This window comes from Microtus pennsylvanicus, chromosome X (assembly GCF_037038515.1).
Source record: "Microtus pennsylvanicus isolate mMicPen1 chromosome X, mMicPen1.hap1, whole genome shotgun sequence".
Lineage (NCBI taxonomy): Eukaryota > Metazoa > Chordata > Mammalia > Rodentia > Cricetidae > Microtus > Microtus pennsylvanicus.
Genome location: NC_134601.1, coordinates 75,080,277 through 75,224,455, shown reverse-complemented (window position 1 = coordinate 75,224,455; position 144,179 = coordinate 75,080,277). Strand labels below are relative to the sequence as shown.

Genomic DNA, 144,179 nt, shown 5'->3' with positions numbered 1-144,179 from the left:
AGAATACAGACAATTCTCCCACACCATAGGAAATAGCTTATATCTAGAACAATTAGAAGAACACATGTTTCTGGACTGGGGAACAAAATCCCTAGCCCAAAAATGAGGTCACAAAAGGTTGCTATCAAATTACAGAATAAGAATTATAAGCACAGGTCATCAGCAACAGGAGACTAGATACTGGGCCAATATCCTTTGGGGAAAAAATATCCTACATGCTTAGTGTCTAGAGTTTAAAACAGAAACAGAATAGTTTCTCACCAGTTGGCAGACTTGATTCTCTAATAAAAACTGAATGACTTAAAAATATAGATTAAGTGGCTAGGCATAGTGGCACATAACTTTAATCCCAACAATTGGGAGGCAGAGGCAGGCAGATCCCTGTGAGTTAGATGCCAGTCTGGTCTACATAAGGAGTTCCAGGAAAACCAAGGCTACATAAAGAGACCCTATATAAACAAGAACAAGAACAAGAAAATGAATTAAATGTTTAAGATAGTTCTAGATAATGATCATCAGAGTAATTTTTATTTTTTTCAAGGAATGAAGATGAGTTTGGAAGAAAAAAAACCCATCACCGAAAAAATTATATTCTGGGTGATACAAATTCTGCAAAATGACCTAGTCTTACTCCAAAAGGAAAATTTTCTTTCTTTTTATTAATAAGTTTTGTTCTTTGACATTCATAAAAGTATTTAATGTTTTCTGGTTACTCACTCCCCATCTGCTCTATTTCCTTCCCCTTCACAGTAAGACTCCTGCAAGGCTTCCTTATAATCTTTTTTCCTACTGAGAGGTTTTCTTCTTTTGATGAGTGTAAGAATCCCACTCTCTTCTGACTCATTTTGTTCTGTAGTACATTTTTCAGATAGTTACACTTGCTTGTTTCTTAATTCTATCTGTATAGAATATCAATCCTCATTTTTGACCATGAGGTGCCATCTATCCTTGCTGTTGAAATGTATTTCTTGGATATAACAAAATTACGAATCCTCTTTTCTAATCCAATCTTCCAGTTTGTGTCTTTTTATAGGGATGTTGAGGATATTAATATTTAGATTTTATTTTTGAAAAATGTTGTATTAATTTATGTCATCTTGGTGATTTCCTCACACATAATTTGACTAATTTCCCCCTGTAACCTTTTGGGTGTGGTTGGCCTTCTTTTCTATCTGAAGTACCCCTTCCAGTATTCTCTGTAGTGCTGGTTTAGTTGTCATAAATTCCTTTAGGTTGTTTTTTTTTTAATCATGAAACAGTGTATAGTATTCTCAGTTACAGGTTGTAGTCTTTTCAGAACTTGGAATACATTTTTCAAGATCTTGTTGATTTAAAAGTTTCTACCAGGCTATTCATCTGGAGGATCCAAGTTCAATTCTCAGCATCTACATGGTGGCTCATAACTGTCTGTAACTCTAGTCCCAGGGTATCTAATTATCTCTTATGGCCTGGGTGAGGAAGGTGGGGTACCAGGTGTGCACCACACATGGTACAGAGAAATACATGCAAGTAAATCTCCATACTCATAAAATAAAAACTAAATAAATTTTCTAGAAAGTAAATCAGCTGTTATTTCAGTATAGTTGTGCTTATATGTGAATTGGTCCATTTCTCTTGTGGTTTTTAATATTCTTTCTTTATTCTGTGATTTTAGTGTTTTAACTGTAATGTTAAATATAATATACTTAAATATAATATGGGGAGTTTATGTTCTGGTCCTGTCCACTTATTGTTCTGTAGGTTTCTTATTCCTCTATGAACATCTCTTTCTCAAATTTTGGGAAATTTTCCTTCATATTTTTATTGAAAATATTTTCTATTTAAAAATACTTTATTAATTGTTTTAGGTTGAAATTTCTTAGACGTTTTGATCATATTCACCCCTTCCCTAACTTTTTCAAAACCCACTCCCTCTCTCCTACCTACACAACTTTGTTTCTTCTTTCTTTTAAACCTTCAAAACCGATTTGTGATGCCCAAATATTCTTTGATGTGTGTTCTTCGACTAGAGTATGGTCAGTTTTCTTGGGGCCACATTCTTAGAAAAATCTGTTTCCTTCTCTCCTAGCTGGTAACAGTTGTCAGTCCCTCTATGACATGGAGTCTATGATCTCCATGACCCCTGGTGATATTATACGTTCAACTATGCTGGCTAGTTTTATGTCAACTTGAAATAAGTTAGAATCATCAGAGAGAAGGATGCCTGAGTTGAGAATATATCTCTATAAGTTCAGGCTATAGACAAGTCTCTAGGGCATTTTCTGAATTAGTGATTATTAGGGAAGGTCCAGCCCATTGTGGGTGAGACATGCTCTGGGCTGGTGACCATGTATTCTTTAAGACAGACAGAACAAGTCACAAGAAGGAAGCTAATAAGTAGCACTCCTCCACTGCCTCTGCATCAGTTTTAACCTCTAGATCCCTGCCCATTTGAGTTTCTGTTGTGACCTCCTTTGACAATGATCTGTGATATGGAAGCGTAAGCTGAATATACCTTTTCCTCTTCAAGTTGCTTTGGTCATGGTGTTTCCTCCCTGTATTAGTTGCCTTTACTAGAACACCAGTTCTTCCTTTTGTGCTGGAATTTGGTCTGACTTGGTCTTGTGTATGCTGCCACAGCTACGGTGAGTTCATATGTGAAGTTGCCTTGCTGTATCCAAAAGATGTTTGTTTGTAGTCATTCACCACCTCTTTCTCTTTATGCTTTTGTTCCCTCCTCTGCAATTTTCCCTGAGTCTGAAGGTTGTGGTGGTGATAATATATGCTTCCTAAAGGCACGAGCATTCTTCATTCTCTAAATCTCTGCAATTTGGCCAGTAATGGATCTCCATGTAATGGATCATCTACTGTAAATAGAAGCTTTTCAGATGAGTATTGAGAGATAGATTATCTATGTCATTATGGATTGGTCTAATACTATGTTCATTTAATAGAATAATGATATTGGGTTTTCCTCTAATGACACATCTAGCAATAGGCTTGTTGCCTGATAATGGTACCAAACATTAGTTTCACTTTGTGAAGTAGGATTATATTCTATTAAAAGTGGTTGGATATTCTCATAATGTTCATACCACTATTACACCACTGGACATGTCATATCAGACCAGTTACTGCTGGAGCTTGCAGGGCTTACAGTTTAGTATAGTATTGTCTGTGCTTTTGATTTGGAATTCTTCTCATTCTGTCCTCAAAATTTATAGGTTGGATCTGTTCAAGGGGTCCCAAAGATCTTACACACTCTGCTCAAGTGATTATTTTTTTTTAGTATAACCTTTCTTTACCGAATGATACACGTGCTCTACATTGTCCTCAAGCCCTTGTGTTCTTTCTATCTTACACTTGATCAATTCTGTTAGCAAAGCTTGTCACTGATCATCTTCTTTGATTCATTTCTAGCTTCTTTGAAGTTTGGGTTTCTTTCAGTAATTCTTGTTATTGAATTCAATTTTCATATCCTAGATTATATATTTCATTCTTTGCGTTCAAGTATTTCATTCTTGAATTTTTTGTCAGCTCTTCCAAATGTTTATTAATGGCTATTGTGTGGAGTTATTCATGAAGAGATGTGAGTGTGGGGGCCAGCCATGATAAGCTAGGTCTGGGCGGGTCACCCAAAGGAAGCTCTTTATTTCCAACCATTATCACCTGGGATTCTGGCCATCAACGAATTTAAATGGAGTCTAGAGTCTCAGTAGTTTACCCTAAAGCAATACCTGGTAACAGGAAAACATCACAAAAGCTGAGATTACCTGACCCCCACCCAAGAGCAGACCATTCAAAGGAAATGCCTGACATTCCAACTGCTGTAGATAGGATCACCTGCCAGCGGACTTCACCAGGACACCCCTAGACAAATGTCAGCCTATCAGATGTCCTGAACATCAGAGTCCCCTCAACCCTACCTTTACTAATATTAAACCCAATTCTAATTGAGCTCAGGGCTCTCTAGTTATTCCAATACGGTGGACATGCGGAGAGACTGAGTTTGCAAACTTGATTAAAATAAAGGCTCTTTGCTTTTACATATGGGACTCAGTCTCTTTTGTTGGCTTTTGTGGGGACCCAAAGATTTGGGCATAACAGTGAGCAAACATCTACTCATTCCAGATAGGAAACTGATAACAGATTAGTGTATGGATACCACCAAAGCCCAACTTAATGAACCAATTAATTTTATCAGAGTTATTTATAATAATATGAGTGAATGGTCACTTACAGGAGCAGAAATTGTTTGGAATTTTCCTAACGCGAGCTCTCTGCCAATGCAAAAATCCCACTCAAGCCAAATCATAACAAGACCAATAAAAGGATATCCAGGTTTTAATGGGATTCCTGCACTCTCCGGTGGCCCAGAGGAGAACAGGCCACAAAGGAAACGTGGTGGTGGTGGGGACTTTCAGGGGAGCAGTTTAAATAGACTGGGGGAGTGGTCAAGCTACCTTGCCCCCTTCGAGGGGGCGGGGAATCAAAGTTTGGCGGGCACAGGGGCAAAGATGGAGGCCAGAGACAGGGACTTACAGAAATGAGACCAAGACCAAGAAATATCGCCAAAGGTCATCCTAGCAAGCTCATGAAAACTGGGAACCTGGAACACACTGAAATCCTGAAAGCAGCTCAACAGGTTGGAGAGTATCTTTTCTAGGAATTTCAGTTGATATGACCCTCTTCTAGGAGCTTGACCTGGTTTTGTTTTTACTAAGCGGTTCAGCCGCTCCCTGCTTCTTCCAGGCTGCACAGCCGGTCTCAACTTATTTTAGACTGTAAAACAGGTCTCTGTGTCTTCCAGATTGGCTAATCTATGAAGCTCAACTTGTCTGAGAATGACTCTCAGCCGTCTTTACTGCATATATACATATATTTTCTTGGGGTGAGGAGGGTGGTAGCTAGTGATCTGATAAGATTCAAGGATTTCCTGAAGCTCCTTTGAAACTTATTTTCTTTCTTAAAGAGCTTCCCTGCATGATATTTGTCTATTTTAGTTCTCCTTAGAACATCTGAGTATTTCACCATCTTATAAGCATCAGTATCTTAAAGAACTTGCCTCAAAGATGGAAGATTTTAACCTCAGAGGGAACTGATGCACAACAATACCTCCTTCAAATTTTTTGAAACATTTCACATGTTTATAATTATTTTGAATTCCATGACTTAAATTCACCTAAGTCATTCTCCTGGGAGATCATTGCTATGGGGTTGTTTGTTTTTGTTTTGAGACATGTTGTCTTTGTTTTTCTTCCTGTTGGTATGTTTCCAATGATACCTGGATGCCTGCTGTTGTTTTTGTTTTGTTTTTTCATTCCTTTCAGCTAGCATCTGGGGGTAAGCCACACACTAGGAAGCTTAGAAAGAGCACAGGGTGGGCCAAGGTCAAGGTACTGTTTTAAGAGTCTGCTTGTGGTCCTGAGTTAGAAAGGGGCTTCAATTTGGGGAGGAGGCTGCCTTACATTTGCATGCCAGGCCTAAGCTTAGCAGTTTGTCTGAGAAAGACCCTGGAGCAAGGGAGAGATCCCGGGAGGTCTGGAGTGTACCCTGTTTCTGAAGCAAACACTGGGCCTGGTTTCATATAAAGATGAAGCTTGGCTGTAGGAGGCCGCCAGGAGAAGGGAAAAATTACTGGAAGCTGGGTTTAGGTTTACCTTTACTAGTTCATGATGGGCTACATGGGGCAGTTTGGCTGAAGGATCTGTTAGTGAAAAGGAGGTTTGCATTGAGAAGCAGTCTGTCCTGTCTGGGTCAAGTAAGGTGGTTTGCTGGTGTCTCGGTGAGAATTCCTTCCTATTTGTGTGATAAAACACTATTACCAAAGGCAACTTGGAGAGGAAAAAGTTGATTACATGATAGGTAACAATCAACCACAGGGGGAACTCAGGATAGAAATTCAAGGAAGGCAGGAACCTGGAGGCAGGATCTGATGCAGAAGCCATGAAGGGGTGTTGCTTAGCAGCTTTTTCCTTATGGCTTTGCTCAGCTTGCTTTCTTATAGAGCCCCCAGCAGCCCACGAATGGCACCACTCACCATCACTAATTAAGAAAATGTTCTAGAGGCTTGCCTACTTCCTATCTTATAGAGATGCAACTTCTCAGTTGAGGTTCTCTCTTCTCAGTTACACTAACTTTTATTGGGCTTAAGGTCTGCTTAATGAGTTGGAACCCATATCTAAAACTATTAATCAGACCAAGATGCTAAGACTAGATAAGTCATGGGCCCTAGGGAAAAACACCTATTATTTTGTTAATTGAACATAGCAATAGAATGATTTCTATTGATATATATACCTTTAGACTAATGCATTTCCCAGTACTCTTCAGAGAAGTTTCTTTTAGCAGTAGATGGTGATTAATATAGAGACCGAGAACTTGTCAGGGTTCACAGAATAATTGGTTGGAATGTTCATTCCTAAAGGGAACATTATCTTGTACCTCTTGCATCTCAAGGCTCAAAGATCATTTCGGAACAGGGGTGGAAAGGCTATAAGAGCCAGATGATGGAAACACAACAGCAGAGCTGCATATATAAAGTGACAGTGATCATGGCAGCATTCACAAGGCCTATGAAAACTCAAGCCAGACCAAATTCCAGCAACGACAGGAAAGATGGGCAGGAAGCCCTGCCCATATCCAAGGATCTATAGGCACTTAATAACTTTCAAGAAAGGGAGGGTTAATTTTCTTTAAGACTATTGTTCCCAGTAAGCCTACCATGCTCCAGTGAAAAGTCACACAGCCAAGCATATATAGACTGCACAAATTGTACTTGGCAGGTGAAAAAAGGAAACCAAGTTAAGTGAAGGTGAAAAAAGGAAACCAAGTTAAGTGAGTAGGAAATGGGAGTGTACCTTGGAGGAATTGGGGCAAGGGTGAAATGATCAAAATGTGTTGTATGGAATTCTCAGAGAACTAGTAAAGAAAAGTAGAAGTTTTCTGTGACTTTTTCTTTTAATTTATTTTATCTCATATAATATATCCCAACCATAACATCCCCTTCCCTCAACTCCTCTAGTCCCCCCATATTGTCCCTATCCACTGCTCCTCCACATCCCCTCAGAAAAGAACAGGCCTCCAGTGATCTCAACTGAAGGTAGCATAATAAGATGCAGTAAGACTAGACACAAACAATCATATCAAGACTGGAAGAGACAACCTAGGAGGAAAAAAAAGGGTCCTAACAGGAGACAAAAAAGTCAGAGATACCCTCACTCCTACTTTAGGAGTCTCAAAACACCCTATGACCTAAACAACCACAACATGTATGCAGAGGACCTATTGCAGAGCCATGCAGTCTCTATTGTGGTTGTGAGCTCCAATGAGCCCTACTTATTTTATTCTGCAGGCCATGTTCTCTTGGTGTCCTGGAGCCTTGTGGCTCCAATCTTTCTCCCCCTCTTTTGAGGGATTCTCTGAGCTCCACCTAGTGTTTGGCTGTGGTTCTTTGCATCTGTTCCTATTAATTGCCACAGGAAGCCTCTCTGATGACAATTGGGTTAGGTACTGATTTCTGGGTATAATAGAATATCATTAGAAATCACTTAGTTTTTTTTTTTATTTTGGTCATTTTTGCTTCTACCCTAAGTCTTTGGGCTATCCAAATGTTCCTGGCCTCCAAAAAGTGTTCAGCCTGGGCTCCCTCTTATGACTTCAGCATCAGGTTAGACCAGTCATCACTTAGTCACTCCCACAAGTTCTGCACCACTACCCCAGCACTTCTTGCAGGTAGGTCATGGAAGCCTTTCCTGGTTACAGAAGATGGCTGGTTCAGGCTTTGTATCCTCCATTACTAGGAGTTCTCAATAGGGTCACCCTGGTAGGTTTCTGGGCATTTCCAATGAACTAGGTTTCCACATCACACCCAAAATGCCATCCTATTCCTGTTGTCTACATTTCCCCCTCATTTTTAATTTTAATTTTTGGTGTATTCATGCATATATACATTGATTTTGTGATCATATTTGATCCCAATTACTCTATCTTAATCCACTTCCCACTCCTGCTGACTCCTTTGCTCTCCACAACTAATTCCCATCCTGGTTTTATGTTTTCTTTTTCGTGTGTGACTCACTGAGTTTAAAGTTATTTTCATGAAAATGTGTGGTAGTTTGTTTACCGGATCTTGAGCAACTTACCAGGCTATACAATGAAAAGAGAAGCCACTCGCCCCACCAGCAACTACTAACTACAAACATATTAAGGTCAGTTGAGGCCTCATGGACCCCTTGTCTATCCATGAGAGTATGTGGAAGGGCCGAGTTTTGGGTAAGACTTGTTTAGGCATCCACAGCTACTTTGTGTTCATGATTGCAGTGTTCGTGGAACATCCAAAGACAGCATTTTATAGCACTCTTTGTGTTCAGGCTCTTATATTCTTTCTGCTTCCTCTTCATGGAACTCCTTTTAGTCTTCTAAGGGGTTACATAGATGTATTGTTTTTGGTTGAACACTCATCAGTCCCTTATGGCCAGAAGGTTCATCACTTATAGGTCTCTGCATTAATCATGGCCTTCTGTAAATAAGTTTTTCTGATCAACGCTGAGATCAGTACAAATTTTTTATGTATAAACATCGATATTTAGAAGCCAGTTTGATCACATGTCCATTCAGCTAGACGACAGTAGTAAATGTCCCCCACATCTGGGTCTGCAGTCTCCCCATCCACTGGCTTTTGAGCAGCCTTAAAGTATCAGGTATGGATTTTCTCCCAGGGAGCAAGCAGGCTTCAAATCCAATCAGAAAGCAGTTGAGAAAACATAGTGCTGTGTCATCCTTTCAAAAAGTTCTTGAAAAATTTTTAGTCCTCATAATTTTACTAGGCTAAACAGAAAAAGGTTCATTTGTCTCCAAAATGAAAGACAAGACCTCTACGCCAGAAGCCTGCATTCCACAAAATTGTTTTCGATTTCAGAAAGGTCATAGTTGACAATAACATATAAATTTTCAAACACAGAACTGGTAAATGCATTAAGGTTTCTTATTGGAATTTTGTACTTTAATAGTCTCTCTCTCTCTCTCTCTCTCTCTCTCTCTCTCTCTCTCTCTCTCTCTCTCTGTGTGTGTGTGTGTGTGTGTGTGTAATAAGCTATAATTCATACATATTACCATTGTAAAACTGCATTATTACAAAGTATTTTACTATGTATTAAATTACTACTGTGTCCCAGGACTCCTTGTAGGAGCACTACTACTCACTGGTGAACTCATTATTGATATTGAGGAATTCCCTTGATAACTATAGCAAGCTAGTATTTCAATGCCCAAAGTGTTACATTAACAGATATAATTAGATTTGTCACTGCATTAACATTATATTTCCCCCATAAATATTAAAAAAATCATGTACTCAGACCTAGAGGGAAAGAACACATTCTTAAATATAGAAATGAAGAAGCCATTGTGTACTTATTATAACTATGGAAGTAAAGGTTCAATACAAGTCAGCACAAGTCATAGTTGGGTGTGATATGCCTATTGCTTCCACATCTAAAATAAAAATGAAATCTACTTTTTCTTTCTCCTTTTATTCAAAATTGGTTCTTTTCCCACATAATATATCCTGATTATGCTTTCTCCTTCCTCTATTCCACCAAATTCTTCCACACTTCCCCTCCCATATGGATCCACTTGCTTCTGTCTTTCATTAGAAAAGAACAGGCTTCTAAGATATAGTAATAAAATATAATATAATAAAATATATTAAGATAAAATAAAAAATATTATGTTAGAGTTGAACAAGACAAAAACCAACAGAAGGAAAAGAACCCAAGAGATAGCAGAAGAATCAGAGACCCATTCATTTATACACTCAGAAATCCCATAAAAACACTAAACCGGAAGCCATAATGTATCCACAGAGTATGGGGTGCAGATCTGTGCAGGCTCTGTGCAAGAGGCTTCAGTCTCGGGAATTCACACGGGCTTTGATACTGTTTATTTAGAAGTCTTTGTTTTCTTGGTGTCCTCCATCTCCTACACACTCTTTTGGCCTCCTCCTTGGCTGAGTTCCCTGTAATCTGAGGGCAGGGTTTTTTTTTGATAAAGACCCAGTGGGAGCTGAGCATTCCAAGGCCTGTAATTGTTCAAGCAACTGGACGTGGGACTCGCTATCTGTTCTTATCTGCTGCCAGAGGGAGCTTGTGGGACGAGGGGTGAGCAAAGCAAAGCCTTGATCTAGGAATTTAGTGGAATAATGTTAGGAGTCATTTGATCACATTTCTGTTTGTTTTGTTTTTGTTCAGTACTAGTTGATTTTACTGTAGGTCCCTAGGCTGTCTAGTCTCTTGATCTCAGTCACTTAAGCAGTGTCAAGTATGGTTTCATTTCATGGAGTAGGTCTTAAGTCAAATCAGATATTGATTGGTTACTTCCATAAGCATTGTGCCACAGTTCCCTATCATGCCTTATAGGCAGGACATTGTAGATCAAAGGGTTTATGACCGGCTTGGAGTTTACAGTTCTCTTTTGGTAGCAAGCAGAGTACCTTCATTCCTATGACAAATAGGCTAGAACATAGGGATAAATGCTTTATGTAGGCACCAGCTCCACTTATCCAAGTCCAATGAGTTGCGCAAGTGTTGTCTTAAGCAACAGGGCCTTGCTAACAGTTTATTGAGAGAAATCTACAAACCTGAGTTACTTGGGAATTCCCATGTGACTCCTTTGAGCAATAACTCAATTAGATGTACTGATACTGAAAGCTTCAATTGGTAGCAGTCCAGTATGGACTTTGTCTCCCCCATTATTTGGCAATTTAATTAAATCACCTTCACACATGTATATATTTTAGGAAGCTTCTGGTATAGAATTCCGTACTACCGCTTAAATGCCCCTTAATTTTAGCTGTGTCTCCCCATATTTCCTTATTTAATCTCCTAGCTTGTTTTAACTTCTGGCTTAAAAGATAGCTTTGCCATTGAAGGCAAGGCTCACAACCAAAAAAAATACGTTTTCTTTAATAAATTAATGACACTATGAGAGAGAAAGAGATGAGGGAGATGAAAGGAGAAGAGGAAAAAAGAGGGACATGGTAAGGGAGAGCGAGAGATTGTATACCACCATACAAGTGTTTTGTTTTTGTAGTCTTTTCTTCCTTAATAACAAGGAATCTGAAACCTATTGTCTTAGTTAGCTTCCTAAGCTTTGATAAAACACCATGACCAAAAGCACCTTGAGGAGTAAAAGGTTTATTTCAGTTTACAGGTCTGCATCTCAGCCATCACTGAGGGAAGTCAGGGCAGGAATTCAATGAGCAGGAGCCTGAACCCGTACACAGAAGAGGCCATAGAGGAGTGCTGCTTACTGGCTTGTTCTCCCTGGCTTCCTGAGTCTCGTTTTTAATAGCACTCAGGGCCACCATTCAAAGGGTGGGCTGGACCCTTCCACATCAATAAATAATAAAGAAAATGTACTACAGACTAAAGTTCTGTATAGTTCTGTCTAAAGTTCAGTATAGTGGGTGTGTTTTCTCAGTTGAGGTTCCTTCTTTCAAACTAAGTCTAGCTTGCATGAAACTGACATAAAACTAGCCATCACAGCTATTAAGAGCAAACTCTTTTGCCATTAGTTCATTGATGAGAAAACCGAAACCTAGAAAATTTATGACAGTTGTCCAATGCTATCTACTTGCCTCCTGCCTGGGGTGACTAAAAACAGGTTCCAAAACGTCGGAAGGCTTAATTCCATGACTAAAAGTAAGTGTCAATTTTGAAGCAATGGACAAGAGGAGCATGGGAAAAGATAGTAAAAACGTTGGTCCCCAGGGCAGTTAGGTCTTTGTCAAGGACAAGAGATTCTAAACATTATTTCTCCTTAGCGCTTAGTGTCATGGTTATATTCTCTCTTCATATTTATTATTAAAGTTTATTGCTCTCTTTATATCCTCAATTTCAAAAACACCACTATCTCCTGACTAATCCTGTCATTCTAACATACTCCTTTTAGCACCTGGAATTTCAGTCGTTTTAAAACTTTACAGGACACTTACTATTTATGCTTCATCAAATTATACCAATTTCTCATAATTCTCAAGTCTTCAGTTTATTTTTTATTGGTTTTAATACCATGGCTCATCATTATCATCACCACCTCACATATGTTCTCAATATGCTTACATTTTTATTTTTTTATTTTTTTTAAATTTATTTATTTATTAAAGATTTCTGTCTCTTCCCCACCGCCGCCTCCCATTTCCCTCCCCCTCCCCTTTCCCCAATCAAGTCCCCCTCCCTCCTCAGCCCAAAGAGCAATCAGGGTTCCCTGCCCTGTGGGAAGTCCAAGGACCACCCACCTCCATCCAGGTCTAATAAGGTGAGTGTCCAAACTGCCTAGGCTCCCACAAAGCCAGTACATGCAGTAGGATCAAAAACCTATTGCCATTGTTCTTGAGTTCTCAGTAGTCCTCATTGTCCGCTATGTTCAGCGAGTCCGGTTTTATCCCAGGCTTTTTCAGACCCAGGCCAGCTGGCCTTGGTGAGTTCCTGATAGAATATCCCCATTGTCTCAGTGTGTGGGTGCACCCCTCTCGTCCTGAGTTCCTTGCTCCTGCTCTCTCTCCATCTGCTCCTGATTTGGACCTTGAGATTTCTGTCCAGTGCTCCATTGTGGGTCTCTGTCTCTGTCTCCTTTCATTGCCTGATGAAGGTTAATATTCAGGAGGATGCCTATATGTTTTTCTTTGGGTCCTTCTTCTTATTTAGCTTCTCTAGGATCACGAATTATAGACTCAATGTCCTTTATTTATGGCTAGAAAACAATTATGAGTGAGTACATCCCATGTTCCTCTTTATGGGTCTGGCTTACCTCACTCAGGATAGTGTTTTCTATTTCCATCCATTTGCATGCAAAATTCAAGAAGTCCTTGTTTTTTACTGCTGAGTAGTACTCTAATATGTATATATTCCATACTTTCTTCATCCATTCTTCCATTGAAGGGCATCTAGGTTGTTTCCAGGTTCTGGCTATTACAAACAATGCTGCTATGAACATAGTAGAGCATATACTTTTGTTGTATGATAGGGCATCTCTTGGGTATATTTCCAAGAGTGGTATTGCTGGGTCCTGGGGCAGGCTGATCCGGAATTTCCTGACAAACTGCCACACTGACCTCCAAAGTGGTTGCACAAGTTTGCATTCCCACCAGCAATGGATGAGGGTACCCCTTTTTCCACAACCTCTCCAGCAAAGGTTATCCTTGGTGTTTTTTATTTTAGCCATTCTGACAGGTGTAAGATGGTATATTAAAGTTTTATTGATTTGCATTTCCCTGATAGCTAAGGAAGTTGAGTATGACCTTAAGTGTCTTTTGGCCATTTGAGCTTCTTCTGTTGAGAGTTCTCTGTTCAGCTCAGTGCCCCATTTTATAATTGGGTTGATTATCCTTTTATGGTCTAGTTTCTTGAGTTCTTTATATATTTTGGAGATCAGACATTTGTCAGTTGCAGGGTTGGTGAAGATCTTCTCCCAGTCAGTGGGTTGCCTTTCTGTCTTAGTGACCATCTCCTTTGCTTTACGGAAGTTTCTCAGTCTCAGGAGATCCCATTTATTCAATGATGCCCTTAATGTCTGTGCTGCTGGGGTTATACGTAGGAAGTGGTCTCCTGTGCCCACGTGTTGTAGAGTACTTCCCACTTTCTCTTCTCTCAGGTTCAGTGTGTTCGGACTGATATTGAGGTCTTTAATCCACTTGGACTTGAGTTTTGTGCATGGTGATAGATATGGATCTATTTTCATTCTTCCACAGATTGACATCCAGTTGTGCCAGCACCATTTGTTGAAGATGCTCTCTTTTTTCCATTGTATACTTTTAGCTCCTTTATCGAAAATCAGGTGTTCATAGGTTTGTGGGTTAAAGTCTGGGTCTTCTATTCGATTCCATTGGTCGACTTCTCTGTTTTTATGCCAATACCAAGCTGTTTTCAATACTGTAGCTCTGTAATAGAGTTTGAAGTCTGGGATGGTAATGCCTCCAGACAATCCTTTATTGTATAAGATTGTTTTGGCTATCCTGGGTTTTTTGTTTTTCCATATAAAGTTGATTATTGTCTTCTCCAGATCTGTGAAGAAGTTTGATGGGATTTTGATGGGGATTGCATTGAATCTATAGATTGCTTTTGGTAGAATTGCCATTTTTACTATGTTAATCCTCCCAATCCAAGATCAAGGGAGGTCTTTCCATTTTCTGGTGTCCTCTTCAATTTCTTTCTTCAAAGACTTAAAGTTCTTGTCAAATAGATCTTTCACTTCCTTGGTCAGAGTTACCCAAAGATATTTTATGTATTTGTGGCTATCATGAAAGGTGATGCTTCTCTTATTTCCCTCTTTTTCCTTATCCTTAGTGTATAGGAATGCAACTGATTTTTTTGGAGTTGATCTTGTATCCTGCCACATTACTAAAGGTGTTTATCAGCTGTAGGAGTTCTTTGGTAGAGAATTTGGGGGCACTTATGTATACTATCATATCATCTGCAAATAACGAAAACTTAAGTTCTTCCTTTCCAATACGAGTCCCCTTGATCAACCTATGTTGTCTTATTGCTATTGCTAGAACTTCAAGCACTATATTGAAGAGGTATGGAGAGAGTGGGCATCCCTGTCTTGTTCCTGATTTTAGTGGGATGGCTTTGAGTTTCTCTCCGTTTAATTTGATGTTAGCTGTCGGCTTGCTGTAAATAGCTTTTAGTATATTTAGGTATGACCGTTGTATCCTTAATCTCTCCAAGACCTTATCATAAAGGGGTGTTGAATGTTGTCAAATGCTTTTTCAGCATCTAATGAAATGATCATATGGTTTTCTTCTTTCAGTTTATTTATATGGTGGATTACATTGATAGATTTTCATATGTTGAACCAGTCCTGCATCTCTGGGATGAAGGCTACTTGATCATAATGGATAATTTTTCTAATGAGTTCTTGGATTATATTAGCCAGTATTTTATTGAGAATTTTTGTGTCGATATTCATGAGTGAGATAGGCCTGTAGTTCTCTTTCTTGGTTGGGTCTTTGTGTGGTTTTGGTATCAGGGTAATTGTAGCTTCATAAAAGGAATTTGGCAATGACTCTTCTGTTTCTATATTGTGAAATACATTAAGGAGTATATGTATTAGGTCTTCTTGGAAGTTCTGGTAGAATTCTGCATTGAAACCATCTGGTCCTGGGCTTTTTTTGGAAGGGAGATTTTTGATAACAGTTTCTAGTTCATCGCGACTAACAGGTCTATTTAGATCATTCACCTGGTCTTGGTTTAGCTTTGGTATATGGTACTTTTCTAAAAAAATGTCCATTTCTTTTACATTTTCCAGTTTTGTGGCGTACAGGCTTTTGTAGTAAGATCTAATGATTCTCTGAATTTCCTCTGTGTCTGTAGTTATGTCCCCCTTTTCATTTCTGATCTTATTTATTTGCGTGTTCTCTCTCTGTTGCCTAATTAGTTTGGATAGTGGTTTGTCCATCTTGTTGATTTTCTCCATGAACCAACTTTTTGTTTCATTGATTCTTTGGACTGTTTTCTGCATTTCTATTTTGTTGATTTCCACCCTCAGTTTGATTATTTCCAGTCTTCTACTCCTCATGGGCACTTCTGCTTCTTTTTTTTCTAAAGCTTTCAGGTGTGCTGTTAAGTTCCCAATGTATGCTTTCTCCGTTTTCTTTAAGTGGGCACTTAGTGCTATGAACTTTCCTCTTAGCACTGCTTTCATCGTGTCCCATAGGTTTGAGTATGTTGTCTTTTTATGTTCATTAAATTCAAGGAAGACTTTAATTTCTTTCTTAATTTCTTCCTTGACCCAGGTGTGGTTCAGTAGTGGACTGTTCAGTTTTCATGAGTTTGTTGGCTCTATGGGTAGCATTTTTGTTGCCTTCTAACTTTAATCCGTGGTGATCTGAAAAGACACAGGTGGACACTGATTTTTTTGTGTCTGTGGAGGTTTCCTTTGTTTCCGGGTATGTGGTCAATTTTTGAGAAGATTCCATGAGCTGCAGAGAAGAAGGTATATTCTTTCCTATTTGGATGGAGTGTTCTATAGATGTCTGTTAAGTCCATTTGCTTCATTACCTCCAATAATTCTCTTAATTCTCTATTAGGTTTCTGTCTGATTGACCTGTCCATTGGAGAGAGAAGTATGTTGAAGTCTCCTTCTACTAGTGTGTGTAGTTTGATGTCTGCCTTGAGTTCTAGTAATATTTCTTTTACATAAGTGGGTGCTTTTATATTAGGGGTGTAGATATTCAGGATTGAGACGTCATCCTGATGAATTGTTCCTGTTATGAGTATAAAGTGTCCATCTCGATCTCTTCTGATTGATTTTAGTTTGAAGTCATATTTGTTAGAAATTAGTATGGCCACACCTGATTTTTTCTTAGGACCATTTGCTTGAAAAACCTTTTCCCAACCCTTTACTCTGAGTAGATGCCTGTCTTTGTGGTTGAGATGTGTTTCTTGTAAACAGCAGAATGTTGGATCCTGTTTTCGTATCCAGTCTCTTAGCCTGTGCCTTTTTATAGGTGAGTTGAGTCCATCAATAGTAAGTGATATTAATGACCAGTGGTTGTTTACTCCGGTTATTCTTATTGTTTTTGGTAATAGAGTTTGTGTGTCTCCCTTCTTTGAGTTGTGCTGGTGAAGGGTCGCTAGATGCCTGAGTTATTGTAGGCAGTATTGGCAATGTTGGATTCCTTGGGTTGTGATTTTCCTTCTGTTACTTTCTGTTGGGCTGGATTTGTGGCTACGTATTGTTTAAATTTGTTCTTATCCTGGAATGTCTTGTTTTCTCCATTGATAGTGAACAATAGCTTGGCTGGGTATAGTAGTTTGGGTTTGCATCCATGGTCTCTTAGTTTCTGCAGTACCTCTATCCAGGACCTTCTGGCTTTCATGGTTTCCATAGAGAAGTCAGGTGTAAGTTTACCTTTATAAGTTACTTGGCCTTTTTCCTTTTCAACTCTTAATATTCTTTCTTTATTCTGTATGCTTTTTGTTTTGATTATTATATGGCGAGGGGATGTTTTTCTTTGATCCAGTCTGTTTGGTGTTCTGTATGCTTCTTGAATATTCAAAGGAATATCTTTCTTTATGTTGGGAAAGTTTTCTTCCATAATTTTGTTCAAAATATTTTCTGGGCCTTTGAGCTGTGACTCTTCTCCTTCTTCTATTCCTATTATTCTTAGGTTTGGTCTTTTTATTGTGTCCCATATTTCCTGAATGTTTTGTGATGAGAATTTGTTGGCTTTGCTGTTTTCTTTGATCAGTGCATTTATTTTCTCTATGGTGTCCTCAGAATCTGAGATTCTTTCTTCTATCTCTTGTATTCTCTTGATTATGCTTGTTTCTGTAGGCTCTACTCGTTGACCTAGATTTTCCATATCCAGCTGGTCCTCAGTTTGTGTTTTCTTTCTTGCTTCCATTTCAGTTTTCAATTCTTGAACTGTTTCCATTGCCTGTTTGTTCGTTTTTTCTTGGTTTCCCAGGGTATCATATGCGTATTTACTCATTTCTTCAAACTTTTTGTTATACTTTTCATCCATTTCTATAAGGGCGTTTTTCACATGTTGTTTAAGGGACTTTATTACTTTCATAAAGTCAATTTTTTCCACTTCTTCTGTGTTAGGGTGTTCAAGTCCTTCTGTTGTAAGATCATTGGGTTCTGGTGTTTTCATGTTGTTTTTCAGATTATTGGGTGAATTTTTGCATTGGTGCCTGCCCATCTCCTCCTATTGATGCTATTTAATTGGTCTTTTAAAACGGGATCAGGTTTCTGTGCTGGCCAGGGGCTCCTCTTACAAAATGCCCTAGCTCTGTTTCCTGGCTCCTGCTGGGGGCCAAGATCCCTCTCACCCCTCAGAAGGGTCTTCAGGAACAGGACCGTTTGCCAGGGACCTTGCCAACCAAAGGCCTACCTCTTTGATTTACTTGTAGTGGAGCGATCTGCTCTTGGTGTTGCGCGCTGGTCCCTGCTGCCTGCTTCTGCACCACGCCAGTCCCCTCATCGTCTGCTGCCGCGCCAGTCCCTGGTGCCCTGCGGCCTGTGTCCTCTCTCTCTCTCTCTCTCTCTCTCTCTCTTTCTTTCTTTCTTTCTTTCTTCATTCCTCTCTCCTCCTCCTCCTCCTCCTCCTCCTCCTCCTCTTCCTCCTCCTCCTCTATGCTTACAATTTTCTTCCTCACATTCACCAGTCAAAATGTAATTCAGGTTATATCCAATTCTTTACCTTCATTTATCTGAATCAATTCAAGCAAAAGTGGTTCATGGAAACCACATTTATTTGCTTTATTGTAAATTGTTGGCCATGAATATTATCTGTGTCCTTTTAGTCTTACCCCAAACTCATACTAAATTTCTCTAGCCCAGTCATGTTCCTGTTCTATTTGGTGACAATTTCATGCCTTTTCTCCCTCGAATCTCCACTGTATCATCTTTGCAATCATTCCAACTGATTACTTTATTACTTAACTTAGAAATATGAAGAAAATGTCAAGTTATACACTACTATAATCTTATAGAGATAATTCTCTTTTTATTGCCATATTTCTGCATAGTTATGAAACCACCAGTGAATTAATAGGTCTAAGAAAAATCCTCAGTAGCTATATCCCCAAAGAAAAAAAAATGGGCATTGTGTGCCTCCTGATAAGAATATATAACTATATTCAAACATTTGAATTCTGATATGTTAATTTGTTTTGGTTTTGTATATTCAATGTCAGAATTATGCCAACAGGTCCAGTCCATCCAGTACTGAGGATTGAGCCTCGAACCTTGTATAAACAGGGATCCGAATGTTTTGTTGGCCTTGGGCATCTATGTCATGGAGACTTTTGCTTATGTACTTCATTTATACCAGCTTGAACAACTTGTTGATTGATGGATTTACTTTATCAATTTAAGGGGTTATTTTTGATCCATGGAATTTGACCCATCCTATTTCACTCTACTCCCTAGACTGAGGCAGACTTAACCTTTAGAGTGCTTTACAATTCATGGGTATATTTAAAATTCACCATAACTTCTGTGTTTAAAATGAATGAGATACCCAGGCAAAATTAAAACTTTATATGTACACACTCATGTTCACACATATTCTGTATGTACAAATGCACACACAGGTGTAATTTTATTATGTGCATACTGCCTTGTGTCACATTGCCTGTCTACCTATCTCACTCTGTGAATTGATCGTATCTGTACAGATTTTTATTGTTAAAGGGAAAATTCAATTTAATTGATTGCCTTTAGAGAAGCTTCGTTTTCAGTGGGAAGTAGTTGATGGGAGAGATGCATAACAAGCCTAAACTCTGAAATGGAACATCTACATTCAAATGAAAAGCCTCAGGGAACAGTGGAAGAGGATGCAAAAAAACTGGGAAACCTGTAGGATGGAAATGCTGTCTCCGGACACGGCCTGGCTGTTGTACCCATGAACTCACTGCAGTTGTGGTTATCTGTGCAAAACCTGCACAGATCAAGGCTGCCAACATTCCAGCACAGATGAGCAGACGATCTCCAGGCACCATGCTTTGCTGAAAATTGATAGCGGCTGGGAAAAGGAGAATTGTTAGTTTTTGAAGATGTGGCCACAGGCAGGTTTTCCATGTTGCAATGGATGGCCCCCACACCCTTCTCATATGGGCAGCACTATATGAACTCAATAGATTTTGAGAGAGAGAGAGAGAGAGAGAGAGAGAGAATCAGGTGGGGATGTGTTGAAAGAAATATGAGAGGAATTTGAGGGCAGAGATCAGAGATGGGGAATAAATATGATCACATTTTTGTATACATGTTTGAAAGTCTCAAAAATAAAGAAAAAATTAAAAAGTCAAAAAATAGAATATCCAAGTTACTTAGATTCATTTATATTATTTAAAAAATATCTCAAGAAAAAAAAATATCTCAAGAAAAGCAACTTAAAGGATAAAGGGTTTATTTCAACTTATAATTCCAGGTTATGGTCCATCATTGTGGGAAAGTCAAAACAGGAACTTCAAAGTGATAGTCGCATTACATACACAGTCAAGAGCAGAGAGAAATAAATGCATACATTCTTTCTTGTTTGTTCAGCTTATTTTTATGCTCTTATAGAGTTTAAAGCCCCCTGCACAAGGAATGGTTTTGCCTATAATGGTCCAGGTCTTTTGGCATCAATTAAATAAGACAATCCCCCAAAACATGCCATAGACCAATCCTTCATTGGTATTCTCTTCATGGGTGCTTTTAGACTGTGTCAAGTTAAAAGTAAAAGTAAACCATCACATACAGCTTGCATAATTTATAAAACTAAAATTTAAATTCTCAGGTTCTGGAGGCTGGAAATGCATTATCCACGTGTTAGCATCAGACAGTCTTGTTGGGTTATACTAAGACAGATGACAGAAGAGCTTTAAGGAGGTAATGGGTAGCTGATGTGAGAGGAAGAGGCAGTTGTCTCTGAAAGTGTAGAGTCTAAACTGTAGACCCTGAGAAATTGTAGAGAACTACATATCCAAGGGTTTGGGGGCAGCACAAATTGGTCTTAAAAGGTTTTTAATATAAGACACAAAGTTGGGTAGGTAGGGAAGGGGTGGTTGATCTGGCAAGCTTTGGTGGAGGGGATGAATACGCTCTAAATGTGTTGTGTGAGATTCTAAAAGAGCTATTAAAAGGGGGAGAGCTTTAAGCAGCAGCCCAGCAAGATGAACTCAAATTCAATATTCTTATGACAACTAAGCCACTCCACAGTAAAGACATTAAACCACTGGTAAGGACAGAGACTTCATAATCTAGTGACCTCCTTTAAGCTCAATTTTATATAGTTGCATTTGGTATTATTTATATACTACATAAAATTTGGGGAGTATAATCCAATGATAGCACTATATACCATCAAGTATCTGAAAGAAGAACAGCAGAGGAAAGAATACTTTTAAAAATTTACTTTATAGAAAGGATCAATCAACAAGACAGCTCTGGTATAGAGCACTTGCCTAACATATATGAGGCTATAATTTTCAATCTGCAACAACCACACACACACACACACACACACACACACACACACACACACGCAGATACATGACCCAAGTACATGCCTGTAATTCCAGGACTTGGGAGGTAGAGGCCTAAGGATCACAACAAATTCCAGGTCAGCCTGGGAACCATAGCATGTTCCAGCTCAGCTGGAGTTATGAAGTAAGATACTGTCTCCAATAACAAAGAACAAACAAATACAAAAGTGACTCAAGAGACACATCCACCACTTGCAACATGGATGTTGTCTGGATCCCAATTTACAAATTTAGTTTGCAAAGACAATATAGTAATATTGAATATTGGTTGGATATAAGGAATTACCATTCATTGACCCCTCTGGGCTGGAAATGGGACTCTTAGGATCTTTGGAGTTTAGAAAAGTAGGGGCATAGACAGCTGAGCAATTTTCAGATATGTGACTTCTTTTTTTTTAAGAGGGTGTGCAGTTTTATTTGACAAAGTAACAGAGAATAACATCATCTGGATCGAATATCTGTGACCGATAGGAGCCAGGCTCCCTGAATAGCCTTCTAAGAGTCTCTGTACAGTTAATGGTTATTAACCTTTTAGGAAGCTGTTAAAACACTGGACATTCCCAAATGAAACAAAGTGGTGCATCTCAGCAAAGGTGTTCCAGTATTCTTGCAAAAAAAAGTGCAAGCACGGCTGTGGGGTTGATCAGAGGTTTGGGCTCCAGTCATGGTGCTATTGATGGACGGTGGTACTGTAAGAGGTGGGCTCCTGCAATGTTACACATGTGCTCTAAAGGGGATAGTGGGACCGGCTGTTGAAAATATGTAGTTTTAGGGTAGGAATCCTAAAAGTGAACAGTTCTAATTATTTTCCTTGGCCAGAAACTGAAAATAACTTTGATTCTGTCCTGGCTGGAGTTCAGGAAGGGATTTCTAGTTTCTTCTTATCTTTCTGTCCTTTTACACACCCTAAACAAGTACTCCTGCCTGGAAACTCCATGTGATGACATGACTGAAGCTGAGAGGTCTCTGGAATCTCACTCGTGGGACAACCGGACTAACTGCTTCCCTGTGCCTCATCCCAGGTTCTGCCATAGTCATAGAAAAAGCTTCTGAGCTAACAGCTTGGTGACTCCATTTTCTGGTCCTGCTCCTGGTGTGAGGGAACTCTCCCATCTATAACCTTACAACAAAACTCCATTAGAAACTCATAGTCCCATTGTCCCTGTCATGAGACATGGGACCCAGATGTCACTGGCCCAAGGTCACTTTGGTGGCTATTGATTTGTCTGGCATTCTGGGTTATGCTCACTTGAGCGAGAGAGAAACCTCCCTCACTCTCAAGGACCCCTATTGTGGGATATTTGTACACTGTGGGAAGATATATTGCTGTGATTGATTGATTTAATAAAGAGCTGAATAGCCAATAGCTAGGCAGGAGGTATAGCCGGTACTTCTAGGTAGAGAAAGGAAGTAGGAGGAGATAATTGAGGCATGGAGGAGATGCCAATGAGACACTGAGTTAGTTAGACATGCAGATGAAAGAAAGGTAAAAAGTCACGTGGTAAAAAATAGGTTAACAGTAATGGATTAATTTAAGTTATAAGAGCTAGTTAGAAACAATCCTAAACCATAGGTCGAGATTTCATAATTAATAATAAGTCTCTGTGTCATTATTTTGGAGCTGGCTGTGGGACAGAGAAAGGCTCGTTACAGACCACACTTGGCCAGTATCTCTCAGATCCTTGCTTTTTCCATTTTTTTGTTTGTTTCTGGCCACAAAGTGAGTGGGTTTGTTCTGCCACATACTTCTACTGTGGTATTGCCACAGGACTCAAAATAATGGGGCCCATGTACCATCAATGGAAAATCAGAGTTGTCAGCCAGATGGAGAGGGAGCAAGACATGCAGGAGGACATCCCCTGTGTTTCTACGTACAGAATGGACAAAAACCTTTGTAAGATGCTGAGAAAGCGTTTGGAACAAGGAGTTTATTTGGACCCAAGAGGTGACATTATTTTGGAAGGTTCTGGAAACTTTAGGAGAAAGCAGGCTAGTGGGAGTAGGTCCCTCCCAAACCACCTTTTGCTCCTCATCAGCCCTAAGATGAAGATGTTCCTCTACTACATGATCCTACCGCCATGATGTCAGCCCTAGGATGAAGATGTCCCTCTGCTACACGATTCCACTACCCTGATGTCAGCCCTAGGGTAAAGATGTTCCACTACCAGATATGTGACTTCTACCAGTCCCTTTTTTCCTCTCACCTGCCACCTCCTGTATTGAACATATCCCTACATAGTTTAAGGCACGCCTGGGCTACATAACAGACTGCTCCAAAACAAATAACTCAAAACATTTGTTAACTCTAATGAAATTGGAGGGGGGACTAGCCACCTACCTCTCACACCCACTTTTCCTTTCAGCTATTTTGTCTGTGAGAAAACTAAGGGTAGATGTAATAAAAAATAAATCTCTGAAGAAAGAGAAAAATAAACAGTAAAACTGGAAAGACATTTTATGTTCATAGATTCATAGAACTAATGTGAAAATGACCATTCTACTAAAAGGTATTTACAGATTCAATGCAATAAAAATATGTCTCCATTTCTTCAAAGAAATAGAAAAGCATCCTAAAATTAATATGGAACCTCAAAAGACCCCAGAGAGCTAAAACAATCTTGAGTACAAAGAACAGTGCTGGAGAGATTACAATTCCAAATGTCAAGATTATATTACAGAGCTATAGATATCAAAACAATATGGTACAATCATAAAAACGGGCATTTAGACCAATGGAACAAAAGAAGAAAAAGAAAAGTGGATAAGAGATACCTCAAAACTTATTCTTTGTTCCTGGTAACTAGGGACAATATAAATCAAAACAACTTCGAAATTTCATCTTACCTCAGTCAGAGTGTCAGTGATTAATGGAACAATTGCCAACAATTGGAGTGGATGAAGGGAAAGGGAGCCTTCATTCCCCGTTAGTGGGATGAAACTGGTGCAGCCACTATAGAAGTAAGTGTGGATAATTCTGAAGAGCCAAAAGTAAATCTACCATATAATCCAGCTGAACCATTCCTTGACGTATGCCCCAAACTCGACATCCTACTCCATAGTTACTTTTCTCGGCATGTTCACAAGAGCAAGGAATTTGAAACAGCCCAGTGTTTTACAACTGATAAATGGATAATGAAAATGTGGCACATATATTATTTAGGTGTAACAAAAAGTGAAATAATGAGCTTTGTAGGTAAGTGGATGGAACTAGAGAAGATCATATTAAGTCAGGTAACACAGACCCAGAAAGGCAAATACTGCATGATTTCTTTCATTGGAAGCTCCTAGCTCCAAATCTTCAGATGTGAATACATAGAATCTAAGAAAGTAAAACGGGACCATTGCCGGGAGAGGGAAATAACAGAGTACAAGTTGTCTGGCCAGGGAAATGCGAAAGGATAGACTCTTTTAAGGAGTGGGGAGGTAAATATACTAAAAGGGGGGAAAGGTAAATGATAATAGCTAAACACAAGTGTTCTGGTAGGGTAAATGGGAAAAGGGAACTTTTTAGTGAAGGAGGTGGGAGTTACACATAGAAGAATGAGAGAGGTGGGTAAAATAATACTTATGGCTAAAAATGCCACAAGGAATTAATTATTAAGTTATTAATTCTATTAACTATTTATCTATAACACATAATTCTGTGTACAAATACATGTGTACATTTTAATGAACTTTGCTCATCTGGGTGTTCCCTCTAAGAGCCTAAAAGAAATTAATGAAATCCCCAATACAAAAGAAATGAGAAGCCCTCTTGTGAGCTGCTGGACAGGTATGTCCAAGACTCCCAAGCCATACAGCCTATTGCTGTTGCCCTTGGTTACTTCTCAGAAATGAAAGGTAAATCCCTATTGCTGAAGACAACATTCACTTCAGAAAAATGGCTCAGAGACCAATGAGCTTGTACTGACCTGAATATCCCCTCCTTAAATTCTAGTAGTACCAAAAAACACCATGCAAGTTTCCAACCGAAAGAGGCAATTAACAGTCCTATCCTGCTATGACACCTGTGGACTACAAGCACCATTGCACAATAACCCCAAGGTTAAAGTGCTGCATAAACACTTCTCTGAAGTTAAGACCCTCTAACAAGTGGGAACCATTCCAGATTGGAAACCTACTATCTAGTCAGTGCTAGTGAAGTCACAGTTATTAGTGGAGAACCTACAATTACTAGTTTACAAAACCAGGATAATCCCTAGCAACAATCTATAAATATTTGTCATTATATCTACAGATATAAGCGTATTCTTCACTCTTTATCACAAAACCTTCTTTGCAACAGATGGAAATCACTACAGAAAACCAAAACCAATCAAAATATAGAGGTCAGGAGCCTAAAAAATAAGCCCAGTCCTAAGGTTCAGGGAAACACTGTGCAAGAGGGGATAGAAAGATTGCAAGAGTCAGAAAATTGGAAAGTTTGCTGCAAGACTGTCTGCTAGTAATGTCAGAAGATACATCCACAAAACCTCTCCAACATGACTGCTCATTTGTGAGCTGAACAAGGAAGATAGCAATGCACATGCCAAAATAGATGGGGAAAGGGCTATGTGTCCTTAACCCTACACAAAAAACTACAGATAACTGAGGAAAACCTGGGAGTGGGAGAGGTAGTCTTCACCAGTAAAAGAGAGAGTACCAATTAATTTTCCAGTACCAAATTATCAGCCCTGAAAACATTCATACATGTATCATTATACAGGCCAAACAGGTTATATTTAGGATATGTCACATAAATATGTAGATATTTATGTGTGTGATGTCCTAAATATAACACACAGACACACACACAGACAAACAGACACACAGACAAACAGACACACACACACAGAGGGGGGAAGAGGGAAAGAGAGAGAGAGAGAGAGAGAGAGAGAGATTAGTACTCTTAATGACTTATCATAATGCTTGTAGAATAAGGCATCTCTCAACTCTCATCAGAGAAGCTTCTATTTGCAGCAGATGATAATCAATTCACAGACCCACAACTGTCCAAGGATCAGAGCTAAAAAGACTACAGAATATTCAGCCCTATATGAAACATATACACCATATCTCCTCCTCCAAAGATTCAGCAATCCGTTTAGAAGAGGGGACAGAAAGTGTCTAAGAGTCAGATGGCATGATCTTACATTTAGAAAATTCTAAGTACTCCCCCCAAAATAATAGAAATTTAAACATTAATTTGCCAATGATACATAATTGAATGTCAACATGCAGAAACCAATAGCATTATCATATGTGAGTAGTAGATTACATTCAACTTAAACCAATCAATGAATCTAATTTATAATATCTACACAATGCATCTAAGAAATATTTTTCCCCAAAGTAGAACTTCATAATGAATCTTATAGATAATTGGTGAAAGAAACTGAGGACATATACAGAAAACACAATATCATGTGTTCATGGGTTAGAAGAATCAATAATTTTGAGATGATACGTGCCCAAAACACCACACAGACTTAATGAAAGCCTTGTCAAAACACCAATGGCATTCCTTACATAACTAGAAAAGAATAATTTTATTATTTAAACAGAAACACAAATATTTTAATCAGTCAAAGCAACCTTGAACTTCATGTCCCAGAAAAAAAATCAAGCAAGAGGCATTATAGTACTCGATTTCGAATAGTAGTACAAATTGCAGGAGTGAAAACAACTGTATATGTTGGCATATATACAGGCACAAATAATAATATAACAGAATAGACAGCCAAGAGGTAAATCTACACATAGATAGCCAATTCAGTTTCAGCAAATGTGTTTACAACACATTTGGATACTGATTATATCTCCAGTAAAAGGCCTTTGGAAAATGTGATATCCATACATATAACAATAGTACACCCCAATATTTCAGCAATTATTCTAACAAACTCAAAACATGTTAAATACATATACATAAGACTTAAAATTATGAACTGTAAGATAAATATATGAGGCAATACTTTAGGGCATTGGAATGGGCTAGGATTTTTTAAATTGGAAAGCTGAGCAACAAAAGAAATAGTAAATGGAGCGAAAGGTGACCTACAAAAAAGAGAAAACATTTGCAAACTATGTAATGTAACTAGCGATGAACTGATACTCTAAATATAAGAGAGACATGCACAGATCTACATAGGAAGGAGAAAAAGACAAGATCTTCTGAGTAAATTGGGAGCATAAGAGTCAAGGGAGATGGTAGAAGGGGAGGGGGCAGAAGGGAGGAGAGGGGAGAAAAATGTATAGCTCAATAAAAACAATAGACACCCTAAATATAAAGAAACTTTAAAAACTCAATAGCAGAAAGTACACATCTTACAGAACTTCCATAAATACATATTATGTACTATGATGATTTATTATATTCATTCCCTAGGTACCACATTATATACCACATTATATTATTTTCCTCCAGTCTTCTGTCTTTGACACCCTTCCTTTCAGTTTCATGTCTTTTGATGCTGGGATACATTGCTGGCTGGTAGAGGTCACAGTCTGCCATAAGCCTGACAGCTTTTTCTCTAATAGGTCATCCTGAGGCTTTGGGGTTCCTAAATGTTGCCTAATGGCAGATATTACAGGGAGGAAGAAGAGGGGCAAGAGATAGCCTTCTTGGATTTTTTTTTTTGGGTGGAGGATTCTACCAGCCAGCAAAATATTTGCTCCCTAAATTCTACATGTGAAAAATTGCAATCTTGGAGCGATTGGTTAATTTTACTTAACACAATGATCTCCAGTTCAATCTCTTTAACTGCAAATAACATTATTATCTTTGTAGCTTAAAGAACTGTACACAATTGAAGTAATATTGGTAATAACTTAAAGTTTTTAAAGTTATTAAAATATAATAAAACATGGACTATTACACAACATTTAATTTTATGATGGTTGAGAGAGGAATCAAAACACATCATTACAGAAAGAAATCAATGAATCACAAAACAAAAGAGCTAGAGAGGAGCAATCGAATAAAAGAACTAAAAGACAGGAAGTAAACAAAATGACAAATAATAAGTCCTTCTTTATCAATAATTATTTTTAAGCAAGTGTATCACATTTCCCCAAACCTCCTAAAAAAGCCAGATTGATTCAGTGGATTAAAACAAAAACATAAGTTAAAACAATAATTAATATTCAAATACATGCTGTTCACAGAGACTACCTTTAAAGATACACATGTGCTGAAAGCGAGGAATAGAAACGTTATTTCTTACAAAGGCAACAAAACGTGGTAGCTAAACTTACTTCAGAAAACCTACAATTTAATGAAAAACCTGTTGCAGGAGACAAAGAGAGTCATTATATAGCAAAGGAAAATGAACTAAATATAAATTTATCATGCATTAAAGGAGCTAAATATATTAAAAATATTGGCAGCAAAAAGAAAAATAGTAATATTATTATAGAAGACATATTACCACACTTTCAGTAGTAAGCAAACTATCTAGACATAATAGTGAAACAGATACAGAACATCGTACCTAAGAGGGACAGACTGTACATTTGATTCAAGCGCATAAAATATTTTACATAATAGACCATATATTGTGTGTCACAAAGAGAATTTCAGTAATTTAAAAAGAGCTGAAATAGTATTGTCTAATTAGAAAGGACTATGGATTACCTCACTCAGGACAATGTTTTTTTCTAGTTCCACCCATTGGCTTTCAAATTTCATGATGGTATTTTTTTAACAGCTGAATAATAAAACATTGTGTAACTATATCACTTTTTCTTTATCCATTCTTTGGTTGAGGAACATCTAAGTTTTTCCAGTGTCTGGCTAATAGAAATAAAATTGCTATGAATATAACTGAGCAAGTGTCTTTGTGGTAGGATGGAGCACCCTTTGGGTATATACCCAAAGGTATATAGGAATGGTATAGCTGGGTCTTGAGAGCACTCTTTAAAAGGCATTTACCATTATTAGGTACCAGACAAGTGAGCGCAAGTTTAGAATCTAATAAGATACCATTTTCTATGTACTAGATAATGTAAACTACAGAATAGCGATACCATCAAATTCTGGTGAAGATACTGATAGGGAAACAAGATATTTGGGTAATAACAGCCTGGAAAATTCTATTTCAGTATTTCATCTCATGTTCCACCATCGGAGATGTTGCCTGCGTCTGTTGCTACATTTGAGACCTTAAAACTTTTGATCTTCTACTAAGGATATTTTGTTGTGCTGAAATAGTTTCTATGGAAAAAGTAAAATAGTTGATTTTTCTTTTTCGTTTTAATTTCAGAATATTTAAGTCAGTATTCTATGGATGCAAGAAAAATATCTTCCACTGAATTTTTGTTTGGGAGATCTCTTTTAAGATCCTGACATGACTTAGAAATTTTTGTATTTATTATGTTTCTATAATCCGCAGTTACTATTATCTTTGGAAGCTTTTGTGTACTTTTGGCATGAACACAGTTTTTGAAAGTTTCCTCTTTGTTAGAACAAAATGACAAAGTCTCATCTTATCATTTCCTATTTGAAACATGGAGTTAGTCATTTCCCCCAAGTTTTCCTGGTCCTGGTTGTGGAGGACAGTATTTAGAATTTGGTGTGTAATTTGTAGTTTTTATTCTAGGTCATTTTGAAGGAAAATGGTATTATGGTATTATTCAATGTTATTAATTTTATTATGTCAGTTAAACATGAAAAGCCCAGCAGTACAGAAATACACTCTTTGTTCTTTTGTGTGTGTGAGTGTCATTCAGAAAATAAACAACAAGTCCCATTGAAATAACAGCATTAATTTAATATCACATTATATTTTGGATGAAACTAAATTGTAGCTGATACATGAATATGACTGCAGTGGCATATTGAATGTGGCTCGCTCTACTGTATGCTACGAGATGACTCACTCCACCCATTACCCTAACTACCAAGATATTTTATTATGCACAGCACACCAGGTAGTAGCATATAATTTACAAATGAAATCTGACTCTTGTTTTATATCATCCCAGAACAATTAAAACAGTATTAGCTAGTGTCAACATGTTTGTAAATAGAAATAGAAATATGAATGTTGACAGTGCACGACAGTATATATTTATAAAGTGTTCTTCTAGGTGACCCAGAATATGCTTACGTTCATTCATTTTGTATTATTCCATGGGAGTTGCCTAGGTTACAGTGAAAGCAAGAAGAGGAATAGAGTTCATACATGAAATTCAATTTAAAGAGACTATAGATGATGACAAACTGTGACTGCAGAATCATTGAAGAAAAAAGAGACAGCAATATTTGGTTTCTAAATGTACTATAGCAATCCACTATTAGTTAGCTGAGGTTCCTGAGGAAGTCAAAGGACAAGCTATAAAAATAGCACGCTATAAATTATAAAATTTATAGAACCTAATTAATATTATTAGTCTTGTAGCTAGTAAGAAACAGAAGAGGCGCCAAAATATCAACATATAAAATAACATTTATTATTATTATTTAAGACATCACAAAAGCCTGCACTTCATGTTTTTTCTTCCACATGGTAGCCAGTTTCCTCCCTTAAATATTTATCTTTTCTGTTTTGATTTGATTATATTGAATTTTTTTTCTCTTTCATTAAATAGGGTTGTATGGAAGAGAACGGAGTCAGAAGAGCATTACAGTGGTCAGTCTCTTGCTGGAAGATTCAAGTGAAGGAAGAACGGAGGTGGCAACTCCATTCCATTCTAACTTTTCTGGCTTGGAAACGTGCTATTTTGGGATTTCATGATGAAAGAGGCACAAAAGTGTTGCTTAGCATAGCGCTGTAGTAATGTAACTAAGAAGAAATGTGAACAAAGGGTGATGTTAGAAATGGTCCAAGTTTGGTGTATTCTACAGATGTTAAGGAGGTAGAATTCTCATGACATTTTGCTTGGTCATATGTTTAAGGAAAGAAAAGCAAGGAAGAATTTTGGGTTTTTCAAAATTATGTACTACACTGCTGCCATTCACTATACTGACTCTCTTTCTACACACACACACACGCACACACACGCACACATACATGCACACTTGTGTACACACAGAAAAAACCCAAAACAAAACAAAAACCAAACCCAACCAACCAAGCATACAAAAACCCTTCTTTTTCAAGTTTCTTCTAAATACTCAGTTGGAATTGTCACAGGAAAAGAGCAGTAAGCAGCATTTGACCAAGTATTAAGTATAGAAATATGTCACCATATACACTCATAAAAACACCTTTCTTCATCTAAGAAAGAAAATAGAAGTGTAAAGAGATGACAGTGGAAAAAATTAACAAACCATGGCCCACTAGCCAACTCTGGACAAGTACCATTTTCTTTTATATATATTCTGCAATTGATAGGGGACTTATATTTGAAATCTCCAAAGGAATGATTTCAAAACACATTAAATGGAACACAATTCAAATGTCAAAGTATATAAATTTCTAATAGAAGACAACCATGCCCACTGTGTACAAGTTATGGCTGCTTTGGGGCCACAAGTAGGAGAGTTGAGAAGTTGTGATACAGGCTTCACACCCCACCCCCTGAAATATTTCCTTGGATTGGGTATGTAGTTCAGCAGTAAAGTGCTTTTTTTTTTAGAGTGTATGAGGTACTGGGTTGATCCCCAGGACCACGGGAAAAGATTTATTACTATTTATTTTAACAACTAAAATATCTTGTACCTAGTACCTTTCAGGGAAAGACTATTGCCTCCTGGTCAAATAGTACTTTAGACGTTAAAATAGATCTCTATAGGTATATAGTTCTAGATACCTGGATAAATGATCTAGAACAATAACATCTGTGTTTTTAAATATTCAGATTATTTTCTCAATAAAGAGTTACCCTTTCCTCCCCCACAAAGGAACATGTCTTCTCCCTCTTTAAACAGTGCTATAGATTCTGAATGAACCTACAATTAAGGCTTCTTTCTCAGAACAGAAGACTTGTTAAAATTACAACCTGGTTTCTATCTCCTTTTCTGTCACATTTCATCACTCTTTCTTGCATACCAGTCGGATTTTTCACCTTTCTGCAGACAGAAGCTAAAAATGTCACATTCAGAAATTATTTAGTGTTCATTTCATTTAGTGTTCTACCCCCTTTCTCCCCCTTTTAATCTTTTTTAAATTTTATTTTACCTTCTTCCTCAAATTATCTTCGTTATGAAAAGGATGGAATGGAGAATGAAATGTCACATTCAGGAATTATTAGGCGTTCATTTCATTTATTTTTTGTGTTACCTTTTCTTCCATTTTAAAATTGCATTTTTAATTTTTAAAAAATGTTTTACTTTCTTCCTCAAATTATCTTTATTATGACAGGATGGAGGGGAGGGTGGAGGAAACTTGTAAAACATATATAGGTTTTATTGCTGGAGAGATATTATCTCCGTGGTCAGCCTAATTTGTAAGGTCCTCCAGGGTAGAATATACACATCCACACACCACACACTCCCACACACACCACACTCCCACACACTCCCACACCACACACACACACACACACACACACACACACACACACACACACACACACACACACACACACACACACACACTTTTTAAACGGCAAGCCCCCATCTACTGGACATTCAGCTTTTTCCCTCGTTCTCTTTGCCTCCTTTAGGAAACCTAGAAAACAAAATCTTCCCACGGAAACTCCTCAGGGACGTACCAAGATCCGAGCTTGCGCACTCGGACTCCTCCAGCAGCAGCGCAGTCTTCGCGGCAAGTCCGTGGGGTCTCAGAGCACAAACCCAGCGCGGGCTCCGCGGTCGGCAGGCGGGCGGGCAGGCGGGAGGGTGGCGCGGCGCGCGCGTGCGCGCCTCCCCCCCCCCCCCTTGGCCCCCTACCCTGCAGCAAGGGTTGCGTGACGTAATGCAACCTCAGCATGTAGCGGCGCTATAAAGCAGGACAAGGCGGCGCGCCTCCCAGACGCAGAGTAGCTTGTGATTGGCTCGGGCTGCGGAACCTCGGAAACCCGAAAGCTCGGACCTTCCAGGTCCACAGCTGCCGCCCCCCGCGGCAGCGGCGAGAGCGGCCTCAGTCTGACTGGCGGCGGCGGCGAAGGCGGTGGCAGTGGCGGTCCCGCGGCGGCGGCGGTGACAGGTAAGGAGACTCCTGAGGAGAAACTCGGGAGCGTCGGCTCTGCCACGCTCCGCGTGTCTCCGCGAGGGGAGAGGCTCCCACCCAGCGTCTCGGGGAGGGCGAAGGGAACAATGGAAGTGGCGTCTAGTCCCCGAGCTTTCCCCACAGCCGCCGGAGTCCCCGCTTCCTCCTCCGCCGCCATCGGAGGTCAGAGAAACGTTGGGGGGAGTGAGGGTCTCTTCCCCGGGCAGCCCCCTCCTCTCCTAGACCGGAGCTTCCCGGGGGAGCCAGAGCCGTCGTTTTGGCCGTCGGTGGTTTAGGGTGACAGGAAAATGGCGGAAAACAAAACGGTGGAGAGTGCGGCGTCCCCTCGACATTTTTCCTTAGCGACCCCCCTCCATGATCCCCTCGCCCGCGCCCCGTGTCGCCGCGCCAACTCGCCCGCTGGCGGCGACGGCGGTTGCCGGGAGCTTTCGGCACGCCCGAGGGCTAACGGGGCACGGCCAGGGAAGTGGCCCGGGGCCGGGCGTGGGAGGGAGCGGGGATCCGAAGCCGTCAGAGCCCGGCTGGGTGGGGGGTGCCTGGTGCCGTGTGCTGCAGCCGTCGCCGCGGCTGCCTCCAATACCACCATTTTGCTTGGCGCTGGGCTCCCACGTACAGCGGAGCCACGGGAGCGAGGGGCGACGGGCGGTGGGGTGGGGGCAGCGCCCGCCGGTGACCGCTGCGCCGCGGGAGAGCAGGGAGAGCAGGGAGGGCGACGCGGGGGACTCCTCCTCGGCCGGCTCTCACCTCTCCGCTGCCAAGGCTCTCTTGTTCTCGCTCGCTTGAACATCAGCGGGCTGGGCGATACCGGAGAGGGCACGTGTGTGCCTTCTGCTGGAAATGATTGAAACTTGGCACGGTCGTGGGAAAGGGAGACTTCTGCGGGAAGAGTGCTGCGTCCAAAGCTGCAATATTGCTACTTGCCAGGGCTCCTTTGTCTATCTCTGCAAATACTACTTTCCCATTCTCTCGCTCAGCCGCCTTACCATTTCTCTTCTGTCCCTCGCCCTGTTGACATCACGGAAAAAGCTTGCCCCTGAACGAGCTGTTTAGAAGAGGCAGATGAGAGTAAAATTTGATTTTTTTTGTGTGTGTGTTTTCTGTTTCTCGTGTATTGATAGAGGGATGTTTACTTGAAGCGTAGTTGCTTGGTTGTTCTTGGTTCGATAACCTTGTGTGGTACATACACTCTTGAGAAGACTGAGCTGCTTACCTGCCTATTGGTTATTAACCACCATACTGCTGTTCCTTTACATTGTTTAGTATTGATCTTATTGAAACTTCCTATAGGTGAAAAAGTATTGCACTTTATCTCTGTGCTATTTATTCAGTGTGGCACTTCCCATAATATTTGCCCAGTATGTTGTAATTTTCACACTTTATTGAGTGTTAGAGCAGAATTTTCTGTATGGATTTGGCAAAAATACACCTTGCCCTTAGTTGTTCTTTACTTTCCAAGTGAAGGTGTTTTAAAAATCTGAAGTAAAGAAGATTTTGCCTTAAGCAGTCGAATTCTAAATGTGATATTTTTATACTGCAGGGTTTTTTTTTGGGGGGGGTATCTGGTAGTGTCCTGGCTGCTTTTTAGATAAACACAGATTTGAACAGGTGAGCTTTCACAACCTCACCTTACAAGTTTGAAGAGTAGAGAAAAACATTCTTAAGTTGTATAAGAGCGATTTGCTTAAAAATGTCTTGACGCATCTAATTTGTATTTTCATAATAGGTAAAGAACATTTCCCCAGAGAAAATGCGTTGTTTTGAAGGACCAAAATAAAAAGAAATTTTGCAAAATTCACTTTTCAGTCTGTAAGGAAATCTACAGTTTCTTCAACTCACTTGTGCAAAGGTGATTAGCAAATTACCTATTCTTTTTTTTTTTTTACTAATTACAAAAATTTAAAAGCATAGAATAACATTTGTAATTATTGTATTAGTTATATGATAAAGAAATCAAATGATAGAATTGAAGTCTGCATAGTACTTTAAAGTGTCCAAAATAAATCCTTATGGCATTTTTACTTAAATGTATGGTTATACAGATAATTTATGGTGTACTCATTTGGCCTTTTGTCCTTATCTTGGATGACAGCAAGACAAAAACATAGTAATATGGAAAGAAAAGCAAAATAGACCTAAAATGTCCTCTCAAATATCTACTTTTGTCCCTACATAATTTATCTAATTATTTTGATACATAGAAATAATTAGCCACTGATAAAGATTATTTTTGTGTAGAAAGTATACAACTCAGACATTTAATACGGCGTTTGTTCTCATGATTCTTCTGCCTGTTGGGTAGCTAGAGAACATCACAGCAGGGGAAAATGCTTAGCCATACCCCAGTACTTACTTTGGGTGGCCTCGTTCTAAAATTTTCATTAAGGACATAGCCCTAGTGTAATATGTCTCATTTTAACAAACACTTCTGAGTGAACATAACAAGTACCTTTAAAAATTCACACAATTTTGGTTGTTTGGTTAGAATCTCTTGTTGCTGAGGCAATGCATATATGCAATTATAAGTATTATATTGAGTGGCAACATCTGGCTTTCTGTTCCAATATGTCTGATTGTCTTAATATAGAGAATGAAACAGGTTGAGCTATTGCTTTAAAAACTTCCATAGAATAGCAAGATTTTATTAATCATTACTGGACAATATCAGTTGTACAATTGCAAGCAAATGAAAGAAGCAATGCTAAATGTTTGTATGTGATTGATTTTATCTTTACCATATTTAGGAAGCAGTCATGTTTCATGATTCCTCAAAACTGTGAGACAAGAGACTGTAGTAGAGTGAGGCCAGAAGTCCTTACTGGTTCAAAGAACTCCGGGGAAACTTGTGCTAGAACATTTTGCATTATAAGTAGAGCCCCGGAGCCAGAGGTGAATACAATATCTGCAGAGCTCCGCTGCAGGGCTGATCTGGGTGTGGAAGAAATGGATGAGAGCTACTGGATGAAACTCACTAAATCTAGACATCTGAGTCCTCTAGTAATGTATAAACAAACATACCAACTAGTAATCTGTCCTCATCTTATTCTTTTTCTTTATTACGTATATTTTAACTGGACCTCAGTCTTGCAGTTTTGTTCTTTTCCTTGTTTTTTTTTTATCACATTCCTATGGCTCATCACCATCACTGTGCCTCATTTTCCATTAGCTTGGCTTTACTTCCACTTACCTCTTTTGTGTCAAGTTCTCACATAAAGCAACTAAGCAATTTGGGGTTTTTCTTTTCTTTTATAATGAGCCTTGCAAACCTGGTTGTAAGGCATATTTTCTATTTTTCTCAAAACAACTGATTTGGAGGTAAATGTATTTAAACTGTTTTTCAAACCATTTATTTTACAGATATTTGTGAATGAACTTTGCTAAATATGGATTCAGGTGGTGGAAGTCTTGGATTACACACTTCAGATGCTAGGATGGCCCATACCATGATTATGCAGGATTTTGGTAAAGCATTTTCTTTGTTGTTATCTTATGATTATAAAGTAAGAATGTATTAAAATTAACAAGGAAATAGAACTACACTGAAATATTCATTCACTAGGAAAATTGTACAGCTAATTTTCATAAAGGCATATATAAATAGTATATTTAAGATCTTATAATTTGTAAGAAGTTTGAGATAAAGGAACTTGGTATATAAAGATAGTATTTTATGAGAAATGAAAAACTCTGTACATAAGTGCTTATTTGTATCATGTGATAGTATATAATAATTTTCAGATGTAGAAAATGTTAAATCAGCTGTCTAAAATGTGCTTTAAGTTGCATTGTTCATGAAGCTAGAAAGTGATGTGTTTCTATCAAACAAAGGATTAAGATGATTATAAAGAGATAAAGGTAAATCATAGATTTGGTAATTATGTTCAGATATCACTTCCTCAAAGTTAAACCAACAAAATAACACTTCTTTTTAAAAAGATTCACACACGTGTCTGTGTGTGTGCACATATGTGCCACATGTGTATAGGTGTCCACAACAGACTCCTAAAGCAGGCATTGGCTCTCCTGGTGCCAGAGTTAAGGGTGGCTGTAAGCTGTCTGACATATGGGTACTTGGAACTGAAAGCAGGACCTCTAAGAGGGCAGCAAATACTCTTAATTAACCACTGAGCAATTTTTACAGCCCACCACCTTTTCCCTTTTTTGCTCTAATAAAAGATTCCTTACTTCTATGCCCAGTTTTTTCAGTGGCCTTAAAACAGTAATAATTTTGATGAATATGTTAAGACTACATTGATTGTCTAGAAAGAAACTAAATTTTGGAAAGATTGGTCTGAATTTTAAAGGAGGTAATGGTGTCCAAATTAAAAGATACAAGGATCGGATCTTAAGAATTGAAGACGAGGTAGGATTTAAAGTAGAAAACAGAAATGATAAACAGTTGTTAAAAAAGACACAGAACCTTTAGGGTCATGTGGAATTAATGAAGTTGAAATCAGCGAAGGGCAAATAGAACTAGTGATACTTTGCTTGCCTAAGAAATTGCTGCTACTATTCTCAGTGTGATTTAATATGCCATTTGCTGCCCTATTTTAAAGATCTCAGTTTTAAGGATTAGAGGAACTGTATTCTAGTCTTGATAGTGATGTTATCTAGGTTATGAACTTGACTGAATTACTGATCCACTTTTATAATGAGGACGTTGAGGTTCTCTTGAGTTCTGTGATTCTTTGACATTTGTCAGATAAATACATCTGGGTACCTCAAGGTTGAATTTAGTAAGGATTGAGATGATTGTTAAGGTGACATATAAAGAAGTCATTGATTTATTCTTCTAAAAGATGAGTGGGCTTTCTTGTTTATGAATGATTTTGAAATGATTTGGGATGGGTAAAAAAGTAGAAGAATTGTAATAGTTAATCTTGGTTGGTGACTTGATTGGTGTGAGAGGATTTTAAATAGTTACTAAAGTCGATGATTGGGTATTTTTTACACTTACCTTATAAGTAGGCATCACCATCTAACAGACTAGGGACCTAGATGCAGTAAAATAGGAGAATGCCTGCTATCACAGGCATAGTCTCCTTCTGTTTCCTTTTCTCCATGAGGTTAGCTCCCTCTATGCTCCCTGCTATGATGTTCAGCCTCTCTCACTTCAGTCCCTTAACAATGGAAACAGGTGGAAATCTATGAAACTGTGAGCCAAAACGAATCTTTAAAATTCTCCTCTCATGTTTAAATCACAGTAATGATAAAAAAGTGACATAGAAAGAACTATAGATGAAAGGAAACAAGGTTAAATATACAGATTTATTTTTTAGTCCTTAAAATACTTGTCTGGAGAGTTTATAAACTTTAAAATGCTAAAACCACTTATGTTTCAATTTTGGTTATAGACCAGAGGGATATTTGAATTTCAATATACTAAGCAAATTTTCATTTTCAATGTCAACTTTGTAACTTCCTCAGTAGCTTGAGTTTTTCTTGTATGTAATACTTTATTTATTTTTAGTTGCTTGGGAAATAGGAGCTACAACTTTTTTCTTTTTCATTAAAAATAATTCATATGTCATACCATTAACCCCTTTTAAATTTTATATTTAAAGTAGTTATTTTTATTTGTAGTTATATGTATTGTATATGCATGTATGCCACATGCATGTTGGTTCTGAAAGTCAGAAGAGGATGTCAGATCCTTTGGAGTTGTGTTACAGGCAGTTTATAGGCCACCTGATGAGGGCTGGGACTGAACTCGGGCCTTAAGGAAGAGCAGCAGGCGTTCTTAACTGCTGAACCATCTCTTCATACACCATTTTAAAGCTTATAATTCTGCATTTTAGTACACTTTGAGAATTCTGCAGTGATAACCAGCCATTTTTTTTTGAGACAGGGTTTCTCTGTGGCTTTGGAGTCTGTCCTGGAACTAGCTCTTGTAGACCAGGCTGGCCTCAAACTCACAGAGATCTGCCTGCCTCTGCCTCCTGAGTGCTGGGATTAAAAGCATGCGCCACCACCGCCCAGCCCGGCCAATTTTCAGATATATATTATACTAAAAATTATAATCTCAAAATTTTAAAAATATAAAAATGAAACAAAATGTCACATACTTGTTAGCAGTTACTGCCTATTCCTTCTTTCTCCACCAGTTCTTAACAACTAGTAATTCAATTTATGGATTTACCTATTCTGAAGAGTTCCTATAAATACAATCATGTAATGTATGGCCTTTAATGCATGGCTTCTTTTACTTTAACACATTTTCATGTGCCATTTATGTTATAACACATAACTCTTTTATTACCAAATGCTGTATTATAGGTGATCACATAGCTGGAAGAAATGTTTTCATTTGATACATTCCTTGTTTAAGGAAGGAGTGAGAAGATGGGAAGGTTTGCAAACTACTTCCAATTTTAGTTGGCATTGTCGTAGTTATATAAGTCTTCTCTAAAGTGAACTAATGAAGTAAATGTTTCTATGTCAGAAAAAAAATTAGAGAGCTACTTTTTTTTTGTTATATACCTATTCATGATTCAACTGTTTAGTTGTGTTTTTAAATGATAAGTTATCTTAAATTCCATTTTCATGATCTTTTAAATTGAAATGGGTAGTTCAATCCCTACTGAATTTTTATATTGTGATAATACTGTTATTCTTAATTATAGTGAAATCAAGAGTTGCTAATATGAGTAGTGTCTACTCATTTATTGATTTATGGTTTGTGATTGTGCTGTTCTAGAATATGTTAGGTTTCCATTAGTAAATAGATTTTGAATTTTTTGAAGTTATACAGCTATGTGTCACAAGATCTCCAAATTCTGTAAGGTTCTCATTTGAGACTATGAGATGAATATTGTATAGAAAATTGGAAGAATTAATTTACAAGTTACTAAATCAATTTCTTTTGAAGGATTGTTAAGATTTAAAAGTTTATAATATTATGTCATATAATAGTTTTGCTGATGTTTGAGAACAGAGATTGACCTTACAGTCAGTGGCATTGAGTTTAATAGTTGTTTAAGATTTTAGTGTTGGAAAGGTAAGTGTTGCTTTGAAACTTATAAAGCAAAATGGCCTTATATACTAGCCAAAGACAGACTGTTAAGAATTTTTTTTGCTGTCACTCCAATGTGGTGCTAGATAACATTTGAAGAAATCCTCACAAAATAGAAAGTACTTTGTCAGAATTTACCGTTTGTTGTTGTATGTTTATCTCATTGATTCACATCTGAAAGAATCCTATGTAATTTTTTAACTAGTAAGATAAATTCTTCATGCCATTAGGTACTACTAAATAAATGTTAAAATAACATTTAAATGAGTTTCTATGTGCTAGCTCTTTTAATTCTTCTCAAAATATTACTGTAGTATTGTCCTATTTGCTTAATTTTATAAATCTCTCTTTTAAAACTTATCTAGGATAAGAAACAAAACTTTTCTTCTTAGGAGAGTAGAAGAAGAAGAAAATAATACTACAACCCTGAGTCAAAGGATGAATATACAGCTAACCTCTCTAAAATATAATTTGGGGTGGCTAGCGAGATGGTTTACCAGGTGAAGTACTTACCATGAAAGCTCAAGAACAACCTGATAATTACAGGTTAATGGAGAGAAGCAACTCCACAAAGTTGTCCTTTGGGGTTCTACCCGTATTTTATATGCACAGCAGTAATAAATACATTTTAAAGACAAATATATTTTCTTCATAAAAATGGAGAAAACACTCACACTTAATTTGAGGATTAAATGAGATTTTTATATATGCGTGTATATGCTCTCTCACACACACATATATAGTATAAGGTTGCTTAATGCATTGTTAGCGAATAATAAAGATTACCTATGTGTATCTGAATAAATGACATTTTTAAGGAAGTACAGCTCATTTATAGCTGAGTAAATAAATTTGGTTTTGGAATTTAATGAAATGTAACAGATGAACTGATAAGAAAGCAAAATTATGGATCTTTTTAGTCTGAGTAATTTGACGTTATTTTGCAGTACTCATTAGTTCTTGGTCTAGATTCTTTAAGGTCTTTGGTTCAGTTTAAAGAAGTATAATCAGGGTAAACAAGTATATTTAGCTTCATTTTGGTTTAGGTTTGATGGATTTTTACCTATTCTAGGCTAGGTGAACTTTGAATCATTTATTTTCTTAGAATCAGCTTAGCCAGTTTAATCTGAGCTTTTGAGCATAGGCAAGCACTAGCATTATTCTAGCCTTCCATCTTTTCCCACTGTCTAATCATAAATCAAACTAATCTCCAAGAATACTTTGAAATCATTAGGATTTCCTGAATATTAAATTATTGATCTGTAAAAACAATTTTATGAAATAGGAATCTTAACATTTACATATATAGCATCCCAGTATTAGGAATTTAATAGACTTAATATTTAATTTTCTTTGCTAAAGCTATCATTTCTAGTCTGGATAAATGCGAGATTTGAAACTCTACTCTGTCCTCATCTCTTAATTTTCTGGAGTAAAAAACGAGAAAAAATACTTTTTAAATTCATATTCTATTTGTCTACCAGTTTTGTAGGGTTGTGGTTATGTTCTTTTTTCTTTTATTTTTGAGATAATATATAATTTTTTCCTTCTCTTTCCTCTCTCCTGACCCGTCTCCTAGATCCCTGCTTACTTTATTTCAAATTCATGGCCTCTTTTCTCATTGATGTATATTGATAAATATTTTTCATACATATATATTTCTAAGTATAACCTACTTAGTCTATAAAATACTACTTGTATAAATGTTTTCAGGCTTGACTGTGTGGTATTGGATAAGCAGGGGCTGTGCTCTTTCTTGAGAAAGACTATTTCTCCCACTTTGAACATTTTTTAGTTTAAGGTTTTAGTTTAAGCTCCTTGTGTAGGTTTGAAGCCTTGTGTCTATTTTGGCATGTCTGTTGTTATGTTCTTTTGATGTAATTTAAGATTTAGGTGAAAACAGAAAAAGGTTGAGAAGAATTTAGAATAGTTGAAAGGAAGGATGGGTGTGTTGGCATGTGCCTGTAATTCCGGAACTCCTGAGGCAGAGTCAGGTCAACTATGAGTTCCAGGTCACCCTTGACTACATAACCAGTTTGAGGCCAGCTTAAACTGCATGAGGCTCTGTCTCAAAAATCAGTAAAATAATAGTAATTATTCCCAAGACCTCTGAAAATCAGTTTTCTTTTCATTCTTAGCTTTTATCATTAATGGTAGAAACTGGTTTCCAGCTTTAACTAACATCCTGATGAATTGATTATAAGTAGTGAGCATTGTAATGCCTTACTTTACATTTTTTCCAGATAGTATTTTATAAGAAAGTAATCATTACGTATATGTATTGGTGTATATGTCCTAGTGTTTATGTACAGATTATGTACTGGTGCATTTCATATAGATAATGCATTATAAGTAGACCCACAAACTCTTAATTTATTGTACCACCTCAGGGTAGCAGAACTTAAAATTCCTCGTGAAGAGAATCTATTCTCTTACAGTATTTACAATGGAAGTGGGAGCTGGTGCCTACCATGCTACACAAGAGAAAAATTAAAATCTTCTCCCAGTTGCAAACTTATTAATATTATCAAGCTAAATCTTAGTCTGATATGAGTTAAGATTCGTTTCTTTAAAATCAGGTATTAAAAGATTCTAAGGTTTTGGATATAGCAATTTCTTTAAGTTAAAGAATTTCTTGGGAATTTTATGGCTATATGTTTTGTGATATGATGTTATATTAACTTATAACAGTATCTCTTTTTCTCATTTTGCTTTCATTTTTTACAAATATATAGTCATTGAAAGTAGGATAAAATAGTATAGTTAAGGTCTTATATACTTTTTATTCATTTTCCTCAATGCTGGTATCCTATTTAACAATAGTACAATATCAAACCCAGAAAATTAAAGTTTTTGGTAATTTTTGTTATCTAAAACCATATACCTTGTTCTTTTTCTATCGTTTGGACATACATTGGCTTGTGGATTTTAAATTTTTTATTTGTACTTTTTTACAATTTCACATATGTATCCCTTGCATTCTGATTACTCTTGCCTCTTCCTACCAGCTCTGTTCACTCTTCTCCCCAACAATTTTTTTATGTCCATCTCTCTCTTTCACTCTGTGACCCACATAGATTATCCTGGGCCATTGTGCATTGGGGTGTAGAGCTATTCTTTGGAACCTGGTGGACTCAGCAGAGGTTATACAAGTAAAGACAGCTTTCTCCCATATAGCTAGCAGTTCACAAGTAAAGGATTGATCCCTGTGAGTTCTTTTACATTCTTTGACTGATTGTTGATAGGACTTGTCTTGTGGGGGTAAGTGTAAGTAACTACAGTTATGTGAGTAAGGATTACAGTAGTCTAGGGAATGCCATTTCTAACTCTTCACCTTACCTTTAGGTCTTAACTCTCTTTAACTCTCCCACCACCTCTTTAATTTTTTCTTAGCCTTTGAAGGGGTGAATTAAGTGAACTGTTTAAGGATGGACCCACATCTGTCATTTATTTTCTTCATTTTGTGTAGTAGATCCATGTCAAGATAAATTTCCGTAGATTTATTCTGGTTGTTGGTTCTATCAGTACCCTTATTCCTCTTTATGACTAAATGTTACTCTGTGATAAGGATGTGCCAGCGTTGATTTAGCTAAACATTTATCTGCTGATGGACTGATATTTGGAAAGTGTTTATTTTTTACTATTATGAATAAAGCCACTATGAACTGTTTTGAACATTTAAGTATAGTTTCTGTGTAAACATGTTTTACATTTTCTGTGGAGAAATTTCCTAGAGTGCAATTGTTGCTTTGTTTAGAAAATGAATGTTTAGTTTTGTCAGAAACTGTCAAACTGTTTTTCGCTGAATGACTTAATATTTTACATTCACCCAAACATATAAAAGATACATTTTTCTCTATCTTCAGCAGCTGTGTCTTTTATTTTAGTTATTTTAATTACAGTGTGGTGATATCTTATTATGTCTTTTTTGCTTTTAAATGACAATAAATTACTTTTAAGAACTTACATTTTTTTTGGTTTATTTACACTGATCTCTAACCCAATTCCTAATTAGTGATTTTTTTATTACAGTTAAATTATCAACAATGCTTTTTAAGTTATATATATATATGTATATATATATATATTATATTCCTCCAGATATCTAGTACATACTTAAACTATTTTATAGAAGTAGTTATTTATTGAATATAATATTTTATTAATAAAATAACTTTACCCTTTTTTTGAATAATTGTTTGTATTGTAGTGGCTGGAATGGCTGGTACTGCACATATCGATGGAGACCATATTGTTGTTTCAGTTCCTGAAGCTGTATTAGTTTCTGATGTTGTCACAGATGATGGGATAACTCTTGATCATGGCCTTGCAGCCGAAGTTGTCCATGGGCCTGATATTATTACAGAGACTGATGTAGTAACAGAAGGTGTGATTGTTCCTGAAGCTGTACTTGAAGCTGATGTTGCCATTGAAGAAGATTTAGAAGAAGATGATGGAGATCATATCTTGACTTCTGAACTAATTACAGAAACCGTTAGGGTACCAGAGCAGGTTTTTGTAGCTGATCTTGTTACTGGTCCAGATGGACATTTGGAACATGTGGTTCAAGATTGTGTTTCAGGTGTTGACTCTCCCACAATGGTATCAGAAGAAGTTCTTGTAACTAATTCAGATACAGAAACTGTGATTCAAGCAGCTGGTGGTGTTCCTGGTTCTACTGTTACAATAAAAACTGAAGATGATGATGACGATGATGATGTCAAGAGCACTTCTGAAGATTACTTAATGATATCATGTAAGTGAAACATAAAGTCAATTACTTGGGAGATTAATTTCTATAATTTAGAAAGGTATTCTGGGACAAAGAATATATTTCATAAAAGCAATAGAAGGGATCTTTTTTTGAAAATAATTTCAAAGCTGTGGTGTTGAACTTTCAAAGATGTGTCTTTTGAGCTTACATATATTTTTAATATACTCTGAAATTGCAAGCCAAAGTAAAATGAAAAGGCCAATTATGTCTTAGAATAGAAATATGTATTTAAAAGGCTTGATAGAAATATTAGTTGATATGAAATTTCAATGATAAATATATATGTATATATATATTTCAAAATGAGCAGTAAATTATGTTATTACTGCTTCTTAAAAACATAGCGTGCTGGCATTATTAATAAACTTTTACTTAAGAACATAAGCATAATATGTTTAGATAGGTTATGTAAATTTATAATTTTTTCAATCAAAACATAAACTTTGTGTCCTGCCATTCTTTCTAGATTATGTTTTATTTTGATTGAATGATTATATGTATTCATATGTGGTCTATGGAAAACTAATGCATTAGTTTCAGACTACTTATAGCACTCTGTCTGAACGAAGATAGAACTATTTTATTTTCACTTTGGGTGACAGATTTGCGAAACCAACCATCAAATATATCCCATGATATGTTTTTGATGGTGTTTATAAAATGGTCGCATATTTGCCTTGAATGCAAAAACTCCTATGTTCAATCCCCAGCACACACACAAGAATGCACATGCATGCACACAGGCCTGTGTAAAAAGAGTGGGTATATTCTTTATAAATTTTGAAGGGATCATGCTTCAAATAGCAAAAAGTAGATAAAGGCTTTTAACTTTTTCAGTCGTATTTTTTCCTTTTAAAAATAAAAATGAAACACAGGGAAGGGAATCACTATGCAGAAAGTCTTATGTATGTGTGCCTGTGTGTTCATACAATGATTCTGTGTTATAAATATGATAGTTATTTTAAAACTAAAACCACAAACTAGATTTATTTAATTTTTAAACATAATTATAAAGTCTATTATGTTAACCTTTCTTTTGCAAGCACTTGTTTTTTGAGACAGAGTCTTACATCGTGCAAGCTGGGCTCAAAGTTGTTAGGTACCCAAGAAGAACCTTGAACTTCTGGTCCTTTGAACTCGTTTCTATGTCTGGACCACTAGGATTGTACGCATGTGCCATTATGCCCAGCCTGGAAATAATTTGCCAGTGAATATTTACATTTTCTTTAAGAGAATTAGGTTCACTGCTAAAAGATTTGGGGAATGTTATTACCTATTCTTACAAGTATGTGTCTTGCTGGGACAGCCCCATATTTACATACTAACTTGACACTAAAAGCTATGACTATCAGATAAGATGTTATAGCAAAATTTATTAGTGTCTCTATATTAAAATAACTGCAATATACATTCAAAAGTTATTCATTAAATTAAACTAGTATGAAAGTGCTAGAAAGTTTAGATATCATGTTTTTATAGGTAATCATAACTTAATATTTGTTTTTGCTTCTTTTATTTAAGGTTAGTATTTTCATTTTACATACCAACCACAGTACCTCCTCTCTCCCCTCCACCTGCTCCTCTTCTACCCCCCCCCATCCCCTCCTTATATAGGGCAATGTCTCCCATAGAGAGTCAACAACAAAGTCTGGCATATCAAGTTTAGGCAGGACCGAGCCCCTCCCCCTGTATCTAGGCTGAGGAAGGTATTCCTCCATAGGGAACAGGCTCCAAAAAATCAGTTCATGCACTAGGGATAAATGCTGGTCTCATTACCAGGGTCCCCCCAAACTGCCAAAGCCACACAACTGTTTATCATAATCAGAGGGCATTTTGGTGGACCATGCTGGTAGGATTTGCTAAATGAGGTGAAGTCAGGAGCATCACAAGTTTATTTAAGGCCAGCCTGGGCTACACATTATCATTTGTTTTTAAATTTTTTAAAGAAAAAGACAATTCTAAGTTTGGTACCATGGTGTGTGCCTGTAATCAGGATATAGAGAGACAGGAGGATCGTCAGAAAGAGTCATTAATTTTTTAGGCGATTTAAGTTAGAAAATGTATCTTTTTATTTTAAATAACAAAATATAAGATAAAACAAAAACTAACACATCAGAGTTGAACAAGACAAACAAACTTAAGGAAAAAGCCCAAGAGAATGTACAAGAATCAGAAATTCATTTATTTGCGTACCCAGGAATCCCATAATGACAAATGAAGAGATTTCTTCCCTTTTAGGCTGATAGAATTTAACAGAAAATTAAAGAGAAGATTCTATTATTAGCATGTTATTGAAACAACAGTGATTTAGTTTTAGAGTGACCTTAAACTAGAGATGGATTACTTCTTAACTATTTGTGAGAGAAAAGCAGAAACAGTTTAAAAACTTCCTTTAGAGCTTAATCACGTACAGTGAATAATCCAGTCTCACAAAGCTAAGCATTGTGTGGGTTTTTTTTCTCCTATATAGAATCTACAGGGGTGAGTGGGCTAGAGGAAATGAAAATAAAGTATTAGGGATCTGGAACCAGAAGGGAAAAGTGAGAAGAGAGCAGGAAAGATAACAAAGTGGTAGAGGGTGTAAATATAATCAAGGTACATTATATACGTACATGGAAATGTCATAACGAAATAGATCTTTGTACAAGTAGTATACGCTAATAAAATAATACTATATATATATATGTATGTATGTATACACAAAATCAAATACTTTCTTATATTATCCATGAACTCTAATTTTCCTACCCATTCTCCCAAGTGCAGGGACTCTAGGCATGTTTTGCCAAATCCAATTTAGAATTTTTTTCATTAAAATTTTTACAGACAAACCATAGAAAATATTTTTGTAAGCTGTGACTGACTACTCAGAACGTTCCCACTATTTTTTTTACTATTTTTAGTAGTTATATTCATATTTGAACTGTTTACTCTTAAAATTTTATTTTTATTCTCTTCATCTTTTTATCTTAATTACCTTTTGATGTCTGGTGGCTATTCAGTCAAGAATTATAGCACAAATTGCCTTTAAAAGCTCCATTTTAAATTAAGAGGTCCTTTACTTTTTTGCCCCCAAATATAGACTTTCCAAAATAGTTAAGGGCTGCAGTTGAAGACTTCAAACAGACTCTATCTTCCCTAAATATTCCTATAAGGAAATCTTATCAAGTAGCAGGACTTTAGAGTTAGAGAATTTTTTTTCTGTCATTTTGAGGTGCATCTGAATTTAATGCATGTTCAAAACAAACCTCACAAGTTCTTTATCCTACCAGATGAATAACATTGTCCACTCGTGCTAAGTAACTTTGAAATTAATATACAGTAACTATGTTGGTCTAATGTTCCACATGAACTCTTTTTAAAAACTCTAATATATTTAAGAAATGTATGGGTAATTATTTCCTTTGTCAAAAGCTTCACTAGGATGAGGAATCTCCTTTATAAATGACCCATTGTAGTGTAACTAACACTTTTTATGTATGAAATTGTATTTATGTAGGAAAATGCATTTAAACATCACCAATTTTAAGAGTAGAAGAAAAATGTTTACAGCTTTTCAACATTAAAAATATAACTAGATTAGCAAGATATAATTTATAGTACAAAATTCAGATAATATTTAAATTAATTTTTGTTCATATATTAACAGTAGAATCACCATCATGTCAATCAATTTTAAAAGTTTTAATTATACCAAAATTAAACCTCATAAGCTCTTAAAGGTACTTCCCACTCTATTTACTTCCAGGAGGTAGTAAATTTGGTTCATAAATTTTGCTTATTTTATTTACATATTTGTTATGAATGGAATTGTGTAATATGCGACCTTTCCTTTCTGTCTTAGTGTTTCTCAAAGGCCATCAATATGATAGCATTTACCATTGTGACAGTCATTTTTTATTACCAAGTGATATTTCGTTATAGATATATACTAATTTTGCTTACCCATCCATCATTGATGGACACTCTCGTGGTTTCTACTTTTTAACTATTATGAATAAGGATGATAGGAAAAATGTGTACAAGTTTTGTTGGGGTAAATGCTTTCATTTCTTTTGGATAAATACTTGAGCATGGCATACTATTGAAATTTAAATGTGATTTCTTTCTTTTCCTTTTTTCTACATTATAAAAGAGAGCCTTTGCTCATTGTTTAATCACAATGTTATATTAGTATATTGTATAGTTATATAATAGCCACACCATTATTTTTTGATGTACTACAACAGTGGCAAACTCAAAAGCCTTTGTGGTTTTAAAAAGAAGGCCATCAATTTGGGGATTAGTGAGGTGGGCATGGGAGACATGAGAGAGATGAGGGAAATGATGTAATTATATTTTAATCCATTTTTTAGAATGAGTTTTACACTGTATATTGCAATAAAATGGAATTTTAATCAGATTGTGCCAGTGATCTACAAAAGAATATTGAATACTTCCAACCTTTTTAGTGCTGGCAAACAATGTACCTTACTTATGTTCTTGTCTTTAATGCTAATAGAATTTTGTGGATGTGTTATATTGCTCACCTAGAAGGTGGGTCCTGAAACTATAGTGTGGTGTATGCCTTAAAATAAGCAAAAAAAAAATTAAGCTTGAATCTTTTAAGTATTTAATTTTTATCTGTATTAAGAACGGCCACTTAAAGGCAAGTAGTGATCCATTCCTATAATTTCAGTACTGGAGAGCCAAGGCAGGAAGCTTGCAAGCTGCAGTGGCCTGCAGCTCTATGTCCTAAAATTAATTAGTAAGAAAATATGTAAAAATTTATTTCTTAAGTCATTTTGGTTCCTAGTAAAACTTTGATAATGTTGTATTTTCTGTAGCTAAGAATATAGAATAAATATTGGTAAAGCTGATATCTAAACTCTTCAAAGTTCACACCAGCTTTAAAAATAACTATCATTTATGAGTTAAAAAAACAGAACAAATTCAGTTGCTTCATACATTTCAAAATTGTTCATTCTGAAATGCTTAATCTAATCAGAAAACAATGGGTACATTAAATATTTTTTAAGTAGAAGTAAAATCAGAAAGAACACCAACAGAAAAAGTGATTAGGACATATCAACTATAATTTCAATATTTACAGGTAAAATTAAGATATATAGTTTAGAACTAGCCAAAAATATTTCATTACAAAAATCTTTTATTTCAGTTATTTTAAATTACTGTGTTCTAGAAGGAAATATGGTCACTTAATTTATGTGTAATAATGACATATTTATAAATGAGTGTATTTTATTATTTTTTCAATTTTCAAATATTCCAACCTCCCAAATTTGTATTATGGGTATTTAAAAATGTGTTCTATGAATCCTGCTTTCAAATCATGAATGAGCAAGTGCTTGTTCCTTAAAAATTAACTTTTTAAAAAATATTTTTATGATCTCATCATTTTATTTGTTATTAGTAAGAAAAACTTTCAAGCAATATATATATATATATATATCTTCATCCTAATTTATGAAATTGTCACTCCAAAATTGCTAAAAATACAGTAATGTGATTAGGAGCTTTAGTGGAATAGAAATATTTACATCATTCTTGTGTCATTTGAGTGCTAGCTTTTATTGGCAATAGTATATTTAAACTTTTAAGTGGAATGGAATCATTTATATTTAAACAAAAAGATAAAATAACTTTTCAGTGTTAAAATAATTTGTGAAGTGCTTTCATTGTTTTCCATTTCATTGGACAAAACAGCATTTTTGATGACATACCAAACTTGAAACTGAACTAGGGAAAATGTAGATTTTTCACTCATTTAGATCTGCTTCAATTTTTAAGAAATACCAAGATTATAGCTCTTTAATGCATTTTATTCTATTTTTTCATAGTTTCAAAATTGTTAGATATTAGATAAATACTAGGGCTTCAGTCTTTTATGTTTCATATGTGGTATTCTGAAATATGTAATGGCACATTTTTGGTTTCTATTATGCTTTAGTTTTTATAGGAACAGTTTTGGAAGTAAAATGGTAGGGACATACTTATAGAGAATATATTGCTTGAATATGACTTATGGTTGTTATAAGATCGTTAATAGAATATCTATTTCATAGTGATATGTTGTGTCCTCAGAAACTGTAGAACAGAATAAAATTTATGCATATTGAAAATCTTTAGTAATAGTCCCAAATATGATTGCTTTACCTTAATATATGACTTTTATTCATGTACTCTGAAGCATCAGATTTTTTATGAGGAAAAGTACCACGCAGTTAGGTATTATCTGTGTTTCTGATTTTAAAAGAAAGCATATGTTTACACATACACAAAATTTGTGTTTTGAAATTCGTTTCAAATGCGTCAACAGAAATTTGAGCTCTTAGATAATATTTCATGATGAGTAATGAAAAGTTCTTTTTACTAAATCATTTGGGTATGTTTTATTTCATCTTTTAAAATAATAGATTTTATAAATTAATTGTTTTTACAAAGAACTGCTTTTTAATTTAGGATTTGTTTATGTAAATTTATAACTCTTCTTTTTTTCTGTTACAGATTTTAGTGATAGGATTTTACATAAAATACAGTCTATGTTTTATTTCATAATTACATGTAAAATGAATACCTAAGTAGATGATACCCCTCTTTTCTCATCTAAAGCTCGATGCTTCAGTGAATATAAAAGCATTATATATGAAAAGGCAAAGGCACAGTTATTGAAGTCACCACTTATTTATGTTAAAATTGTATTCTCTATAGTTTTAAGGATAACGTTAATCTCATAGGAGCACTATATGTGAACTGCAGTGTATAGATATTCGTAAACTGCCAAAATCATAAGTCCTAGTCAAGAAATATGGCCTACCTAAATACATGTTTGCTTTTTTAAATTTTAATATATCTTATACAAAGACTGGTTTGGGTAATATGATATAATTTAAAAAAATTTTTAAGTAATTCCGATCTTGAGTATTGTTTTCATGAAACAGCATTTTTAGTGATTGTATAATAGGTCACTAAGGGACTATAGTGGGTAGGTGGTTAAAACATTTTAATTTTGCCATTATGCTTACCACTCATTAAATGTCAGATGTAATTTTTGACTGAAATAGTTTCCCTTATATTTTGCAGTGGATGATGTGGGAGAGAAGTTAGAACATATGGGGAACACACCATTAAAAATCGGTAGTGATGGCTCACAAGAAGATGTTAAAGAAGATGGATTTGGTTCAGAAGTGATAAAAGTGTATATATTTAAAGCAGAGGCTGAAGATGACGTTGAGATAGGTACAGAACTCTTTTAATTCCATGATATAAGAGACATTAGAATTCTTACCTTTCATGGGGATTATTCTAAAGTTCTCAAAGACAAAATGTTTATAGGCTTCTTAATGTATTTCTAAAACTGTGTATGAATATCTACATATAAAGTGGAGTGAGGACTATTCTGATATGAAACTATTATGGCATAAAATTATAAAACAAATGAAAATAATTAGAATTAGAATAAGGCTTATAATGAGTGTTAATGAGCATTGATAACAGAGGTGGGTATTAGAATTAGAATAAGGCTTATAATGAGTGTTAATGAGCATTGATAACAGAGGTGGGTATTTTGGTTTTTAAAACTACTTCTAGCGCTTAACTGAGAAACCTTCAATGACTTGTATGATCTCTGCCTTGTTTCTTATGATGGCCATAATGATTGTGACTACCTAATAGAGTTTTTATGAGAAAAAAAGTGGTATATATATATATATATATATATATATATATATATATATATATAATTTTTATATATATAATTTTTATAGTGCTTGGCATGTAAGTATGACATAAATGTTAATACCTGAAACGAGGGATAAGTTTTCAAAGTATAATTTACATGAATATTTTCATGTACTTTGAAGTTTGTTAGAATTTTTGTATGTTCTCTATATCCTCTTCATTAATTCATGGATTTATTTCATGATATATTTATAGTTTGCATGTGTTTTAATTTTTAAGGTGGGACAGAAATTGTCACAGAGAGTGAATATACCAGTGGACATTCTGTAGCTGGAGTGGTTGACCAGAGCCGAATGCAGCGAGAGAAAATGGTTTACATGGCAGTCAAAGATTCTTCCCAAGAAGAAGATGATATCAGTAAGATAAAATGGCACTGCAGTGACTTATAAGAAGCAGTGATAAAACTTTAAAGCATTGATAACAAAAGTAGATTGCTAAATAAAAACAAAGTTTAGAAAATAAGGAAATTCTTGCAAATATTTTTTAAAAGTGTTCTTTTAGGCATTCCTGCACCAATATATTACTCAGATAGGGATACATGAATTCTACATTTCAAATAATATGTTACAAAGAGATGAATAGTTTATCGTTTTTGATGTAATGAAGTTTACAAATATATAGAAATTGAATCATTAAGTATACATTTTGTTTATATAATTACATCTGTTTAATTGGGGCTAGAGAGGTGGCTCAGTAGTTAAAAGCACTTACTGCTCTTGCAAAAGACCCAGGTTCAGTTTCAGTTCCTATGTCTAGCAAATTATAACCACCTGTAACTCTAGTTTCAGGGGATCCAACACCTTCTTCTGGCTTACATGGGTACATGCACACATGTAGTGCACATAAGCTCACATTGTAATACACATATAAATTTAAGAAAATAACCATCTTTAGATCTGTTTAGTTTCATTTATCTTTAATAATTCAACTCTGAGGTGGAAAATATTTTTCTTTTATAAGACAATAAAGGCTCAGAGAAAATAAGTTGCCCAAGACCTTTATAGTACTAAAATTTGAATTCTTGTCTAACTTTACTTCCAGTGTTTCCTCCACATGGCAGTAAGCACGTTTGGCCTATGTGGATTTAACAGTGGAAGGGCTAACTGGTTCATATCCTATCATTGATAAGTTAGGTGGGTAAATAATTATATAAGTTATTCTGCCAGGATTTCAATTTGTTATGCTGTTCATGAATAATTGTTATTAGGGTTTCTTGGGAGTGAGAACTGAGGACCACAGGGTAAAAATCTTATTCAGATTTGCTTTCTTTTGTCATGTTTCACTCTTTATGTTTATTTTTCATGAAGGTATTTTATTCTCCATTGTCTTTATGTCATTATGCAGTTTTTTGCTGAGGCTACATTTGTCTTGTTGCCATGCTGACAAACACTATTTTGTTTTATCATAGAAGGGCAAGAGCCTCCTTTTCACAGAAAGACCATGATAGTTTATGTTCTACTTATGCCGAACTCTAATAACTACTACTAAAGTCTTTCTTTATCAACCATAGAGGGCTGAATTCTACCTCCCTTTCACAGCTGAAAATACCAAAATACTTGGTGGAGAGTATTTGAATAGGGAACAAAAACGTTTATTGAAATAACCTTTGTTTCATCTCTAAATCATATTATTTTTTTACTCACTGATTAAGTAAGAGGCATGGTAGGAGATGAGAAACTGAGGCATAGGTTTAGCTAATGCCAGAATTCACTAGGAATTTGGAAAACTAAGACCAGTATTTTGTGGTTATTAAAGAGGAGAAACTGGAGGATACCTTTCACTCTACTGTGTTTATACATTTCCTCTAAAGGAAATAGAAGATTCAAATTTTTTAATCATAAGGAAAGCATATATTGAATTCAATGATGCATTTATGACATTAAATAGAGATCAATTTTCGCAGAAGGCATGTAAATTTTCTCTCTAGGTTCAAATTTTTTAACTCCAATAATAATATTTTTAAATGTCTTATTTTTCTGTCAGTAGTGTACTTAAATTTCATGCTTCTTGAAGAGGGTCTACTAATTCTTGAGCAACAGCATTTCATATTTATATTTATATATTCATATATAATATATAATTTTAATTATTTTTAAAACTTTACTCAGTGACTAGTATATTGATTATTATTCATTATACGTATGGTTCTTTCAAAATAGTGCAGGAAAGCATAAATTACTTTGTAGCAATATTTTCATAGAAAATGTTTTCTGAGTTCCAAAAAGCTCTCAGGAAGATTGATAGAATAACTCCCCTATTATAAATTTGCAGTGTCTTATGGATTGTAATACCCTGTTCAAGCACACCTGTTTTGTAAGTATAAAAGTCATTTTCAGAGCCAGGCATGATGGTTCATGGCTGTAATCCCAGTACACAGAAGGCTGAAGCAGTAAGACTGCAAGTTTTAGACCAGCTTTTGGCTGCAAATCAATACCTTGTCTCAGAATGAAAAATAAAGAAGCCATTTTCATAGAACTTGTTTCTAATACATAAAGATACTACTTTTGGTAAACAATTGTCTTCTAGAAGCATTAGCTATCAAAAATATCTAATATAAACTAAATTTAAATTTATACATTTTAAAATTAACTAACGTGAAATTTTGAAAACTTTTTAAACTTGTTTGAAAATATTTTTGCCCATTTATTAAATGCTTGAGATTGTAAACAAGCAATTATTTCTAAAATTTAGGTTATGCTGAAATATCAAATGAACCATACATGGAAATCACTATAGGGGAAGAGGAAGAAACAGTCCTTGAGATTCAGCTTGAGAACACTGATGTTAATAATGCAGGTTTCCCTGTTGTCTATCCTGCATCATATGGTAGGATACTAGTATTTTTACCTAAGTACATAAAGTATGTATTTACCACGCCTTTGAGCAATTTAATATTCTGTGCTATAATGCCACTATGTACTGGCTAATAGTGAAATGGATTAATAAAAATGCTGCAGGATCCCTACAGCATCAGGCAGCAGGCCATGTGGCTGCAGACAGTGGGCAGAGAGCAGCTAGTCCTAGGCAGAGACTGGACAGGAGACCATGCCACCAAGTCTCTGAAGGTGGCTGGTCCTGGGCAGGGAACCATGCAGTGGCAGGGAGAGACAGACAGATAGGCTCGCTATGCAGAGTGAGGTTGGATATTTATTAAGTAGGTTATGGAAGGGAGGGGAGAAGGGGAGAAGAGTAGAGAGGGAGGGAGGAAGAAAGAGAGAGAGAGAAGGGAAGGGGAGGGGAGAGGAGGGGAAAGAAGGGAGAAGAGAAGGGGGGAGAGAAGGGAGAGATGGAAGCTGCCTTTCCGAGAGGAAGACAAAAAAGAGAGCTCAGGCTGGAAGCTGAAAATCAGCCTGTCTCAGGAGATGGGGGAGTGAGTGTGGCTTGTCTATTAAAGAGAAAAAACAGTCATTGCGAATAGAATGAAATATTCTTCTGTGAATTGATTCATCTCCAGTTATTTTACATGATTTTTCTATCACTATTAAACCTTGTTTATAGCATTTTTGATAGGATCGCTTCTAAATCCTACCTGTATAGGTGAGCACCATAAAATATTTTTATAAAATAGGAGTACTATTTTAAAATTTATCCTTCCCCTTTTACAAAAATGTATTTCATTTGTTGACACACAAACAATAAAACTGAGGTTCTGAAAAAAGCAAATTCTCTAGAATATATGTTCATTTATCAAGTTTTTTTCTTAGCCCATTTTGTCTTTTGTTAGTCTCATTTTTTTTATTTTTATTTTTTATTGATAAAAGGAGAATAAAAAATAAAAAAAACAAGTTTCCACCTCCTCCCAGCCTCCCATTTCCCTCCCCCTCCTCCCACTCTTCTCCCCCTCCTCCCACCCTTCTCCCCCTCCCCCCACTCCTCTCCCCCTCCCTCTCCAGTCCAAAGAGCAGTCAGGGTTCCCTGCCCTGTGGTAAGCTTCTGATATACAATGCATTAATTTATCCAAAGTTGTTTTTTTACAAGTTTCATTCATTTCATTGTTTCATATATTGAATATCTTCATTGCTAAGTGTACTCTGTAGAAATAGCTACTCAATTTTTACTTAAAATGAAAAACTGTTCAAGATATTATCAATTCTAATGAAGCAGACAGTAGTATTTATTTTCAGAGTGGAGAATATTATCTAACTTACGTAAATTTTCAATAACAAGTGTATTTCATTGAGAAATTTGAGCAAAGGTAAAATTTTATAGGTTAAAATGTGATCTGGTAATAATTTCTGTAGGCAGTATATTAGTTTATAATTAGTCCCTTTTTATAGATGAAAGAAGAGTTTCCAGAAGGTATGAAGATTGTCAAGCAACAGGTGAGACAGCACTATAAAAGAGATAAAAATTAAATGTTTTGTTTTATATACTACTTGATAAGTAAAAAATTTAGCTTTGATCTCAGTAGTCATATTTGTTGGACTTCTATTATTGAGATTATGTAGGGGTTTGCCTCTTTAACAACCAACATACATAAATATAGTGTGTATTAAGTTATGAATGAAATCCATTTTAGATTTCCCTGATGATATAAGAATTAGACAGTTTACCACATAGGCTGTAAAACGTCCCTTTAGAAAAACTACATAAATTATTTGAAGAATAAAAGAACAATTGTTCATATCAACCATTTGTCAACGTTAGAGTGAGACTGCCTTCTTAATTTCTATGGAAAACATCTAATATGAATATATCATAAATTCATACCTAGTTTAATACACTGTATTTAGTGTTATTCCATGATGGATCAGTTTCTTTATCTTAGGGAGACTTTTTCTAATGACAAAGTATATAATTTTTCAGTTTTTTTCCCCATGGGCAGTATTTGACTCTAAATTTTAATATAGGTTTAATAGAAATCAACAGAAGACATATATATCAGCATATATGCTAGTCTGACAGTTTTGTGATTTAAAATTTTAGTGTATTTCTTAGTTATTATTCTATTGCTGTTAAGAGCTTTTACCAAGGCAGCTTTTATTAAAGAAAGCATTTAATTGGTGTCTTGCTTACAGTTTGAGTGATTCAGTCCATTATCACCATGTCAGGAAGCATGGCAGTAGGCAAACAGGTAGGCAGGCAGGCTTGGGGATGAGAACTTACATCCTGTTCAGTAGGTAGGCAGGCCAGCAGAAAGAGATACTGTGCTTAGGGTAGGGTTTTGAAACCTCAAAGTCCACCTCACCTTCTCCTACAAGGGCACACTGTCTCCAATAAGTCCACAGCTCCCAGTTTTTCCCAAACTGTTCCACTAACTGGGAACCAAATACTCAAACATATGTGCCTAGGGGGCCTATGCTCATTCAAACCGTCACAATTTTGTATGCATTAATCATAATTCAATTGAAGAAAATTACCTGCTAAGTCTATTTTAATTCCTGAAGTCAGTCTAAATAGTAATTTTCACACCATAAAACTTACACGTAGCATCTATTTTACATATAACTACAATGACTATATTGGTTCACGTAGTTATATATGTTCTTTTCTGAATCCCTTTAATATTGTCAGATTCTATTCATAAGAAATTAATCTGATGTCATAATTTTGTATGTTATATTAATCTTACCAGTTTTTTCCTTAAGAGGGTGGTCATGTTGAAATAAATTAAATTTGTGTGCTGTCTTACTCAATGTGCTTGCATGTACAAAAGAGGATATGAATTAAACTTAGAAGAATGAGAACATGTGTATATTTTTGGGATTTTATATCATAACTTAGTACCATGTCACATCAAGTAATTTACTTAACAAAGCCCTAAAACTATAAATATATGCAATTGAACAGTTTACATTTTTGTTCTCAGGAAACACTTTTGACTCAGCGTTAGAAGACAGAAACACTACAGCAGCACAGTACCTTCAAATTTGTGATAGCATTAACACAAATAAAGTACTTAAACAAAAAATCAAGAAAAGGAGAAGGGGAGAAACAAGGCAATGGCAAACAGGTAAAAAAAAAATCTGTTTTATGAATATAGCAATTTGAGATGTACAATTTCATGTAATACAAGGAGGTAAATCAGTGTTGGCAAGTTATGCCTCACATAGCCCTGTATATTTTGTAGATAACTACATATATTAAGATTTATTTTAATTTATTGTGTGTGTTTGCACCACATGTGTGCAGGTGTTTATGAAGGGCAGAAGACAGTGTTGTATCCCTTGGAACTGCAGTTACATGTAGTTGTGAGCTACCTGACATGAGTGCTGAGAACTAAGCTAAGATCCTCTGCAAGAGCAGCAAGTACTCTCAACAGCTAGGCTATTTCTCCAGCTCTGATACTACATTTAGCAGTATATGATTGGTGCTCTAAAAATGCTTATTTGCTCCTATTTAAAAGATATCTAAAGGCAAATTTCATATGCTTTAATTATAAAGGTGATTTATTCCTATTTTTTATATTTCATGCCATAGATTTGTAGTCTATTACTCAGTACTCATTAGTCAGTAAGCAACATTACTACAAAAATTTTATAAAATGCATTTTTATCTTATAAGGCTTTTATTCAACTTAGTATTTCCACATAGTGAATTTTAGCTAGTTTCAGGAGCTGTTTTGTAAATTATTTTAAAGCAGTGTGATCAAATGTCACAATTTCCTTTTTTTTTCTATCCAGCTGTTATAATAGGCCCTGATGGACAGCCCTTGACAGTATACCCTTGCCATATTTGCACAAAAAAGTTTAAATCCAGGGGATTCTTAAAAAGACACATGAAGAATCATCCTGATCATTTGATGAGAAAGAAATATCAGTGTACAGATTGTGACTTTACAACTAACAAGAAAGTTAGTTTCCATAACCACTTAGAAAGCCATAAGCTCATAAACAAAGTTGACAAAACCCATGAATTTACAGAATACACTCGAAGATACAGAGAAGCTAGTCCACTGAGTTCAAATAAACTCATCTTAAGAGACAAGGAGCCGAAGATGCACAAGTGCAAGTACTGTGACTATGAAACTGCCGAACAAGGACTGTTAAACAGACATTTGCTGGCTGTTCACAGTAAGAATTTCCCTCATGTTTGTGTTGAGTGTGGAAAGGGTTTTCGTCATCCTTCTGAACTCAAGAAACATATGAGAACCCATACCGGTGAGAAGCCATATCAGTGTCAGTATTGTGTCTTCAGGTGTGCAGATCAATCAAATCTGAAAACTCACGTTAAGTCTAAGCATGGTAACAACTTGCCGTATAAATGTGAGCATTGTCCTCAAGCATTTGGTGATGAAAGAGAGCTTCAACGCCATCTGGATTTGTTTCAAGGACATAAAACACACCAATGTCCTCATTGTGATCACAAGAGCACCAACTCAAGTGACCTTAAGCGGCACATCATATCTGTCCATACCAAGGACTTCCCTCATAAATGTGAAGTCTGTGATAAAGGTTTTCATCGTCCTTCAGAGCTTAAAAAACATAGTGATATTCATAAGGGTAGAAAGATTCATCAGTGTAGGCACTGTGACTTTAAAACATCAGATCCATTTATTCTTAGTGGTCATATCCTATCAGTTCATACTAAAGATCAGTCATTGAAGTGTAAACGGTGCAAGAGAGGGTTCAGACAACAGAATGAGCTCAAAAAGCACATGAAGACACATACTGGAAGGAAGATTTACCAATGTGAATATTGTGAATACAGCACCACAGATGCATCTGGATTTAAACGGCATGTGATTTCCATACATACAAAAGACTATCCACACAGGTGTGAATTCTGCAAGAAGGGATTCCGAAGGCCATCAGAAAAAAACCAGCATATAATGAGGCACCACAAGGAGACTCTTATATAGTAAGATCAATATAAGGAAGTTATTTACAAAATAAGATGCTATTTGGGAGGAGAATCTCATTGTTTTATCTGGTTTCAAAGCTTGATATTAAGTCATACCTTTACATTCTTTGAATTAAAGATCTTAAAATATTTGGATTAGAAGGGGGATCTCATAGCCCTTTGAAAATTACTTAATGAATTTAAGACGCACCATAGGATGGTTGCAGAGAAACTTAATTCTGTATTAACAGTATTATATGCATAACTAAACTACAGAGGGGAAAAGTTAAGACACCTTATTTGATTGGTCACACTAGAGATAAGTGTTTTTGAAAGAAGAATACATAATCGATTTAGAAATGCTTTGCTGTAGCAAGCAGCCTCACTTTTATGCAATTTTAGAAATGGGGTGGGCAAAGAAAATGCAGTCATCCATCAGTCACTTAGTCATTGAGCCTTTTATATTGTACCTGGACATTGGATTCCAGAAATGGCAAATGTTTTGTGTATTCGTTACAAAGAATCTCACTGAGAAAACAAGTTATATTAATTCAGTGCTAGTAAAAAAAGAGAACTTTAGAGTTGCCAATATTTTATCACAGGATAGGATGTTTAAGACATCGTATTCTGTGCTGAAATCTGAAGTGAAATATAAGAAATAAAGTTCCAGTTTTGGTGTTCAAGTAGATTCAGTATGGCATATATGATAAAGGTGTATTTGAGTCAAATGTGGCTTTCTAAAATGGCTACAACTATGTTACAAAGTCAGCACTATGTTTCTTATAATCTAAATATTAATTGAGAGAACAGTTTTCTTAAATATTTAGAATTTTTAGGACAGTTTTAGTAAGTATGACTGTTTAAGTCTTACTTGCTTTAATGTTTAAAGGTGCAATTTTATGCCATTATTGAAAAGTTTGGTTTTTACAATCTATATACCATATTCTTAATATAAATTTTCAATGAGGCGGTATTTATGCAGTATTTAACAGAACAATATGCTGCCAATAGAGTTTGGAGGTGGATATTCAGTTTACAGTGTATAAATTTAAAATATGCATCCCTTTAACAACGCTTTGTGTTAGCATGCTGCAAATCAAAATGGCACTTAATATTAAAAGCTGGTGTAGGGAATTTTAATGAAAATCCTGTTCATAAATGTAATGCATATGATGTGTACTTTTAAGTTTTAGTTGGCTTAATTTAGTTTATATTCAGCTGTTCAGCATAACTAAAATGTACTTTTTCTTCATGCTATATTGTGGCTTTGTATTTTAAGTAATATTCATCTTTCTGTTTTGCACCAGATAAGAATCAGTTACTTGAAAACAAATTTTTTATCTTTCTTAACTTCAGAAAACTAAATTTGGAAAATCTACTAAACTTGTGTGTTATGTGGCTGTAAATGATGTACACGCTGTAAAATAAGATTGTTACTGTTATGTGGACTTATTATTTCTAAATGTTACTCATTGAAATGAGCATACAATAAAAAGCATTTATTGCACTTCAAAGTTTTCTAAGTTTATTTAAAGTTGTGTTATAATGGCATTTCTTTATTAAAGACTTCTCGCTTAAACTTCCCAATATACATTCAGAAGACAAATCATTGATTTAATCATTTGGGAAATGTTTCTTAAAATAAGCATACACTAATGTGCTATTCTCCAGTAGTTATTATTTAACAGAATTCATATTGCTAATATACATATATATCACTATAAGTTAAAATTCTGCCAACTGAGTGATTATTCTTTAAAGCCCATCAGCAATAGTAGAAATCTGTTAACGTCATGTATTAGACCAGTACCCACAAATCCAGTAATTCACACGTTCACGTAGGGATCTTATTGACATGCACATTCAAATTTAATTGTAGTGACTGCAGTTTTGCATTTCTAGCAAGTTTACCTGTGTTGTCATCCTGTGAGTACTAAGCTGATAAACAAAAATTATCCAGTGTAATTCTAGAATATAGTTCTCTGTTCTTGCTTAAATAACTGGGTAAGTGAATAAAGAGAACCCATGTTGAGGACATGCCATTAAGAGCTAGAAAAAGAAACCTGTAAATACAAATAATCTGATATGAAATAAACTGACAAACAATGGTGAGCAAGTAGGACTGATAAAGAGATGAGACCTGTGAGAAATTTCTGGTTGGAAACCACTGTGGATTTGAAAGAATGGAGTACAATTTTCTTTCTTTTTCTTTATTTCTCTTCCTTCCTACCTCTTTCTCTCTTTCATTTTTTCCCTTTAGTTTATATTTGAGGATCATTTCAGAGACCATAAGGACTATATCACAGAGTTTCTGAGGGAAGCAAGGTGCCATATAAAGAGATTGTTCGTGATTACAGTGGAAATAAAAAAAAATAGATCTGTTATAAATTGTCTCTTAAAAGCTTCAGTCCAGACAGAATCAAAATTCAGCTCACATTACAAATTAAAGATCGTCATTTAAAGAACAGGTTTTCTTGGCACAGGACTACCCTGTGTATCTATATGGAAATTACTGAAAAGTCCTTTTTACAGAATAGCCATCATGTGCTGATGGATTTTTTTCAACTACTTTTAATGTTCAACTACTTTAAAAATGATCTATGGCTTGACACAAAGTATCAGGAATTTCTTCCAAGATAGAGTTCTCAGAATCAACTCATGTCCCAAGCAGGATAACCACCAATATCAATCTTGCACTGCTCTTGAAAAGATTTTTTATACACACAAATTCAGGAATAAAATTAAGTTCTGTGTACCCATTACAAATCTTCAATGATTAAGGTTACATTACAAAGCTTGTTTCATTTATATTATTTTTATTCTCTTTATTCACTTAACAATAATTGGTTATTTGATGCCTCCCTCTCCCAGTGATTTAATTTGGAGGGAACCCCAGAAACTATTTAGAGAAGTTTTGGTAAATGATAGAATTTTCTCATTTATGAAGGCAGAGGAACCATAGAATCATAGCCGACTAAACCTGGGACTCTATCCAATTAAGTTTTTTTTCTTTAATTTTTGAGTAAATGTTTGTTTAGAAGAACATGCTAGTATAGGACTATGTTATAACTATAGAATATCATTGGTTTAAAGAATCTTATTTCTCAATTTCATGTAGATCAATTCTATCCTGCTAAAGCATTACCTTGTACACCTGAAACCTATAAGAGAGGTTGCATACAAACTCTGATCCTAGATGCCTGCCTTTTCCAACTATTATGCCTCTATATTTGTACATTTTCAAGTAACTACCCCAAAGAGAATTGTGTTTTATTTAAAAACCTGAACCAATTGGCAGTATTAATATTGCCTCATACATTCCTTAATGTCTTAAGTCACCTCCCATCTGATTTACAATCTCTGTCATTCTAGGAACAGATATTTTCCACAGTATGACTGTCTCACTAGACTCCTTTAGGAAACTACATAAAATATGTATATATTGCCTCATTTAAATAAATTGGTTTTGTTGGGTCCAGATTCACACAAAAAGTATTCAACACCGATGGTATTAGCAAAGTACATTATTAAAGCATTTTGTTTTAAAGTCTGCCCCTTAAAAGAATTCTGTAGCATGTATTTCAAACAAAAACACTGCTGGGATGAGAAACCAAAGTTTACAAACACAATTTGGTTTTTTTGAGGAAGGGTTTCTCTGTGGCTGTCTTAGAACTTACTTTGCATACCAGGCTGGCCTCAAACTCAAAGATCCACCTGCTCTAGTTCCTGAGTGGAGTGCTGAGATTAAAGGTATGTGCCACCACGACCAGCTTTGTATAAACACATTCTTTATAAGATAAAGATAATTGTACTTGTGTCACATAACGATTCCACTATTCATTTGTATAATAAAAAGAGGTAGGTCTTATTCTGGAGTAAATAGTAGGTATTTTTACTGAAATACCTTGTTTACTATTTATCCTAGAGTAAGTATTGAACACTATGTGCTTTTCAGTAAAAAAAAAAAAAAACTCCCACAAAATAAAGTACATTTTGTAATGGTGTGTCATGATGAAGATGGGCGATTTGAGGAAATTATTTGAAAATAGTTACTTTGAAAAGAATTTCTGTTTTCCAAATAAGTGTAATCTTTATAAATTGCAATAATGAGAAAGAAATGCAAAGAGAATTTTGTTAAATTGATGTAAATTTGATGGTTAAATATTTTTTTAAAAATTGCCCTCCTTAGCCGGGCGGTGGTGGCACACACCTTTAATCCCAGCACTCGGGAGGCAGAGGCAGGCGGATCTCTGGGAGTTCGAGGCCAGCCTGGTCTACAAGAGCTAGTTCCAGGACAGGCACCAAAAGCTACAGAGAAACCCTGTCTTGAAAAACCAAAAAAAAAAAAAAATTGCCCTCCTTTTATTTATTTTTTTAAATTTATTTATTTATTAAAGATTTCTGTCTCTTCCCTGCCACCGCCTCCCATTTCCCTCCCCCAATCAAGTGCCCCTCCCTCCTCAGCCCGAAGAGCAATCAGGGTTCCCTGCCCTGTGGAAAGACCAAGGAACCCCCACCTCCATCCAGTTCTAGTAAGGTGAGCATCCAAACTGCCTAGGCTCCTACAAAGCCAGCACTTGCAGTGGGATCAGAAACCCATTGCCATTGTTCTTGAGTTCTCAGTAGTCCTCATTGTCCGCTATGTTCAGTGAGTCCGGTTTTATCCCAGGCTTTTTCAGACCCAGGCCAGCTGGCCTTGGTGAGTTCCCAATAGAACATCCCCCATTGTCTCAGTGTGTGGGTGCACTCCTTGCGGTCAGAAAGTATGGAATATATACATATTAGAGTACTACTCAGCAGTAAAAAACAAGGGCTTCTTGAATTTTGCATGCAAATGGATGGAAATAGAAAACACTCTTCTGAGTGAGGTAAGCCAGACTCAAAAAGAGGAGCATGGGATGTACTCACTCATATTTGGTTTCTAGCCATAAACAAAGGACATTGAGCCTATAGTTAGTGATCCTAGAGAAGCTAAATAAGGAGAACCCAAAGAAAAACATATAGGCATCCTCCTGAATATCAACCTTCATCAGGCGATGAAAGGAGACACAGACAGAGACCCACATTGGAGCACCGGACATAAATCTCAAGGTCCAAATCAGGAGCAGAAGGAGAGAGAGCACGAGCAAGGAACTCAGGCCCTCCTTTTATAGTCTTTAAGTTTGAAAAAATTAATATGGCTAAAGCACCAGTATAAAGATGGGATGAAATGTCTTAGCAAACCATGTTTGGGCTTAGAAAATAAATTTGTAAGCAAAGGTATTATGATATTGTACTTTGCATCAGTTGGTTGTCAAACTTTTGTTAAAGTTCCACCTTTAGTAGGCAACATCAAAAAGAGTTTTTTTGTTTTCGTTTTACAGTATTGCTTCTAACCTCCTGTATAAACATTCGAATGATAAAAACTTCCTGCCAATATATGAAGATAAGCTAAAAATCGTTCCTATACATCTCCAATTTGAAGTTCCACAAAGACCATATAGATGCTTAACATCTTTTTTATTTAGACATATACACAAATTTGCATGCCAGACTTTAGTCTTCATTTTATTTGACAAATCTGAAGTGAAAACATAGAAATAGAAATGAGATAAACAGGCATCCTCACCTGACATCATTGAGAAACTTTATGGAATTGGTGAAAGGAAAATACATCAATTTAGTTCGTCTTAATTCTATTGATCTTATTTTCAAATACAGAGAAAATCTCTCTGCCATTAAGTTTTGTAAGAGGGGTTTTTTTCTTTAAAAAATTGGTAACTATAATGAGAAACTTTTATATGACTCTAACGCACCATCCTTGATCAAATGGGCTGTCATTTTAATTGCTCTATAATTTTGGATATGAATAGTTTTTAGTTGTTTTGAAACAGTCCTACTTATTCTCATTTTCAAACTAATTATGGCAGCTTTCTGCCAAGGTAATTCAAACATCCTCTTACAACCTTTTTAATGGATAGATAATATACTACACTTTTGCTACAGTTAAATATATGAGTAGCTAACAGAGGAGAAACATCTTTTCATAAAATAGAGGATCACTGTATTGATAAAACAAATTTTATTCGTGTTTCAGAACTTAATGTCTAGCTCAAATGTTATGATAATATAAATAAGACTCTTAATTTCATTATCAAGACTTTTTAAATATTTCTCAGCCATAGGTCCAGTTAGTATAGTGCCACAGCCATGCCTATCTTAACCGCTTCTTAGTATAATGAATAATTTTTAGAATATGCCTATAAACTGAAAATTTTTATAAAGGTTTCTGTAAATATTTTAGTACAAAACTATGTACTAGAAATGTAATCTGAATGTATTTGTTACATTAATTCTAACTTTGATGAAAAAAAATTGTAGGTTTTAATTAGGTTATACTATGAAATTTATTATTGTAATTTATTTAGCAAATATTTGTATCTACCATGTAAACTCATTACCATTCAACTAAGAAACTTCTAAATACATTAGAGACTCTACTATAAAATATTCTTCAAGTAAGATACAGTTATCAAATATATTTTATTATTTTTATTACTTAAGTTTTTATGATTATGCAATATTTCAATGTTATAGCTATATCACTATGAAAACTTCTACATTCTTATCGCCCCACTACTATAGTATAGTACTATATGTTTTTAAGAAAGTGAATTGGATTACTTGCAGAAAACATGTTTTGAAAGAACAGATTTTTCCCAGGTACTTAGAACAAGTTACACAATGTATAATTTAATTAATGTATTATTTTAAAAGACATTAGCCCATTTCCTTGATTAACAACATTAACCTCCACCTCTGACTTAGCTATTTCCAAGGCATTGCCACACTCTTGTTTAGTCATAAGCTCAATATGAGAAATGTACATTTAGGCTGTTTATTTCATGCTCTAGTTAACCTATTTTTTAATTTAATTGTCCTTTGCCTCTGCTTTCTGAAAAATAGCATTGAATCTTGAGCTAAACTGCACATTTAACATAATAAAATAACTTGTAAAGAATCTATGCTTACGAATAAGTTCAACATATATGAAGCACCCTATATAAAAGTAGCAGGTTAGGTTCTACAATGTCTGCAACAAGAGTTGAAACAAAGGTTTTTTTTTTCCTATTTGTATGGTGTTGTATCAAATATTTCAATGTGCACAAAAGGATTCAGGTCTCCTAAATGGCTGGGGGAACTCATTTTCATAATTAAATCATCTTATTAGATTGATTGGGATAGGACCATGGTTCACAATTTGATTGTGCTTTAGCAATAGAAAATAACTATTAAAATACTGATGCAGACAGAAAATTTCCTTTGAATTGTAGTCCTGCAAAGTGGATCCATTCATGGCTAGAAAAGAAAAAAAATGTATCTTAAAATTGATTCACAATTACTTTAAAATGCTGCCATTATTACATGCACATACATCCCAAAATTATTCAGTTGGGTATGTATATTGCTAACAGAATATACTCCTTTATATAATGCTCAATAAAATTATAATCTCTCTGACTTAAGGCATGTGTTTTAAATGGCTGCAAGCCAGAAGAAGGGAGATGGGTTGTATTTTCTTCTTATTGTCATATTTAGAGGTTAAGTACATGCTGAAACATCTCTGATAATTAATAAAGATCTATCATCTGTGAACTTATATAAACATACTCTTCTATAACCCTTTCAGACCTTAACTATTTCATTGGTGACACAGAAATGGCTACTACACTAGACTCTTTATTTCACAGGTCCTCACTCTATTGTCACCTCTGAGGCACATGTCTAGCAATTGTTTCTGAGTCTTAACTTTCAGCACCGAATTATCCTTAAATGAAAATTACGTGCCCTGTGCAGACCACTTTTGTTGCTAACTGGTTTTTGAGTTATCAAATTTTCTTTATCACTTGATAGTAACAGTTCTCAATTAGTTAATGACCTAAGAAAAATGACTTTGAAAGATTAAACTTTGCATGTATTTTTATTTTTGCTGAAGATTTACTAAATATGGCTTACTTGCACTAGTAACTTAAAAGATTGGTGCTTTCATAATGTGTAAAAGACCATTAGAACTAAAATCATGATGACTTTATTATTACTGAAGTATTTGGGCTTATTTGACCATAAGATATATATTTTAGTGAATCATTTAACAACTTTTAATTTTAGTAACAACATTAGAGAAGTATGATTTAGACTTAAAACTGGTAACTATGTTTGTCATTACATAGTTACCAAAGTACAGTAAAAATGTAAAAATACATATATCATAAACCTCAGTTTCTAAATTGCACAATATACTCAATACTACACAACTCAGAAAACAAAACATTATTAGTAAACTGTATGCCCTTCTTATGCTGTCTTGCAATCAGCCCTACTTTTCCTGATTAACCACTTCTTGAGTTTACTAACAGTGGATTTGCTTTGTCTGTTTTTAGTATATAAGTCATTTGAAAAGTAAATATTAACATAACACAGAAGTTCCTTTCCATACAGTTTTAAATAAGATCATGTATGGTTTGAAAGGTGAGACTCTGAAACTTCTTTCTGCCCATTGTACCTGAGAAATGTTACACATTCCTATGCTCATGAAAAATGATTTACTATTAAATATCACATAAAACTGTAGAAGTATATAATTAAGAAAAACTCCAGAGCTCGTTCTTTAATATTAGCAAGTTTGCTGAAGTTCAGTACTTTTAAAATTTGGGGATAGAAAATTGTTTTGTAACTGAGTAATCCTGCACACCATAGGTGGCATGGGAGCACCTGTGGTCTATACCCAGTAGATACCAATATAGTAAACCACTAATGAAAACTGAAACTGTCTAAAGACACTAAGTGCTCTGGAATTTAGAAGTAGATGCCACTGGAGAGAACCACTGTGCTAATGAATGTCTATTTTCTCTTTAACAATCACTATTATAAAGGTTAACAAAGAAAGTAGTAAAAGTCTTAAGAAAATAGCTGTCGTCTATTTATAAAAAAGAGATTTTAAAATAATCACCCCCTTAACAATGGCTTGAATTACTTAGAATGGTGTTGATATCTATGTTGTCTGGTCATGTTGAAGGGACTTATAGAAAGTAGATATGCATGTCATTTGCATGGTTATTCAGCCTTACATTAAACTCCAGAATTTAAAGCTGGAGGATCTTACAATCTAGAGAGAAAACAGACACAACTGTCTTTTCAAATTTTAAAGCAATAAAAGTTAATAAGTATTCACATTCAAGAATACAAGACAAATTCTATTGATACATGACATTCATACTCCATTGCCTTTCAAGTTGTCTGCTGCATTTGATACTTTACCTAAGTTTTAAAATCTGTAAATATATAATTAATTAAAACAGCCTAGAAACGCCCAAATAAACTTACATGAGTCCATTTATCTTCAGTTTTCTCAATCACGATAGTCTGTGTGTCACTTCCTGGTGGTATATATTCATAGTCATCATACAGGAGACCTAGGATTGGATATTGTGTCCTGTACCTATACACGAAAAACAGGTACACGTATTACAAAATAACTGTCATTTGTAGCCACTCCTATTTCCAGTCCCCTATTTAAATCAATTTATCCCTGAATGACTTTTTACTAATTTCAAATGAAATGCCCTCTCAAATATAAAAGAAAAACTGTCACTATTTTTATGTTTAATAAAGGGGAGAAACTTTGTCACTGTCCATGTTGGATCATTGTTAGCACAAGATAATGATACAGAGAAAAGACAAAAATAAAATAAGAACCATAAGTAATGAGCTCACTCCTTAGACAGTTGTTCATGTTTACAGGATAGAAAACTAAAAAACAAATGGGTTTCAGAAATCTTAGCAAGATACAGTGACAGAATAATGTATGCCGCTGCCCTATCTTGAGGGGCAGACCTCTCTAGTGCTATTCTATACATAGAAAAAAAGCACTAGGACAGTTCCAAATACTCATTGTCAAATATGTTTCAAAATACTAGATAAAAATCTCAACATGAGGAGCTGGAGAGATGGCTCAGTGGTTAAGAGCATTGCCTGCTCTTCCAAAGGTCCTGAGTTCAATTCCCAGCAACCACATGGTGGCTCACAACCATCTGTAAAGAGGTCTGGCGCCCTCTTCTGACCTTCAAGCATACACACAGACAGAATATTGTATACATAATAAATAAATAAATATTTTTTAAAAAAAAGAATTTAAAAAAATTCCAACATGAAATAATTCTTAATTATAAATATTGCACCATTATTAGTAGGGTAATAAATCTTATTCTTTTGTACCTTTTTCTCCATGTGAACTATTGTTTTACCTAATATATCCATGCCATAAATGCTACTCACAGTAACTCAGCTTTCTTTATTACCAGATCAACCAATGGTACCACACATCACCATTTTATTTTCCTAAAGCACAAGGTTAGTGATGCTGAATATTCAGATATATACATTCTTTAAGCGACTAGGTAAAACATCTGTACTCAATAAAGGAAAAAATTATATGCTGATATTGATAATAACTGTTTTTAAAATAAAATAAGAAAAGACAAAGTTTATATAAGGGTTTATACTTTCCAGGATGTCAGATATGCAGTGTGATTAGGAACATATGCCTGTCACATAAAGGGTTACTATTCTCACTTTGAATAATGTAGGCAAGATAAAGATTGCTTTCCAACTTAAAAAGCCGATTGTATTGTTTGCTAGAAGAGCAGCCAAAAATGCAGGAAGAGAAATGTGATACTGGATAAAAATTGGACCCAGGATAAAGAATTAATAGAATCAGAAAAGACAATGATGTAGAGAGATCTAAAATAATTGTTTTGTTATTCTCAATATGTTTTAAAAGGTAGTTAATAAAAGTAACTTTTTTCATTATGTATATGAGAAAGTACATATGCTAAAAATAGAAAAGAGATCATAAAGAAGAGATAAAAATATACTTCTTATAATAGAGTATAATAGTGTTTGAAGGTAGATTGATAGGCTAAATAATGCTATTTATTAAAAATTATAAAGTAATGAAAATAAATACACATAATAAACAAATAACATAGATGATATATAATCATGAAAAATTCTAAATAAAAGATGGAAAAAGAAGGAACAATAAGAATGTTGAATAAACAGCAAGCATCTAGCAAAATGGTAGATTTTAATACACCTTGTAGATACTTGCAATAAGTATAAGGGTTTTTAATATGCTTTCTGACTGTAAATTGCTTAATTATATAAAGAACCAGCTAGCTGTGCTATTTAAAAATAAGCAAACAAAAAGTAATTCTCTAAATTAAAAAATCCTTAGAAAAACCGATTATATTATATAAACTATATAGCAGAAAATTCTGCCATAATGTAGGTATGATTTTGAAAAGCAAATGTGGTTGCTAATTTGTAGCACTACTAGGAAGTGACATGACCTTTAGGAGATGAGGTCAAGTGAAAGTAACTAAGGTCATTGGAGGTATGGTACAGAAGATGTTGAGACCAGAGCCAGACCTCTCATCTTCTTCACTTCTTGACTGTCATGTGATAAACATCTACTTCTGTCATGTGTTCACTGCTAAGAAGTTGTGTCTTACCATAGGCTAAACAAAGGCAGTGAGACCAAACAACCATGGACTGAAGCTTCTGTGTGGTGGTCTGAATGAACTGTCTGCCACAATCTCAGAAATTTGAATGTCTGGTCCCTAGTTGGTAGAGTTGTCTGGGGAAATATGTTATTGGAACCAGTCTTTGAGAGTTTAAAGACTTTTGCAAGAGTGCATTACACTGAAGGCCAAAACATTAGCTAACGCTTTCTTCTGAGCTTGATGACCAGAGTTCAATCATCAGAATGTACTTGATGGAATAGGAAAATCAAGTCCCACAAGTGGTCGCGAAAATCAAGTCCCACAAGTGGTCGCGTAATCAACACATGTGTACCGTGGCATCCATATTCAAAATAAATAAATGCATTTAAAAAAGAAATTCTGTAGGAAATTTCAAAAGCCATTACAAAAATAATACACATACATAAACCTAATAATAGAATTCAAAACTACATGAACTAAAACTGGGCAGAAATGAACATGGTTTCAGTAACCGCTTTCTATAATAGAATGGACAGTATGTGAACATGGGAATAGGCTTGAATAACATTTTACAACCATGCCTAGAAGATGTCAATAGTATTTTCTGCCTACAATGAATTAAAATATGTATTTTAATATATATATGGAATTTTTGTTTGGTAGACTAAATGTTAGACAATGAAACAAGAGTCAACAACTTTAAGAACAGTGTATGTTCCAGTTAAAATGAAGTGATATCAGAAATAAAAGTGAATACCTTGAGAAATTCACAAATATTTGTAAGTTAAGTGATATTTTCAAACAATTAATAAAGCGAGGCTCAAGAAAAATATTGGTTATATTGCCTCTTTTATAAGAAAAGAACAATCCCAATCACATAGGTTTGTATCTTAGAAACTATTTTTAAAAAGTAAGCACACACACAGCCTAGTATAAAATAAAATTTTAACCAGGCAGTGGTGGCACATGCCTTTAATCCCAGCACTCAGGAGGCGGAGGCAGGTGGATCTCTGTGAGTACAAGACCAGCCTGGTCTACAAGAGCAAGTTCCAGGATGGGCTCAAAAGCTACAGAGAAAACTTGTATCAAAAGTCCAAAAAATAAAGATTATATTAGAGATAAACAGAAATCACTGAAATCAAAATTATTTCTAAATTATTAACATTGATTGACCAAGAAAAAGAGAAAGGTCTCAAATTGCTAAAATTGCACAGGTAAAATAGAGGGTCACTATTATTGACTTTGAAGAAAGAAAAAAGCCATGGATCTGGGAAAGGAATTTGTAGGGAGGAGGGGTAGATGACAGATGAGGGAAATAAGAGCCAATGGGAAATGAGAATAGATAGAGTACATTGTGTGCCTTTGTGAAATTGTTAAAGAACACATTTAATCAATAAAAATAAGTATTATAAATTAAAAGCAAAATGCTAATACAGATTGACCAAGAAAAAGGAAAGAACTCAAATTACTAAAATCATATAAGGAAAAGGGAATATCACTATTACGGACTTTGAAAAAAGTAAAACTCATAACATAGAAGTTCTATGAAAATCTCTATGTTGAAAAACTACATAACACAAATTAAATGTATAAATTCTTGGGAGAATACCAAGAAAAAATCTCACAGGAACAAACAGAAAAACCATAAAAAACAAAGCAAGAGTAAACTAACTTCCCACAAAGAAAAAACAATCCTCAAATATTTGCAATGAATATGGTGTATCAAGAACTTAAAGAATTAATGCTTGGAATTTCTCCCAAAAATTTAGATTAGACACACACACACACACACACACACACACACACACACACACACACACAATTTTGATTTCATTTTCTAAAGTAAGTTGTACCCTGCTACCATAACAAGAAATACATCACAAGAGTAAAGGGAAAAAAAAACAGATCAATATCATTCGGGAATGCAAAAGTAAAAATTCTCAATAAAATGTTAGTAAATCAAATCTAATAACATATAAAATAATTGCACAAATCAAATCTAATAACATACAAAATAATTTTGTAACATGAAAAAAGCATTTGATTCAAACAATATGATATTGTAACGTCTTAAAAATCACTTAATGTAATATGTTATTTACAGAACCATGCATGCACTCTTTTGATCATCTAATATAAATTTTCTAGCACTATCATAACTTGAAAAAGAACTTTATAAAGAACACAAGTGAACATCTTCAATTAAATAAAAACTCACAGCTAACATAATATTTTAAAAGTATTGAGTAAATTTCACCCATCCACTAACCAAGAACAGTAAAATGAAAAAATTCCCTTTTTTTATTTCTATTTAACATTGTATTGGAGGTATCAAGGCAATTTAAAAAGGAAATAAAATGTATCTAGAATGAAAATGAAGAAATTATTTGCAAATGGAATGATCTCATAAGACTATTTTGATGAATTCAGTAAAAAAACAAACTATTATATCTTTAACCTTGAGGAATATAAAATGAATACACACACTACCAACTGTGATCCTATACCCTTATAATGAGTAATGTGAAAATAAAGTTAAGACAACAATTCTAGGAGTTGGAGAGATGGCTCGGAGGTTCAGAGCACTGGCTGCTCTTTCAGAGGACTCTGGCTTAAAACCATCTGCAACCTGGTTGTGGGAGATCCAATGCCCTCTTCTGGACCTCCCATTCACCCAGATATGTAAACAGGACACAGACACACATGCAGGCAAACCACCATACACATGAAGTTTTTTCCCTTAAGAAAGAAAGAAAATAATTGTACTAACAATAACATGAAAACAAAACCCCAATACTTAAAAATAAATGTAGCAAAGAAGTTTAAGATTTATATAGTATAAGATTCTTTTTTGTTTGTTTGTTCGTTTTCTTTAAAGAAAATATACTGACAATATCATAAAAAATACTTAGGACAGAACATAACAAAGAATGTAAGATTTATAATTTGAAAACTACAAATTACTGTCTCATTAACTGAAAGGCAACTGGGCATGGTGGTGTACACCTTTAAGCCCAGAAGTTGAGAGACAGAGGTAGGTGCATTTCTGTGGTTTGGAGGCTAGCCTGGTCAACCAAGTGTGGGGGCTTAAATGGGGATGTTCCTCATTGGTTCATACATGTGAATGTTTGGTCCCTAATTAGTGGAACTGTCTTGGAAAGGATTAGAAGGTGTGATCTTGTTGGAGGAGGTGTGTGACTGCGGGTGGGCTTCAAAATCCCAGGTCTAGTCTTTCGTCTCACTCCGTCTCTCTCTTTCCTCCTCTTTCTTCCTCTCCTTCCCTCTCTCCCACACTTTTCACTGAGATTGTGGACCAGATATAACTCTCAGCTACTGTTCCAGTGCCATGCTATCCTGCCTACCTACCATGCTTCCTACCAGTGACATTGCCATCCTGCTTACCTACCATGCTTCCTACTCTGATGATCAAGGACTCACCTTCTGATACTCTAAGCAAACCCTCAAGTAAACTCATTTTATATATATATTATTTTCTTTGGTCACTGTCTCTTCACAGCAACAGAAAAGTAACCACAACACCAGGGCTGCACAGTAAGAGCATCTCTTAAAATGAAAAGAATTGCTTGCTTAGCTAGGTTCAACCTCATAGATTTCTGGGAATTTCCGTTGTGCTAGGTTTCTAGCTCATCCTCAAGATATCCCCCAATTTCTGTTGTCTCTCTCAGTACTCTCTCCCGCCATCTGATTCTTCATGTTCACATACCTAACCACTCCCAGTCCACCCATAAGATCTCTTGTATTCACCTTCCCACAGAGATCTATGTGTCTGCCCTTGAGCAATCCTTGTGGTTGAGTCTCTCTGGGTCTGTGGATTGCAGTGTGATTATCCTTTACAGCTAATATACACTCATAAGGGAGTACATATCATGTTTGCCTTTCTGGGCCTGCACTACCTCACTTAGGATGATTTTTATCTAGGACCATTCATTTGCTTTCAAATTTCATTGTTTTTAATGCTCCATTGTGTAAATGTATCACAATTTCTTTATCCATTCTTTGGTAGAGGGACATCGATGTTATTTCCAGTTTCTGGCTATTACAAATAATGGTGCTATGCATAATTGAGCAAGTGTCCTTGTGGTAGGATGGAGCATCGTTTAGCTATATGCCTAGGAGTTTTATAGCTGGGTCTTGAGGTACATCGATTCCCAATTTTCTGAGAAATCACATACTGATTTCCAAAGTGGCTCTACTAGTTTGCACTCCCACCAGCAGTGGAGGGGTGTTCCCCCTGCTTCACTTCCTCACCAGTATGAGCTGTCTCTTGTGTTTTTAATCTTAGCCATTCTGACAAGTGTAAGATGGAATCCCAGAGTTGTTTTGATTTGCATTTCCCTGATGGCTAAGAATGTTGTACATCTCTTAAGTGTTTCTCAGCCATTTGAGATTCCTCTGCTAAGAATTCTCTGTTTAGAACTGTATCTCATTTTTAATTGGATTATTTGGTTTGATGGTATCTAGTTTCTTGAGTTCTTTATATATTTTTGATATCAGCCCTCTATGTGGTCTTGGAGAAAATCTTTTCCCAGTCTAAAGCTGCCATTTGTCCTATTGATGGTGTCCTTTCTTATAGAAGTTTTTCAGTTTCATGAGGTCCCAGTTATTAATTATCAATTTTAGTGCCTGCATTATTGGTGTTCTGTTCAAAAACTTGTATCTGTATCTTTTGCCAACGTGTTCAGGGCTATTCCCCACCTTCTCTTCTGTCAGATTCAGTGTATCTGGTTTTATGTTGAGGTCTTTGATCTATTTGGACTTGAGTTTTGTGCAGAGTGATAGATATGGATTTATTTGCTTTCTTTTATATGATGGCATCCACTTAGTCCAGCATGATTTATTGAAGATGCTTGCTTTCTTTCCTCCATTATTTTACTTAGGCTTCTTTATCAAATATCAGATGTACATAGGTGTATGAATTTACATCTGAAACTTTCATCCAATTCCATTGATCCACCTGTCTGCTTTTATGCCAACATCATGCAGCTTTTATTGCTATAGCTTTGTAGTAGAGCTTGAAATCAGGGACGGTGATAACTACAAAAGTTCTTTCATTGTACAGGACTGTTTTATCTACCTTGGTTTGTTGATTTTCTATATAAAATGAGTTATTTTTCTTTCAATGTCTGTAAAAATTCTTATGGGGATTGCATTAAATCAATCTTGCTTTTGGTAAGATCACCATTTTTTACTATACTAATCCTACTAATCCATGAGCATGGGAGATCTTTCCATCTTTTGATATCTTCTAGACTCCTAGTAGTGGGGAATATGGACCCTGAACTGGCCATCTCCTGTAACCAGGCAAGACATCCAGTGAAAGGATTGGGACACCAACCCAGTCACATAAATTTCAATCTACAAATTGTCCTGCTTACAAGATGTGTTAGGATATAGGTGGCTCAAAAATTATGGGAGTGGCCAACCAATGGCTGGTCCAGTTTAGTTCTATGCCACAAGAGTGATCTCATCCATGATACTACCTGGTGGGCCAGGAACAAGATGCTATATAACCCAGAGACCTAGAATAAAACCGAAAACAACTGGAAAAAAGCAATGAAATGATTCTTAATAATATTCTGCTACACTCATAGATTAGTGCTTAGCCCAATCATTATTAGAGATGCTTCATGTAGCAACTCACAGAAACAGATGCAAAGAGCCGCAGTCAAACATTAGACAGAACTAGAGGGAAATCCTGCTGAAGATAGGGAGGAAAGACTGTGGGAGCCAGAGGGGTCAAGGACACCACAAGAAAACCCACAGATTCAACTACCTGTGCTAATAGGAGCTCACTGAGACTGAACCGGCAAACAGGGTGCCTCCATGGAAGTTAACTAGACCCTCTGAGTATATATTACAATTTTGTAGTTTGGTCTTCTTGTGGGGGTTCCTAACAGTGGGAACAGGAGCAATCTTTGACTCTTTTGGCAGGCTTTGGGACCCTCATACTCATACTGGGTTGCCTCATCAATTTAGTATGCCATATTTCATTGATAACAATGGGAGCCCTGCCCTCTGAATAGAGACAGAGTATGAGATGGGGAGGGGCAGATGGGTAGCAGAGAGGAAATGAGGGGAGGGATTAGGGATGAGAGGCAGGAGAGGAAACAGTGGTTGGGTTGTAAAACAAAGAAAATATATATTTAGAAAAAAAGAGAAAAAAGAATTGACTTTGGAATCAGAAGTGGTTGGTAACATCAAGAAAAAAATATTTTCCCAAAACAACAGGGCAGGTAAACATGTGAAGTCACAATAAAGGTGACAATATGCATAAGATCTGAACATACTCCAACCAAAAGAATAAAGAATTTGGAGAGGAAAGAATGAATTAAAGATAGAGTTTAACTCTAAAAGTTCCCATACACGTGAATTAGAATAGTTACTATTTTTAAGATGTTGACAAGAACTATTATATATATGAAATGTAATGAGAATTAACAAGGTACAAATACATTTTTTACATAATTCTACAAACATACCTAACATTCTTATAAAAAAGCAAGAGTCCATTAGTAGGAAAAATAATGTAGGCAAGAATGATTTGAAGAGCAGCATTCCTGCTTTAGGTTTACTGACCTATAGGAATAATAGTAGTGTGACAATGACATAAATGCAGACAGATTAGTGGAATAAAATTAATATTCTACCATAAAAACTAGCCAACTGCAAGGGGAAAGGGATTTAATAGAAATCTATTTAAAGAATATATAGATTTCATATATATATATATATATATATATATATATATATATATACATGCACCATGATACATATAATGTCATATACATATAGTCATACATAAAACCAATTATTTATTTTTACTTCTCTAGTACTTAACATTCTATAAATGATACACTGTAGTTATATTTCATTTATATTTTAATAAATAAAGTTTGCCTGAAGTTCAGAGAGTAAAACAGCTGCACTGATTAACCTTACAGACCAGGTAATGATGACACACACATTAAATCCCAGGAGTCACACTAGTTTGCCATAAAAACCAAGCAACAGGAGTGCATGCCTTTAATTCCATCCCTAGAGTGGAATATAAAGCAGGAGGAGACAGCTCTCACACACAGTTTCAATCTGAAATTCCTGGAGGGAGGACCACCATTTTTGGACTGAGGTAGAGGTAAGAGCCAGTGGCTGACTGGTTTGATTTTCTGACCTTCAGGTTGAACCCCAATTTCTGTCTCTGTGTTTTTATTAATTATGCTACAATACACAATTATCCTAACTATGGTAGTAATGACTTTTCTAAACATCCATTCTTCAGTATAATTGCTTATGAGTAAAAATCAACCTCTTTATAATGATCTACACATCAACTAAGAGAATAACAACTTAAATTTTATAATAACATCACACATTCAAATGCCATTTTAAAGTACATTACTTTTTTGTGGTGATTGTTGTCCTTCCAACACTGGAGGGTTGGTTATGGGATGAATATATTTCCTGTCTCAACTTTGAGAGTTCCTTACAAAGAAAACACAATGATTCTTTAAATAGAAATATAAACATGAGCTAATATGATTACTAAGAATAACCCCCACCACTTCTCCTGCTTTGTTTTTATATAAAATGTTTTAATCCTACTAATCTTGATCCACAGTAGCCAAAATGCTATACATGCCTTTGAAGAACCCCACTAACTGAGGTAGGATATCAACAATTTATTGGACATGCTTCTCTCAGTATGAGAATGTGATTGCTTTTGTTTTGAACAGTTTAAAGTTAGGCTAATTAATGATGATGATGAGGATGATGATGATGATGATGATGATGATGATGATGAAATTTCAATAAGGAAGTAGATGCAGAGTCCAAACAGAAAACTGCAAGTGACATTTTTAAATAACAGCAATAAAATATTAGCCCATTGTTTTTAATAGTTCCTTTAGTACTTATTGTATGACAGATTTGGGGCTACTTGCTGCTGATATAATATAGTACCTTAATGAAAGATTAGTTCATGACCTAGGAGTGAGATCACGGGCTTTGAGTAATTTCACTGCTAATGAAATATAAATTAAATATCTTAGAAATAGTAAAAGTACAACACCAGTCTTTTTCCTCTAACTTCAATTTTTTTCTTTCAGTTGAGTTATTTCTCAAGTGGAAATCTTACTATTCACATATGTCCTCTCATGTGTAGTAAAGTATGTCTTCGTAAGGTGTCCTTTCCTTGATGTTCTAAGTGTCTAGTCTTTCACAAATGAACCATCCCTGCAGTTTAATGTCTCCTTTCTTAATCTATGGAAAGTATTTATTCTACAGAACCTATTGTACCATTCTTCTCCACCATGTATTTTCCTCTTCTTCTTACCTCTGATTGACGCTTTATAAGAGAATCCTTTTCTTCTAGCAAGCTTGTTAGTTCATGAAGCTTGAACTGGAAGTCACTGCAACTTCCTTCTCTTTTGGAAACATCTTTTTGGTACTGGTTTAATTGAGACTAAGGATTTAGAAATAGGAATTTTATTATAATGAATTTTAAAAAAACATATAATTCCAGTGAAGTATAGTTATGCCACGTCATCAAATGAAAAATAATGTATCAATTTCCATAAATGTGGAGCAAATTTTGTTGATATAAAATATAATCTGAAATATCAGTTAGAAACTTCTCATTTTAAAAATTTGTGTTTGATATTTACAATTAAAGTACAAGCAATTGCTTTAGGCCAGAGCAATAAAATAAAGCTAAGAAAATAGGCATTTCAGATTTCTTCAAACACTAATTAAGGCACCTTCAATCTTAATGTTACGCTGTAACTTTCAGTTCACAAAATGATTCGTGATGCATGTCTTAAATGAATTCTCACAGAATCCCAGAGAGATAAGCATTATTTTCAAAAGAGTTAAAATGAATCCCAGAAGGAATCCAGAATAACATAATATTGGCTGCAACTCAAAAGAAAGGAAGCTCAAATACAAATTACAAATTTTGTCTTTCTCAGTTCCACATATATGGAAATAGAAGCTGCTTGGTTAAAGTGCTAGTAATAACATTAGGTTGGAAAAGAGGAAACCAGTGGAAGAAATTTCAGAATGATCAGTAGATATATTAACAAATTAAGTTCCATTTAATTTATTTTAGAAAAAAACTTCATTGATATAAGATGAGAAAAATCATTGGCCATTTTGTTCATTAAAATATTCAAATGCATCTGACTACATTTAGAACACAATAAATTAAGGGTTAGTTAAATCAATTCAGCATGGAATTATAAGGCAACATACTATATTCTTGCAAATGTTCTAATTTTGATGTAAATTATAGATGGACGAAATCAAATATAATACAGAGAGCGAATGATCACGAGGTGTCCAGCCTCAATTGATATATCTAAAACACAATTCCTGAACCTAAGTCTCAGGGAGCATCATGAAAGGAATGGGGGGGGGTAGGGGCAGGAAGATTCTAAAAGCCAGAGAACCTATAAATCTGCTGTGAGATTGACCTTCTAGAAATGACTGGGAAATTTCACCCATGGTGCCTCAACAATATGGCTGCCTAAAAAAGACATGAAGAAGTATAACCCCAATAGACATGCTAACACAGAAAGGGAAGATCTCACTAGGCTGAACCCATAGCCAAAGAATTGTAGGCAACTACAGAATGCAGAGAGTGGGAGAAATAAGTTTCCTTAGGGATGAATTCCTTAATTGGCTATTCAATACCGAATGCTTAACTTTAAAATTATATACATACAAATAACATTAAATGGGCTGAGCAGGTTGTATTTATGTATTTAGGCATTTGTAAAAAATATGTAATAGTAACATTTTAAAGTAAAAGAGGCCAGGCTATCTAGAGAAAGCAAAGGATGGGTATATATATAGAAGCGATTGGAGGGAGGAATGAAAAGGGGGAAATGGTATAATTATTATTATTTTTATTTTGTTTTTTTTGAGACAGGGTTTCTCTGTAGCTTTGGAGCCTGTCCTGGAACTAGCTCTTGTAGACCAGGCTGATCTCAAGAACTCACAGAGATCTGCCTGCCTTTGCCTCCTGAGTTCTGGAATTAAAGGCATGTGACTGGCTGGTGTGTATTTATTTAATTAAAAAAGTTAACTAAAATATTTATAATCACTCTGATAAACTATGGCTCTTAGCTGTATAATTTTAAATATTACTCTTTTCTGAGTAAACATGCAATTTTATGAAGGGTCCTCCACCCATATCCTAAACATAAATTGTTAAAAATTAATAAAAATCAAGGTAATGAAATTAAAATCTTTTTAACATCTGAGAAGAAAAATTAACCTACAGTAGAAAATAATTAACTTAAGATAGCACTTAGAAATTTCATTGCTTTTTAATATTCAGAAATATAATTTTAAGAAAAGGTTTTAGAAAACCTTGAACCTATAATCCGTGATCCTAGAGAAGCTAAATAAGAAGGTGAACCCAAAGAAAAACATATAGTTATCCTCCTGGATACTGGAAGGAGACAAGATTGCTAGGCAAAAATTGGAAACTTGGGGGTGGGGTGGGGGTAAGGGGAAATGGGGAGAAAAAAATGGGAAGGGGGAATGGGGAGAGCTTGGGGGAATGGGACGGTTGGGATGGAGGAAGGGTGGATATGGGAGCAGGGAAGTATATATCTTAATTAAGGGAGCCATTTTAGGGTTAGCAAGAGACTTGACTCTAGAGAGGTTCCCAGGTGTCCATGGAGATGTCCCCAGTTAGTTCCTTGGGCAGCTGAGGAGAGGGAGCCTGAAATGACCCTATCCTATAGCCATACTGATGAATATCTTGCATATCACCATAGAACCTTCGTCTGGCGATGGATGGAGATAGAGACAGAGACCCACATTGGAGCACTGGACTGAGCTCCCAAGGTCCAAATGAGGAGCAGAAGGAGGGAGGACATGAGCAAGGAAGTCAGGACCACGAGGGGTGCACCCACCCACTGAGACGGTGGGGCTGATCTAATGGGAGCTCAGCAAAGGAAGCTGGACTGGGACTGATGGAGCATGTGATCAAACAGGACTATCTGAACATATCGGACAAGGAGGACTGACTGAGAAGCCAAGGACAATAGCACTACGTTTTGATCCTACTGCATGTACTGGCTTTATGGGAGCCTAGTCTTTGTGGGATGCTCACCTTCCTAGACCTGAATGGAGGGGGAGGACCTTGGACTTCCCACAGGGCAGGGAACCCTGACTGCTCTTTGGACTGGAGAGGGAGGGGAAGGGGGAGGGGGGAGGGAGAGGGAAATGGGAGGAGGGGAGGAGGTGGAAATCTTTAAGTAAAAATAAATAAAAAAAATCTTTAACTTACATATTTTTCTTTGTAGATTTAAAATTAAAACAATCATATTTATTTTTCTTTTTAATGGTAATAGGGTGGGGGAGTGGTGCTGACGGTGATAAAAATCATTTTCTTTAATAAAATTTTTCTTTTCATGCATGTGTAAGGAGGTCAGAGGAGGGAGCTAGATCTTGGAGAGCTGTAGTTACAGGCATCTGAAGGCTGACTGGCTTGTTACATTGTGATCAGACCCAAACTCTGCTCCCCATGATTAAACATCTCAGTTACCTCTCAAGGTCCAAGCATCACTTTTGTTGAAAAAAGTTTCTATAGACATGTATATTTATTCAATATAGGATCAACATACCCTTAGCTTGCTGATTTCTCTGTCTTTCTCAATTCTTAAGTTTTTTACCATCTCCATATAATGGTTGCCAATCTCATCCATTTTAGCCTGTAGTATTGGGCCTGTGCAAGTCTCAGACACCTGTACAAAACCAAAATAACTGTCTGTAATTGGATTGTTAAGAAGGAAATATATATTAGGCTTCAGTATTGATTATTACATGAATACTGTGTGATTAAATAAGACATTGAAATAATAAAAATGACCTTGAGAGATTATTTGACAAAGTTCAAGTGTCAGCATGATAAAACTTTCATTTAAGGTCAACAGAAAGGAGTCAATGTACTTCACAAGGTAAAGTTTGTATATTCTGTTAACAATGATAGCTTTATAATTAGTTAAGTAGGACAATACTATAAAGATTAGTACCTGTATTCTAAGGTTTTTATTCTCTTGCTCTAAATTACGTTTACAATACTCTAGTTCTTTTAGTCTGTATTCCATGTCTGATAGTGTATGTCGAAGAGAAAGGTTATTTTCTTCCAATGTCTGACATTTTGAGCTTGAGTCTTGAAGTCCTTGCTGCAAAGAAGACACAAGTCCATAAGAAAATGCATTTTGATTTTAAAGTTGAAATGGCCTTTTAAGTGATTCATTGAGAAAAATAAAGCAAATGTTTCAAACTGAATCTTTTGAGACTCTTGCCTTTAGATTAGATGATATTTTAAGCATCATATTAAACATTAAGATTGTCCCTAATCTCATTTGCCTAACTTGAATAAAAAGAAACATTTACATAAAATTTTCAGTGTCCCAATTTATTATTATATTCACGATAGTCTGACCACATCATAGTATACTAATAGTCACTAAAAAAAAATCATGCCCTTGATCGTGGTAAAAAAAAAAATATCAACTTTATAAAATCTTTGGGAAAGCCATGAGAAAAAAAAAGAGAGAACAAACTCTTGGGCATCATTAGAGTTTGGTTAGATTTATCTCTGCACAGTCAAGTATAAAAGTGCATAGAGTTCATTCCCTTGTTTATTCAGCAAACAAACAAGATCTACAAAGCTTCTTTTTCCATTAACATAGCATTAGATTAAAAGAATGAGTCAACATCGACTTTCAGTGACAAATCATGTTGCTCCAAAGTACAGAGAACTGTGTGCTACATATACTATATAACACATAACGTTGCCAGGTTTTGTTTTGTGTGTGTGTGTGTGTGTGTGTGTGTGTGTGTGTGTGTGTGTTTGAGAGGACATTCAGTTGTTGAAAATATGCAAAGCTAGCCGGGCGGTGGTGTTGAATGCCTTTAATCCCAGCACTCGGAAGGTAGAGGCAGGGAGATCTCTGTGAGTTCGAGGCCAGCCTGGTCTACAAGAGCTAGTTCCAGGACAGACACCAAAGTGACAGAGAAACTTTGTCTCAAACCCGCCCCCCCCAAAAAAAAAACAAAAACACACAAAAAATATGCAAAGCTGTTCAATTCTTAGGTGAACAAAGTGTTCCATTACACTAAGACTCTCTGAACTGTATCTTAGAACTTCAGTATGCCAGTAATTGTGCATATGGAAAGCTATCAATCTAGAGTATCAACTACAAAAGACATCAACTTACTTGCTGTTGGCGATTATTTGCTCTCACCGATGCCAAGAGTTCTTCATACTCTTTTATTTGATTTTCTTTGAATGCCAAGTCCTTCTCAAGTCTCATCTTGTCATTTTCCAGAGACTAAAGGCATAAATTACTTATTAGGACTCAGAGTTATATAAAACTGTTAACAGGCAAAGGCTTGTTTATGTTGCAAAATTTAAATAAACACTTGTTTCATCTGTAACTGCTTAAAAAAGTAGAATTCTTCAAAGTCAAGCAAAAGCTAAGATAGAAAAACCCAAGCTTTGAAAACATGTATTAGAAGGGCTGTTTTGATGGATTGGCTACTGTTAAGTGCAATGAAGCAGAAAGTGCTCAATCATTTTTATGTCTTACTTCAATCTACAAAGACTTCTTAATCCCAGCAGGTGGACAATTTTCAAATTAATGTTCAACTACACTCATGAGGATGCAGAAACAAACCAGAAAATTAGGAAAAAAGTGCTCCAAAGTCCTCAAGGTGTTTTTCACTGTGAAGAGAGCATTCAGAATGTTCTACCTGATGGCACCAAAAGTACAATTAAAATAAGAAAATATGAAAGGTTAAGTATTGGCAGGAAGGGGTTTTCAAGTTGTTTTATTTAAAGAGAAATTCAAAGTATGCTTTATTATTACAGTAAAGAAGGGAATTTTTATTAAATGACTATGGTTGTTTTAATTTTGTAGGCAACTCTGGCTTTAAGCACTAAATTATTTTAGTGGTAAATTAAAAGATTGGTGCATGTCAATATATATTCATGCACCCGTGGGGAAGTTCTTTTGTCATCTTTTAATGCTAATTAGCTATTTCACAAATAATTTGTGCCTAGGTAGGTGTAATATTGTAATGTTGTAATACATTTAAAAAGTATATTGAATGTTTTGATTTCTGTTAGAAAGCTAAGAATCAGAAACATTTTGGAAAGAAATCTCGAAACAAATCTTACTGTCAAGTCATTTTGAAGATGTCCGAGTTCTTCCCGTATGTTGCTAAATGTGGACAACACTAGTCTCAGTGACTTATCAGACATACCCCTCATCTGTGGGAAGAAAGCAGTTAATGGTTTATTTTGCTAATGTTTCAAAATAGGCAACACAAGCAAACATACTTTTTTTTCTGGTCCTACAAAACACTTAAAAGTCTTTATTTTTAGCCAGGAGGTGGTGGTACATGCCTTTAATCCCAGCACTCGGGAGGCAGAGTCTCTGTGAGTTCGCGGCCATCCTGATCTACAGAGCAAGTTCCAGGACAGGCTACAAAGCTACAAAGAAATCCTGTCTTGAAAAAAAGGAAAAAAGAAATGATATTTTTAATACATTTTTTTTATGAGAAAGTTGCTCACTATGTAGCCCTGACTGTCTTGGAGCTTGCTTTCTAGATAGAGCAGGCTGGTCTTGAATTCCCAAAGATCCACCAGCTTCTGCTTCCCAAATTCTGGGATTAAAGGCCTGTGCCAACATACCCAGAATCTTACACATAGTTTTAATTAAAATACAATTACATCACCTTTTTCCTTGCTTTTCCACCCTTCACCCCCCCCCATATACTCTCGTTGTAATCCCTCCCATTCCCCTGCACTCTCAGAAACAAAAAGAACTTTCTGAATAATGCTCTTAAGCAGGCCAAGCAGTATTCCTCAAAAGATTTCAACTATGCCTTTGGAAGACATTTTTTTCTTTTTTCTTTTGTGTGAACAAAGCATCATCTCCTTCACACAGCACAATTTTATTATCGAATTTTGCTTTTCTTTTCATTCTTTGCTTAAATGTTTAGAGAAGAGACACTTAATTTTCAAGCCACAAAATGAACTTGCCTAAGTATGCTGTAAAGGGCATGGGTTCTGCCTGCGGTGGGAAGAAGAAAGTATTATGTGGAGTACAGTGTGCTCTGCTCTAAGCTATTGCAATTGGTGTTTTCAGGCGGTACCCTGCACCGAGTGATTCTATTTCCATCCCCTGCCCCAGAAGCCATTTGCTACTTCTTTCAAAGGTGTCTTCATTTTATTTCATGTGTTGGAGTGTTTTGCCTGTATGTATGGATAGGCATCTCATGAGGGCCTGATGCCTAGGCAGGCAAGAAGAGGGCATCACATGTCTTGAAGGTGGAGTTACTGGACGTTAACTTTGTGTGAGTGCTGAGACATCAAACCTGGTTCTCCACTAGGGCAAAGAGTGATTCATCTGCCCAGCCCCTCAAAAATCACACAGGGCTGTTGAGACAGACGAAGGAACAGAACTAAGAACAAAATGCTGAGTTTTGAATACAAATCCCAAGGCAGAATGACTTCCTGTTTTATTTATTGGAAATGAATAACACAGTAAGAACCATGGGACACAGACTAAAAAATAATCTGTTTAGGCAATTTGACTCTTATCTTCTCTGAACTCATGTAGTAAAATTAAATGAAGACCACACGGGAATATGGGCATTTCAAAACCATATAAAGCAAAAAACAATTCCAAAAAGTTTATCATATACACCAGACAAATAAATGATGCAACATTCTTATAAAAGGAGATAACCCTAACACTGATGTGTGGAGACTTATTTTATTATCATCAGATCTTGTGGTACATGTATCATGAAATCAACAAGTGAGAAATTTTCAGCTCTGACTCCAGAACTGCAGTTCATGATGGCCCTACCTTCCTGCCATGGCTAACTAGAATTGACATTAGATGAGTTGACCACATGTGGACTACCCTTGGACCAAGTTTGTCTCGAAGAGATTTTTGTCTTGCAAAATTCCTTCAGGATAGGGTTCCTAAATGTCTTACCTAACTACCTCCAATGGCTCCTATTGCATTTATATGAGTGTACTGTTCAAGCTTTTATGAAAACTTCTTTGAATCCTGTAGTCTCTTTAATGGTTATTAATTTAATAATTCTTAGCAATTCTTTATCCTATTTGTCATTGTGTAACATAAAATGCATAAGATGAGTGTTAATATTAGTAAGACTTGAATAAAAGAACTTGCCATTTCCAATGGCCATCAGGGGTAATTGTTGATGTACAGTCAACTTACTGACATAACGTATGAATTTATTATTAATCAATAAATCCTGAAATTGTGGAAATACATGCAAAGTTCTATGCCTTTGTCAATGTTTTTAACATAACATGTTCACAAAATACTAATAAACTTTAGTGTTGAAATATAGATGGAACTGACTCATTTCAAAGAAAGACAACTCTTTTGTTCTCACTTTTTAAATTTTATTACTTTAAAAAAATACCAATACAAATTCCCACTTCCTCCTCTCCCTCCACTCCTTCTACAACCCTTTCCCTGCCTCCCTCCTATCTTAAGAGAGTGCAAAACACCCTTGCTCAACCTGGATATAGTGGGGAAGGCCTTGGACTTTGCATGAGAGAAAACTCTTACAATAAATTAGTCTTATTTGCTTATTGAAGTCTCAATCCTGAATATATATGTCCCTAATATAAAAGCACCCACATATGTAAAAGAAACATTACTAAAACTCAAATCACACATCAAACCCCACACACTAATAGTAGGAGATTTCAACACTCCTCTCTCGCCAATGGACAGATCAACCAGACAGAAACTTAACAGAGAAATAAGAGCACTAACAGGTGTAATTAATCAAATGGACTTAACAGAAATCTATAGTACATTCCACCCAAACAGGAAAGAATATACCTTCTCAGCACCTCATGAACCTTCTCGAAAATTGATCACATACTCAGTAACAAAGCAAACATCCACAGATACAACAAACTTGGAGTAACCACCTTTGTCTTATCAGATCACCATGTTAGAATTTAATAACAATACTACCCTCATGGAAACTGAACAGTCAACTACTGAACCACCCCTGTGTCAAGGAAGAAATAAAGAAATAAATTAAAGCCTTCCTTGAATTCAACAAAAATGAAGACACAACATACCCAAACCTATGGGACACTATGAAATCAGTGCTAAGAGGAAAGTTCATAGCACTAAGTGCCCACATAAAGAAAATGGAGAAAGCTCACATTAGAGACTTAACAACACACCTGAAAGCTCTAGAAAAAAAGAAGCAAACTCACCCAGGAGGAGTAGAAGACTGGAAATAATTAAACTGAGAGCTGAACTCAACAAAGCAGAAACACAGAAAACAATTCAAAGAATCAATGAAACAAAGAGCAGGTTCTTTGAGAAAATCAACAAGATTGACAAACCCCTATCCAAACTAATCAAAAGGTGGAGAGAGAATACCCAAATTAACAAAATCAGAAATCAAAAGGGGGACATAACAACAGACACTGAAAAAATTCAGATAATCATTAGGTCTTACTACAAAAGCCTGTACTCCACAAAATTGGAAAATGTAAAAGAAATGGACAAGTTTTTAGATAGATACCATATACCAAAATTAATGTGAAAGTTTTAAGGGAAAACTTCAGCTTCTGCAAAGAGGGAAGTGAAATATATTTTCCTGATGTTCTTATTGTGACTGAAAAATCATAGATACATAAACGATGGTGGCGCACGCCTTTAATCCCAGCACTCGGGAGGCAGAGGCAGGCGGATCTCTGTGAGTTCGAGACCAGCCTGGTCTACAGAGCTAGTTCCAGGACAGGCTCCAAAGCCACAGAGAAAGCCTGTCTTGAAAAACCAATATATATATATATATATATATATATATATATATATATATATATATTAAAGGCTCAAGGTGATGAAAAACTTTGTCTCTAGCTATGACAATGAAAGAAAAAATTAGCAATGTGAAAAAAACAAACAAGGAAAGAAACTTTAGACAATAACAATTTGACTCCAACCAAACACCACATCGGGTAGGATTGGGGAAACTGTGACTGTTATCTCATCTAAGGATAAGAGGTTGATAAATGAGCCCATATGTCTGCCATGATTAAGATTTAAAGCAATACACCAACACTATTTACTAGGTTCATGTCAGGAAAAGCAGAGTACAGAGTTGAAACTTTCATCCTAACATCACAAAAATGATACTCCAAGCTCTCTTGTATTCTTAATACCATTAAGCCTTCCATCCTACCATATGTGGACATGCCAATTATAAGAATGCTGACTTCCAATTGGCAGTAATAAAAACTGTCTTACTTCCTCTGATCCTTTACTGTAGGAGCTGACCTTCTAAAATAAAATATCTGAATAAGACTCAGAGTTTCATAACACAGTAACAAAATGTTCAGGTTTCCATCTAGACTAGACTCACTAAACACTGAAAGACAAAAGAGAAGTCTGAAGTTGATAAGGAAAATCAGTCAATAGATGCCAATAAAAAGATAACAAGAACTGTTAGAATTGGGAAAGGAGGAGTCAGACTCTTCCATACATTAATCCAGGAATGGAGAGAGAGAGAGAGAGAGAGAGAGAGAGAGAGAGAGAGAGAGAGAGAGAGAGAGAGAGAGAGAGAGAATTTGAAAAGCACAAGAGTAACCTTAGCTACTAGGAAAACCAGATAAAAAGAATAGCAGAATTCTCCTAGAAATCACAGAGAAAGGAAAAACCGATACAATATTTTTTCAAATGCTAAAAGAATAAAAATATCAACTATAAATTTTATATCCAATGAAATAGAGCTTCTTTTCAAATGTAGAAATGAAATCATGATATTTTCAGGCCTAGGAAAATGGAAATAATAAGTCACTATTAGACCTACTTTTAAAGACTAGCTAAAAGAATTTTTCTAAATAGAATAAAATTCTAAGTCAAGAAATGTTGGACATTAAGAAGGAAAAATAATATGGGTAAACATGACAGGCTATAATTATGTTGAGCTTTCTTATTTATGTTTGATAGCTGAAACAAAATTATAATACTAATATGTTGTTTATGAAAGGAGAAGAAATGTTTCAGAATAATATTATAAATATAAGAATAAAGAGACATAAAAACCCCAAAGCTTTCTACAATTTTCTAAAACTGGGAAAATGTTCAAATCCACACACTGGATTAAGTCTCTCACTATAGAACTTGATAGAGAAACCACTGAAAAATATGCATCCCCAAAATAATAGCAAATCAAAATGGAATTCTAAAATACCATGTATTTGATATCGAAGCAGAGTGAATGTCTGTGGGATATTGCTTTGATTGATGATTGATGTGAGAGGGCCCAGGTCTCTGTGGGTAGTGTCACCCTTGGGAAGGTGATCCTGAGTTGTATAAGAAAGTAGACTGAGCAGATCAGAGAATTAAGCCAATAGCAGCATTCCTGCAAGGCCTCTTCTTTAGCACCTGCCCTGACTTCCCACACTGACAGACAACCGGAAGTATAAGGTAAAATAAACCCTTCTCACAGTAATAGAAACCATAGCTACGACGGCAGTTTTAGTTTTAGTTTTTTTTAGACCCAACACAGTGATTTCTATAGTGTCTGGATTAATTTGCTTTCCCATAAGATATATATAATGGTTCCTTTTCTTCTGGATAGCATTTTTTTTAAATTTTCTTAATTCATGCTACTTTTAGTCTTATTTCCTTAGCTTCTATCTTGATTTATGGATTCCCCTTCATTACAGGAGCATTTCCTGCTCCATTTGGATTCAATCCTTCCACAACCCAGGAAAGTTAAGGCCATGTTTTTGCATCTTTCACTGCCAGAACGTGGAATTGGAGGAGGGGAGGGACTTAGAGTGTGAAATGGGTGCAGGGAAGAAAAGGAAAAGACCATGCTTTGGAATCAGGTGGTACTAAGCCATGGAAGAGTGGATAAGAACAATTTACAGAAAATAATAATATTTCTATATTTATTTCCTGAGCGCCAGACATCCTAGTCATGGTGATCAGACTAAGCTCTAATGTGATCCTATCTAATTAAACTATAGTCAACTCTTGTGGAACACAGTTTTTACTTGAGACGATTTTTATGAGAATCATGCTTGGTCGCAGTTTCCTAGAATTGATCTCTTAAAACACACACACACACACACACACACACACACACACACACACACACACACATAAACACACACACACATAAACACACACACACACATAAACACACACACATAAACACACACACATAAACACACACACACATAAACACACACACACATAAACACACACACCGAAACTTTAAGTTTATTAAGAATTTTTTAAAAAGTTATTTGTATAAATTGATCTGAAGTTTCTTTTTTTAACTGAAAATGGATTTTTTTCCTCACAGAATGTATCTTGATTATACTTTCCCCTCCATCTACTTCTCTCAGTTCTCCAGACTTCTGCTCCTTTCTGGAACTACTTCCTTTCTGTCTCACATTAGAAAAGGACAGACTTCTTAGATATGACAACCAAACATGACAAAATAAAATATAATAAGATTTTATTAGCAAAGTTGGACATTGTGATCCCATCTTACCTGCAGAATATAACGAATTTGCTGTTTTGTAAACTCTGACAGTCCTTTAGGAATCAATGACTCAATGTCTTCTGACTGTAAGAAAATGGAATTTATCCATTGAAAGCATCAATATTTTAATCTTATGGGCTTTGGTTCATAGGTTTTTGTATAAAAAGCATATTTAGAAGGATAGCAGAGGATTAAATTACCTTTTAAAGAATAGTTCCTATGAATACCATTCACAGCTTTACCAATTCTCACTTTTAAATACTCAGTTATATTACACATACATCAACATAATACTAAATTCCAGAGATTGTTAGAGAAAAGATTTGGGCAACCAGCCAAAGATTCCATTTCTGCTTTAAAAGATCACACAAGTTCCAGGACAGGAACCAAAAGCTACGGAGAAACCCTGTCTCGAAAAATCAAAAAAAAAAAAAAAAAAAAAAAAAAAAGAAGATCACTTTAAGGCTAGGGCTCAGTGATACAGTGCTTGCATGTATTATAAGGTCCTGGCTTTGAACCCCAAAACCAAAGGGGTAAGGAAAAGTCATTTGAAACAAAATGATTACTTATTATGCTTGTGGTTGTATATGCTAATATTCTCAGGACCCAAGTGTCTGAGGCAAGAGAAGCAAGGCTAGCTTGTGTTACATAATAAGTTCAAGGCCATGCATGATATATAGCCAGATTCCATCTAATAAAAGCAAATAATAATGATGATGGAGATAATAACAATGATACAAAAATTCAAATTCCACTGAAAATAGCATCACTGTATCCTCCAAAACTAAGTTTTGTTGGGTGTTATATATATTTGAGAAGCTTAATTTTTAAATTATGAAAACTGCCATATAAATTTATAGATATTATAGGATTCAAAGAAAATTTGCTTTAGGCTATGGTGACTTTCGAGAGATTGCAGTGTTGCCACAGCAACATTTGTAAGCTTCAACTAAATTTAAGAGAGAAGCTTAAAAAAGCATGCTTTTATAAGTCAGTTTAAGATATATAGAATTACTTTCGTGAATGGAGGGAGAATAGTGATTAATACTGGAAATAATGATAAAATTAAAAAATAATGCACAAGAGGTGAGTTTTCTTTTTATTGTGTTAAAATAAACTCTGTTTGATTGCTTATTAACTTAAAATAATTGTTACATAATTACAATGTAATGAAATTGATACTTAAAGGTTTTTCACTTCAAGTTGATGTCACACATTATTTCAAGCATATTAGAAGGAATTGATTTTTACTGTATAGATTTATGTCTTCTAAATACAATTTTGTGATCAGGTAAATTTTAATTGTACATTCAACAATGACAACTTAAATTCTAGTGACAGTCATAAAACTATTCTTTGTAATTATCATATTTGCAGTCATTACAAAGATATAAACATTATTTTTCTAACCTGTGTTTCCAGTCTAATAAACACACTAAATAAAAGGATATTATTGGTATCACAATCACATTGTACTTTGTTATCTATTTAATTTTAATGATTTTTGGACTTACTGCATCTGCAGACTCAAAGTCTTGTTTGCTGTAAGAATAACAAAAACACAACTTTAGAAACAATAGATTCAGTAATTATAAATAAAAATGCTTGCTCTATCTGTTTTATATTTTGTATATCATAATAGTACCGGCTTAAGTGAGAATCACAAATAAAATAATTTAAATATCAAAAATGGAACTTTCACTTAGTTTGACTAAAATAATTTTCCTGAAACTATCTGACCTACTAAAAATGAGTATCATATAAATAATAAAATATGCAGAATTAGTTAGGACATTGTCCATTTTTACCAGTCTATCTGAGAGCAGATGTAGAAGTGCTTGACAGCAAATGGTACTTGGGTGAATGAAACAATTACAGGTTTTGTCGAGTTCTACATTCTTTTTCTCACTCTGGTTTTCACTTTCAATTTTGAGTTTAGTTTCTTTCTATTAATATTTTGATACTATTCATTCCATTTTACCAAAACATAAACTTTAAAGATATGGTCAATTCATTTAATCTATGTATACAAGGAAACCATGAGGTAACAACAGTATATGAATCTACACCAAACAAAGCAAACTGATCAAAATTCTAGCTGGATAATAAAATTTTGAGCAAAAAAATCAATATTTGGACAGAGGTTCAGAGAGTGTTTGTGGAGCCACATTACGAAGGCAAATCTTATGGTATTGTCAGTGGTTATACCAGTCTGCTATGTCCTCCTGTAGGAATTGTGAAGATTTGGAAGAATATAGTTACAGTGTTGTCAAGGGCAACAGACCAAACTTTATTTTTGTCTAATTGCTTTTTCTGCACATAGTAGAAGAATGAGGCACGAACATGTATGTGAACATGTCAAATAAACAGAAAAGCAGTTGTATATATTCTGGCAGCAAGACAGAAATAATTTTTAAGGTAAGAGAGTTTTAGCACATTAGTCCCTACCTTGATCCCTTGTGTAATTGCTTATAAGCAAATTGTTGCTTATAGAGATAAGTGGGTCAGTGTTAAAAACCTCTTTCATACATTAATAAAAATAGACAAGGTACTGCAGCAAAAGAAAAATGTACGTTCCCATTCTTAAGGCATGCCTAATATATGTACCAAAGTTTGCATGCATGTATATGGTACTGGTTTAGAAATATTGAAAGAGAATAGAGAAAAATGAAAAATGCAGAAAACATAAAGACCAAAAGAGGTTCATTTGGACCTAATCAAGATCTAGGAAGTATGTTGCAGAAAAACTGAGTCATATTTTATAGATGAGAGAATAAAATACTCAAAAACATTTGAATATATCTCAATCCCTCAGTAGCTATGTGATCTTAATTAATAACATGTCTCCTAGACCTTCATCTGAAATTTTATGAGGTTAGTTTTGAAATTTTATAATACAGATAAGCAGTACAATATCTGGCACATTCTGGTCACTCAATGAATAGGTTATTGAGGGGAATAAAATTATTAACATAGAAAACTTGTGCAAAAAGAATTGAATGCATGAGGTAGTTCTTTGGGTCATAGGAAAGAAGAGAGTAGTTCATGTAATGTGAGAGGATGTTATTAGGTATAATGATCAAAACCTCACAAAAGAGAAAATTCATGTATTTATAAGGGAATAAATTTAATAATTAGCTGTACTTTGATGTATTTGAAATGAATAAACAGTAATGAAAGTAAATTATTAGTCAACAGGTACTGAGTCCTGTATTAAGCTTCATGAATCCCAAACTACATGAAATAGCCCTTATGTAGCTTTCTAAATACTATGGAGAGTGGACAGTAGAAGGTGAGTAGTAGGAATGGCCGTAGAAATAGATAAGTGAGAGAGAGCCCTAGTGAGAGCATTATACTTACCTAGGAACAAAAATAGTTAGGGAAAATGATTGTAGGAAGGTGATAAAATTGATAGAAAAGAAATGGGTAAAAGATTAAAAGAATATATTAAAGACACTAAACATAAATATTGATTTGGAAAATATATTACCTTCTTTAACTTAAAAGGTATACAAAATTGTGTCATACCCTCTATATTTATATGATATATAAATTCTATATTATAAAGATTTAGAAGCTAAAGAATGTAGCCAATGAAAACTTTGAATTACAAAAGTCTATTGGCATTTCTTTATCTTCCAGATGACTCTGAATTCATGTTTTGACTTGATAGCATTAGGTATTCATTTAATGGCCATGTGCTGTCATCTACAAATGAATGATTCCCTCCAATTCCAGAGAATTCGAATTCTACTGTTCTGTGCAGGCATCTGTAATCATACGGTGCATATAAACCCATGCAGACACACACATGTACATATAAAAAGGTAAATATATTTAAAAATATATAGCTGTATGTTATCTATTATATTATATAGAGTTTTCTATTTAAAAACATATAATCCTCCATAATTTATGTTACAGACAATATACTATGTAAATCAATACAGTATGTGGGTTATAATGTATAAAATATAATATTTAAAGATAAAACATTTCTATTCTATCAAACATATTTTCTTTATGAGGACAACACTCAAAATCTTCTAGATTTGAAACTTAAAGTTCTTTATCATTTTCTATAGTCAACACTCTGCAATAGTACACTAGAATTTGTTCTTATTCAGCAGTAATTTAGTGTACATTGAGTAACATTTCCACTTTGAACCCTCTATTGCACTGAGCTTGTAACAATAGCCATTCCACACTCACTATGAAATTATTTTTTAAGATCACAAACTAAGTCATGTGACACTTGCTTTATGCGGCTGTGTTATTTTACTGAATAGTGTTCTCTCCAATTCGATTTATATTGTTAAAAATGACAGGAATTTATTTTTTTATGCTGGTAGATTATCAGGTTGTTTCCATTCCCTGGTATCATGAACAGGGAAGCGAAGGTGTGTCTTTTACATACTCATTTCATTGTATTTGATTGTATATATAGAAATAGTCAGATTTCTGGATCACATGGTAGCTCTAGTTTTCATTTTGAAAATATTTCCTATTCTTTCCCATACCGACTAGTGTACATTACCACAATATTCATTTCCTTCTTCTCCACATCTGCACCAGCATTTGTTATCTTTTGTCTTTTTAATATGTCAGTCATTTTACTTATTTTCTTTCCCAAGTAGTAGTTTTTGCCATCAAAGTGCATTACGAAAGAAAATATACACAATTCTTAACTGATCTAAAATTAATGATATCTTTGCTGAATTTCATAAAACACATCAACTCTCCTTTATTTGTTTGGTTTTGACTTTTTTGAGACATATACTTGCTAAATAGCACCAGCTGGAAAGATAAGCTATGTAGTCCAGGATGGCATCAAAATGAACTCTGTCCTCCAGTCTCAGCCTCCTGAAAGCTGCCATCACAGGTATGAAGCCACCACAATCAGCTTGACTACCTTTTTTTTAAAAAAAAATGTTGTATACTGTGATCTGCCTGCATATACACCCGCACATCAGAAAAGGGCAACAGGTCTCATTACAGATGGTTGTGAGCCACCATGTGGTTGCTAGGATTTGAACTCAGGACCTCTGGAAGAGCAGCCACTGGTCTTAACCTCTGAGCCATCTCTCTAAGCCCCTTGACTATTTTAAAATGAAAAATTTGTTCTGTTTTTTCATATAATTATTCTATTTACTCATTAAGAGCACTAGTGTTCTGCTGTAAACCTGAACCTGCACTTTCAGAAAGGCTATTTTAAGGGCTAGAAACATACTCAGTGGTTGCAACCACATACTGCTCTTTGACAAGACGCGAGTTTCATTTATAAGCAATGCTGGAGATCTCACAGCTGCATGTAACTCAAATACCAGGATCTCCAGCTCCCTCTGGACTGTGTGGGCACCTGAACACATGTGGTGCACATTAACTCATTGAGGCACAATGCATGCACATAAAAAAACTTTAAACATCTATTTTTAAAATTACAAGAATGTACTAAAATATGTGACAACTGCAACATCAAGACAAATAATGCATTTACAGTACCTTCCTCCAATCCTCTCCAAATGTTCTAATAAGCAGTGATATAGGTCTGTATTCTTGCGGCTTAGGTCAGCAAGCAACTCTCCAAAATATTTGGGATCCAATTTTTCAGGGCCATCATCCTGAATTATCACCTGAAGCAATATCAATTACAATTATAAGCAATATTGTTTTTCTAAGTTCACAGATGTATTGATATGAAAATTTAAAGAATAAATGTCAATTAAAATCATCCCATGAATCAAGTCACTGAATTTTCTATGTATCAGTAGTGTATATTCTTCTTAGTAGGGGAGCAATTGCAAGGAAAATCAATATTGACATAGTATTTTAAATATCATTTCACTCAATTTTAAGTGATCTAGTGAATACAAAAGGAGTGAAATAATTTTTTCCTCTTATTAAAAATAGGTGTTTTTCATACAAAGTATTCTGATCATGGTTGTCCCTCCTCCATCCTCTGAGATTCCCTTCATGTTTCCCCCCATCGGAATCCGCACCCTTTCTGTCTCTCCTTAGAAAACAAGCAGGCATCTAAAGAATAATAATGACATAAAATAAGTAGGGTAAAACAAAACCTAACAAACTGGAATAGGACCAAAAACAGAAGAAAAAAGCTAAAGAAAAGGCACGAGATATACACATCGATGAAGAGAAACACTTATTTGTACACATAGGACCCTCCTAAAAACATAAAACCAGAAGCCATAATATACACAAAGGACAAATAAGGTTAAAAATAGAAGAAGAAATAAAAGAAAATGCCCTGTCAAAATGCCTTATTCAACAAAGAACATCCAAAGATGCTAATGAGTTCGTTTTGTGTTGGCCATCTACTGTTTGGCATGGGGACTGGACTTATGAATGGCTTGTATTCCCATTGAGACTTCCATCTAGAAAACTGATTTTTTTCCTTTACTTTCATTTTTTTAATTCTGCATACCAGCCCCAGTTCCCCCCCTACCCTTCTCCTGTCTCCCACTTTCCCCCATCTCCCCCATCCACTCCTCAAAGGAGCTAAGGCCTCCCTTGGTGGGGGGTCAACAAGGTCTGGTATACCAAGTTGAAGCAGAACCAAACCCTTCCCCCTTTATCAAGGCTGAACAAGGTATCCCACCATAGGAAATGGGTTCCAAAAAGCCAGTTTATCCTGGCTCACTGCCAGACCACCACAACAGATGAAGCCACGTAATTGTCACCCACATTCAGAGGGTCTAGTTCAGTCCCATGCAGGATCCCCAGCTGGACTGAACACTGATTTTTTCATCTGTGAATCGTTATTAATCAGACACAGCTTCTGGGTAAGGGATGGGAGCTTGTGTCCATGTCTTCTCTCAGCATTGATATTCTCTACCTGGAGTAAACCTATACAGTCCCTGTGAATGCTGTCACTTTCTCTGTGAGTTCATATATATTATAATATATAATATAACAGATTGAGTTTAACCATAAATGCCAAAAATTATTTTACAATGTAACCAGCTTCTGACAGTGATGCTTTAAACATCTGAGGTCTGAGACAGGCAGTAGAAAGTTCAGTGATTGAACATTGATTTGAGAATCTGCTAGAGAGTTGACAGTAAGCAGGGTGCTTTACAGATTTTATTTCAACCTTCTTCTTGTAGGATACAGTGTACATGAAAGCATGATCCCCTGTTCCAAAGGAGGAAATTGAAGCCTGTTCAAGTTTACTGCTGAAGGTCATGTAGCATCATGTTTTATCAACTCAAGCAACTGAATTGAAAGCTCGTGTCTTTTTTCTTTCCCATGCTACATCCAAATTACAATCTCAAACACAAATTTTAAAAATAGGCCAAACTCCAACATATAGTGAACTCCACAGTTTTCGTGTGCCTTTGTTTTGTTACAGTTTGGTGGGTTATTTTCTGTATTGAGTGTTGTTTTATTTTTTTTATTGATTTGGGAAGGATTTATTGCTGTATTGTTTTTTTTTTTGTTTAAGAAAAGTGACTTAATCTCTTCAAAGTTTAGTTTTAAAAAAAAAAGACAATAACACCACTTTCCTAATATGATCATTATGAGAAGAAAATGAAAAAATGTGATAGTCTACTTGGCACAAAACTGCCATAGTTAATCTTCTAATGCAGTAGTTTTTTTTTCTTTTCTGAGACAGGTTTTCTGTGGTTTTGGAGCCTGTCCTGGAACTAGATCTTGTAGACCAGGCTGGCCTCGAACTCACAGAGATCCACCTTCCTTTGCTTTCCAAGTGCTGTGATTAAAAGTATGCACCACCATCTCCCGGCCTAAAGTAGTATTTTTATTGGTACTTTTCTATTTAATATTTTTTACTAACTATCCATTATATAGTCTACACTTGTTTTTGTCTCAACTTTTATGACTTCATGACCTAGCCTATATGAACCATGCTAATACTTCAACCTAGTACATCCTTGTGCACCTTCCATTCTATTCAGATCAGACAACTGACTAGTCTTGTTCTTGTTTGTTCTCTCTCTTTACTGTGTGTGTGTGTCTGCATGTGTGTGATACATATGTGTGTTCATATGTGTGAATGTGGCCCATATGTGCCACCGCATGCATGCATTTAGACATCAATGCACAACCTAATTGTAAGGTCATGTGTTCCTCTGTGTTCGAGAAAGGATCATTTACGTGCTTGCTACTACATATACCAGTCTACATGGTCCACCTGCTTCAAGGGATTCTCCTATCTGCCACCAGGATTACAGATGTGCACACTGTTGCCGAGGTTCACAGTTCTGGGAATCTGAACTCAGGTGCTCATGCTTGCATGGTCAATGCTTTATAATCTAATGGAGCTGTCTCCTCAGCCCATGATTAACTTAATTTGGAAACACAAAATATACTTCTCCAAACCTGTAACATTATCCATAGGATTATTTTCTTCCTTGGTCATTGTCTCCATGTAACACCATGGTACCAAATGTGGAAATACTGCTCATATTTCAAAGTCAATTCCCACCTCCTGAAAACACCCTTGATCTCCCAGTTGAAAGTAATTTCTTCTTTCTTTTCTCCTGAAATGTGTTGTTTGTTACTTTTAAGGAAGATGCCAACATTTTGCTTTGCATTAAATTTTAGGTGCTTCCACTTTCCTTTATTAGAGGAAACCAAGGCGAAGCGAAATTAAAGATTAAATTGCACTGTGCAGAGGCATTTCTATTTCATCAATTATGAAATATAAAATAGCAATTTCAAATGATTTAATCTAATAACTTGGCTATTTTTGTCATCACAAATCCATGTAACTTAAGACATTTCACACACTACTTTAGAGGCTAATGTTTCCATGCAGACAAAGGAAAGATAATTTTAGACATTTTTATATTAGAAAAATACGAATTTTAAATTATTTCTAGTTATTTTTTAACAACCTGGCCAAAGTGTGTATTTCAAAGCATCAGGAATAATCTCATGTATATGTAATATAAAACAATTCTTTTGTTCCAATTCTTGAATTGGAAGCTAACTTTCTTTTTAAGTAATTTTCTTCTTATTATTTTATCTTCTCTTTAGAGTTGTCTATGAGATAGGTCAATTTGAAATTGGAGCAAGTACAAATAATGTCTGACTCTTCGTTACTGCAGTCATTATCATTAGTTTTTACCAGATCGAAGAAAATCTTTTTTTCCTATTATCACTTGTGCAGCAGATATTTACAAGACTCCAATGTCTTCACAACATAAATTAGTCACTCAGGATTGTATCCAGGGAGGCTTCTCCTTAGCAACTAAGTTTTGATTCCTATTTTGTTATAATATGCAGTAAAATATAAGTATATTTTGACTTTAATTAGAATAATGTATTCTCAAAGAATATATACAGCAACTAATTACCAGCTTGTGAAATGATATCATTAACAATCATCTCAGATGATAGCATTTGCAACTTGTTGTTCATTTGAATATTCTATCTCATGAAAATGTGTAATACTGAACAACAGTTGGGCTCATTTCTAAGGACCAGCTATTAGTTATAATTAAATATTCATGAATCAAGTCATAAATTCATACATTTAATAAACCTGAATTATTTTGTCTTTTGAGAGGAGTATGGATAGTTCTTAAAATGTTGTAAAAACACAAATACCAGGGGTGGAGAGTTCACCCTGGTGGTGAGGACAGAGGAGAACTCATAGTTGGCCAAACCTGCAGCTGCCTAGGCCCAGAACCGGGGTTAAGGACTTGGCCCACCCCAACATCTACTACATCTATGATCTGTTGGAGCATGTGAAGGGGCCTGATCCGCAGACTCAAAGCTTCAGGATCTCAACAACACATGGCAACAACAGAATATCCTAGAAGAGTCCCAGTGAGGTCTTGACATTGATAGTGTAGTAGAAACCAGAGGCCTCGAACCAGACCAATGACTCTGCAATGAACATTTGCAAGTAAAGATATAGGGACAAAGTACTTTACTGCATGACTCACTGTGTCACACTGCAGCTTTCATGATGAGATTTCTTGTCTTTTCTTTCTTTTCTCTTAAATTTTGTTTTATTGGGAGGGGGAGTTTGCAGGGGTGAAGGGTAGGTGCAAAGGGATGGGGAAATGAATAGAATCAAGATGCATGATGTGAAGGACACAAAGTAAATAAGAAGAAAGTTAAGAAAAACACACATACCACTGGCACATTTCCTCAGTGTTTGGATGGAAATTTACTATGACTGTTAGAATTCTTGTGTAAGAAATGTTCAAGACCTTTGCTAAGCATTCAGTTGATTGTTCTTACCTGCTCATGTAGCTGGCTTGAGCCACCGTGGCAGAGTTCATGCCCAATATTTGAGTCATTTTCTGTTATGCATTGGATTTGATGGCTAGGATGGGACTGTTGACAATGCGGAGAGTGGATGATCTGGGGTTGCTGAATGACATGGTGATGGCATTGAATTTGAGGACAACATTCCTAAAACACATACACATGTCAAAAAATAACCACCTAGAATCACAACTACTATGAACCAAGAACAATTTTGAAACAAATTTGAAAATCACAATGTATGTTTCATAAAATAATTAAAGATGTAGAACTTGTAATTTTAATTAGTGATATATTATTTAATTTGTACACTGAGAAATTTTATTGAATTTTGCTTTTATTTAATCAGTAGCTATGACCACCAAACTACTTACCTAGATATGCCATAGAATTACATGTCTAATTAAATTAATATTCAAGTTTTACTTAATCCTAAAACTATTATGAACAATAATTAATCTTTCTTTGATAATTCAACAGGCACTGTAGCTTCTAATTACATAATCCATCTATGATGTTGGACATGCAAAAGAATTTAAAATTAGGAAATAATACAATAGAGTGATTTTCAGTGTCAGGAATCATGCTTTTATCCATGTTGGGGAGGCAATGATCTCATGCTTATTAAAATGGAGAAGAGGCCTTTTATTTTTCAACAATGAAAACCACCATTGCTGCTTTTAATCCATACAATGTAAGACTTTACACACACACACACACACACACACATATACATACATACATGTGATTTTATATATATATATATATATATATATATATATATATATATATGCTTTTGTATGAATAGAGTAATAAACTTCTAAGAGAGGTTATCTAAAAAAGTAAAAACTAGAAACATGAAGGCCCAGATAGAGAAGTCAAGTACCATTATTTGCATCGTTTTTAATATTCTTTTTATACTCTGAAACTTTTTACTCCATGTGAATTGCTTTTTAGCTGCATAAATTATCTTGAAATGAAGAAAAATATATGAGGAAGCATATATTATGAATGGAAACTGCCTTGGTAGTTATAAAATAGGGAGGAAGGGAGGAGAATGGAGGAAAATATACAGCTCAATAAAAACAATTACTAAAAGTCATAAAGTCAGTTTTTGGCTTTCCTTTCTCTAGACTTAAATATGACTCATTTTATAAGTACGATAGCACTGAGATGTTTACAGTTTAGAAAACTAACCATATGCTTTAATAAACTTTGCTTAAAAATTTGACAGATAAATATATTATCTGTTCTTTTATGCTATAAAATGTCATCTTAAAATTGTGTTTATTGTTATCAGTCCTGGTGTTAAGATAGAAGCCAGAGTTTCATAGGCTCACGTGCTTTACACCACCAGTTCTTAGAGTCAACTATCAAAGTTATTGCTTTAAAGAAAAATATTCATATAGACATCATATTTTGAAGTATATAATAATCTAAACTTAAAAGCACAAAATATCAAATTACTGTTAACTGTCAAAGGTGATTTCTTTAGATAGAGGGGAAAAAGAATAACATAAAATACAAATATTTTGAAAGGATCTTGTAAGTTGTAATACCTTACCAACTTTTTACTACAAAAGCCTCCTTTTTATTGGACAGGTCTAATTTCAGTAACTGGTTGTATTTGATTCAGTTACAAGTGCCAGTAAATAGTTTTGTTTGGACCTAAGCTTTGTTCAGCATGTCATGGTATAGTCCCTATCACTGAGGAAACAACAGAACAAAACTTATACTTGCACAGGTAATTTTAATTTGGACAGCTTACGTAGCAGTTCTACAACTTGCAAATCATTGAAATTATTAGTGATAAAAGGTAAGAACAGTCAAGCATTGATATCAACAGTAAGCAAAAGCAGTGTTCTTAAAATATCTTAATTGTTTCACCTGCATGAGCAGAATGACAATGTATAGAACAGTCAACATTGTATTCTAGAGGATATACAACAGAAAAACAATTCATTCTCATTAAAACGATAACCTGAAAGCAGCACTAAATGATGTACCCCAAACATTTCTTACTTCTTAAAACGTGCAAAGCATCATTTTTGACGGACAAGTTGAATAAATATAAATGTATGTTGATAGGTTTAGAAAAATATCATTTGGAAGATCAGAAACAGTGAATTTTTTTTACTCAATATCATAATTTTGGGCTCTTCTTTCTGGAATGCTTTGTTAGACACTATTCAGTCTAACAAGTAAATCAAAAAGTAGACATTTTGATGATTATCATTCTGAAATTTTATGTCATTTCATTTTTACTGGACATAAAATAAGGAATAGCATGTTATTTCTTACAAGTCTACTAAGAACTGCCAATAAGTGTTTATAAAAATAGAGTGTGTTCTCATGCCAAGAAGTTTAAAAACAAAACCCAATACATTTTCAGTGTGTTTTATTATAAATGAAAAAGTGATTTTGTTATCCAGATTGATTTTATAATATTTAATTGCCTATTATATACTGAGTTGTTACCCATACTCCAAATTTATGGTGATGTTCTAAGTCCCAGCAATACGCAATTACTAGGGTGGGGTTTAATTCAATATGACCAATGTCTTCATAAAAATGGGAAATTTGACAGCCAGCCAGGCAGAATGGGACACTAATGTAGAGATGCACATGTAGGGCACCATGTGATAACAGGGGGGTTGGGGTGCTATTATGCAATCAAAAGAATGCCTGCAGCTGCCACAAGCTAAACTAACAAAAAGGGTTCCTTCCCTAAGAGTTCCAGGAGGATGGTGGTCTTATCCTACACAGTAATTTTTGATTTCTGCTTTATAGAATTTGAGACAATACAATTATTTTTTTCAAAGTGCCGAACTAAAATGTTTACTTAAACTTTCAGTTTTCTGTATCTTTCAGAAATTTTACTTATCTATTATTATATACTGTTCATTTAAATATGAACATACCAAAATAATGAATATAATATTGTAGCCTTTAAAATTCTTTTTTGTAATCTAGTTTAAAATAAAACACATGATACATATTAAGCTCAGTTTCTAAGATTAGCTTTTTATGTGACTTCAGGTTCCCTTTCAGTAAAATGTGCTTCACAATAAAATAAATATAAAAATATTAAGGATAGCATGAAGAATTGTAGACATGATGACACAGGATAACTCACAGTGGTACTGCTTGATATTTGATAATTTAGTATTATTTCAGTTCTATTATAATATTCATAATTCAAAACTTATACTTGTAGAACAAGTTCTAAAACAATTATTACTTACCTGATCTGTATTTAGCTTCTCCACTTTTCTTATTGTTTTTTCATAAATTACATTGTTTCCTGGGAAGAAGTGGCCGCCTCTTAGGAAAGGAGACAATGGTTCCTAATAAGAGATTAAATAACATGTTTTGATTTGAAAAGTGTAGTTTTCATAGGAACTCCAACAAATACCTAGTATCTATAGGCTCTGAAGTAGCAGATTTTAGGAAAGTAATGGAATGATTCATCAATAAATTTCTTCCAGGAGAAAAAAAATCATTTTAAAAAACAGTCCATTATCAATGAGAACATTTTGATTTCCTTATTTTTTCTAGTTCTCTGTGGGAGATTTGAAGGATGTAGGAAGAATAACATTTGTTTCTCTGGATGAGAAATGAGTAAAAAGTACAAAGCAGATTGGGTCTGAGCTTCTGTGAATCCATTGGCTCTAAGGCAGGACACAATAAAAGTTTCTTCTAAATTAGTCTAGCGTGAGGTCGATATCATTTAAACTAGGGTCATAGGCAGGTTTCTTCCTACACAAAGGAATTACTAGAGAAATTTAGAATTAATATAGATCAGTTTTACTAAACCATAAAGTAGGTCGAACTGCATTAAAGTATTGTCTTAGGATGAAATTCACATGTCATTGAAGTGTACAATTCCTATTTCTGATGATAATCAAGGCTACGATTCTCAGTACAACATATGTTTTGAGAACTGAGAGCAGAAGTTTTAAGAGTCACTGTACCTGTATAATCAACTAAATTGCTATAGTATTAGCCAAGCGCTTAAAAGATATTAGTCAATGAAATAAAGGCCTGTGATATGTTTTAGATCGAAAGACTAATAAAGAATCAGACGAGGAGTCCAAAATAAATGTAATTTGCATCACATTCTTTTTTCTTCTCTTTACTTTTGAGAAAAGATCTCTCTACAGCCCTGGCTGCCATGGTATTCTCTATGCAGATCTTGCTGGCCTAAAACTCAAATTTCTGCTTACCTCTGCCTCCAAGTACAAGGGAACTAAAGGTGAGTGCCACCACATCCAGTTTCTCCCTTCTTTTGAGTTTAATTTGAGTCGTGAGGTTGTTTTATTCATTGATTCATCAATAAACAAAACTGTGTTCATTTGTTTTGAATGTACTTATAGTAGATGAAATTGCTAATATACAGCAGAGATTGTTGTTTGGAAAACACAGCAATTACTCTTAGGTCTTAGACTAACTGGGCTAAAAGGCTGATTGTTAAGAAGGAAAGAAATTCTGCAGCTCAAGTCCCCAGATCCAGATTTCTCAATGAACAAATTAGAAGTGATGCTTATAATCACACAATTGCTCAAAAAATAAGGGAAGATCAAAAAAATCACTGAACACAAAAATGCTCCAGAGGTATCAACGGATGAGAATCGCAAAGCAGATTAGATTTTAGCTGCTGTGAATCCATTGATTCTGACTTTAAAAATCAGTGGAAGCAGGTTTACTGGAAAGAAAAGGTATAGTATTATGAAATAAGAGTTAACAGCTCTTTCTTCATCATCTGTTGCAGTGGATACCTAGATAAGAAAGGCATTAACTTTCTCTGAAGTTCAGTGTGCTTATTGCAAGGATAAAATATATGGGGTATTCTAGATCAAGTGAAACAATATATTTTAAGGTACTATCAATCTTAACTTTTTTGTACATTGGTTTTTAACATACAGTTTCATATTTTAATATATTAAAAATGTTTTTGAAAATTTTGTTATAAATTTCTAGGACAATAATTTGAATTATACAAAATAGACTGTTTTAAAGCTAAAGAAAGTATTGACTCTGCATTTTTGATAGTAGATAAACCGATGACTGAATGAGAAGCGCAGTAACTCTTACCTTGTTGATTTAAAATTTTCTTAAAGAGGAAAACAAATATGAGATTATCTTCTCTATGAAATGTAGCTTATTTTAAATCATTATTAGTGATTTTCATGAAGAAAAAAGCTAAGATTTATAAACTACTGATGCTCTTTAGAGTATATTTTGATTTTCCTGTTGAAATGACAATAAAAAATGCACCCAAATTTAGATTATAAATTATCCAAATTTATAAGATTGTAAAAATAAAATATTTATATGAATAATTATTCTAGAAAAACAAATCAGCTTAAAACCTTAAATTGGAAATTGTGGAGTTCTTAACAGCCGAGGAGCTCAACAGTTTTAATGCTTTGGTATCTTCTTTTCTTTGGTATCTACATTTGATTTGGTGCCAAATCCACCCTAAAAATTAGCAGGTGTTTTCAAAATGGTTGATGTTATAACTTTAATTGTTACTTTCAAAACCTCCAGCAGTAGTTCTCACATTTAACAAAGTATGTAATTCCCAACATCTATCACACTGTTCCCAGGCCACAAGGCTATAATAGAGAAACATTTCTTAAAACGAAAATAAAAATTTGTTCATTACAAGTTCAAGTTACTCAGTTTTACGCATTGCTTCCAAGCTTTATGATCACACTTGGATTAATCAAGTACCATAACTTTGGTTTGAAAGCCTTTTATTTTTCCACAACCCTGTCCTCATGTTCCCTTAGCCCTTTCCTTCTAGAAGAAATCAAATTAATGTAGTTAATGTCATCTCACCATGTTTCTTTACACTTCAAAAAACTGCCCTTTACTTTCTGTTCTTTCCAGCTCATCAAAGAGTAATTCATTCCTTTGTTTTCCTAAAGTTGTGTCTCGATGTGCATCTGAATTGTATCCCCTCTTTTCTCCTTCAGAATCTCACAGCATTTGTCTTTTTACTCTGTTGCATCACTCTTCACTCCCCTTACTGATTCATTCTATCTACAAATCTTCCAGGGTTTCCAAGATTCAGCTTTCTCTTTTAGTGATACCTTTTCTTTTGCCTTTGACCAATATCCTTTTCAGAAAGGCATCCCCATACTTAACTTCCTCCACTTCCCTTTGAGAAATATATCCATTAGCTTCCTGAATCTGGATCTTGCTCCAACGAGCATATTGAAACTGCTGTTTTAAATATCACTGTCACTTTCTTAACTGTCAAAGTTCATCCCCATATTTATTGTCTTTAGCTTTCTGTTTACTTGACATGGTTACTCAATTCGTTCTATTTACTTGTTACTGTTTTAACAACCTTATCTGAGAAGACATTTGCTGTGACTGTGAGTTCTTCTTTCTGTTCCATTGAAGTGGATATTTCTCCAGTTCTGGCCTCTCTACCCCACAGCAATCACACCCATGCCTTTACCATTGCCAGTAAACTTTAGATACCAACCCTCTTATTTGTATCTCCAATGTGACATTTAGCTGTGTCGTTTTGAATATTCACTAGGTACCCTCTCTATTAAGCACCTCACATCCCACTGGCTCAAGCAGATCTTATGGTATTCCCCTTTAATAAACCAAATTCTCCTCATCTCTTCTTAATCTTTTCTATTGGCCACCATAACCCAATATCCCCACCTATCAGGCCTTCAGGCTCACATTTAATTTTTCTTCTGTCAGCCCCCATAACCCAGATTAGCTGTCAGAAAGGAGAAGAATTTGTGAAGACCTGGACAAAGTACATATATTTAATTTGTTTCCTTATATATAATGATTCTAATATCTTGTAAATTGTATCAATATATTACATGTCAAAACAAATATTTACTTAATTTTCCACAAATAGCAAATGTGTTATCTGAAGTCAAACTGCAATGTAGTGGTTTGAATGAGCATAGCTCCCATAGACCCATCTGTTTTAATACTTGGTCTCCAGCTAGTGGAACTCTTTGAGAAGGAATGGACATGTGATCTTGTTAGAGGAAGTGTGTCACTGGGGAAGGGCTTGAAGGTTTCAGAAACCCACACCACTCCTTACCATTCTCTGTCTCTGTCTCTGTCTCTGTCTCTGTCTCTGTCTCTGTCTCTCTCTCTCTCTCTCTTGCTCTCTCTCTTTCTCCCTCTCCCTCTCTTGCCTAGTGCTTGTGGATGAGTTGTTTGTTTTCACCTACTCCTCCTGTGCTATAGCTGTCTGCGTGTTGTCATACTTCCTGGCACTATGGCTATGGACTCACCCTTTGGAATCATAAACCACCAAATCAAAGTCTTTCTTTCAATGTTGCCTTGGTCATAGTGTTTTATCACGGCAATAGAAAGGGAACTAAGACAGGAGTCAGTACCAGTGTGTGGGCTATTGCTGTGACATGTCTAACCATACTGTTTCATATTTTGCCCATATCCTCTGGTTTCAGAGGTAAACGGTATTAACAACGAGGCTAACAACAATTCTTAGAATATTTTCACAAAGAATATAGTTGCCTTTTGTCCTTATGCTAAGAATCTGCCTGCTGGAAGGAAAACTGAAGAGTTTCAGACTAGTTTTGCTGGGAGTGAAGATTTCAGGTATTGCCAAGTATTGCCTGTGTCGTGTGGCTATGAGTGATCACTACTATGCTGATCTACAATGAAAAGAAGCAAGCAGGGCAAAAAAAAAGTACAAAATGTACAGTTTGAGGAAAAAGGGAACACTAGGATATTAACATTGAAGCCTTAGTCTGTGATAAAAGATATGGAGAAATGTAATAATGGTAGTGACCCTCAGGGCAAGAACCCGCCCAGTTGTAGGCTCTCAGCTACTGCTCCAAAACTGTGCCTGCCTGCTGTTGCCATGATCCCTGCCATGATGGTCATGAACTCACCCTCTAACACTGTAAGCAAGCCTCAAATCAGAGGCATTATTTTATAGGTTGCCTAGATCCGCATGGTATTTTGTCATGTCAACAGAAAAGTAACTAAGATAATTTGCATTTCTCTACTGGTATCTATCACTCACACCATGCATTTTCCAAAGGATTTTACACAGTCATTTGTGGACATGCCTTACTTCCTACACTAAAAGAAAATGTAAGCACTTTTTTTAAAAAAAAAAAATGCCTTATTTCCTTATTCCTAGTTGAAGGCTATAGAACAGTAGTTCTCAACCTGTGGGTCATGACTGCTACAGGGACACCTCGTATTGTCAGAAAAACACATATTTCTGGTGGTCTTAGGAACTGAGACTCCTTCTCTTTCATGTCCATGTGGGTCCACCCACATGCAGACACACACAACAGTACAGAACTGTGTTAAAGGTCACAGCATTAGGAAGGTTGAGGACCACTGCTATAACATATCTTCTCCATATCAGGATCATCACAATGAGAAACTTCAAAAAACTGATAAATATCATTAGATTTCACCCACTAATGAAATGAATGAGTTTTCTTCATTTTTAGATAAAAAGTAAGTCAGTATATATAAATCCTATGATTATAATGACAAATTGAGGATAAGGAAAATCAGAAGCAACCACAAATAAAAGGTCTGAAAAGAGACAGAAAGAATCATAACTAGACAAGTTGTTTGGGATTATTTTAATTCCAAAAACAAGGAATAAAATTTGGAAAAACTAGGAGGTGAAAGAGGATGAGGTTACCATTTAAGAGCCTCAATTTATTATAAACATTGAAATTAAACTAAATCTTCTCCTGGAGAGATTTAAAAGTGAAAAATACAAAAGAAATATACCTAAAAAAGAAAATAGGAATACACACACACACACACACACACACACACACACACACACACGGAGTGTTAAAGCTATTTTGCAAAACCAATTCGCGTTATTTTAGTTTACAAAGAAAGTGGCTTGAATTTTGTTTTATTGCTCAATAAAAGGCAGAGTTCAAAATCTTTAAAAGGACCAATTTTCTCCACTGTTCTGTTAGATTTTCCTGAGGAAATGTTTGCAGTTCAGCATGGTCTGAGATAATGAGTTCTTAAAGGAACAAGCCCAGTGTTCTTAATATGCCCTTACTTATACACACATGTCAAATTTTGCTGCTTTTTAAACAACATGGTGTAAAAGTAAATATGTAATTACATAATTTATTAGATAATCATTTAAGGTCTATTATGAGTTGTTCTTCACTGTTATTTTTCTTATGCATTATTCAAGTCCATTTCCAACTTCATCACTTTGTAACTCAATGTTCCTGTAGCACTTAAGAACTTATTCCTCAAGAATAAGAAAAATACATTTTAAAGAATATGGGCTTCAGGCTGGGGAGATGACTTGGTTGATAAAGTGCTTGTTGTGTAAGCATGAAAACCAGAGTTTGGATACTTGGCATTCAGAAAAGTCTGTTCATGGTATCATATCTAACAACTTAGCCTTGGGGAAGGAAAAACAAGTAAATACCTGGAGCTTACTGACCAGGCAGGCTAGCCTTACCTATGAGTTCCAGGTTCAGCAAGAAAAGAAAGGCACACCGTGATTGAAGAGGACACATGATGCTAACTTCTGATCTCCACATGTACTTACATACATAGGTAAACATAAACATGCATATACATCATATTACCATATACAAGAATAAATACCTACGAAACACTTGGCTAAAAAGGCAGATTAGATGTGTATAAGTACAGAACATACTAGAAATTCTGTCTTTTTAAAAAGCCAATATATTAGGGTATAGTCACCTAGTATGCACTCTACTCCAATCGCAGGATTGGGAAGTGAGCAGTAGAGGGACGAAGGTTAGGGAGACCCCACTAAGGGTCTCCTTACTGCCCCTAGTCCAGCCACCTTGCCCCTGTTTCCAGACTTGTTGCTTAACTATTTTATTATGCAAAGGAAGGAGCAGGCAACTGCTTTAATTATAATCACGTCCTTCTTCTATGTTTACACAAATTTATGAAAACTCAAGCAAATATCCAAAGTAATCATCACCTTATTCAGATCCTATGTGTTCGCAAGTTCACACAAACACACATGCACAACTAGCAGATTCCTTAATTAAGGAGACTCAAGAACATGATTTTAATAAGTAAATTTAAAAAAAAGAAGTGGAATAGATAGTAGCAGAAGTACTTCCTCTACACCATCTAGATTAGGAAAGATTGCTTCTCATTCTAATGGAGAAATGAAGAGTAAAGGGGAAAATGTCTTGTCTCTATTCATACCCCAGTGTTTCCTATAGGGAGGTTGAAGCCTTAAGAGGCCAAAATGTTCTGTTGCCACTAGAAGATGAATGTGTGCATGTATATGTGTGTGTGTGTGTGTGTGTGTGTGTGTGTGTGTGTGTACTTAAGGAAGGTTTATTATTATGGAAAAATGCTGTCTTAATTTTCTTCTCAAATTAGACAGAGGAAACTATGTACTTTGTAAAACATATGATTATATATCTTAGTTAAAAATATAATAATGTAAATTTCTAAATAGCTCATTACTAAGTACATAATTCATACATCAGAGGCTACAAGCACATGAAAACATTTTTTGAGCTTTTGACTTTTAATCTTCTTCCTAGTCCACAGGTGAAAGTCAAATGCAAATACACTAAACCTTCCAGCTCCCAGTGTTGTGGTTGGTAGATTTTATGGGAAGCCTGTGAAGACCTTTGTTCCTTTTCTTTCTGGTTCAAAGTGCACAAAAGTCCCTTGCACTGCCAGGGTGGGGCTATAGAAAGGAAAGTATTATAACAGCCAAGCTGCTTGGAACTTTTGCATTGCTATATCAGAACAGAACGGTGCATGGCTCCCTGAAATTAAAAATGGAGTTTTATATTAATGATTAGAAGTGCACTTTTTAACTGGAAGATAGGCCAGCAATCTGCGTTTAAGAATCTAGTAACTGACTCACCCACTGGAAAAAGAGATCACATGACACCTTACCTGTTCAGGGTTTTGTACTATGTATCTCCTAATGGTAGTTTGTGGATACGTAGTAACTTTCACTGTTGGAGAATGAAGTTCCTGTAAAGAAAAATGAAATCCAGACAAATACATATAAGTATCATTATTTGGTAACCTGGAGCCATTAATAATAAGGAACAATTTTCATGGTGAACATTATATAGTCATTTTCATTAACAATGTTATGTGACTTTATGATTTATTTAACTTTAGTGTTGGAAATACTTTTACAAAGCAGCATTTGCTCAGTGCTGTTGTAAGTAGTTGATTATACTAATTTCTATTTTTACCATACTTTTTCATATTTTATTATGTTTTTTATATATTCTTCTCTGCTAGAGTTTGCAAGGTAAAAAGTTCTATGAAAACTAACAGTTATTTATCCTTACATTCTACCCTACCTCTTAAGATTCAATACCTAATGACAATAAATACTTTACAAAAATAATAGAGGTACTATTCGTTCATAAAATATTGAAAGTGAATATTTCCAAGACTCCAGTTTCTAATTCATTTTTATATTTACATACTGGAGATATATTGGAGTAGAGTGAAATTGCATAAATGGTGAAAGAACATATTAAATAGGGTACATTATTTTCCCTTTTATTGTGCTTCTCTTCCCATTTTGGAAAAATTCTGCTCCTTGTTTTTATGTCTAAGTTTTCTACAGTCTTCTGAACCATCTAAGACACAAACAGAACTGGCAGTTTCTCAGAAAATTAGGAAACAACCTTCATCAAGACCCAGCAATACCACTTTTGGGTATATACTCAAAGGATGCTCAATTGTGCTACAAGGACATGTGCTCAACTATGTTCATAGCAGCATTGTTTGTCATAACCAGAACCTAGAAACAACCTAAATGTCCTTTGTCCAAAGAATGGATAATGAAAATGTGGTACATTTTACACGGAGTACTACACAGCAGGAAAAAATAATGACATCTTAAATTTTTCAGGCAAATGGATGGAGCTAGAAAACATCATTTTGAGTGAGGTAACCCAGACCCAGAAAGATAATTATCACATGTACTCACTCATAAGTGGTTTTTAAACATAAAGCAAAGAACACCAGCCCACAAATCACAATCCAAGAGAACCTAGACAACAATGAGGACCCTAAGAGAGAAATACATAGATCTAATCTACATGGAAAGTTGCAAGAGACAAGATCTGAGTAAATTGGGATCATGGGGACATTGGGAGAGGGTGGAAGGGAGGGGAGACGGAAGAAGGGGAGCAGAGAAAAATGTAGAGCTCAATAAAAATAATAATAAAAAAGAAATAATACTGTTCATAGTCATTGAATAGAATTGCAGCAATATGTTTCTTGTTCTATTTTAAAGTCTATTTAAAATAAGGGCCTCAAAATTGCCCTAAATATTCTCACTCATATCACTTCCTCCTACCTAGTCTGAGGCAAGAGAATTTGGAAAATTTAAAATTAGTAAAGTGACTTGAATCTAAATAACAACTGGTTTAGAGTAGGTGTCTCCACTGGGGCATTTATTTTTAAGAAATTCATTGCAAAATTCCCTTTTCCTACATTTTACTAATCTGCTTTCTTTCTAAACTTTCTAAGAGAGAACTGTGTTGCAATGACATGTTTAGATAAAAAGTTAAGCTTAAATTCAATTCATATTAAATAAGTTGTATAGAAAAATTACTCATAATTTAAATGATGTCAACTTCTTTTTTTTCTGGAAGACATGGGTTCTGAGTATGAATCAAATGCAGTATGACTTCCAGGCTCTCTGATTTTTATTATTTGTTTTTCTGTTGGCCCAATCTGCCTGCCCATCTGGCTACTAGTAATATTTTCAAGGCTATGGACAATCACCATACATCACAAGGATAGCGCAATATGACACACCCTATAGCCTGGTACATATCCTTAATGTACTCAATAAAAAATACTCATGCATATAAAAATAAGCAGAGCCAATCAGTAGAATAGAACAGTGTGTTTGCATCCAAAAATCAGAAAGGGTACCTCCCCTTCTTTTCTCAGTCTCTTTATTACTTGCTGGCCTCTTGGAACTGTTTGTTTTACTCATTACCTAAATAATTCTATATGTTTCTGTCTATTGTTAGAAGCTGGGCCTGCTTGTACATGCTTCAGTTAACATTGCAGATAATCCACATCAGAACTGTGTAGGAGGGTTCAATGGAGAACTCGATGCTGGGAAGACTGGGAATTTCCACCTACTTCTTGCTGCCGGCGTGATTTGTCACCACAGAAGCAGCACTAGGCAGCCGCTCTGATGTTCTCTATGAACAGCATAAAGCAGATGCAATCTTGGACCATGGAGCTGAATATCTCCATTGTCTTTTTTTTTTTTTTTTGCCCCACCTCTGCCATAGTATACTTCAGAGGAAGTTTTCAGGATTTATATTGTCAAAGGCACTAATAGATTCATGCTGCAGGCTACCTGCATGGAAAGGAGCTGGAGCAACTGGGGGCACATTGACCACCTTGTGTACTTACTTTGCTAAGAATTTAACTGTTTTCAAGTACATGCATGACTCACATCTGTGTCCCTTTGCGAAAGGTTAGAAGCTTCCAAAGTCTAACACACTTGGGCTCCAGCTCCTTTGAAATTAGTTCCTATTTACGGACCGTTTGGATCACCATTGTTCTAGATTTCGTTTCAATGACTGTATTGCCACCAGACTTGGTGTATTTTGGATTATCATTACAGTAGGTGATATTACGGAAAGACCAGAAACTTGCAGCCACACTTACTGTCTCTGGGATCATAATTTGGCTGTTCTTTGCTTTCAAAAGTCTGTTGTTCTGATTCTGGATCCCATCTTGGGGGAGTGGTGGTTTGAATAAGTTTCCCTTATGGAGTCAGGTAGCTGAACATTTGGTTCCAGTTGGTGGTACTGTTTGAGTAGAACATGGAATATTTAGGTGGAGGAATCTTTCTGGAGGAAGTACTTCATTGCGGATGGGCTTTGTGGGTTTATAGACACACTCTACTTCCAGAATATTTTCTGCTACATGTTTATGGTTAAGATATGATATCTCAGATTTCTGCTCCCGCCACCTCTTGGTATGGTTCACCTACCATTATGGACTCATCTTCTGGAACTATAAGCCCAATAAAGTCTTTCTTCTTGGGCTTCCTAGTGTTAGTCAACTTGACACAAGCTAGAGTCATTAGAGAGATGGAAGCCTTAATCAAGAAAATGCTTCCATAAAATCAGGCTGCAGGAAAGCCTATAGACAACTTTGTTAATTGGTATGGAAGGGCCCAGTTTATTGTATGTGGACCCCTGGGCAAGCGGTCCTGGGTTCTATGAGAAAGCAGGCTAAGCAAGCCATGGAGAACAAGCCAGTAAGCAACACTCTTCCATGGATTCTGCATTAATTCCTGACTCCGCAATCCTGCCCTGTCTGAGTTCCTGTGCTAACTGCCTACAGTGATAAACAGTGATGTGGAAGCAGTTCCTGTGCTAACTGCCTCCAGTGATGAACAGTGATGTGGAAGCATAAGATAAATAAATCCAGTCCTCCCCAAGTTGTTTTTGGTCATGGTGTTTTATCACAGCAATCCCAACTCTAAGACAGAAGTTGGTATCAGGATAGTGGGGTACTGCTGTAACAGACAAGATCATGCTGTTTTGGGAGGATTGTGGAGAGACTTTGGAACTTTGAGCTGGAAAAGTCATTGAACGTTGAGAGCTCAGTGAGCTCTTCTGGAAGACATCAATGTTGATAGCAGTACAGATGTTGAAGCCCTGGTTTGTGATGTGACATAGGGAAATAAAGCCTCTATCAGGTCATTTGTATGAAGGATCTGTTGTGGCTTATCAGCTGGAGCTGAATAATTGGCTGTGACTAACAAGAGACCAGAACTACTAAAGTAAAACCTTTCCCTTGCTGTGACAACCGTTGCTGGTCAGCTGTGATGAAGAATCAGTGGGGATTAAGAAGAGATCAGCATCACTGAGATGAAGTCTTCTAGGAAGTGGTTCCTGAGAGAGCACAGAAGCTGTGTTCTAGAGGTGGCCTAGGTTGGCAGCTGAGCTCGGTAATGCCTAAGAGTCACCCAGGTGGTACTAGTTTTTAAAGCATGAGGAGGTCACCGAGAGCACCTGAGTTTTAGCATTGTGAGAGGCCATTAGTAAAGGTGCAGCCTCAGTGGCAGTTGAAGACCCAGAATTTGAGGCTTGGCACTATGAAGAAAGCCTATGGGAGGGTATTGTTGAAGCGCAGCCCAGGTGCAGCAAAAGACCCTAGCATTTTGGAGATGCCAGTACCATGGGATGACCACTAAGAACAGCCCCAGCTGTGTGAGTTCCTGTGCTGACTTCCTTCAATGATGAATAGCAATTTGAAAGCAAAAACAAACCGTTTTCTCCCCAATTAATTTTAGTCATGATTCTTTATCACAGTAATGGTAACGTTAATTAAGATACTTCCCCAACCACTTTTGGTCATAGTGTTTTATCATAGCAACAGGAAAGTAACTAATATATGGTATGTAAATGATTATCATTCCTACTTACAGTCCTGGTCCCCACTCTTTTCCCTCACCAAGGGCAAAGGCTTCTGCCATCAGGGTCGCAAGCTGTAAGAAGCATGTAGGTCCTTGTGCTTACAGACAAGCACTAGGTGGACCAGAAATGTTTAGCACACCTAGTTGTCATTTCAAAGGGAGGTACATAACTTGTTTTCATTTCGTTTTGTTTTGTTTTTGGCCAGAATGCTGAGAACAGATGTCCTTAGTAGTCTAATGACATCTGTACTATCTGTATGGCCAGGCAACACCAGTTCCCCCAGATTTATGTTTATCTCAGTCAATCTACAGTGCTTTCCTCCCAGAGCCCTTATCATGAGCATTGTTTACCTTGAATCTGCTTCCTTAGTTACTATATATAAACCTATCTTTCACCTGTATTTTTACAAGAGTTTCAATGCAAGCATGTCTTAAGCATTATTGTATACATGGGATTAGGTTAATTATCATGAGAAAATATTTTTCCAAATTATGCTATACTTACATATGTCTAAAAATAAACTGCCCAGTGTCAAACTTTGGAAGTTTGAACTAGCACTGCCTACTGAGTCACGTTAAACACACTTTCTTTTCCACTCACTGAGAGATTCTGCTCGCTGTAGTGTTTGCAGAGACTCCCACAGCAAGTTAGGGAATAAGAGTGACTAATTTATGCTTCATTTATGGATATTTAAATGCTTTAGAGTAAGGACTTTGAGCAACCTCTACAATGACTTGGGTATTTTTATTTTACCCACTGATATCAGTTTTGAGAAAATCTAAAAAGTTTCATAGATCAAGGAGAAAAGATCTGGATCCAACATTTTGTAATTAAGAGTACCTGGTCTCTTGTCTTATTTGCTTTCTGGAGAAGGGTTGATGGTGCTTGCTCAATGGTCAGATAGTCCTCTGGTACTTCTTTGTGGAGAGTGAAAGCCAGTTCAGATGCAGAGTCACTTTTCAAATTAAGGTTATTCTCTAGTTAAAGCTAGCTGATGTGGCCACACAAAGTACATTGGAGACCACAAAGAAATGTGCTACACAAGTATGACCAATAGCAACTCAAGAAGCAATAGCAGCAGCTTGGGGACTAGGTGCCTCTCTATAAATTTTAAAATACGCATGGTGAGATTTTTTATAAAGTATTTTGTTTTGCTGTATTCATCCCTGCAGAATTAGAACAAAATACTGCTTAATGTTAGTCAATTAAAATTTTGGCTTTATCTGGGCTTTGTAGCATACCCTTTAAAATATTCATCGTGTTGGAAGTAGAGAGCCACAGATTATATTAAAAGAGACAAAAGAGACAGAAACCCTGTATGTATTGCTGCAGGCCTGTAATTAAAGTACTTAGGAGGCTGAAACAAGGGTATCTGGCTTTGCAGATTAGCCTGGTGTACATACCTAGACTTGTCTCAGAAGTTCAATAAAAAGGGAAGAAAGAAAGACAGAAAAAGAAAAAACACTAGAATAAAGAAAAACTGGAAATGTTTTATAGAAAAGCTCAGTATCATTAATATAAGAGGCTTGTTTTACATTAATGAGAACAAGATCTGTAAATTAGTAGTGAAGTAATCAAATACATATACAATTAAATAAAATAATGCTCAGGGATTATGAACAAAAGCATGGGAAGTTGGGAAGATTATAAGAGCCAGAAATCAAGACCATCCCTAGCAAAACCTTATTTGCTGGATCTAAAACCATTGCATACATGAATTCACAGTGACTGTGATTGCATGTATAAGACCTGTCCAAGATCAAACCAGTCAAAATACCAACACAGTTGAGGGAGATCATGAAGTCCCACCCCTACCTAAGGGAGCATCGGGAAACTGATAGCTACTAGGGGATGGGAAGTAAGATTTTGTCAGGGATGTGTCCCTGAGAAGCTCTCATTCTCTAACAGAGGCTCCAACAGCCATACCTATGCAGGAAACACCAAGAGAACTCTGAAAAATCGATAAAAGCACATGAAGGCTGGAGAAAAAGGTGTTGTGAGGGAAGGATATGAATCAGTGGAGGAGGAATAGAAAGCAGATTTGATCAAAACACATTATATGCAAAATTCTCAATAAACATATGAGGGAAAAGAAAGTGGTCAATAAACCTCAAACTATTCAACCAAACTAGGAATCAGAGCTTAACAACAGCAGAATACTATGTGTTGGCCAGAAACTTAAAATAGCATCTTCTCTCTTGTTTACACCCTAAATTGTGTGCTCCTCTCCCATGTGACTACAACTTTAATATGCTTTATTTCTTAGACATTTTTGCATGTATCAGTTAGATAAATCTTTTTTATTACAGATCTCCTTTAGATATACAATACTTACATTAAAACCTAATCCAATAACTAGTATTATTAGGTCATAAAGGTGAAAGATAATTACAGTTGGTTTGTTATTGAAACTATACACTCATAATGAGCATAATCTCTTGTCCTGTAAGAGTCTACCTCTAAATATAAGTTTTTAAGTATAAGCACTTGCAAAGGCAGTTCCTCAGTCAACCCAAAATGCAGATGTTTTATTTGCACTAAAACCAAGAACCCTTAAAATAGCCACACTCACCAGAAGATTCTCAGCTAAAATTAAACTACGCTTAAACTGAAAGTTTGAATGAGAGAGAGTAATGGAAGTAAAAATGTAATTCATGGCACTTGCTGCACATTCTTTTCCTGAGCAGGACTTATTTTCATATGAGAATATTCTCTTCCTTTGTGAATGTGTAGTTCTATAAAGATCTAAAGAATGTTCTCACATATGAACATGACTTACACAAAAAGGAGAAAAACAAATCTAATGTAGCATACAACTTCGTTTACCTGTTCGGCATTTTGTGTTATATGTAGAGTGCTTGGCGCGCAAGTAGAGATTTTCAGAGTTGGAGAATGGAGCTCCTGTTGAGAGAAACAAGACATTCAGAAATTGTTTCAGAGCACTGTGCTTTGCAAGTCTCCTGTCACTGGGATTATTAGCTCATACAATTTAAAGGATGATGTGTCCTTTATATTTTTACAATAATCTTATTAGTCACAAATAAGAGCACTGCATATAGCTTTCTTTGATGATGTCTATCTTTCCAAAAGGCACATTTGCTGAATTAATTGGCCAACTTTTTAAAGTAACCTAACAATAAAATAAATTCTAGAGCACTTTTATAGCAGCCCAGTCTTGTATCGTTAGATTTTATTTTTTCTTCTTTGACAACCATACAAATATATACCACAATGGTTTTTTATGTCTTATGTGAATAAGATAAAAAACTTGTTGGGCAAAAACAAATAAAAATTATCAAACTAATAGAGGAAACTACCTTTGAAAACATGAGTGTTACTTTTAGATTCTTTGAAGTTGGCTCCATCCCTCTTAATCTGTTCTGGTACCAGCTTTAATTCTGGACTCAGCAGTGTTGCTTCAAAATCATTCACAGAAGTGAAGCGGTGTGGTATTCATAGTGATTAGACAAAAATGATTACCCTTTTGACTATGCTATATCATTGTTTATCTTTCTCCCCAAGTTAGTTAATATGCATTGCCTCATTATTGTGTACAGGTACTGGGGATCCAACCTGAGACCTCACATGTTACCCAAGTGCTTACCACTAAGCTCCATCCCCATCTCCAGATTGCAAAGTTGATAGCATTACTCAAGCTCCTCACACCTCCCTATAATTTACAATGGATTGACGTGCCTCCAGGATATTTTCCCACAAACAGAAATGTTTTACTAAGAAAGGGATAATTAAAATCATCACAGGTATACAAGGTAAACACTGACAAGTTTATCAGAAGCCAAGCTACAGTGGAAGTATAACATGTGTTTTTAAAACACTTGCTCAAACTGGAGACTGTTCTAGACACTTTTGCACCTTTTTTTTTTATCATTTTGTCTTCAACTTGTTACATTTTCATCTTGCCCTTCTTTTGTGTCAACTTCAATAACACAGATTCAGTATTTTCAGGCACCTCTGAATAGGTTCCTGCATTTCCTGCTAGAAGCTAAAAATTGTTCAGGTAAATGCAGAAGGTTACAGACTGTACAGCAAAAAGGTACATATTCTTCACTTCAAAAAATGATTCCAAATACAACCATGTGCTGATAGATCTGGTAAAAAGATCATGGGGAAAAAAAGAGAAGTTATTCTATATGAACATAATGCTTCTATTCTTTTTTTTAAAAAAAATTAGTGAGATATTTTAATAGCATATTAATTATACAAAGTAAATGGTTTCATCATGACAGTCACATGCATAAAATGTTGTTAGATTATAATTATCTTTTTATTGATCCTGCAAACAGTCATTTCCTGTTTCATAAGAAGTGAGAAATTGTTTGTGAATGAATCAATGAAGAGCATGTCATAATTTAAAGGTCACCACAGTAATAAGGTTTCTTTTTTTAGCAGTCTTTCTAAGTGTTTAATTTTGTATAAATCACACACATATGTATATGTATATGTGCATATAGAGAGAGAGCCTTTATACTGAAATCATTAAATTCAATGGGCAGTGATATTTTGATTCACACAGCTTTTGAACCACAACCTGATAATTAACTCCTGATAATTAAGTAAGGCACAGATGAGGTGTTTTGTTATCATGGTACAATAGAAAGGTGCCTGGGCTTGGAGTCGGGCTACATGGGTTTGAACCGTGTTATAGGTCTGGACAATTTGTGATATTGGGTAACTCTTGTCTCTTCTAGGAAGCTCAGTTTCCTCGTGTGGGAAACGACATGAGGTTGTGTGTAAACACGACTTAGATAATCCTTACTCTCTGTTTTATTTCTACTATTTCTATAAACAAAGGAAGATCATTTTTATACTTTAAACTTATTTTTCCATATTGGTTCCATATAGACAAAATAATTTTAAATTCTTTAAGCTTGTCATTTTTGTTTTCCTTTAATGATGATGTTACTGATGATGATGAGATAATAACACATATTATGAGTTTTCTATTTCAAGCAGCTTATATAGCATTTTCTAAGTCAATACTTAAAACAAGTTCATAAGAAAGGTACCAGAACAACCCTATTATACTCACAAGTGATGTTATATAAAGAAGCTCAATTTAATAGGTGAAAGTCATACAGGCAATATTAAGTACTAGAATTTCAATAAAAGTAGCATGGCTCCAGAAATCACACATTTAATCAATCTACATTACCATATTTATAACTTGCTTGATTATACTTTGTTTCATAAATTGAAAAATCTACTTATAAGGTAAGTTATGATTAGATGTATATTAGGAGCCTAAATACATTTTTATTTGCTTCTTTAAAATTAGTTCTTGTGAAAAGTAATATTTATATTTTTGGCTATTGGAGAATTAACTGAAGACTTTGTGCATGCTAGAAAAAGGGTTTTACTTCTAAGCTATATTCTGGCTATTGTTTTCTGTGGCAGCATTTCAGTATGTACCTCAGGCTGACCTCATCGTTTCCCTGCCTTTAGTCACAGTCTCCTTGAATTACAGGGGTGCATTATCACACCCATTTCAAAAGCAACTTTTGTATTCTTCAAAATATTACACCTATCTAAAAGTGATTGCATGAGGAGACAGTCCTGATTAAATAATTTAAGCTGTTATAAATTAAATAAAGGGTATCTGTAGACTGCATGATAGATTTGCAAAATATAGCCTCGGGGCTCTAAATTAAATAAGGCACTGAAGTTCTATTTACCACCTACATCATTTAATCCCTTTAATATTTCAGGATAGTTCTACTTTTTCTTATAAAATATACACTATATTATTGAGTCATCTATCCTTGTGGCTCAGAAATGATAAACATCACCTTGTTGTCAACTTTCTTTACACATAAGTCTGGTGAAATCAATGTTCATAATTACACAGGTGAGATTGGTAGAAAATCCAGGTCTGTTTGTCCTCTGTTGCCTCCAGTAATGATTTTCAGCTTTGACAAAGTTGTAACAGTGCTGCTCCTTCTCTTCCTCATTTACTTTTTATGAAGTAGACATGGCCTTGGCAATTTTAAAATCAGAGTGGATTGAAATCAGTTGACTTTTTGAGGAAATTTTGCCACACCACTCAAAATAATTTTCTACATCTTAGCACATACTTCATCAGAGCTAGAATCTTTGGTTTCCAGTAGGGAATTCACTATTCACAAAAAATGTATCCATTTTCAACTGTTAAAATAGCTATGTTTCTTCAGAGTTAAATCAGTTGAAGTGTAATGGGCCAAGTTCCTCAGTTATTTACTCTAATAACAGTGCTTTTCAGAATCACAGGGCAGGGAAGAAAGAAAGTCAGAGGCTGGGAAACTGTTATTCTCATGTAGACATTAAAAAAAAACCTACAAAACATACCCTATGTTCTTAATTTAAGAATTGTTTGGAGAATGGAATTAAAAATCAGAACAAATGCTATTTTTGTCCTCTAATAAGTTTTTATGCTATTCTATGGTGATAAAAATAGCATTATCACCAAATGGCTTATTATAATAAAAATACAAACATGTTTAAACTGAGACACTTTATTATCTAATTAGAATAAACTAAAGAAGATAATTGGTATAATGGAAATATTTGAAAAAGGCTTCTAAATTCAGTGATGCATAATTCATTGAAATAGCTGTGTTAACTTGGGAAGTTATCTTTGATGGTTGGAACACTGGATTTTTTAATTTGTATTCTTGTTTTATTTTCTCTGAAAACCAAGTCCTGTATAACCAAAGCTAGTCTTGAATTTCTGTGTAAGCCAAAATAACTCTGAACTTCTGATTCCCAAATCCTTTTAAGCCAGACATGTATGGCCACATGCCGTTTATGTGGACACTGGAGATCACACACAGGGGTTCATATATTTTAGACAAGCACTCTAGCAACCGAGCTGTATCTCCAGCCCTCATTCTATGTGTAATGGATCTTACTTGTTATGTAACAGGGTAGAGAGATAGATTGTTTAACAGACTATAATCTCAACCCTTACCAAAGTTATAATCAGTTAGCAAATCAAAATTTACAAATAAAGTGAAATAAGAGCTATAAGGAGTTAACTATAGAAACTTCAAGTGGTAAGAGGTAAAGTTAACCTCACCATAACCAAAGACTGGATTACAAAGAAATATTAGAGGAGGGTAATAAATCTTGCTACAATTTTGTCATGTGCAGAGAAGTGTAAACATTGGGGGCTTATTTCGAGAACAGAGGTTTATATTTGGTTGAATAAGATTTCAACAAAACAATGTATGTACATAGGAAGCAGATCACAAGCAGATCTAAAAGTCAAACAAAGAAATTTATAGACTGAATCTCACTGAAATTTTTATGGGGAGAGGAATGACATGAAGTGTTTGCAGAGTCCTTGAGAAGTTTTCTAGAAAAAAAATTAGGTGTATTGATTTTGGGAGTAATTCAAAATAATTTTGTATTAGAATATCTACATTGGATCCAATAACTTTTCTATAGTTTTGATTGAGTAAAAAAATGGACAAAAAATAAAAAAAAAATGGGCTAAGGGAAAGCTCATAAATGCTTGGCCCCATGTGATTAAGAACATGTGTCAGGAGCCTGTGTTGGAGAACAGCTGATCACATCACAATAGATTAAGAAACAGAGAAAGTGATCCAGGAACTGACCAGGGACAATACATACTGAAGGACATACACAAAGGGAACTTATTCTTTTAGAGAGACCACAGTTCCCTGAAAGTCTATAGATTCTCCAAAAACAGTGCTACCAACTCAGGCATAGATGTTTAAAACATGAGCCTGAGAGTGCCATTTTATAATCAAGCCACAATAACAGGCTAAAGTTCGTGTAAGTAGATAAGTGGGTAAGTAAGTGCTATGTTTGAGGCAAACATCTTTCCTTAGAAAGTTCCAAATAAAGCTTGGTGTGTAGATGAGTACTGAAGAGTTATAATAGTCCTCACAAGAGAATCTTTGGGCACATAAGTAATGTGTCAAACCATTAGAGGGTTATAGAATGAAATTTAATAAACAAAAGAACTTCACTTTGACAGAATTTCATCAGCAGGGCAAATACATGAATATATCTAAAAGCAAACTAATTAACAGCTACAAGCAACAATAGCTCAAGGAACTGATATGAGAACCAATCAAAATACCTGGCCTTTAACATCATATGCCATAACAATTGTGACAAATATTTATCCATCAAAACAACAGACTAAATATAAACAAGTCAATTTCAGATGCTTAATAAGACCTATGATCTGGAAAACAAAACTAACTGGCTCATTGAGTGACTTCCTTATGTCTATTAAGGTGATGTGCTGTTCAATTTTTTTAAGAAGCAATGTGTGCCTTTCTAGTTTAATTTCAAAGAAAGGCTGTGGAAGAATAACAGTCTGAAACAGTTCCAGTTAATAACTATGCCTTTACAAAAACCATATTCTGGAATTTGGAAAAGCCATAATCATAGAAAAGGAAGAAAAACCAGAGGTATGAAATACAAAAGGGGTAAGGGAAGGAGCAGAAAAGCAGAATAAAGAGAAAGAAAACGCTTACATTACATATTCTATTTATACATTTATTTTGATTTGCCTTTGAGTCTTGATTTTACAAATAATGTGCCAAACTTTCAGAGGTGTAAAGCCTGGGTGGAAGGACAGACCAAAGCAGTATTTTATGTATGACTCTAGTTAATTCAAGCTAATATCAGTTGTAAAAGTAGACCACATCTAGGGTAGTTGTAGATGAAAAAGCTGTAAGGTAAGAAAAATCTTAAAGATGACTTTTCAAGTGTGTTTTGAGGGGTAAGTACGATCAAAAGATATCTTAGTCAGTATTAACTATTTACAGAACCTGGAATTTAAATAACAAATGTGGCAGGGAAGTGGGGAGAGTGCCAAACTGAATATGTTTAGGAAACAGCAGTATGGATATCTGGAATAGGAGATGGAAAGATGTAATAAATGGGGGACAGATTCAAAAGCAGAATTGGAGGTCCCAAAATGGTCTTCACATCACCAAGAACATTTTGTGTCATTATGACCATACATTCCATATCAAGGTAAAGAGAGATCTTATTCTTTCAATATTTCCACTAAAGTTACCCCCAGGGCATTTGGACATTTGAAATAACTAAAAATTAATAAATTTCTTACATCATCATATGTTTTGATAACATAATCAGTAAACTTAATGGAAAATATTTTAAAAATTAATTCTGAATGACAACAAAAAATTTTGATCCTGAGAAAGAACATATTTCAGACAGAATGATATTAATGCTACATATTCTTAGGAAGTTTATGATGACCTCAAATTCACTATGTAACTAAGGCTGTTCTCAAATTCATTATGATCCTACTACCTCAGCCTCCTGAATGATGAGATTATACCATGTCCATCCTATCTTATTTATTTATGTTCATCTACATCATCTTAGGTGGTTTATAACTGGTATGTGTTAAAGAAAATAATGATAAAATGCAACAATGAATCAGATAGCACAGACTTTGTAATGGAAATAAGTCAAATGCCTATGCCAAGAATATAAAATATTGCATAATGGTTATAAGTATAGTCCTGCAAATAACTGCTAGCTTTAAAGCCCAGTTTTAGCTGTATGGAATTCCAAAGGTTATATTACATCTCTGTAATTCATGGACTTAGTCTGTAAAACTGGGAATGGTATAGAACTTCATTTATGAAAGTTCATAAAACAGTTCTGTAGAGTAAAAGTTAAGAGACAGTTCCAGAGAGGATATGGAATCCAAATCATGTGTACAAAAGGAAAAAAAGCCTGGGTATAGTGATATGTATTTGTAGGCCTAAATACTTGGTAGACTGAGGCAAGAGGATCACATGGAATTGGGAGTTTCAGGCCATCTTGGCTATCATAGCGAGACTGTCCAACTTCTTCCAAATGAAACAGACAGGAAAATGCACTATGATTAATAGGAATCACTTTTCATCTTTCTTCTATTCCTAACAACTTTCTCTTTAAAACAATGGGATTTAAAAAAAAATCAAAAGATACATGTTTACAAATATATGCATTTTGTTCAGGTCTCTAAAGTTTTTGTTTTGTTTTTACTTTTGAAATAGTTACTGTAAACTCACACTGTAGGCTGTAACTTCATTATTTCTTTCATCCATGTGTATCCATCATCACTGATCAAACAAATTAGCAGCACATGGATCATACATTTTTACCTTCAAATATTCCTTTAAATTCAATGGTCTTTAGAGACATTTCTTTATTTAGATAATGGATGGCTTGAGTTTATAGATATACACTGGTAGATAGGCATGTTCTGTATCTGCACTGCTTAGTACACAAACCAGTAGCCACATTCAGGTATTAAATGCTTAAAATGACAGTAGCATGACGGAAGAACTGAATTAGGTTTTAACTAATTGAAATATGAAAGTTAATAGCAATATGTGGCTATGGCTTCTGTACTGGAAGTACATTTCTTTGGTTTGTTTTCTTCCAAAATAATATTTTTATTGATTATTTGAGAATTTCACACAGTGCACTCTGATCACATTTACTTTTCAGTTAGTTCTCCCAGGTCCACTCCCTTACCTCTGTGCCCTATCCTCCCCAAAAGAAGAAAAATAAACCTAGTCCAATTTGTGTTGCTCATATACTCACTGGAGTGTGGAGGCCCAAAAATGTGAGCCTATTTCCACCTTGTCTGAAGGTCAGAGAGTTTTAGCTTGTTCAGAGTTGCTGACAAGTGTGGTTGCACATCCTGACCTAGGGTGTGGTTACTTGGTCTTTTTGACATTAAGATGGCCCATATTATAGGTATATCCACAACACCCTGAACAATGTTCAGGATATTAAAGCATACTTCTGCTTCTTCTTTGAAACAGACGGTTTGACCTTGGGAATGGCTGCCTTTAGAATATTTGGTCTAGGGTAGGTTCCCTGCCTAAACAACAGAATGTTTTCTCATGGATTAATGGCTTAATGGCTTAAGGTATTGAAGCAAGTAACTGTTCGAGTTGTCCTTTGTGTCCTTTGTATCATGTTAAAGCAGCCTTTTGTCTTCTTCCCCCTGTTGCATTGTAAAAATGTAAGAAATTTCAGTATTCACTGGAACTCCCTCCTGGTACTATCCTATGTTTTCCTGTTTTATTATTTTCACTTGTTTCTTCATTCTCTTTACTATTTTTCTAATCGCCATGTCCCTAACCTGATAAGCTGGTCTCCTCCAACACTGGAGCATGATCAAACTCCCAGTGCCCAGTACCTTAAAGAAACCTGAGCTTTTTCCCACCCCCACAAGAAGCCATCAACTGTGAAGAGCTAAACTTCAGCATCCCCATTCCAAATTTTAAGGGTACATTTCTAAGGAAAACATTAGGAGATTTTAATTCTTGGTGTAAAAAGAAAAAAATAAATTTTAAATTCTCATCTCAAATATTGAGTTTCAAGATAACAACTAAGAACATGAAGAGTTCTAAATTATGTTCTCTAAAGAATATTTGTGTTATTAAGCACTATAAATACAAGTTTCTATTTAAGTCTTCTGATCATATACTATACACTTTGTAAAACTGCTTTAATACTTTTCTCCCTATTCTTCCCTAATTGACCAAGCCCTATTAAGCTTTTCAAGCACATGAATCTACCTAATATTCTAATGTTAAATGAATGCCTACAGTGCAGTGAGGTTATTGAATTTATTTCCTTGCTTGTGCCACAAAGAGGTTTCGTTGACCATACTTTTAAAGAATCAAATAAATTAAGTGCTAACTATCTCAAAGATTGTACTGGATACCTTCACATTTACCTCATTCAGTAATCTCTGAAGTTCTGAAGAAAGACATCATTTTTCCTTTCCAAATAAGCAAACACAGATTCTAACAAGTCAAGTAATTTATTCAAGGTAATACAATACTTAACACTTAACCTGGTGTTTTCCACTATATATAATCCCATTTGACTGTAACAATAATCCTATGCATTCCTTGTTGTGATTTTCCCACTTTATAGATGAGAAAAATGGCATATACTGCTAAAGAGTTTCTGTACCAGGAATTGAACTCAGGCTTAAAATCCAAAGTACATTGTTTCAGAGTTCTGTTCTATCAGAATCCACTTGAACATTTAGTTTCTGAACATTTAAATCCTGAACGTTTAGTACCTACAGCAATCACTAGAACATTCCACAGAGAGCAATTTTGTGGGCATTTTCTCTGTAACTGCTTTTTGGACTACAGAATCTGAACCTCTCAAACATCTTTAACTGGCTTTTACCTATCTCTTGGTGGCTCTGGTCAAAGTGTTCAATATATTCAAGTAACAAAGAATAAATAAATGAATTAGGTAGTGGAGAATATTATATCCACACTGGAAGATTTTTTTGTATATATTTGAAAGTATATTGCAATGAACATGGAACTTTTTCATGATTTTTAATTTGAACTTTCAGTCTTCGCTTAAAGACTAATATATAATGCTTTCCAACAAAGATCATGGGAGCATTATGGATCCTCCTGTTAGTCCCAATAATTATAAGAAACACTGAAAGTATTGATACTGAGTTAGGTCTAGGCTCAGAAGTTGCAAATGAACAGTATTTTTTAAACTTTTTTGGTTTTTCTAGACATGGTTTCTCTGTATCCCTGGCTATCCTAGAACTCACTATGTAGACAAGGCTGACCTCAAACTCAGAGATTCACCTGTATGCCTCCCAAATGCTAGGATTAAAAGCATGCACCACTACTGCCTGACTCTGTTTTGTATTTTTATAGCTCTTTTTAAATTGAAAATAATTTTCTTCATACAATATATTCTGATCACAAGTTTCCTTTTTTCACCCACTCCCAAAATCTCCCCAACTCCCCATCCAATTAATTCCAGTCCCGTTTTTCTCTTTCTCTTATGAAAACAGATAAAACAATAATTAAAAAAATAATAAACGAGAATAAAAAAGAAAAAGCATTAGAAATACACACAAAAAACCCACAACCCATAAAAACACAGAATCTGAAACCATAATATATTTAAATCTACCTGACATTTATCCTGACAGAATTTCCCAAGGCACACTGGCACTTGAATAATGCTCCTGAATAGTGTGAAGAATGCTTTTGTTAGAACCTTTCAAAGTCAGTAACATCGTCAAACACCTGCCTTAGGTTATTGTTGAGATGTTATTCAATGTTTTATACAAGAAACATGTAAATTATAAGCACCTCTTTTCCCGTCCCGATGAGACAAACACTTCATTTACTTAGAATAAAAGTCTATGATTGTGTTGTATGTAAAGCAAAGAAAAAGTAGCTCCACTTTTTTCTTCTTTCAAGCCCAAATTCCTCACTTAACGATAGTTATTCCTGATTCTTATTCTCTCGGTCATTTTAAATGAAAGGGAACAAAAACAGAATATATAGTTCTTTTCAGTGCATGCTTTCTGTCTTTAGCTATTACTAGGATATATGCTCCCACAAATGTAAAGAAGACATTCTACTGGAATAGCTTCTGATGCAAAGTCCATTTCAATGTGCTTATTTAGAAACTCTTTAGCTTTTATACGAAGCTTAAGAGCATGACAAATCTCCCAGTAGTTTCACCATAAATTGCGAAGAAAGATCAGTTGATAAAATGCTTTGCTCTTCTTCCACTGGCTACATTCCCTTCCCATTACCACGGCCCCAGGACAGCTTGTAAATGTCACTGTCTGAAAGCTGGCCCCGAAATTTATCAGACCTGCTTTAACAAGAGACAATTGCCATGAACATTTTCACCCAGCAATTACTTGCACTAACAAATTCTAAAGCTTCATTTAATTGTGAGCATAAAGGGGATGACCAACTCTGAAAACACCAGCCCCTTTATCCCATGACCTCATTCGTTATTATTCAGGCAACCTACTTCCCTGAACAATCATTCTCTTTACTGACCACACCCTTGAACAACAATTTCTCAAAGACACACACCCCTCCACCCAGAGCAGAAAAAAAATTCTGGTAGGAAATAGAAATTTTAACACAGTAGGGAAGTCATTCACAGTCTTTGCAAACAGAGACAAAGGAAAATAGTAACGCAGACAGACCTCTGCCCAGGTGAACTGGCAGCAAAGGTCATTTCCAAATTCACATTTACCTCTAGGCTGCTCTCTGAGGCCAGATTTTTTGTGTTACAAGTTTTTAAATAAAAAAGAATGGCAAATTAGCCCATACATTAAAACAAAATATTTTATTTAATAAAATCCTCGTGGCAACATATAAACAAATATTTTAAATTGTACATCGGCATGTGCCACCTACAGCCCAGACTCTGTGTGTTTGCCCCCAAAGTGGACTTTCCTGTGACAAGCAAATGGTATTTATTCAGATCACACAATTTTCTGTAAAATAGGCACTTAAGAAGCATCTGTTCACTGAATGACTGGAATTTAAAATATTTAATTTTGATCCATTTTTCTTTCTCAAAACAGTTTCTCAGTATTCATGGAAAATATCTTGACCTTCATGAATACTTAAATTAGCCAAAGGAAAAAAATATAAGTCCGATGAATAATTCACATCAGTGTTGTTCATTTCAGACAGTATGCCATTTTGAGTTAATTTTGGTGGTTTAATATTTATGCGTAAAGGATTGAATTCTAGAGGGTTTTGTTGTTATTGTTTTCTTTGGCTTTAAGTGGCTTTTAGAACATTATTCATTTATTTCTAAGACCACATTGGGCTTAAAAGTGTTTCTGACTTTGTATGATTATTTTTGTTCCTGAGGGCAAACCTAGTAATTTAAATTCTACTATTAATTCAGATAACTTAGTAGCAACTGGTATCTACACTTAATTTTATTTGAGAAATACCCTATTAATCAGACAAAACAATAACCAAGAAAGCCATAAGTATGTCTCATCAATTATAGATAAGAAATAAAACAATATTATGTATCATATAGAAAGAAATATAAGTGTTTATATCCATAAACGTATTTTTAGTACACTAGAGCACAGTAGTTTAAAAAAAGAAATAACTAAATATGTTCTAAAACACCAGGAATAGAAAACACTAAATAGTTGTAAATGACATTTAGTTAAGTATAAAATTAAGATTAAAATTCATGAAACAAAGCAATGTGGCATAAATTGTTTCTCAAAGTAAACCTTTTACTACTGAAAAACTATTTTAAAATCTGAGTTCTCTAAATATCATATATTCACCAAGACAAAGCAAAAGCTTAATTGAATTCATCGTGGCCAGAAATTGAATGTTAATCATTATTATCTTGGCTTCACTTTGACTGACATTGCATAATTGCCACATATCAACTCATCTGAAATACGGCATCTCAAAGAGAAATTTTATTAATACCGTAAAAGGAGTTTTGAATAATATTTACTTCCCAGTGCCTAGATGGAATATAATAGAGTTACCATTATAGCGTAGACATTTTGTCAGCACGAAAGTAATTTCAGATCACATCTAGGACAACTTTACATAATGCCACAATCTCATCCCATCAACAAACAGGAAGACAGGAGAACTAAATAGAAGGGCTTCCTAATCATTAACATTGTGGTGACTATCTTAAAAAGCTGGTTTGTCGTAGTCCCTTTTATTGGCCTTCATATCCAAATCAATTTGAAATTTTATAGTCAAATTTCTCTTTTCTAACAAGGGAATCTTCTTCCTCTCTATCACATAGCTTGAATCTCATCTCCTTCCTCATCACTCACCCATACTTTTTTTTCTCTTTAGTGATTAATAACTCAGATATCACAGTGAAATCCATTCCTGTCTCTTATCTCAGCTACTAAGGTTACACTTTCTGCCCCTAAGGGTCTGTGCTATTTTTTTTTTCTACAAAGAACTAAGTTTCAGGATGGAAATAGTCTTAGAGGGATTAATTTGGGGAAAATTTTATAAAAAGCATAACCATTTTAGTTTAGACCTGACATTAGTATTAAAAAGGAAAGTTGAAACAAGGAACAAAAAATAAAACACAATTCTCAAAATTGTCCTATATTCAATATTTATTATTTTTTAATATTTTGCTCTTAAGTGTGTATCTATTATTCTTTTACTAGCATGTAAAAAAAGGCTGAGGGCTGAAATAACTGAAAAGTAGGATGCCTTCAGCGTTTTTAGGATAATAGTAATTGTTGTTTTCAACCTTCATCCTTTTGGAGGTATTAAGGAGCTAAGATGGCACCAACTTTCTTGCTGATTAACATGCTAATGTTGCATATTGGAATGTAAGTTTGCATCACTATGGTCACTTTATACAACCTGAGATTTTTTTAACTTTCATATTTTTCTACCCCCTGAACTCAATACAGATGACGGCTTTTCTTTCCTACAGACAGAAAGGGTGTGAATTTGGATAGGAGGATCTTGGAGGAGCACTAAACAGAACATATTCTATGAAAAAAAAATATCTTCAATAAAAGGAAAAAGAAAATTATTGTTATTAAATCCTAGATTTGTTATGTATTTTCCCTGAAATTATGCTAAGTGTTGAATAAAACAATAGTAAAATTGTTGTGCCTATGATTTGGAAGCAATCTGTATCTTTGAGGAAATCTTTTTTTGTTTCATTGTACATTTTAATAATATTGCTTCATATTCTACTTTATGTGCTCTCAAAAAATAATCTGTATTCTTTCCAATTGATATAGTAATTTAAGGTAGGATAAGATCCTGGTAATCATTTTATGAGGTCTTCATAGTATACTTTGTAAATATGATTTTAGTTTGGATAGAAGCTCACAGAAAGCTGAAAATATGTACATTTTATATAAAGATAGAGTTATAAAATCAAAACGGAAATTAATCTGTCGTTTTATATCGTCTTTCCACATTATTCTTCATGTGCTTGCCAGACTATTGGCACAGATATTGATGTTAAAAGCAAAACAAATAAAAATCTTAGAAATTATTACATTTTCAAGAGTATCTTAGAGATCCGTCTTTTGTAGCTTTCATATAATACTCATTTACCTTTTTCATGCTTTTCAAATCCTATAACCTGTCTCCTACCAACATTCCACAAATTATTCAGCTAGTACGTATAAGAATCAATGTGTCATTTTGACACATAAGAAAATTCTAAGACATATGTACCTGTCACTTAGCCAGGATCAGCATGCTATTAGCTGAACACAAATAACTACACGTCACTCCATATATGCCATTGTCTCTATATCATTCTACTTGGCACAAAACACCTGTTCGCTCCTGATATGAAGAGAATCAGTGGGGAACTGTTCTAAAAATAAACCTTTTTGCATTTAAGTTGATGACTACTTTTGTCGTTATAGGCAAAATGGTTTGCCACTTAGAACACATCTTTCAATCAACTTCAATTTTAAAAATGTGGCTTCCTATGCTCTGGTTAGATTATGTAAATCATTGGAATGGCAACCAACTAACCACAGGCACTAGTAAATGAAAAAATATAGCTAAGAGACAGAATTTGGGAGACTGTCCAACACAATTCTAACTGCAATCCACCAAGAGCTCTCTTGTAAACTACAGCGAATGAAACGGAAAGGGAAGTGAGGTTTAAGATGTGTTTCTTTTCCCCCAATAACCTGGAAAAGCTATCTTTTATTACCTGAGAATGGTCACTCCAAACCAAATTTTGGTAGGAGGAGGCAGTTTTGAGGGGGGAGAGCACTTCCCGTGAGCCGAGGGGGTCCAAGGCTTGCACCACCTTGTTCATAGGCCCACTGTAGGTCCTCACTCGCTCGTACACGACACTTTTTTCTGGAGGCTGCTGGCCTTGACTTGACTGATGGTAACAGTGGTAATGCTGAGGCTGGTACTGCAGTACCTCTGTGGGCTGCTGGGTCCCACAGCTGCCGCTGCTGCTCTCACTCCAATAGCTTGAGCTCATCATCTTCTCAGTGGTCAGAAAGGGTTTCCCCGGGTGCTCTCCCTAAGGAATAAACAGAAAAAAAAAAAAAAAAAACGATAACAGGGCAGGCCGGCAAGCAGGGACACGCAAAGAGGGCCTTTATCAACCAGCTTTTATCCCCGGTGGTGCCAGTGAGAGATGAGTTACCTGAGCAGCAGCAGGAGCAGGTCTGGCAGCTGCAGAGTAGACAGTACAGGATTTGAGCTCAAATGAAAAGTGGAGCCACCCTGGGAGATTGCTCCAGGAAATAGTACTGACACGCCCCAGAGGGGCGGATTCACCTGGCAGGTTTGCGTGCCAGGAGAGGCCCTGCCTTGCCACAGAGATAGCAACACGGCTTCCCAGTAGGTAAAGGAGTCTATAAAAGGCAGAGACAGAAGTTCAGGGCTGGAGATCGTAGGATTGGAAATCTGAAGACAAAGACACCAGTGTCCAAACTTGTTTGAGAAAACAAAGCTACTTTCCCATGGCTTGTAAACTTAGCAAAGGTGGTTTCAGCCTAAGTACTCGTTCCGGTATCTCAGTCCAAATTAAAGGGTATTAGCCTAGGGACAAACTAACTTTCAGAGATAAGTTTGCATTCTTCACAAACTCCTGGTGATGACAATGAGGATAATGCAGATTGCCATGGGAACGCCAAGAAAAATTTCTCTAATTTGTGAACCTGTTTATCTGGCTCCAGTCATAGTCTGTATTTTGAACGATATTGACAGAATTATATCCAAATGATCGAATTTCTGCCTAGAAATTAAAGGGGTGGGGTGGGAATGGCTCAGGAAAATGCTTTGCATTTTGCTTTTTCCTTTTATTGGTTTGCATTTTTACAAAGGAACTTGCCCTGACATTTTGGGGGCCTTAGTAAACACAGAGTTCCACTGTTTCTTTAATCTCCAATTGTTTAAGGAGATTGTTAAACTGTAAGCCTTTAAGATTCATTCTGAGACAAACAGATTTAAATGTGTTCAGCACTTATTTGCAACCACTTGCGAATCAAATCATAATGATATTTATCAACCAGGTAATGCCTGGCGAGTTACTCCAGCACAACTTAACTGTAAAATACTACCTGAGGACTCCTTCCAAAAAGGGTGTCTTCCTTATTTATATATGGACCTTGGGACCACTATTTCGGAGAGAAATGAGATAATGTCTTTCATCTGGGTAGCCATCTTTTTCTCTGATAAATAACAAAAGCTAATAATTTACTAGTCATTGTGTGCTGGATCACAGTCAACAAACGTTAGAAAAATTGTTACACTCGTATAACTCTGTAAGGATTTACTGGTAAGAAATTGAGGCACAGATGTAGAGACATTGAAGAAGTTCCCACAGTTAAATACGTATTAAAGATGGAGCTGGAATCTGAATATAGAGGGCTTCACATCAGAGTCTAAACTTTGTTGAACTACATTATACTGTTAAATAAAATTTTAATTGTTCAGTACATAGTCATCTAAGAACTCTCCTATGTGATGGGGGGGAACACATTAGAAATGACAAGTTACAACAGTCCTTACAAGTAATCTGAATTGTTATGGAAGGAAGGTCTATACAAACCACCTCAAAATTAACCTTTTAATGCTTTAAAATAACTTGCTGTTATTTCATATTTATTGCTACTTGCAGAGCTTTCAGAGATAATTCTTGTTCGTTTAGATGTTGTTCCACAAAAATCAATGTAAATTAGCTGGCCGTGGTGGTAGATGACTATAATCCCAGTTCTTTTAAGGCTGAGACAGGTTTATCATGAGTTGGAAGTCAATCAGAGCTAAACAATAAATTCCAGTCCAGGCTAGGCTACACACTGAGACCTTGTCTCAAAATCCAAAAATAATAAAGAAATTAATGAAAACTAACTAGAAATACGTGATGTACCAAGAAACCAGGTATAATATCAGATCACTACCTCAATCATTCCGCATAAACTTTGTGTTAATAGGGCCTGGATATAAATAGTATCGCCTAGTTAACACCAACTGAAATCTGAATTTAACACATACACACATACTATTAGTATCTGCTGCCAGTCAACAGGTAACCTTATATGTAAAAAAGAAATTGAAGTGAAGAGCAAGTATGGTCCCCATAAAATTCTGACTATATCTGCCCACTCTGTTTCTTAGAAATAGGAACAGTCAATTTTGATGTAGTTGGGCTACAATTAATGTATGAAATTGTTATGCTCTTCCAATTTTTAGGTGTCTTACATCACTGTTTTCCTTTCCTAGGTATAAAGAATACAACTTGAAGGTCAAGAACTAAGAAATGAGCTTAAGCACCACATGACTAACAAAGCCATCCTGATCATCCTTCTTCATATCCAACAACTTAGTCATTCTCAAGAAAGATTGTATTCCTTCTCAGAGAACAACTTTGTGAATACATGATCAGCATTGCCAATTATTTTTATAGATAATATTTTATAGATAAATAAGTATAAATACACTTATCTATGTAATAATATACCTACAACATTTTACACTTGAAAATCCAGTGGATTGATACTATGTTTTAGAAGGTTCATGATTGTACTCTCCTTCTAACTTTGGTATACGGGGTAAAAGAGTTCATTTCTTATACTTAGCGCTAGACTTGTTCAGAGAATTCTTGATTATATTTCTAGCAGTCATTTGTTTCTCTGTGCAATATGGATACTTTATATTTGGTAGCACAAAAACTAATTTAAATGTTTGAATGGGGGACTAGAACAGATATTCCCTTAGAAGATAATTTAATTAAAAGGAGCTACAAATTTTCTTCACTTTTCCTAGCTATAAAACAATTAATTCTTTAAGAATTCAAATGAAGGTGTTTGGGTGATGGTTCAGTTGTTAAGAGCACTTGCTGCTCTTGCAGTGGACAGGATTCAGCTCTTAGCACCCACATGGTGGCTCACAACCATCTGTAACTCCGAGTCCAGGGTAATTGATGCCCTCTCCTCACCTCTGAGGACACCAGACATGCACATGGTCATTTACATACATACAGGCAAAAGATTCACACACAGTAAGTAAAATGTTTTAAATCTAAAACAGAAAAAAGTTAAAAATTCATACACAAATAAAGTAGAAGATGAAATTTCCATATTCATGATGGATATAAAGGTTGAAACATCAGCTAAATACATTAAAGATAATAAAATTAATTTTCATTTTGGCTGAACTGTCTTGAGAGTCATTTAAAAAGTACTGATTTGCCCTACAGAGCATATTGAATGAATAAACTCAGAGTCTCTCATAGTTACAACAAAAAACCACTCATGTAAACACAGTTATGTGTTTATGGGGAGGGGACTTTTCCTGCATGCTAAACAAGCAGTTGCTTCTTCCATGGACGCCATCTGAGTGCTCTCTATTTTAATTCAATTTTGACTTTGGGAGCTCAGTCTTACAAGATTGTCTGAAAGCCTTGATGCTCTATACTTTAGTGTTTCAAGCAGCCAGTGATCACCTTGTAGGTACCTAATGACTTCCAGTGATTAATCAGTTAGCATGTCAAAAAGTGAAATTATATTCCAGGAAAAGAGGAAGACCGTTTATATTTGTGTGTGTGTGAGTATGTATATGTCTGTTTTAAACACTATCATATCTATCTCATAAACTAATTAGACTCAAATATGAAAATGCTTGCTAGTTGCAATATACTACCAAGCTATTTGACTTTAAAATACACTGTTCCTAGAGTTCAGTGTAATTTTGTGAATTAGTCTATTTGAAAATCAAATTAAATGTCCCAGTGAAGTATGGTGCTGATTTTTGGAAACTTGAGCTGCCTGAATTACAATAAAACAAAGCACCAATTAACTTATCAAAATTGACATATAGAACTATGTTAGACCATTAAACCGCAAAAGTAATTATAAATTTGTCACCTAATATATTTCATCAGCATCGGCAGTTTTTATGTGTATACTAATCCATTACTCCATCTTCTCTTTTATGAGGATGATGCTTAGATCTATCTCTAGCCCAGGCTCATAGCTTGGGGCTAATGATACAAGAACAACAGAGTTAATACAAAGTTACTTAAGCCTTTTTGCCTTTCCCATTTCTATGATCAAAAGAAGAATGTTCATGCTATAAAAGGTCACCAGGCATTGGTCTGAAGGAGGTTAATGCCAAGTAGGTGAGTCCATTGTATGATTACATGAAAGGAGCTGTGTGTTATTAACTGAGTCCAATTCATTTGATCCTGCAGAACTCCATTCCAGCCTGCTGGCAGGGCTTTACGCTGATCTTGTTTAACTGCTGTTGAGAAATTTTTGACTGGGCAAAGTTTCAGGTTATGACGTATGAAAAAGATATTTATTTTAATTTGAACAAAAATGAAAGGCAACTTTTATAATCATGTCAATTTAATGTGAAATGAATTCAAGTTAAAATTCTATATCAAAATACCAGCTGTCTAATAATACATGTAACTAAATGGAGAACAGATAGTCCCTTATAAAACCTGTGCCACTACATTAAAGAGGTGCAAATAGGTATTTCTCTTCCCAAAGAATATTCTACTGGTCGTATATTTTTGTTCAGAACTAACTGACTTCTGTGTTCTAAAGACATGCTAGAGAAAATAAGACCTGGGTTCTGGACAGATTACCCAACTCTTTGTGTGTGCAATCATAGTGAAATATAGGCTCTAAGATTTTGGAAGATTTTTAGGGATGTAGCTTTTCTCAAAGTGTGTCAAGAACAATTCTAACTATACTGGGTGCTATACAAAGAAGTGTTTTATGACCCAATGGGTTTACTATATAGTTGGTTAAATATAATCGTGGAATAGCTTTATTACTATATAAATAGATTTTACAACATGATATACATTCTGACCATATTTTTCCAAATGAACCCACTGTGTGTAGTGTTTCTTAAATTTTTTATTGACAATGAAAATATATATATATACACACATGTATTGTTTATGGAATAGTCTTCATATTTTTTCTGTGTGACTTTTTCTTCTGGATCTTTTTGGATGGACTCAGACAGTAAATGAGAATCCATATCTGGTTTTTAATTCTAATCATATCATGAAGACATATTAAAGATAATTTGATTGTCTGTATCAACATATCTGTCATACTCAAAGAGAGATTGTGGAGCCAAAAACAATAACACCTGGAAATATTTTTTTTTAATTTTGGGGTTTTTGAGACAGGGTTTCTCTGTGTTGTTTTGGACCCTGTCCTGGAACTAGCTCTTGTAGACCAGGCTGGCCTCGAACTCCTAAATGCTGAAATTAAAGGTATGTGCCACCACCACCCGGCAACACTTGGAAAATTTTTAAGGCAAAAATTCAGGCCTTATTCCTTATCCTTATCCAGCCAAGAACTCTAGATGTGTGTTCCAAAAGTCGGTCTTAATAAGCATTCTTCATAACTGTGATACACAGCAAGGTTTACAAAATCTCCAACATATACTATGATATTGGGAGCAGTAATGCAAAAAAGAGGGAGATGGTAATAGCGGAGTGCTAAAACATTTTGACTCTGTAAGAATTTGTTGAGAACTAAAATCTGTAAGCAAGTGGAGGTAGGCTCTACTTCTGGGTAAAGTCAATTGGTTCTACACATGCAGAGATGACAGGGGAGTACAAACATGCTACAATGTTTGCCACTATTAAAGGTGATCTGACATCAAAAATAAAATTAAGAGGATACTATTGGAGTATATCAAAAAGTTGTATAATGTAGTGGTGAAGAGTAGATTTGTAATCAGACAAACCTAGATTTAATCTCTTGCTCTAACATGGGCCGATAAAGCATGTTTTTGTTTTTGTTTTATAAGCTAGACAAGACTAGAGTAAATAAAGCAAATATGAAGGATTTTACATTATTCCAGTACCTTGTAGCTCTACAACAAATGATAGTTCTTAAAATTATATTTTAGGTCTGAGTTAAGATGAAAGAAAACAGGGCTTGCTGCATCTTCACAGATAAAATTGCCTATGGTAGAAAGTATTATGTGATGTAGACCTGATATGAAAAGAGGAAAACAAAATAATCAGAGAAATTCCAGATGATATTATCACAGATCAGGTCTAGTGATTATATATATATCAAAGATAGAATGAATCTGAGTGAAAGATAGTCATTCGCACTGTAAATTTTTGGTTGAAGGTAAACTCCAATGTTATCAGCTCTAGATATCTGTATTGTGGTACAGAAAAATTGTAAGAACAGTTTTAAAGTTTTAAGAGTTTAAACTATATGCACTCAAAAGTAACGGAAACAAAGAAGGGGAGTTGATAAGCAGTATAAAAATTAAAATCTCTGAGTTTGAAATAGAAAAATAGAGAACATGTGTGACACAAAACGAATGATTCTTTGGAAAAATGACTCAATATATATTAGAAACTTCTGCTAAGATATACACATAAAAAGAAAGAAAATAGTAATAACAGAAAACGCTAATGAGAATGAAAGTGGGCATGAACTACTGACCCCACAGAAAATAAAAGGCTACCCAGGTATTCTCTGAGCAACTCTATTCATGTACATCATATGAAATGGAGCAGTTCCTTGGAAACCACATATTACTACAACTTAATCAAAATGAAATGTATAAAAAGGGTTTGAAATCACAGTTATTACCTTTCCACAAAGAAAACTTCTGATTGCACTAAACATTCAAAAATCTCTGTCTATTGTTTCAGTGTCTGTCTGTCTGTCTCCTCCCTCCCTCTCTCCCTCCCTCCCTTCCTCTCCCCTCCCCTCTCTCCTTCTCTTCCTCAGTTGAGCCCAGAGCTTTACATCTGCTAGGAGAACACTCTACTTCAGCAGTCCACTGCTACTAAACAGCTTCCAAGCCCATATATCCCAACATAATTTTTCCTATAAATTTTGAGGGAATGTTTTTTTAAGACATCCTTGTTGTTTTCGGCCAGCAGTTGTGCCTCTGTAGTTACCGACCTGCTTCTTTGGCAGCAGCAGGACCACTCAGGCCACCACCTTTTGGGAATTCTGTTACCACAGGCATCAGCCCTGTTGCTGCCACTAAAGGTACCTTTAATTAAATCTCTATTATTCTATGTATAACAAAAATTGAAGATTCAGAGACTGGGGTGAAAACCTGCTAAATTGGAGAGGTAAAAGTAGCACCTAGCTAACCTTCTCTCCTTACTGGCCTCCCAAAAAGAGTCTTTACTCTGTCAAACAAGCAAAGCCTGGCCACTCCAAACCCCTCCCTACTGCTTCCAGTGTGTCTCTCTATCTCTTCCAGATGCCCTTTGATGTTCTATGATTAGTGTTAACTAGTTGCTAACTCAGCCTTCTGGTCCAAGGTTAATTTTATTTAATTAACACAAATGCAAACTCGGGGTTCACAGTTTGATCAATTATTCCCCAATATATTATTCCAAGGCTAACACCAGATGAAGGTGATACAAGAAGTGTATAGAATGATGAACAGCTCAGAAGTCAAATCCAACAATAGAAAAGGAGGAGGTAAGTCAATAGAGGTGAGCTGAGGTTTCAAAGGCCCACAACCAGTCCCAGTCTCTCTCCTTCTGCTTGCTGTTTGTGGATCATATCTAAGCTCTCAGCTACTGCCCCAGGGTCAGGCCTGCCTGCCTGATTTCTGCAATGATCCCCACCGTGGTGGTTATGGACTCACCTTCCGAAACTGCAAGCAAAACCCCAAATTAAATGTTTTCTTGTTATAAGTTGCCTTGTTCATGATGTCTCTTCGCAGCAACAGAAAAGCAACTAAAACACTGACTAAACATTCCAAAATCAATATAATTCGGTGACTAGCAAACTGATAATAAAGAAGTCTATGGTCTTCTTATTCAATGAAGACAAAACATATTTGTCAAAATCTTATGTCCATGTCTGAAAAAAATCTGTAAACTGAGAAAACAAAGGAGATTCCTCATTCTGATAAATTATGCCTTCAAAATAAACTATATTAGATATCTTGACTACCTAGTGATAAAAAATTTAATATTTTATTTTACATTAAGGAATGAGCAAGAATTCTATTGTGACCATTCCCATTTAATATCATATGTGAAATTCTATAGAATGATGAAATGAATGAAA

General features: G+C 35.3%; 2 protein-coding genes across 6 annotated transcripts; one reads left to right on the top strand and one right to left on the bottom strand.

Moving 5' to 3' along the window:
* Positions 1 to 32,963: 32,963 nt before the first annotated feature.
* On the top strand, positions 32,964 to 61,934 carry Znf711 (zinc finger protein 711). Of its 4 annotated transcripts, none has more exons than XM_075957861.1 (9): positions 32,964 to 33,091; positions 36,470 to 36,574; positions 44,335 to 44,880; positions 51,982 to 52,137; positions 52,858 to 52,995; positions 55,330 to 55,475; positions 56,903 to 56,960; positions 58,448 to 58,591; positions 59,262 to 61,925. In XM_075957861.1, exons 2-9 carry the CDS (start codon positions 36,496 to 36,498, stop codon positions 60,437 to 60,439), a joined length of 2,445 nt encoding a protein of 814 aa, XP_075813976.1. In that variant the 5' UTR covers positions 32,964 to 33,091; positions 36,470 to 36,495; the 3' UTR covers positions 60,440 to 61,925. The 4 variants fall into 4 exon arrangements, with proteins under 4 accessions (XP_075813976.1, XP_075813974.1, XP_075813973.1 ...); XM_075957858.1 differs by lacking the exon at positions 55,330 to 55,475 and adding an exon at positions 34,839 to 34,961 and having other exon boundaries at positions 32,981 to 33,091; positions 56,916 to 56,960; positions 59,262 to 61,934; XM_075957859.1 differs by lacking the exon at positions 55,330 to 55,475 and having other exon boundaries at positions 56,916 to 56,960; positions 59,262 to 61,934.
* A 3,630-nt stretch (positions 61,935 to 65,564) lies between these two features.
* Pof1b (POF1B actin binding protein) lies at positions 65,565 to 136,362 on the bottom strand. Of its 2 annotated transcripts, XM_075957080.1 has the most exons (17): positions 136,286 to 136,362; positions 135,836 to 136,159; positions 121,127 to 121,201; positions 113,769 to 113,849; positions 106,088 to 106,189; positions 102,816 to 102,989; positions 98,085 to 98,215; positions 94,097 to 94,124; positions 92,592 to 92,666; positions 86,182 to 86,274; positions 85,220 to 85,333; positions 84,026 to 84,178; positions 83,618 to 83,737; positions 80,314 to 80,442; positions 79,381 to 79,463; positions 69,784 to 69,898; positions 65,565 to 67,758 (listed from the first exon to the last, which is right to left on the bottom strand). In XM_075957080.1, the coding sequence occupies exons 2-17, from the start codon at positions 136,118 to 136,120 to the stop codon at positions 67,753 to 67,755; spliced, it is 1,764 nt and encodes a 587-aa protein (XP_075813195.1). In that variant the 5' UTR covers positions 136,121 to 136,159; positions 136,286 to 136,362; the 3' UTR covers positions 65,565 to 67,752. The 2 variants fall into 2 exon arrangements, with proteins under 2 accessions (XP_075813195.1, XP_075813194.1); XM_075957079.1 differs by lacking the exon at positions 65,565 to 67,758 and having other exon boundaries at positions 69,760 to 69,898.
* Positions 136,363 to 144,179: the final 7,817 nt, after the last annotated feature.

Excerpts from the sequence above, each read along its gene's own strand:
- Znf711 (XM_075957861.1), top strand. The coding sequence starts at position 36,496 with ATGGATTCAGGTGGTGGAAGTCTTGGATTACACACTTCAGATGCTAGG. Across the intron at positions 44,881-51,981 it reads AGATTACTTAATGATATCAT|TGGATGATGTGGGAGAGAAG; the intron begins GTAAGTGAAACA and ends TATATTTTGCAG. Across the intron at positions 55,476-56,902 it reads CATCATATGGTAGGATACTA|TCCCTTTTTATAGATGAAAG; the intron begins GTATTTTTACCT and ends GTTTATAATTAG.
- Pof1b (XM_075957079.1), bottom strand. The coding sequence starts at position 136,120 with ATGATGAGCTCAAGCTATTGGAGTGAGAGCAGCAGCGGCAGCTGTGGG. Across the intron at positions 121,202-135,835 it reads TTTGGAGTGACCATTCTCAG|GAGCTCCATTCTCCAACTCT; the intron begins GTAATAAAAGAT and ends TTCTCTCAACAG. Across the intron at positions 102,990-106,087 it reads AGAAGCTAAATACAGATCAG|GAATGTTGTCCTCAAATTCA; the intron begins GTAAGTAATAAT and ends TATGTGTTTTAG.